The 144,179-nt window shown below is 43.1% G+C and overlaps 4 protein-coding genes and 1 long non-coding RNA gene across 5 annotated transcripts in view; 3 read left to right on the forward strand and 2 right to left on the reverse strand.

The window, feature by feature from the left end:
* Window positions 1-4,241: 4,241 nt before the first annotated feature.
* On the reverse strand, window positions 4,242-37,177 carry LOC125447568 (uncharacterized). The gene is made up of 3 exons (XR_007246569.2): window positions 37,077-37,177; window positions 26,238-26,425; window positions 4,242-4,332 (listed from the first exon to the last, which is right to left on the reverse strand). It is a non-coding gene; the product is annotated as an uncharacterized LOC125447568 (long non-coding RNA).
* Window positions 11,103-17,730, reverse strand: LOC132206297 (anoctamin-10-like; the record flags this gene model as incomplete). The annotated part of the gene is made up of 2 exons (XM_059639888.1): window positions 11,103-12,914; window positions 17,635-17,730. Coding segments are annotated over 2 exons (1,908 nt in total), but the record flags the coding sequence as incomplete, so codon positions are not given.
* A 24,258-nt stretch (window positions 37,178-61,435) lies between the features above and the next one.
* On the forward strand, window positions 61,436-68,189 carry LOC125447567 (cyclin-dependent kinase 4 inhibitor D-like). The gene is made up of 2 exons (XM_048522069.1): window positions 61,436-61,739; window positions 64,319-68,189. The coding sequence occupies exons 1-2, from the start codon at window positions 61,602-61,604 to the stop codon at window positions 64,685-64,687; spliced, it is 507 nt and encodes a 168-aa protein (XP_048378026.1). The 5' UTR covers window positions 61,436-61,601; the 3' UTR covers window positions 64,688-68,189.
* A 3,403-nt stretch (window positions 68,190-71,592) lies between these two features.
* kri1 (KRI1 homolog) lies at window positions 71,593-103,840 on the forward strand. The gene is made up of 19 exons (XM_048522088.2): window positions 71,593-71,713; window positions 72,376-72,452; window positions 78,686-78,791; window positions 79,598-79,700; window positions 81,335-81,386; window positions 82,277-82,326; window positions 84,009-84,108; window positions 85,030-85,107; window positions 86,559-86,677; window positions 92,917-93,049; window positions 94,876-94,971; window positions 95,434-95,604; window positions 95,722-95,797; window positions 97,096-97,211; window positions 97,408-97,549; window positions 98,845-98,975; window positions 100,350-100,414; window positions 100,914-101,009; window positions 103,103-103,840. Exons 1-19 carry the CDS (start codon window positions 71,617-71,619, stop codon window positions 103,608-103,610), a joined length of 2,316 nt encoding a protein of 771 aa, XP_048378045.1. The 5' UTR covers window positions 71,593-71,616; the 3' UTR covers window positions 103,611-103,840.
* A 21,006-nt stretch (window positions 103,841-124,846) lies between these two features.
* Window positions 124,847-144,179, forward strand: part of LOC125447486 (RING finger protein 11-like) — a 20,437-nt gene continuing 1,104 nt past the window's right edge. The window contains exons 1-3 of the mRNA XM_048521905.2: window positions 124,847-125,237; window positions 134,004-134,173; window positions 140,210-144,179. The exon at window positions 140,210-144,179 is cut by the window's right edge and continues 1,104 nt beyond it. Coding sequence (XP_048377862.1) covers window positions 125,049-125,237; window positions 134,004-134,173; window positions 140,210-140,381 — 531 coding nt within the window. The 5' untranslated portion in view covers window positions 124,847-125,048 and the 3' untranslated portion in view covers window positions 140,382-144,179. The remainder of the gene's footprint in view (window positions 125,238-134,003; window positions 134,174-140,209) is intronic.

The following is a 144,179-nucleotide window of genomic DNA, read 5'->3' on the forward strand; positions in this document are numbered from 1 at the left end:
AATAACCTACAACCTGTCCTGGACTTTCCACATGAATTCACCGGTCAAGAAGGCACAACAATGCCTCCTCTTCCTCATGCAGCTCAGGAAATTTGACATGTCCATAAGGTCACTCACCGACTTTTACAGATACACCATTGAAAGCAAGCTGTCCGGGTGCATAACAGTCTGGTACGGCAACTGCTGTGCCCAGGACTGTGAGAAACTACAGAGGGTGGTGTGAACAGCCCAGACCATCACAGGAGCCAGCCTTCCATCCAGAGATAATGGGAACTGCAGATGCTGGAGAATCCAAGATAACAAAGTGTGGAGCTGGATGAACACAGCAGGCCAAGCAGCATCTCAGGAGCACAAAAGCTGACGTTTCGGGCCTAGACCCTTCATCAGAAAAGGGGGATAGGGAGATGATTCTGGAATAAATAGGGAGAGAGGGGGAGGCGGACCGAAGATGGAGAGAAAAGAAGATAGGTGGAGAGGAGAGTATAGGTGGGGAAGTAGGGAGGGGATAGGTCAGTCCGGGGAGGACGGACAGGTCAAGGAGGCGGGATGAGGTGGTAGGTAGGGAATAGAGGTGCGGCTTGAAGTGGGAGGAGGGGATAGGTGAGAGGAAGAACAGGTTAGGGAGGCAGGGATGAGCTGGGCTGGTTTAGGGATGCGGTGGGGGAAGGGGAGATTTTGAAGCTGGTGAAGTCCATATTGATACCATTGGGCTGCAGGGTTCCCAAGCAGAATATGAGTTGCTGTTCCTGCAACCTACAGGTGGCATCATTATGGCACTGCAGGAGGCCGAGGATGAACATATCGTCTAAGGAATGGGAGGGGGAGTTAAAATGGTTTGCGACTGGGAGGTGCAGTTGTTTATTGCGAACTGAGCATAGGTGTTCTGCAAAGCGGTCCCCAAGCCTCCGCTTGGTTTCCCCAATGTAAAGGAGGCCACACCGTGTACAGTGGATACAGAATACCACATTGGCACATGTACAGGTGAACATCTGCTTGATGTGGAAAGTCATCTTCGGGCCTGGGATGAGGCTGAGGGAGGAGGCGTGGGGTCAAGCGTAGCATTTCCTGTGGTTGCAGGGGAAGGTGCCGGGTGTGGTGGGGTTGGAGAGGAGTGTGGAGCGGACAAGGGAGTCGCGGAGAGAGTGGTCTCTCTGGAAGGCAGACAAGGGTGGGGATGGAAAAATGTCTTGGGTGGTGGGGTCGGATTGTAAATATCAGAAGTGCTGGAGGATGATGCGTTGTATACGGAGGTTGGTGGGGTGGTCTGTGAGGACTAGGGGGATTCTATTTACATGGCTCACAGCCGCAGAAAGGCAGCCAACATCATCAAAGACCGATTGCACCTCGGTAATGATCTCCTCCAACCTCTTCCTTCAGGCAGAAGCCTGAACTCTCACACGCCAGCAACTTCAGGAACAGCTTCTTTGCAGCCATTATCAGACTGTTGAATGGAATTTCACCTCAAATAATGTAACCGCATTGTAACCTATATATCTCTAAGTCTTTTTGATTTGTACATTCTTTGCTTGTTCTGTCTGCCTGTCCTGCTCATAAACAAAACTTTTCAGTGTATTTCAGTACAGGTGACGATAAATCAATCAATCAGTGGAATAGACATTGTGTGTGTGTGTGTGTGTGTGTGTGTGTGTGTGTGTGTCTGTGTGTTTAAGTGTTGCATAAACAATATTGTGTTTCTATCCATATGAACCACTAGCACGTCGCTTGTGTTCAGTACTGAGGAAAAACTGACCCTTAACGAACAGGTTAGCACCTTCCAGAACCATCTAATTATGTGCATCACGCTTTAAAAGCAAAATGTTTAAAAAGGCAAAATGTGTCAGTCATTTTCTGCTGGAATATTTTCTTCCAGGTTCAGAGAAACTCTTTCAGCAGTGGCAGACAATCTACTCAGCCTCTTTTAATCCGAGGAATGTGTCCTAAAGCTTAATCATCATCCAAAATGCATATTTGTAACAGTAAGATACTGTGGCCAAAAGAAAGGTTAGCTTAAATTACACTTAAGGCACCTTTTAAACTTTAGAATATTACATTGTATTGTTAGCTGGTACGACACTCCTCTCACTATAGGTTTTGGTGCGAGCTGTAGTTCAGTTAGTACACAGGTTCCAGTTCCAGGTCCCACACTTGGGACTGAGAGAGCATTGCGCTATCCAAGGTGCCACTTGTCAGAAGAAATCTTAAAAGCCCCCATCTGCTCTCTGGGATGCTTGGGAGTGGAACATCTCCTCAACAGAGCAGATGTGATAGAGACGGAGGAATTGCGAAAATAGGATGGAGTTTTTGCAGGATACAGGGTGGGAGGGCGTGTAGTCTAGGTAGTTACGAAAGTCTGTGGATACACCTTCTCCTATCTTGTCTCCACTCCCTACCCCTCCCTGCCAAGGTCCATTCCCTTCGCCACTCCTTAGTTCGCACCACACGGTCCACTAACCATTCCAACCTGTCCAGTACCATCCCCTGTAATACCTGCCCACACACCAGCTCCCTCACCCTCATTCAAGGCCCTAAACAGCCCTTCCAAGTGAGACAGAGCTTCACTTGCATCTCCTCCAACCTAGCCTATTGCATCTGGTGGTCTTCCCTACTTCGGTGTGACCAAATGTAGACTAGGTGATCATTTCACTGAGCATCTCCTCCTGGCCTGTAATGTCCAACCTAGCCTCCTGGTCACCCTCCGGCATGACTGCCCTCAGCCTCCTCCAGTGACACAGCGACTCAGAACAAGACATTAGATTTGAAGAACAAGACCTTATCCACTGCCTGGGCACTCTACAGCCTGGAAGACTGAACATTGGATTACCCAATTCAAATAAACTTCCCACCCACGCACCCCCCCCTTCTAGCCCCACCTCCTCCCTCCAATCCACCTTCTGACCCTTCAATCCAGCCACCAACCAGATCCATCCCTCCCATCGACCAACCAGGTCGTACCTATCACCAGTGTCCACCTATCACCACTTTTCTGCCTCCAACCCTTCCCCCACTTTATATCTGCAGCTTTCCCCTCCCCCTACATCCTGTCCTGAAGAAGGGTAACACCCAAAATGTTGACTGCTATTTTCCTCCAGATACTGCCTGGCCTGCTGTGTTCTTCCAGCCTCCTGTGTGTCTACCTTGGATTCCAGCATCTACAGTTTTTTTCTGTCTTTAACCAAGCTCCATTAGAAGATTAATTAGGAATTTCCCCAGGCTTCGTAGGACTGTCTCTCTCTCACACACAAACAGTCTCAGAGTTAGCTGTGTCTTTGTGGTAAGTCTCACCACTGAATCAGCAGGTTGAGCGTTCATAGTCCTCCACTGGACATGGGACCACACGATCTTGGCTAACACTTGACTGAGCACTACTCTGTTAGAGGTGTCATCTTTTGCATTAGGTGGTATACCATGATAGCCTGCACTGTCAGCTGAAAACAAAAGACCCCATGAAACTACATGAAGAGGTGGGTTCTATCAACATTTATCCCTTAACCACCATCGTTATCTAAGTAGATTTCCTGCTTGTGGGACCTTTCTCTGCGCTCATAGGTTGCTGTGTTTTCTTCTTTGCAGTCGTGAGTACACTTACAAACATACCAGAAAAATGTACAATATCAATGCAAACCTTCCCATTAAAGTCAATGATAAGTAGATGGGTTTCCTCTTGTGCATCTCCTGCTCATCAGGATAGCAGAACTGAGAGAGTGGGTATATGAAGCAGATCAACTCACAGCCGTCCTTGTTGAGGTTATGCTTATGAATCATTTCCTGTCGCATATATCAAGAAAGGTACAGCAAAAAATGTTCTATTGCTACAATCATTTTGAGTTACAAAAAGAAATTACATGAGGAGAGTTCACCTTCCATACCAGGAGCCTCCAGACACAGCTCTAAGACTTGTGAGAGGTATCACGGGCCTCGAGGAGTCCCTGTGCTTCAGGCCCGCTGCAGCCAGGGATCCCAGCTCTGGGCGCCCCCTCCACCACAGCTGATGACCCACCAAGCACCATTCCGTCTTCCTCATAATGTCAGAAGGTGACGAAAAGCAAAAAGAGAGTGAAAATGATGAGAAAGAAGAAGAGGTGATTGCGGACGGGCTCAGAAGCTGAACACTATCTACTGTGTGGACGCTGCCATCTTGGAAGTAAGGCAGAGAATTCAATAACAGAATGAGGAACATACTTACCTGAAAGATCGGGCTGTAAGGAATTGAGCATGCCAGCACACATCTTTGTTGAACCAGTTGGTTTAACGCCATTTCCTGCTTCAATTGAAAGGCATTCCCAATGTGATGTAAAAATCCTGTTAATCAGACAACTCATCTCTCAGTGGAACCTTAAAACAAAATTCACAAGACAGACTCATACTGATTATTGGCATTTCCATCGCCATGAAATGTTTGCTTCAAACTTTGTGAATAAATTTGTACTTTGAGTAATGCAAATAAATTTTAAAAGAGTAAATGTGACATGTTGACATACACCCCATGTCTGACCACACTCCAGCTGCCCCAGAGTCAGATGTGCCTCAGTGGTAAAACTCTGCATTGAATCAGCAGGCTGAGGGTCATGTCCTATTCTGAATACGTGAGCACATGATCCTGGCTAACACTCTACTGTAACACTGTCAGGAGGTGCCATCTTCTTGGGTGTGATGGTTTACCAAGGCTTTGTCTGTTTTCTTAGAGGAACAGAGAAGACAAGGACTGGGACAGTTACTAGGAAATCTAGATAACAAGGTGTGGAGCTGGATGAACACAGCAGGCCAAGCAGCATCTTAGGAGTGCAAAGGCTGACATTTTGGGCCTAGACCCTTCATCGGCTTGGCCTGCTGTGTTCATCCAGCTCCACGCCTTGTTATTTTGGTTTCTCCAGCATCTGCAGTTCCTATTACCTCTAGGAAATCTAGATAGATGTCTACAGCATCATAACGGGGTTGGGAGAGAGTGGGGTGACAAAGCACTGGATGAACTAGGTAGGAAGCTACATAAGTGAGCAAACAGCTTTCTCACAGTGGGAAATGCAAGGTCAAGATCTACTGATATACATCCACGTGAACAGACATGTATATAGTTTTCCATATATATCCATTGCAGTCTCTTCATAAAATTTCATCGATATTCCTCTTTCTGTTTATGGTCTTAAAAATTTATACAGCTGCATGATTATTCCTAAATTGTGAACCAGTAAATTATAGCAAAGAATTTAATCCAGCCCACTCTATCACAATGGTAATCGATTGTGTAAATTATGCGTGAAATCATCCAGTTGCTGGGACAACATGAATGGTCAATCATGATCATAATGTTCTCTTTCTCAATGCAGAATAAATCTGTGATGTTGAATACGGAATTTTTATTTACATAAATGCACAATATTAACTTTCTAAATAGGAATGGAGGCAACGCTGAATCTTCACCATGGCACTTAATACATTTGCACTTGTCCTACAAAATACCCCAAGGAACTATTTGATGATGAATTCTCCTAAAACCTTACTGCTGACAAAACATCACTTTTCAGCCAGAATTTATTTTGGATACTTTATTGCAATTTATTACTTTGCTTTGTCAAAAAAATTATTGTCCCAATGCAAACATGACTTGAAGGTACTTAACTTTCCTCTGACCTTCTGCAGTCACTACTTTTAAGTGGGAGGACACTTAGTTTTACATAAGGAGTAAATCGTTACACGACGACAAAGACTTTAAAATGATCATGTCTAGACTTTCTAGAGTCATACAGTGACTCAGCACAGAAACAGATCCTTTAGTACAAACAGTCCATGCTGAACACAATCCCAAATTAAACTAATCCCATCTGCCTGCTCCTGGCCCATATCCCTCCACATCTTTCCTATTCATGTGCTTATTTAAGAGTTTTTTAAATGTTGTAACTCTGCCCACATCCACTACTTGCTCAGAAAGTTCGTTCCACATGCAAACTACTCGTTGTGTAACACATTTGTGCCTCATGTCTTTTTTAAATCTCTCCCCTGTCACCTTAAAAATGTGCCTCCTAGTCTTGAAATCCCCCACCCTGGGGAAAAGATACCTCCCATTAACTCTATCTATACCCCTGATGATTTTATAAACTTCTGTAAGGTCACTTCCCAACCTCCTATGCTCCACTAGAATAAGTCCCAGCCTATCCTGTCTTTCGAGGAGTAGGACACAGTCTGGTATATCTCAGAGTATCTTACGGAACTAAGCACAAAATTGGGCTGCAATCTGAAGATTAATTACCCAGTAGCAATTTGCGCTGATTGATTAGTGTGCTGCTGAGCCCTAACAAACAAGAAACCAAGACACTGTGGATGTGAGATTCAACCCTGATATGTACTGGCTCACCTAGTATGTACTAATCTCAGAATGCTCCAACTGGCCTCTGCCTCTGGTTTGGGCAGTTGAAAGGTTGATCCAGGATTCCCATTGGCAGGACGTGTCCAGTTAATTTTGCTGGAAGTGTGTGAATAACCACGAGGCTGGTCAGTATAACAACAGCAAAATATCCAGAGCACATCTTTCACATCCCACACTTGCTAGGGAACCTTTGACAGGGACTTGGACTCAATCTGGTGGGCCTGGTTAACAGGAACTGGATGGTGCCCCGGTGGAGGAAGCTTGTTGAAACTCAGAGATAACAGGAACTGCAGATGCTGGAGAATCCGAGATTATAGAGTGGAGGGCTGGATGAACACAGCAGGCCAAACAGCATCTTAGGAGCACAAAAGCTGACATTTCGGGCCTAGACCATTCATCAGAAATGGAAGGGTCTAGGCCTGAAATGTCAGCTTTTGTGCTCCTAAGATGCTGCTTGGCCTGCTGTGTTCATCCAGCTTCACTCTTTGTTATCTTGTTGATACTCACTTATATAGAATGTCTACTTGGCTTTGGCACAGAATGCTCTAGTACCACAAACACAGTCATCTTCAGGAGACAAGGCAAACTGGACAAACCAATCAAATGGAATTAACTCACTTGTCAAACATAAAAACCCGAGATTATATGCTAGTCAATGCTTTTGGGCCTGCCTTGCACAAAAAAAAGGAAGGTAGCTTCTGGTGGGGAGCAAGGCTGACTTGAATGGCTTTGTTGAGTCTGTTGAGATGCTGCAACTGAGCTGCTGTGCTGCGCAACATATGCCAGCATGCTGGTATAGTGTCCAAGCACTGAGCAATCGGACCCTTTACCACTGCTAACCTAAGCAAACTAAAAGGTTTATGATTGACCTATACAAGTACAGTACAGTAGCAGAGAATTATATCCTATGAAATGTGTCTGGCAGTTTCAGAAATGGACTGATCACTAATATCAAGTACCACCGTTTCAATACATTGGCAACTATGGGCTGAAATGGACTCTGATAAAATTCCCATTAAAAGCTCTATAGAGAAAGAGCAGAGTAATTGAACCAATAGGATAGCTCTACCGAAGAGCTAGCAGAGTTATAGTGGGCTGAATAGCCTTCTGGACTGTAAGATTCAATGACTGTGTAAAATGTTGGCATTGCTATGTCCTGAACATGAATTTTAAAAAATGTCTGGCGATGCTGTTTACCCAAATTACATGGAAAATACATGAATATGTGTACTTTGCAAGTAAAAGCAGGGACGCTGTTTGTGATGAAATAGTTCACCCAGAGGCAAACCTGCACTTTAAATTCACATTGTAGTTATGGATTGTCATGACTGGGTCGCAAAAGGGGAGTGGTATATCAGGGGCCAATGCTCTCGGGTGTCCCATTGAGTACTTGGACCAGGGGTGAGGCCACTATACTCAGGCTGGGTGAAGAGATTAAGAGTAGCTCAAAGGCCCGTGATTTCTGTCCCTGCTCCAACAATGGTAGAGACTGGCCTGTTCTTTCCACCACACAGTTGACCAGGAACCTCACCTGCTCTCACCACTGCCCATTGGCATGGGTTGGAAAGATTTAAGGTTGATACATAACCTGTTTCACCCTATCACAAATGCACCTTCCTTGTCCATCATGTTCTAGAATGGGACTCAGACCCAGAGCTTCCAGTTCAGAGGCAGAGATGCTACCCATTGATCCATAGGACCTCCTGTTTGGAGTAGCTAGGAGAAACTGATCTCTTTGCCAGAAAGGCTGGGAACTGGAGGACACAGGGGTGCAGCACAATTGTTTAGTGATTAGCACTACTGTCCCATAATATCACAGGCCATGGTTCACTTTCAGCTTTGCACGACTGTCTGTGTGGAGTTTTGCACAATCTCCCTGTGTCAGTGCGGGTTTCCTCCAGGTGCTCTGGTTTCCTCCCACAGTCCAAAGATGTGCAGGCTAGGTGGAGTGGCCTTGGGAAATTGTCCTGTGGTGTGCAGTTCTATTGTGTACTTGGATCAAGGGTGAGGCCACTATGCTCAGGTTGTGTGATCAGATCAGGAGCAGCTCAAGGGTTAACTATGGGAAATGTGAGATTATGGGGATAGGATGGGATGCTGTACTGAGGGTCAGTGCAGACCTAATGTGCCCAATGGCCTATACCTGCACTGTAGAGATTTTCTGACATTAACGTAAGACGACTAGCATAGGAAGTAGAGGTGACATGAGGAAGAACAGTTTTGTGCAACAGGTGGCCAGGATCTGGAATGTACTGCCTGAGATTGTGGCAGGGGAAATTCATTTGTGGCTTTCAAACTGGGAATTGGATTCCCATCTGAGGGGAAAAAGTAAATTCCAGAGCTGCAGTGAAGAGGGGTTATGGACTAGCTAACCAGCTGTGATGGAATGCTAGTACAGACATGGCAGGCTGAATGGCTACTTTCCATTGTAAACCATACAACTCCTATTATGTGGAAACAGGCCATTTGGTCCAACAAATCCAAATCTCCCCTCTGAAGAGCATCCCATCCAGACCCATCCCCCTACGTTTCCCATGTCTAACTCACCTAACCTAAACAACTCTGGGCACTATGGGCACTTTAGCATGGCCAATCCACCTAACCTTCACATCTTGGGGAGGAAACCCACACTGACACAAGGAGAATGTGCAAACTCCACACAGGCAGTTGCCCGAGGGTGGGATTAAACCCAGGTCCCTGGATCTGTGAGGCAGCAGTGCTAACCACTGAGCCACCGTGCTGCCCAGAAATTCTTGCTCAATTCTTACAAGACAAATACAAGGTGTTTATAGAGAACTTTGTGCAGATTTAAACTTGAATAACCACAGGTATGCATGTGACCGAAGCAAATAGAAATGCCATTTGTTTGCTTCAAGTCTTAAAAGAACATGGTTTAAATTTCTAGCTTTCAACATGACTAGCATGTTTGATAATACATTGTCCATTCCAATTTTCCAACTCATTTGTAAATACTTGTTTTAACTGTGTTATTTTAGGAGATCTGACACAGTGTTAACAACATGATAAATGCCAATCCAATCTCCTTCCTCTGTTTCTTGAAGGAAGACTTTCTAATTACCTACAGGTCCATATCATCTGCCTCGTGTCTTTTCTGGAAGAGTGCACTGTCACTTCAACACTTGTTGAAGTAGGTGATAAACAGTTGTTTTATTGGTTTCAACCAGGCAACTAAAAGTAGCCTTATAGGAGCAAATTACTGTAGTTGCTGGAATCTGTACAGAAAACAAAAAAATGCTGGAGATCCCAACAGGTCAGGCAGCATCTGAGGAGAGACAGCAAACTAACGTTTCAAGCCTAGATGACTCTTCATCAGAACCTTGGTTGCCTTTAGATTGTGGGAGGGTGTGAGACCAAGCAGTCCTGATTTTGGATATTTTTCAGTTGAATTCCTTCCAAAAGTGCATGTCTGTGGTTTCTTCAGAACTACACAATCCCAATGGAGTCAGTTTAAGCTGGAACTTTCAGGGTCCCCTTCCTGCCAGGGTGGCTCCCATCCTCAATTATAAACCATGTTTGTGAGGTCCTGTATATTCAACTTCTGTACATATTATAGAAACAGAACTGTAAACGGAGTATGAAATCAGGATGTGATCTCCTTCCACACAGACAGTCACCTGAGCGTGGAATTGAACCTGAGATCCTTGTGCTATGAGGTAACAGTGTTCACCACTGTGCTGTCCTGTTTACATGGAGAAGGGCTATCCAATAGTATCCTTGGATAACCTTGACCTGATTTTAAAGTTATGCTCTGTTGTTCTGGATTCCCCAATCAAAGGGGAATCTCTCTCTCTTCCTTTTCACATTCATCAATCTTCCGAAACACTTCAGATCACCTTTTAATCTGCTATGGAATGAAATACATGCTGCAACATTGTCACATATTAACTGTTTTTTTTTCCTGGTGGTTAGGGTTGGCATATGATCTTGAACTCCAGACTTTCCTCACAGCACATGCATGCACTCGGAAGCTTAAAAGGGTGGTGCAGGGTCATCATTGAAAATCCTAGAAGCTTCATGGTTTGATTGTTAGTCTGGGTTGCGTGTCAGTTGTGGAGTGTTCATGTCTGGTTGATTACATTAACAATCGTTTAACAGTGTCGGCTCTACGGTTTAGAGGCACAATCGATGTTAATTGTCTTTGAGCATGTGTAGCACTGTGGAAATCAGTCACTGCTCTCCACAAAAAGAAAGCTTGTGTCTTGCTTTGTATCTCACCGACCGGCTTGGCCTCTATTAGCATGGGAAAACTGCAAGCAGGATTAGCTTTTCAGGGTGCCTCGGGGGAAGGATAACTCCATTAGAGTTCCCTTGATTGCTACTGGTTAAATCTTGGTTGAAAAGACCAGATGCACTAGCGACAGGATTAGACTCAGCAGTGGAGCTGAGTAGTTCCATGCTTACCAACCCTCACCTGACCTGGAGTGTAAAGCAGGAGGAAAATCCAGCACCACTAAATCTTTGAGAGAGTTAACTTGGCGCTTGCAGGAGGGAGAGAGAAAATGTAGACAAAAGACACATAACACTTTTTGCTCACTTTACTAGATAAGTTGGATTGCTTAGTAATCTGTTGAACAGCAGTTGGGCATTCAGGTAAAGGAATTGTACATTCTAAAGCTGTGAAAGTCATCCATCGGTCAAAGGGGTTAGTCAGGAAATCTGGCTTGAGGTGGTTGCATGAGCATTGGTGAACTACGTCTGTCTTTGCTTCTCTTCTCGAAGAGCCTCATCGACAGGATTCATCATGGAAGATAGCCCTCCTGCATTCTTGCTCAATTCTGTCCAGCTTGATGGCGATATCACTCGGTACCTCAGGGATGGCCAGGCGAACAAACTTCTGCATACCCAAAAAACCATGCTCGATTGCCACTGCAAGTAAGAAATAGTGAAGGTCAGGGAGGTCGGAAAATAGTTGCCTGAACTCTGGTGACAAGCTGATGAGTCCACAGTTGGTTATGATCGCCAGTGTGGTGAGATACTCAAACGCCATCTGCCAGGCTCCTATGTTAGCAGATGGGACTGGGAACTGCCTCTGTAAAACCTCGCTAAATTTCATACTTTCCAACTTGATTCCCAAGACGTTGTTCAGGAAGCTGAAGGAGCCAGCGAGTGGGTAGGCACTGGAAAAGAGGGTCACGTAGCCAAACTTTATGAAGAGCTCCAGGTATTCCTCCAGCAGGCTGTCTGATGAATCCCTGAGGTTGGCTTCCTTTTCGATCAGCTGGAGCCCAATATTGGCTGCAGGCGAAAGTATTTTGTCCAGCTTCATTAACTTGAGCTGTGTCAACCAGTAGGGGACGATAGTGTCGAAAAACTGTCCCATGAACTGGTGAACCAGGAGCTGAGCAGACAGGGTGTCCGCCAATCGTTTCATATCTCTCAGGTAGAAGGCAAAGTAATAGTGAATTGCAAAATTGTTGATTAGGTAGAAGATAAGGACCTTGGCCAACAAATAGCTTTCATGGGTGGAAGCTAAGCGATGGTTCTCCCTTTCAGTCAAGGCTTTGGCTAAAATAAGGTACACCTTGTTAAGTGCCTCCACAATAGCACTGTACACAAGTATAGGGACATACGTTAACAGCAAGCTCTGGACTGTTTGCTCCTGCAGGTCATATTCTTGAGCCTTTTGGTCCATGTCTAGGTATGTCATTATGAGGAAGGAAGTGACGGTCAAGCAGCCAATTAAGAATGGCATTGACTTGATCAATATCTTCATGTTGCGTTGCTGCTTGAGTATTGAAGTGTCCTTTATGACAGTGGCCTGCTGCAAGCCTAGTTTCTCCTCAAAGCCAGCCCTGACCTGCTCGAAGCCCTCCATCTGCCGGAGGGTCCCCCATTTAAACGTCAGCTCTGCGCTGCGACGTTTCCATCCCTCCAGGAACACGGTAGACCAAATGATATTGTACAGGGCACAAATAACGCACCCGCCAGAGTCTTTCAGGTTGGTGACGTAGAAGAAGAGTTCCAAAAGAGTTCGAAATGCAAGACCCCATGTGAAGTAGCCAAGGAAGCCAAAGTACAATGCAACCGATTCACCAAAATAGTTTCTCAAAGCTTGAACGGGTTGGCTGATGATGTAAGAGTGTTTCTTCCATTGCTCTTTCAGGTTCTCTAGCTCTTCTCGATTGTGCATCGGGTACATTTTGGTGAGAAGTTTGGCACCCCACAGCTCTGGGAAAATAGGTTTTCCAGGGAGGAGTTTGGTGTTGGGATGACCAGGTATGAACTCTTCATCTTTAGACCGCAGATTGTCCAGGATGAATTTGATAATGTACAGCATTTCAGCCGTAGTGAGCAGTTGGGCTTCCGCTTCCCGGAAGTTCTGCCTGTCGCTGTACTTGAAGGGCTTGAAGTTCCCGTCCCCATAGACTTTCATCAGCGCTACCTCCTCCGCTCCACGCAGCAGCCTATCCAAGGTGGCTCCAATCAGCAAGACCACACCTTTGCTATCCGACTGATCGACCATCTTGACCTTCAGCTCTGCCCCACCTGATGGCTTCAACCCCTCGATGCGAGACATCAGCCATTGTACAGTCTCCTGCTTTACCCATGGGGCAAGATCCAGAACAACCAGGGCCAGTGGAAAAGCATCACTGCTTTTTGAAGCATCCTCCATCAATTGACTCGATTATCACTGTTTACTGACCCAATTGCTATCACTAACTACTTGGATGTCTGTTTATTCCCAAAATGAAAAATCACCTCCGTGCATAAAAGTAAGCTACATTATTCTATAGGTTTAGTGGAGTAGGAAGGTATTTATACCTAGCTTTAGTGTACATTACAGTTCAGTTGAATTGCGTCTTGTTTAAGTTTGAGGTTACTTAAACTGTGCGAACATAGCTTTGTGATGTCACAAGCTATGTCATCTGAGGCAATGTAAATGCAGCAGTATCCTTACAACTCTGACTGTTTCTTCACTGAGCTATTTGCTTTATCCGTGACAGAATGGGGATGGGACAGAGATTGGGCAGATGGAATGACTCAGAAAAGAAGATTCCACCAGACGGTTTAGACGGTCGTCATTGGTCTCAGATGGTCACTAATTAATTTTCCACGCATCGCCATTGCTTCTTTTGCTAATAACCTGAAATTGGTGCCACCTCATTCTCAACCCTCCTGCAGCTGGGCACAGATCTTTTCCTACTTACTCTGCATGGACCCCTTTTTGAATACCACTATAAAAACTCTTCCCAGCCTTCACCTCTCCCAGGAAAACTGGCCGACATCCTCCAATCTACCTTCTTGACTGAAGGTCCCTGTCCCTGAAGAACTCTCGTGAATCTTTTCTGCTCCTTTCTGGCATCAAGAGAGAAGGGTCTTTATCTGGGGACTGGTTAGAATGTGAAACTCCCTGCCGCAGACACTAGTTTAAGTGAACAGCGTAGATGCAAGTAAGGAGAAAATAGGGAAAACAACAGAAGAGAGAATATAGGGAAAATAATAAATTATATTGCAGATAGGGTGAGGAAAGGGAGGGAGGAGGCTTGTGTGGGACAGGAACACAGATACTGAACAGTTGAGCCAAATTGCCTGTTTCTGTGCTGCACACATCATGCGTATGCCTGAAAAATGCAGAACTTATATCTATATATAATAATAGCTGCACCTATATTTAAATCCTATGAGTGAAGTTGTAAATACAAAAGGGTGGAATCGCAGTGATCCTGGAAGTACCACAAAAAGCCTCTTTATGTTTATCTTTCAGTTCTGGGAAAATTTACCTTCAATTTGTTTGAAAAGAGAAGTCTAGTGCTGCAAATAGAATGGAGTGGATATTTTCCCTGTGTTTACATTTTCATGGGATGTGGATGTTCCCAGAAAGGCCATCGTATTACTCGCCCCAATTGCCCTTGAACTGAGTGGCTTTCTCAGCCATTTCAGGGGGCAGTTAAGAACCAACTACATTGCATGGCCCTGCAGTCACCTGTAGGCCAGGCCAGCTAAGGCTGGCAGATTTCCGTCCCCAAAGAACACAAGTGAAACTTGGGATCTTTAACAGGGAGATGACTTACTTGAGTTAAATAAAGCACCTGCTTGTATCTGTTTCCATGGCTTGTTTCTCCTAGAACAGGTCACTGTCTGAAGCTACAGGCTATAGCTTTAGGGGTACCACTCCACACCAAGAGTGGGTGACTATGAGATTCTCTCACTCTTACCGCCTGACACTGTTGGAAAGATTTGCAAGTTGGACATCAGTACCTCTGGTTATGTTATAAGTATTCTTCCGTGTTCAACAAGAGTAACACCCAAAATCAGACCTTCTAGACTCTGAGGCAGGAACGCTATTCCCTGTGCTTGAAGACCTCCCACCTGAGACCTCAGTTTAACATTTCATCCCAGGATAGCACCTCCAACAGGGCAGCACATCAGTCCTGCTGAGGGTTATCAGATTTGATCCTGTGATGAAGCTCTGGAATGGGGCTTGAACTCAGGACCTCGTGACGCAAGGCAAAATGCGTGCTATTAGCCAAACTACAGTCAACATTTTCTTAATTCTCCAACTTTTTCAGCCTTATTGAGAGACAGGTTAGTGTCTTTTCTGAGTGGCTCACCGACTCCCTGACAGTGAAATGCAACAGCATCCCTGGAAAGGAAAGTGTTTTGGTAAACGGCGACTGGATTGTGCAGCTTTCCTCTCGAACCTCAAAATAGTACAGCATAAACTATTTAGCGATGGGGGAGGTATTGGGACGATAAGCCAGCAGTGGCCAGAAGCACCTTTAAAAGAAAACAAAAAGGTCAATTTGGAACTGCACAGGCTGACATTAAGATACAAACCAAACTTACCAAGCCTCACTTACTCAGAGTGAGACTCACCTCACTTTTCCCTTTTAATCCAATGAGCTGTCCCAGCACAGGTCTTCCTGCACTGGGAGATGTGTCTCAAGAATTCAGGAGTGAAAATCAGTAATCCCCACGTATCCCCATGAGAATGAGCAGACTGTGAAATGGGCAGGCCATTCTGACCCCTGCACCAAAGAGGAGGAACACAAGAAGGCACACAAATTGAAAGTAAAGAATTTTCATTCCCATAGCACCACTTACCACTTTAGATACACCAGAGCATTTTTCAGGCAATTAAATACATTTCATTGAATCACATGGTATGGATGAGGCCCTTTGGCCTATCAAGCCTGCGCTGACAAAAACTAATCTAAATCTACGCTAGTGCCACTTTCTAGCACTTGGCCTATGGACTTGAATGTTGTGCCATTTCAAGTGCTCATCCAAGTAAAGACCTTCCAAGGCAATACACTGCCCTCTGGATGAAAATAGATTTCCTCAAATCCTCTCAAAACCTCATGCCGCTCACCATAAAATTGTGTTCCCTTGTTTGTGTCTAAGGGGGACTGTTGAATTCTGTCTAGTGTGTCCATGCTCCTCAGAATCACATACTTTATTGAGGTCCCCTCTCAGCCTTCTCTGCTCTAAAGAGTACAACATGAACCAAGCCACCCTCTCATCTTTGCTAAACTGCTCAAAGCCAGACAGCATCCCGATGAATCTCCTCTGTGCAATCACATTCTTCCTTTAGTGAGGTAATCAGAACTGCACAATTTGAAATAAGATAACAAAGTGTGGAGCTGGATGAACACAGCAGGCCAAGCAGCATCTCAGGAGCACAAAAGCTGACGTTTCAGGCCTAGACCCTTCATCAGAGAGGAGGATGAAGGGTCTAGGCCCGAAACATCAGCTTTTGTGCTCCTGAGATGCTGCTTGGCCTCTGTGTTCATCCAGCCCCACACTTTGTTATCTTGGATTATCCAGCATCTGCAGTTCCCATTATCTCTGCACAATTTGAAATGTAGTCACTGTTGTAAAAGAGACAGCCAATTTGTGGCCTTCTTCTTATATTCTGGATGACACCTTTTACCTGCTTGCCTTCAAGCATATTCGGTGCCCATTCTTAGCACTTTCTGCAAAAGCCTCTATGAATGCTGATGGGTAGATCAGGACTGCAGCTCTGTCTCCCTTAAAGCCACATTGTGAATGTCGGTGCTCCCTTCAACTGCTGCTGCAATTCCCTCAGGTGACTCTGCATTCGGAATAAATGCAAGGTGATGATGCCAAGCCAAATCTAAAGAATCTCTGAACACTAGTGATGGTGATCAACCACATCCTGGACTTCCCACAATGGGGAGAGATCTCCTGCACAACTTGGTTGGAAGATTAGTAGGATTTCACAAGGTATTCAAGAGGGGTTTCAGCTGCAGGGAGAGCTGGGAGTCCCAGTGAGAAATAAAAGCCATTAAAGATTTAAATCGGGGCTTGGCTGAAAATATTTCTTTGCTGCTAGTGTGTGACTTTTACGAAATTGAAAAATGAACATGTTGTGGAACCTGGATACAATTGACACTTTGTATAACTGAGATTCATGGAGGGATTTAGAAATGACTGTGCTAGTGATTATCATTGTCTCATTTGTCTAGAATTTCTAAACTGATTTTCCATGATGTTGTTGGAAGTAAGTCATAAAATACTAACTTTTAATAAGGAGAAAATGTTGCATAATTAGGGCAGATGGTAAAATGAGGGTGAATATCATCAATCTTAACCGCATTGAAGCGGATATTGTTTATTGAGGTCATATGGGTATCGTCTAGGCTGGAATGTTCAGGTTCAAGTCCACTCCACGATTTGATGGCCAAGTTCATCACACACTTGTAAATTTGCCCAGCATACCGATGACAGATAGTGAGAATGGGAGCGAATTTCGGTCAGCTTTAAGACCGTAAGAAATAGAAGCTGGAGCAGGCCATTTGGCCCGTCAAGCATTCAATAGCATCATGGCTGATCTGATATTCCCCAAGTTCACTTTCTTGCCCTTTCCCGAGAGCCTTTGATTCTCTGACTGATGAAGAATCTACCTATGTTAGCCTTAATATACACATGGACTCTGCCCCCACAGCTCTCTGTGGCAAGGAGTTCCAAAGACTTTGAACCCTCTGAGAGAAGAAATTCATCCTCAACTCTGTCTTGAGATGGCAAGGATATTGGAGCTTCTACCACCATTCTCCATGCCTCTAGACTACAAATGCAGGTAAAAGTGCATGTTGCCACATTTTTGGTCTCTCAGTGTATTGGAACACACCACCCCAAGGTACTGGTCAGTTCAGAGGATATAGCTCTGGTATAGTATATGGTTGACTAATGGTTTCCATTTACTTCTTCATTCTTTTAGAAGCCTAAGACACAGATGTGAGAGTATCCCTTGAAATGTGATGGGCAGAAATTATGTGATTGATGAGAAATGCATCCTTATTAAGCAGTTTTTGTAAAGTGTGATTAGTGGATTGAATCTGCTGTTGATTATCTCGTTGTGATGCACACAGAATTTTGTTCACGTTATTTTAAGTGAGAAAGGCGCCGCTGTTACTCAGAATTAACTTTGTTAAAATCGTTGAGATAAATTTGATTCAAAGCCTGGTTTTGTTACAAAAACTATAATCATTTTTCTTTATTTCAGGATCATCGGATATAGGTAAAGTCACCACAGTCCTACTAGATCATTGGCTGCTCTCTCATCAGTGAGAGGTGATTGATGATGGTTTGCCATGAGGATCACCATGCCTGAGGTGAGGGAAGAGGCTGAGAAAGACACTCTTTCATGGTAACCTTGAACCCGCACTATTGGCATCACTCTGAATCACAAACTGGCAACTAGGCTACCTGAGCGAACCTATCCCTCATCATGACATTTACATGGATAAAGAAGACCACTCAGCTCTTCTTGAACTGTGTGTCCCATAACAGTATCCAATCCTTAAAGGGCTCCAAGTTTTAATCTGCCATTTCATAAGGTGCCTATTATTTAAGTCAAGTCGCTATAGTCCCAGGGGACCATAGGGCTGCTCTCTTATTAGAGAGAGATGTCAGGTAGTTATTTAATCTGAGGGTCACCACATCTCAGGTGAGGGATGAGATCAAGGCAGGACCTTCATGGTAAACTCAGACAGTCCTTACCCAGGGACACTTAAGGGCACTGTTATCGATGCTACAGCCCTGGGTGAATCAGCACAGATGGTCTATAAACTTGGAACCTTCCAGGTCGGATGCATACATGGGCCATTCATCCACTACATCATCAGATGGCCATCAAGTTCGTAAAATGTTGGTGTAAGTTCCTTAACAAGTTTAGCATACTCCTGAAGCGCTTCTCTGTCACAGTCTGGAGGACCTTACAAGTAGTAGAATTCAGTCAGTTCCAATATGTCAAGGAATGGACTTAATGACCTAAACCAAGTCACTAATGAGTTCACCCTTAGGCTGGCTGTTACCCAGGAGATCGGACATAAGGAAACTTCAGTAAAGGACAAATTATATGAAACAAAATTTTAAATTTGATAACATTGGGAGACAGTGTCAGGATAAGAAGCCAATTGTTTACAAATGAGATAACGAGAAGTTTCTCCATCTGGTCGGAATAACTTGTACTTTGAACCCTTGATAGTGATGCAGGATGTCTTTGTTCTCTATCAAAGTAATTAGCCCAAGTACAGTCTGAAATGTGTTTGGATTTAATGAGCAAAGAGCACTTTTCAATCCAAACATTTCTAAACCTGGAACCTGAAAGATGTAGTTTCCACAGTCAATAAGTTTTAGATGTTAACTGATATGCCTGGTGGATAATTTCCTCATCTCTCTTTTGCCAGAGGTCCATCCTGTCAGGAGAAGATTTGATGATGTGTTAGAAAAATAAACAATACTGTGGCTTTTCTTTCATTCACAGAATCTGTGCATCATTGGCTGGCCCAGCATTTATCTCTCATTTGGTGGCACAGTGGCTTAGTGGTTAGCACTGCTGCCTGACGGTGACAGGGACCTGGGTTTGATTCCACCTTCAGGTCTGTCTGCGTGGAGTTTGTTCATTCTCCCCGTGCCTGTGCGGGTTTCTTTGTAGTGCTCTGGTTTCCTCTCACAGTCCAAAAATGTGCAGGTTAGGGTGGACTGGCCATGCTAAATCACCCATGGTGTCCAGGGATGTTCGGGCTACGTGGATTAGCCATGAGAAACGCAGGGTTACCTGTGTAGATTAGGGGGTTGGGTCTGATTGGGATGCTGTTTGGAGGGTCAGTGTGGACTTGATGGGCTGAATGGCCTGCTTCCACACGGTAGGGATTCTATGGTTCCTAACTGTCCTGGAATTGAGTGACTTGGCAAGGCCATTTTGGAGGCAGTTGAAAGTTAATCACATTGATGTGGGTCTGGAGTCATGTGTAGGCCAGACCAGGTAAGGATGACAAATTCCCTTCTGACAAAACCAGATGGAAGTTCCTTTTATTGGCATTTGGCACAGTTACCATTAAGGCAGCTTTTGTAATTATTAATTTTAACTGAGTTCATACTTCACCATCTACTATGGTGGATGTGAATCCATACCCCCAGAACATTAGCCTGGGTATCTGGGTTACAACTCACGATACCACTGTGTAACTGCCTCCTCTTAAAAAGGCTAGGAAAATCTTGAGTTCTGCTTGGAATATTTTCAATGTAACATTAATTTAGAAACTTTATCATCATAGAATCCCTGCAGTTTGGAAACAGGCCCTTAGGCCCAACAAGTCCACACCAAACCACAGAGCACCCCATCCAGACCTGTCCCCCTATAACCCACCTAATCTGCACATCCCAGAACACTACGGGCAATTTAGCTTGGCCAATCCACCCTAACCTGCACATCTGTGGACTGTGGGAGGAAATAGGAACACCTGGAGGAAACCCACGCAAACACGGGCAGAATGTGCAAACTCCACACAGACAGCCACCCGAGGGTGGAATTGAACCCGGGTCCCTGGCGCTGTGAGGCAGCAGTGCTAACCAGTGAGCCACGGTGCTGTCAGTAATGTTTCTGAGGGAGCACTGCATCATTTTCAGAATTAAACCAAGATGCTCTCTCGAGTCTATATAAAGATCCTGTGGCATGATTCAAAGAAGAGCAAGTGAATTTTATCCAGCGTCAGTCAATATTTATTACTTCACCAACACCACACTACAAAGTGACTACACATTGCAGGCTGTGAAAGTATTTGGAACATTACAACATTGAGTAAAGTTGCTACATAAATATAAGGTCTGTTATTTCTTTCGCTTCCCTCGCCCTTGTGAAATGAATGAGGCAAATGATGCCATGACCGTGGTAACAAAGGGACAAACACTGTCCTAGCAGTGCTTAGGGAGGAGGTTTTGGATAAAGTGCCTGTAGTTAACAGTGTTAAAGCATTGGGACTGGTTGAGATGCACAAGATGAGATGGAAGTGAGATTGCAAACTGCAGTCGCTAACAATACCTTTTAATAGGGGTCAATCAGCTCAGTTTACTGGGCCATAAACAGAAATTCCTGGTGAAACTCAGCAGGTCTGGCAGCATGAGTGGACAGAAAGCCGAGTTAATGCTTTGCTTCTGGTGACTCTTCATCAGAACCTCTGGACAGCTGGTTTGCACTGAAGACTGATGCAGACAGCGTGGGTTCAAAAACAGCTCAGGTCCCCATGAGGGTACTGCCTTCCAAACCTACCCCTCCCCTCAGGTCTGGTGACCCCCATATGAAACTCACCACCAATCATCTCTCTCTAATGAGGGACTGGGACTGCGATGACCTTTCCTTTTAATCAAGGCATAGGGATACACAAGGAGAGTGTATATACTGAGCTTATGTAGGATGCTAGTTAGACCTCCGCTGGAATATTGTGTACAGTTCTGGGCACCATGCTTTAAGAACAAGTCGATAACGCTTAGAAACATAGCAAATCGGAATAGACATAGGCCATTCGGCCCTCCGAGCCTGTTCCTCTATTCAATATGGTCATTGCTGATCATCCTACTCAGTTTCCTGTTCCTGCTTAAATGTGAATGCATTGGACAGAATCTAGCAGAAATTCATGGGAGTGGTTCCAGAGATGAGAAGCTTCAGTCATGCAGATATTTTGGAGAAGTTGTACCATTTTATTGGAGGAGAGAAGTCTTAGGGGAGATTTGATTGCAGATTTTAAAATCATGGGAGTTTGAGACAGGGTAAAGTGGTGATATTGTTCCCACTCCCAAAAAGGTCGAAAATGAGACAGTATCATTTTCAGGTATTTTGCAACAGAAGAAAATGTGAGGTGAGAGAGAAAGTTTTTCACACAGAAAGTGCTTTTGTTTCCGAATGGACTGCCTGGAAATATAATGGGTGTAAGGTGATTTGGTGCATTGGAATTGGAACCAGGTGATCATTTAGATGGGATCAATGTGCAGGGTTATAGAGAAACGCAGGAGCTTGGCACTAAGTTAAAATGCTCAGAAAGCTGGTTTAGGTGACATGAACCAAACAGCCTCCTTCTGCATTGTCACAATTATCTGATTTCGGGGCTGTTTTGTTCCACTGGATTGAAGTGGTTGACGTTCACATTATCAATGACCCTTAGAGCTGGGACAAGTGAGACCTGACTGGATTTCAACTCAAGATTAACAGTTTAAAAAATATTATTCCAGAAAACAACTCTTTTCCACACATGCCATCTGTGACCTAAAATTAGAAAGGTAAATTCTACTGTTTTTCTCAATCTTTATAATGCCTAAAGTGCCTCCTCAATTTTAACATGCTAAGGTTTTAATTTCTGCAAGGTATCCAAATGGGTTTCTTCAAGAATTTTGCCAGCCTAACATTAAATATACAGAATTATATTCAGAGAGTCATTTAGCATGGAAACAAACCTTTCAGTCCAACTCATCCATGCTGACCAAGTTTCCCAAACTAAACTAGTCCCATTTGCCTGCATCTGGCCCATATTTCTCAAAACCTCTCCTGTTTATGAACCTGTCCAAATGTTTTTTAAATGTTGTTACTTTATCTGCATCTACCGCGTCCTCCGGCAGGTCATTCCACACACAAACCAGCCTATGTGTGTAAAAGCCACTTTTCACGTCACTTTTAAATCTTACCCCTCTCACCTTAAACATATGCTCCTTAGCTTTGAACTCCCCATCCTAGGGAAAAAGATCTTTGCTATCCACCTTTTCTATGTCCTCATGGCTTTATAAACTTCTATACGATCACCCCTCAAACTCCAGTGAAAAAAAGTCCCAGCCTATTCAGACTCTCCTTATAACTCAAAGCCTCTAGTCCCAGGAATCCTCTCAAATTTAATAAAATCCTTACTATTCTGGGTGACCAGAACTGCACACAGTGATCCAGAAGAGGCCTCATCAATGTCCTGTACAATGTTAATATGATGTTCCCAATTCCTATACTCAAATGTCTGAGCAATGAAGGCCAGCATGCTATGTGCCTTCTTAACCATCCTGTCTGACTGTGATGCAACATTCAAAGATGTATGCATCAGAACCTCTTGGTCTCTCTGTTCGACAACAGTACCATTAACTATATAAGTCCTGTCCTGGTTTATTTTACCAAAATGCAATATGTTGCATTTATTTAAATTAAACTCCACCTGCATCTCCTCAGCCCACTGGCCCAATTGATCAAGAACCCTTTGTAATCTTAGATAGCCTTCTTCAGCAATTTTGATGTTCATCCACAAACATACTAACCATGCCTCCTAAATTCTCATCCAAATTGTTTATATAAGTGACAAACAAAAGTGGACCCCGTGCCAATCCCTGCAGAACACCGCTAGTCACAGGCATCAAGTCAGAAACGTGACCCTCTGCCACTACCCTTTGTCTTCCACTGTCAAGCCAATTTTGCATCTAATTGGCAACTTCTCTCTGAATCCCGTGTGATCTAACTTTACTAATTAGTCTACAATGCAGAGCCTAAAAACTTTACTACAGTACAGGTAGTCTGTCCTCGTCAATCTTTTTTGTTACGTCTTCAAAGAAATTACACAGGAGTCCCAGTTTTTATTTCTGGTTCGTATCTGGCCTGAGGGAAGCCTTTATGAACTCAGAAGCTACTATTGTATAAGGATATGGGGGCAGAGGTGATGACAAGATTCCTTGTAAACGCCGCTCCCAGTGCCAGTCCAGCCAGCAATCAACTCAGTACTGCAAGGAACAGGGAAGAAAACTCATGGTGTAATATGTTTCTCTATATCTTATACAAACAGTAATAACAAAATCTTACAGAGGATAAACATTGAGAAGTTGGCTTTTCTCCTCTGCCTTCAGTTGTAGCTCAGTGGTCCAAGTCAGAATGTTGTGTTTGCAACATGAGATACCCCTCTGAGTCCTTCTCACATTAAAGATCACATTGCAATATGTCGAAGAAAAGCTGGAGTGTTCTCCCCTATGTCCTGGCTAGTAGTCATCCCTCAAGCAAAATCATGATAAAGGAACAGATAGTAAGAACTGCAGATGCTGGAATCAGAGATAACACAGTGTGGAGCTGGAGGAACACAGCAGGCTAAGCAGCATCAGGGGAACAGGCAAGTTGACATTTCCGCTCCTCTGATGCTGCCTGGCCTGCTCTGTTCCTCCAGCTCCACACTGTGTTATCTCATGATAAAGGAATACCCATTTGTTATCTGTGCTGTTTGGGAGCATGCTATGTAGAAAACAACGGCAGTGTTTTCTGCAATACAATAGCATTTTTTTATTCATTCATAGGATGTGAGCATCACCAGCTAGGCCAGCATTTATTGCTTAGGACGCAAATAAGAGTCAACCACATTGCTGTGGGCTTGGAGTCACATATAGGCTAGCAGATTTCCTTCCCTGAATCAGATAGGTTTTTCCTGACAATCGGCAATGGTTTCATAGGTCATCATTAGACTATTGTTTCCAGATTATTATTGAATTCAAATTCCATCAACTGCAATGGAAGAATTTGAACACGGGTCCCCAGACCATCACCAGAGTCTCTGCACTAATAACGTAACAACAATAGCACTAGGTCATCACCTCCACCAACACTTTAAAAGTACTTCATTTGTTGTAAAGTGATTTGAGATTTTACTGTTGTGGAGGGGTGCTTTATAATGGCTTTTTTTTTCTCCTCCACCATGCCTTGGTTTTGGCCTTCCCATGTCAATTTAGAAAAACCTTAACCATTTCTACCGATCTAACGTTGAAAAGGATGCAACTACTAAAATTCCTAAACCAATGCAAAATTCAGAATTTCTTGTGTATTTTAAAGATTGCCATAGTCCCACAGGACTACAGGGCTGCCCTCTCATTAGAGATAGACAACTATGGTAGTTTAAGCTCAGGGTCACCATTCCTCAGGTGAAGTGAAAGGTTCAGAAGGGAATCCTTCATGATAACCTCAGACTGTGCGTGTGTGTGTGTGGGGGTGTGTGTGTGAGAGACTATGTGTGTGTGTATTGCGTGACTGTGTGTATGTATGTATGTGTGTGTGTGTGTGTGTGTGTGTGTGCACGTGCATGTGTGTGTATGTGTGTGTATGCACGCGTGCATGTGTATGTGTGTGTGTATGTATGTATGTGTGTGTGTGTGTATGTGTGTGCGTGCGTGTGTGCATGTGTATGTGTGTGTGTATGTATGTATGTGTGTGTGAGAGTGTGTGCATGTGTATGTGTATATGTACGTGTGTATGTGTATGTGTGTGTGTGAGTGTGTGTGTGTGAGTGAGTGTGTGTGTGTGTGTGTGTGTGTGAGTGTGTGTGTGTGAGTGAGTGTGTATGTGTATGTGTGTGTGTGAGTGTGTGTGTGTGAGTGAGTGTGTGTGTGTGAGAGTGTGTGTGTGTATGTGTATATGTGTGTGTGGGTGTGTGAGAGAGAGACTATGTGTGTGTATTGCGTGACTGTGTGTATGTATGTGTATATGTACGTGTGTATATGTATGTGTGTGTATGTGTGTGTGAGTGTGTGTGTATGTGTATATGTGTGTGTGTGTATGTGCGTGTGAGTGTGTGAGAGAGAGACTATGTGTGTGTGTGTATTGCGTGACTGTGTGTGTATGTATATGTATGTGTGTGTGTGACTGTGTGTATGTGTATGTGTATATGTATGTGTGTGTGTATGTGTGTGTGAGTGTGTGTGCATGAGTGTGTGTGTGAGTGTGTGTGTCTATGTATGTGTGTGCGTGTGCGCGTGTGTGCGAGAGAGAGAGACTATGTGTCTGTATTGCGTGACTGTGTATATGTGTGTGCGTGTGAGTGTGTGCATGTGTATGTGTATATGTATGTGTGCTTATGTGTGTGAGTGTGTGTGTGTGTGTGTGTGTTGTATGTAATCAATTAAATCTGTGCTGCTTATTAAACTTGTGAGAGCTTTACAAGTAGGAGGAATTCCCATATGAACCGTTGGCTTTTCTAGTAGATGATGAATCATCTGTACCTCAACTGTATTTCGCAGTCTTTGTTACATATCCCATGATATGTTATCCTAACCAAAAAACAATCAATCTTAGCTTTAAAAACCCTATTTAACCCAGTGTATCCACAGTCACAGATGGTAATTCCAAATTTCAGGGTTTGACTTGTCTCCGATTTCTACCCTCAACCCAAAACACCAATGAAAATTTGTTGTTGGCTCAACCCAGTGTTTTAAGCAACTATTGCTGCAGTGCCACAAGACAGGGATTAAGGGGACGTGTCTTTTCCCGAGGATGGGGGATTTCAAGACTAGGGTCACATTTTTAAGGTGAGAGGAGAAAGATTTAAAGAAGACATGAGGATCAAATTTTTTACAGCGGCTAGTTTGCATGTGGAATAAACTTCCAGAGGAAGTGGTGGATGTGGGTACAATTACAACATTTAAAAGGCATTTGGATAAGGACATGAATAAGAAATGTTTGGAGGGATATGGGCCAGGTGCAGGCAGGTGGGATTTTACTCTATTTTGGGATTACGTTTGGCATGGACTGGTTGGACAGAAGAATCTGTTTCTGTGCTGTATGACTTTATGACTCTATAAAAGACCCTTCCTTGTGTACAGTCCTGGACGAGTCACCTACCTTTGTGAGTGCAGCATCCAGAAGACTGAATCCAGAAGCTTTTATATTTGAAGCACTTTCAGCCACATTAATGTACAGATCCTTATTGTATCGAAGTCCTGCTGTGACATGGGGGGAATATTTATCGTTGCCATTACGCCGCAGTTTAAAACTCAAAGGACCAATCTTGTTGTAGTGTCATAAAAAAGCTGGGGAAACAGAAGAAGCAACATCTAACTTTGTGTAAACATTTAACAGGCAAAGTAGAACATATCAATGTAAATGCAGCAATAGGCCATTCATCCACTTGAGTTTGCTCTGCCATTCTAGATCATGGATGATCATCTGCATTAAAGCCATATTCTTTGATGTTAATAGTGTCTAGAAATCTATCGATCTTTGTCTTGGAAATATTGAATGAATAGGCTTCCAATTTCAAATATTCACCGCCCTCTTCATCTCTGCTCCAAATGATCTACCCTTTATTCTGAGACCTTGCCTATTGGCTCTCGAACCCTCAATTGAGATAAATATCCTTTCTGCATCCATTCTGCTTATTACATTAGGGGCTTTCTAAGTCTATATATGTTCACGTCTCATTTAAGTGAACTCTGGAGAATACGGGCAAAGTTTTCTTAATCTATTTTCAAAACTCAGTGTATCCAATCCAGGGATTTGTCTGGTGAACCTCCATTACATCTCCTCCATTCATGGATATCATTTCTGAGGTAAAAGAACAAAAACTGCATTGAATTCTTCAGGAGCAGTCGCACCAAGGCTTTATATAATTAAAGCATGGCATCGTTACTCCTTGACTCAATGGAAGCTAAGATACCATTTGCCTTCCTAAGTGTCCTAATTACTTCCTCCTCCTAGGCCTTAGCTTTCAGTGACTTCCAAACAAGTACACACCTGTCTGTCTGCGTTTAAGTAACTTCCCACTCTCTCACCATTAAAAACGCAATGCACCGTCATTCTTCCTATCGAAGTGGATCATCTCACACTTGTCCAAATTCTTTTCCATCTTTCACATTCTCGCCCACTCACTCAGCCTGTCTAAATCTTCTTGAAGCAACTCTGCTAACTCCTCACAACTCACATCACTACCGAAGTTTTTTATATCAGTCGTCAACTTAAATGTTACATTTGGTCTTCATATCCAGATCATTGCTATATGGTCCTTTTACTGACCCCTGCTGGTCATACCCTGCCAAACTGGGAATGACGATTTGTTCCGTTACAGTCTTCTTTCTCTAAACTATTCTGTAATCCTAGGCAGGTATCACGCCCATCCCTTGTGTTTTAACTTTATTTGCACAGCTCCTCTGTGTGATCTGATGGAAAGTCATCTGCGAATCCAAACGCATCAGAAACATCAGTTCCCCCTTATCTATTCTGTTAGAAACAAATGTAACATCTTCAAAGTCCCACAATTTTGTAAAATGTGATTTCCCCTTCATGAATCATGTTAACTCTGCCAGATCAGATCATTATTTCCTGATTTCCAGTTACTACATCCTTTATAATAGATTTTGGTATTTTCCCTACCACAGCTGGCAAGTTAGAGATCTTGAGTTCCCAGTTTGCTTTCTCGCTTCTTTCTAAAACAATGAGGTTACGTTTACAATGCTCCAATCTGCAGACACTGTTGCAAATATCTACAGATTTCTGAGAAATGATCACCAGTGCACTCACTGGCACTATACCACAACTTTCATCAAAATGGAATATAAATCATCAGGTTCTGGGGATTTGTCAACTTTCAGTTCCATTAATTTGTTCTACATATTTATCAATACTACTTCAGTTCTGCATTCTCTCGTGAGTTGCTTGTACAATTTTATTTTACACTCTCAGGATGCAACATTGCTGACTGGGCCAGTATTTCGTCCCATTTCTAATTTCCCTTGAGAAGGTGATCGTGAGCTGCCTTCTTGAACCATTGCAGTCCAATTGAGTAGGTACACCCACAATGTTGTTGGAAAGGGGGTTCCACGATTTTAACCCAGCAACAGTGAGGGATTGGCAATAAATTTGATTAGGGATAGTCAGCATGGTTTTATGTGAGGGAAATTGTGTCTGACAAACTTGGTTGAGGTTTTTGAGGAAGTAACCAAAAAGATTGATGAGGGCAGAGCAATAGACGTTGTTCGTTTTGTGTAAGTTAGGTGGATTAGCCATGGGAAATGCAGGGCTGTAGAGGATGGGAATGAGTCTGGGTGGGATGCTCTTCAGAGGGTCAGTGTGGACATGTTGGGCCAAATGGCCTATATCCACATTGTGGGGGTTCAGTGATTCTGTTCAATTAATGTATCTTGTGCATGATACACGCTGCTGCCTCGTACTGAATGCTGAAGGTGTCACTTGGTCTTCCAAACTAACCTGGCTACTTTGTCCTGGATGATATCAAACTTCGTGAATGTTGTTGGAGCTACACTCATCCAAGCAAGTGGGGAGTATTCCCTCACATTCATGGCTTGTGCCACGTAGATTGTGGACAGGCTTTGAGAATTCAAGAAGTGAGTCAGTTGCTGCAGAATTCCTGGCCTCTAACTTGCTGTTTTAAGACACAATATTTATATGGCTACTCCAGTTCAGTACCTGGTCAATGGTAACCACCAGGATGGTGACAGTGGGACTTTGAGCAATGGTAGTGCCATTCACTGTCATGGGGTGATGGTTAGATTCTCTCTTGTTGGAGATGGTCATTCCTTGACACTTGCGTGGTATGAATGTTACTTGTCACCTACCGGAAATTAGCCCAAAGGAAACCCGATTGTTCTCAGGGCTTGTTGGGAAGATAGTTTCTGTTTGTCTCTTCATACCAGCTAGCACTGGATCCCAAGGAAATAAGTCCTCCACTGGTTGAATTAGTGACACCATTCCATACCAGAACATCTGACATGTGGGAAGATTTTATATATATTTTTAAAACAGAGCGCATTTTTATGTGTCCAACTTGAACAGAATTTGCCCTCACAAAGGCACTGCATGACCAAGACACAGCACAAGTGGCAATGATGGGACTTGAACCCACAGAGACTTGAGCCTTAATCCAGCTGCTTAATCTTAGACTGCTCAGTTACCCCTTGAAAAGACTTTAAATGAAAGGGGAATTTATGAGAAGCTGCCAATTTCTCTGTATTCCACATTTACCACTACAAATAATTGTAGCTGAGTAAGCAGGGCAGATTCTGAATTGCAGAAGTTACTCATGGAAAGAAGCTGTTTGGTTCATTGCATAGATGCTGCAGTTTAGCTCCTTAACCAAATCTGACTGTGTTAATTCCATTTTCTCATATCTTTTGGATATGCTCACTTCTCAAGCACTTATCCAATTCTCTTCAAAATTATGCTGAAGTGTTTCTCTCAGTAGCCACTGAATGATCTTCTTAAAGAAAAATGTGAACTAAAGACCCAATAGTGTTCACTCCCGAAGAGCGATCTGCTTTCCAGAAGTTAAAAGCTGCTCCAGCTCTGGGAATCCCTGAGAATGGAAAGCCATTTAATCTCTATGTACATGAGAAACATGGCTACGTGAAAGGAGCATGTTGACAGACAGGAGACCCTTCGGTTATTATTCCGCCCTGCTAGATCCTGTAGCACTGAGGTGGGGATTGTTCTCAGAAAGTGATGGAAGCCATATCTCGAGCCACTGCCTCTGTTGCACTGGATCAAAAGATGATTATCAAGTGCCCTCACACGGCCTGTGTTATCTATGAACTGGGTTTCGCAGATAACTGCAGCCCTTTTCAAAACCCCCAGCCTCCCCCCGTTAATCCTGCGACACTGCTACCCGTTGCATGGGATCAAAAGCGGGGATGCAAGGAAGAGGCCGATGGGAGGGATGAAGAACACAATTTTGCAGCACCTGAACGAAGCAGTTCGAGCGGTGGAAGGGCCCCTGCACTGAGGGGCCCTCCTTTGTTCATAAAGCAGGATGGGCTGTCACCAGCTTGAACGAAGTAATGGCTCAAGGAAGCTTACTGGCAGGTACCTGGGCTCAACAGTCAGGACAAAGGGCACTCACAGTAAGATAGCTAAAGGGAAAACAGCCAACATCTATATACAGATTCTTGATATGATTTTGGAGTCACACACAGTTTCAAGCCCCTGTGGCAAATAAGGGGATTCATTAACGTGGTGGGAACACCCATTTGAAATGGGGATGAGGTCCTAGGCCTCCAAGAAGCCATTCAATTGCCACAAGAAGTTGCAATGCTGAGACAAAAGGTCACGTATGATAGAATACTAGGGAGGCACGAGGTAAAACGTTGACTGATACAGGCAGCGAAAAGTGCAACCTCACAGGGAAATCAAGCAAGGAAAGCAGGAAAAACCAAAACACACATGTTCACGAGCAAATGACAGGATCTTAGAGCAATGCAAGACCAGTGTTCTGAGGAAGGAAAGTGGACGTGGAGTGAGGCCGGAATAAAATTATGTTAGGATGGGTTAGGGCAAACATGCCAGTCGCACCACAGGCATTAATGCGCTTCCTGGCACAGCAAATACGCCCCTGGGGGCACTTGGCCCCTCTACACGTGATGGCTAGATTCCAAAAGAGCTGGCAGGGAAGAGGATTTAAGAAACATACATAACTTGTGGTGGATCACTGTGTCATGTGCCAGAGGAATAATCCTGGACCCACCATGATAATGCCACAACTGAGACCTCCTGCACCTGCCGAACCCATCCAACATTTGCAATGGATTATATCTCTCTCCCCAAATGCTGGGAATAATCAGATATCCTAGTTATAGTGGAAAAATTCTCATGATGGATGGAAGAGTCATCTGCCAGAAGAGCTACAGCAAACCATAATGCTAAGATTCTCAGTAAGGAGTACATTCCACGAATGGGGGTCCCATCTAGCATTGACTCAGGCCGTGGAACCCATTTTATTGCAGTGGTTTTTCAAGAAGTGTTGTGGGCTGTTGAACATTACATTTGGACTTACAATTTCCACATCACCCGCAGACATCAAGACAGGTTGAGCAGAACAGAACAGTTCTTTGCTATTTTAAGGTTCTTGCGAAGATCTGTAGCTCAGGTTGTGGATGATGTTGTTGAGATTGCTTGCCAAGTTGGCTGGTTATTGTAGAGACATCTCGTCACCATGCGAGGTAACATCGTCAGTGTGGCCTCCGATGCGGCGACGTTGTTCTACTCCGCTTGGAATTTATATGACACGACCTGTTAAGTTGGGTTGTGTCATTTCCAGTTCTTTTTTGCATGGGTTTGTATATGGGGTCCGTACAATAACCAGCTGCCTTGGCAAGCAATATCAATAACATCATCCACAACCCAAGCTACAAATGTTTGCATAAACACCTGTGGGCACAACACGCTTAAAGTAGCCCAAAAAATGCTAAACCTTTGCCAACTGATTGAGCACTATCCACGAACAATTTCACTTGCTCCACAATTGCCTCAGGACCCAGGTAGTGCCCTACAGCGTTGAGTACTAACCTCCACTCAACAACCCACAAGCATACAAAACAGCTGAGCAAAATGGCTGGAGAATGCTATGGGTAATGATCAGTGATGCCCCCCGTAACCGGCTCTACATGTACGAATGAGAAATTTACATCAAAAACCATTATACCAAAGCCCTGTCGACCAGCAATGGACTGCAACCCTGGAACAGATCAACATCATCATACAACACAGGACCAGAGCAAAGAAGAAACACACTCACAGGAGAAACTGACTAAACTGAACCACCACAAAGACGAGGAAAACAACAAACCAGAATCATGGAATCCCTACAGTGTGGCAACAGGCCATTTGGCCCAACAAATCCACACCAACCCTCCATTTAGCATCCCATCCAGACTCATTCCCCATGCCTAACCCACTGAACCTAACCATCCCTAGCTAATCGACCTAACCTGCACATCTTTGGACTGCGTGAGGAAACCCACAAAGACCTGGGCGAGAATGTGCAAACTCCAGACGGATAGTCGCCTGAGGCTGGAATCGAACTCAGGCCCCCGATGCTGTGAGGCAGCAGTACTAACCCATGCCAACCATGAGCAGCACTTCAGGACAGAATTCAACGCACCCTAGATGGGACTTGAACCCATGACCCATTCCTGAGAAGTGAAGTGCCTTATCCATTAGACTACTGGGGCCAGGCAGTAAGAAACCTATCCAGCAGACCACTTACAGAAATCACAAAGCTGCTGTAATACGTGGACTCAACTATAGGTACAGAGAAGAGAACAGAGCACACTTCATGGCCATTCTGGAAGCTAGACTAAAAGGTAACAGGCTCAAGAACAAATCACAACAAGCCATCTGACAAACTATAATCTCAACACTGAACTGGAGGAATGAATGGGACACCCTCAACTCATCAGAGAGAAAAGCACTCAAAGGACTCAAGAAAGACAGGAACATTATAATCCTACCAAAGGGTGCATGACCGTCTTTATAAACACACCTATGTTGAGAAAGCCCTAGCACTGCTTGCAGATACAGACACTTACCAACAGGTGGCAATAGATGCAACACCACAGCGAGCAAACAGGATCACCCAAACACTGAAAAGTCTTAAAAATGCAGGACAAACTCAAGAGGATGAAACCGGAAGTCTCGAAGAACCCTGCTCCTACGGACTACCCAAAGTACACAAAACAAACATCCCCCTCAGACCCACTGTCTCCCTGCCATGCACACCTTCTCACGAACTGGCCAAGGACCTATAACAGAGACTGAAGCACCTGGTCAATGGATCACCCCACTCCGTCCACTCAACCGAGGAAATCCTTAACAACCTGAAGAACATTAAAATCAACGATGACGAAATTGTTGTATCCTTTGGCATCACAGCACTATTCACATCCATTGACATACCACTAGCCAGAGAAATACTTGCCACATTACTGGATACATCAAGAATGTTGACTCCAAACAGCTCCATCAGCAATGGCAACATATTCAGACTACTGGACCAATGTGTCACCTTTAACAGCCAAATGTACAAACAATTCAAATGGCACACCTATGGGGTCACCCACCTCAGGATGTATTGCAGAGGCTGTCATGCAAAGACTGGAACGCACCACCCTCCCTACATACTGCCAGAACTGTGGATCTGATACGTGGACGACATGTTTGTCATCATTAAACACACCAAGTTAAAAGAAACACATGATCTCATCAACAGCATTTTCACTGGAATCAAATTTACAAGAGAAGAGGAAGACAACAATCAAATTCCGTTCCTAGACTTCAGGGCAGAACAAATGACGAACGGGGAATTCCAAACCACAGAATCCAGGAAGGTAACCCACACTGACCAAATCCTCAATTTCCACAGCAGTAACCCCAACATCCACAAACAAAGCTGCATAAGGACATGCTTCAAATGAGCCACAACACACTGCAACATGCCAAGACTACACAAGAAGGAGGAAGAGCGCCTATACAAGGCATTTGCTAACAACAGATATCCCAACAACTTCATCCGCAGGTGCCTACTGGATAGACAATGCCAAGAGGACACAGTACACCCAAGACACTGGCGCATTGCCCTATACCAAGAATTTATCAGGACTGGCAATGAGAATCCTACGACCACTCGGAATCCGGGTAGCACAGAAACCCACAGCACACAATTACAAACACTTATAAGAACCAAAGACCTCATGCAGGACCAATGTAGTTTACACAATACCTTGTCATGACTGCAACAAACATTACATTGGCCAGACAGGAAGGAAACTAGCCATTAGGATGCGTGATCACAAACTTCCAGCAAAACAACACAACGAACTTTCCCTCATCTCAGTGCACTCAGACAATGAAGGCCATCAATTTAACTGGGACAACGTGACCATCCCAGATCAAGCCAACCACAGACTCACACGGAAATTCCTAGAGGCCTGGTTTTCAACCCTTGATGAAATCAACAAACATATAGAAGTGGACCCTATATACAAGCCCATGTAAAAAAGAACCGGAAATGACACAACCCAACTTACAGACTATATCATATAAATTCCAAGCAGAGTAGAACAACATCGCTTCATCGCAACCCGCACTGATGATGTTACCAAGCATGGTGACGATTCATCTGTACAATAACCAATGAGCTTGGCGAGCTAGCCTCTTTGCTATTTTGTTCCACCCCCTACGGTATAGCCAAGCTAGCCAGAGAATACATCAATGTGGCAGCTATCCTAGAACAGATAGCCAATGATACCTCTCAGTTGCTTGATAAGTTTAATGCTGAAATGATTGCCTTATGAGCCATCCCATGCACATTCTCAGAGCTCTAGACTCGATCTTCGCTGAGAAAGGTAGCACTTGTGCCCTCATAGGTCAGGAATGTTGTATCTATATTCCTGATAACTCTGCAAACATAATTAACTTTGCTGACCATATTCGTAAGGAAATGACAAAATTAAAACAATCTCCCCAAAGTACCTTATGGAGCTGTGGCACTGGATGGCTAGGCTCGTTGGGAACCTCTATTGTTCAAGGAATCAATCTTCCTTATTATTATCCTCACTCTCTATATCTTTGTCCAATGTCTTAAATAAGGTTTAGCCCACTTCCTTAATCCAACCTGGCTTCAACATGTGGAAATTTTGGGGCAAACTGATACCATGTTAAGTTCCTTATATATGTAGTGATTCTTGTCAATGTTTAAAAGAATCAATGGGGGCAGAGTGATGGGAGAAATATTGATTACGTTTAAACAAAATGCCTGCAGTTGAATGTATGTTGTACACGTTGCATAGGGTGGAAAATAATAAGCAGAAACTGTTGCTGCAGAAAGCACAGGCAGAATATTCTAACAAAAGGCAGGGCTGGCTACTAAAATGGCAAGCATCCCGGTGCTTCAGTTAAGATGATTGGAGGAAAGTAAGGGGCTGGGAGCAGATATAAAATGTGTGAGAATGTGAGTCCCTGAAGTGGGGTAGTTGGGTTTGGAATTGGAAGGGAAGGTTTAGAGATCGACGGCTGATGTAACGTTTGAAGTTCAACCAATAAAATTAATAACTAACCATCCCTGGTGGTCTCATGTGTGCTTCGTTATGAAAATTTCAGGTCCAACAGCATGGAAAGAGGCTGTTTGGTTCATTGCCTAGATGCTGCAGCTAGCTTTTCATCAGATCTGACTGTGATAATTCCGTTTTCTCATCATCTTTTCCATATGCTCACTTCTCAAGCGCTTATCCAATTCTCTTTAAAATTATGCTGAAGTATCTCTCTCAAAAGCCAGTTGTGGTGAGGGGTTTCCTGTCCAAATAACCCTTTGTGAAAAAATATTTTTGCTAACTTCTCCATTTGTTCTACTGATTAACTTGACACTATTGCTGATTCGCTAACTCGTGGAAACAACTCCTCACTGTGTGCCCTTCCATTAATCTGAAGTCTCTGTCCATTTCGAGCCTTCTCTTTTCCACTGGAATACAATTTTGGGATTGCTCACACTTTATTCTGTGCCCCATAACACACATACTGACCACAGTATTTCAGTACTCATCCTCAAGCAAGATATAGGAAGCCAGAGTATGGCCACTTTAATGGCATATCAAAGAGGACAACACCTTCAACATGTGGCACCCCCTCAGTGTTTCAGTGAAATGCCAGCCTGCGGCTGGTGCTGTTCTGTCAGCAGTTGGGGGGAGATAGTGGCATAGTCATAATGCACTGGACAAGTCCCCCAGTAGCTCTGCTGAATGCTTTGGGGACATGAGTTAAAATCCAACTACTGTAGCAAATAGACTTCAAATCAATTAATAAAATATACAACTGAAAGCTCGTCTTATTATTGGTAACCATGAAACTATTACTGATTGTTTGTAAAATCTCACCTTTTTCTTTCATCTAAGGAAATCTGGCATCCTTACCTGGTCTGGTCTATACATTACTCCAGACCCACAGCATCATGGTTGGCTTGGCTCAGCAAGCAGCCAGCTCAAGGGCAATTAAGGATGGAAAACAAATGCCAACGTTACCTGTGAAGCCCATACCCCATTAAAAAATACTATAAATCTTGGTTTATGGGCTCATACTTTGAAGTTGAGCTGAACTGCCTGACAGAGGCATGTTTGGGCCAAACAGACTCCTGTGCTGTCCCACTCTTCAAGAATCATTAGAAAACGAAAAACTGGATTGATGTGAACCAAATCACGAGAATGTAAGAATTTTTAGTTTTCATTCACAGGCTGTGAGGCTAGGCCAGCATTTATTGCCCATCCCGAATTGCCCAGAGGGCAGTTGAGAGTCAGCCACGGTGCTGAGGGTCTGTATTCACACATGGGCCAGACCAGGTAAGCACAGCAGAGTGCCTTTCCTAAAGGGCATTAATGAACCAGATAGTTTTTGTTTTAAATGACAATTGACAGTGTTTGCATTATCACCATTGTTTTAGCTTTTTTTGGTTACTAAATTCAAATGGCACCATCTACCATAGTGGGACTGCAAACATTAACTTAATTACCAGTCCAGTGACATTACCAATATGCCACTGCCTCTACTAGCTGGCTATACCTTTCAGGAAGTCCCCATGCTCTCCCCAATAAACATATAACAGAGATATCTGTACATATGCAATTTCCCTCTCATGGTGGACAGTGATACCCTAGTCACAAAGAAATAAGTCCCATCATAGCTCACATACAAATAACTGATTAAAGATGCTTGAAGTCATGCCTTTCCCTCAAATCAGTCAATATTTTAAATCAGAGAGCAATGGAACTGCAAATAGGAGTTTCCAGGCTTAATACAACTTAGATGGGGCTAATGGTGATGACAAGTGGCCAATGTCCTGTGGCCAGAGTCAACTACCATAGTAGGCAAGAATGGTGTAACCACTTGGGACTGTTTAGCTCTGCCTACCATTGTGAAGCTGTCTAGCAGCTTGCTGTGGTGTGTTTCAGATAAACCATCCAAAGCTGACTCCAATCCTTTCTTCAAAGCTTTACTGAGAATTGTGAAATTTGGCGAGACTTTCCAGTAATCAAATCTCAGAAAATCCGAGAGCAGTTTCCTGATTTTTTCTGCCAAGTAGATCTTCCCACATTTGACCTGGAACAGTGGAAAAGGCTGATTACACACCGTGTCCTGAGAAGTTGTTCCAAGCTGCTTAAAGCTGTATCAATGATAATGGGAACTGCAGATGCTGGAGAATCCAAGATAACAAAGCGTGGAGCTGGATGAACACAGCGGGCCAAGCAGCATCTCAGGAGCACAAAAGCTGATGTTTCGGGCCTAGACCCTTCATCAGTCAGCTTTTGTGCTCCTGAGATGCTGCTTGGTCCGCTGTGTTCATCCAGCTCCACACTTTGTTATCTTAAAGCTGTATCAAGCTGTGTTAAAGCAGTTTTGTCTGACATGAAATTAATTTCATTTTCTGTCTCTCAATGCTGAACATTTGCACACATAAAATGTCCTTAACACAATAAAATATCCCTAGGTAATTCTCAGGAGCAATGTCAGAGAAGCATCAACACTGAGCCACATAAAGAGATATTAAGACAGGTGGCCAAGTGCTTGGTCAAAGAGATAGGTTTTTAAAAACATCTCTGAAAGAAGGAGCAAGTGGGAAAGAGTTGGAGAGGTTTAGGAGGGGAATTCCAGAGCTTAGTGAGCAAGCAGCTGAAGGCGCGGATATAAATATCAAAGTGATAAAAATTGAGAATGCCTGAGAAGTGGAGGAATGCAGAGATCATGGAGGGCTAGAGGAGATAGGGAGGGACAATGCAGTTGAGGGCCTTGAAAACAATGGCAAGAATTTTTAAATCAAGGTGTTTGGTCAGTGAGCACAGGAATTATGAGTGAAAGGGACTTGGTGAGAGTTAGGGTACAGTTTGCAGAGTTCGGGTGAGATCAGTTCTATGGAAATCCATGGCGGGAAGCCAGCCAGGAGAATCCTATACCCTATTTTTAGAATATTCAGCCTAAGTAACCTTTTCAACTGGCACTTAAGGATTTAATGTGTTAATTCTTCACTCATCCTAACTTCCTCTCTGTCTCCTCAGGCATTGGCAGCAGCACAGTTCTGTAGAAGGACGGGTGGATTTCTGGTAAGGGTCAGCTATGATTGACTCTTGATGTTCCCTTGTGTTCAAACTGTTTGGCAATGTCAGAAGTTCCGAAGGGAAATATGAGAGAAATAGTAGACACCCTCTTATGGACAATGAAAAGATGTTTCTCTTTGTGGGGTCACCAGGAGGACACAGTGTTTATAAATGGGAATGAAGAGAATATTTTTCTCTCAGAGGCTCCTAGGTTTGTGGAACTCTTTTCCTTAGAGAGTGGTGAAGAATGGATCACTGAATATTTTTAAGGGCATAGTGTTGGGAACACATAGCTATTTTATGGATTATGGTGCAACCTTAAGATAGTGAATCATTTGGATACTTTCTTGACCACAAGGTGCTTTTACCAAGGGTTTAATGGAAGCTAATGTAATCCTTGAAACTGTGGGCTGTGATTCACCTGATGATTACAGGATGTCAACTGACTTTGCAGAGAAAGTAAAATAAAGCTTTTTGAGAGATAAGACAGGGGGGTTGATAAACGTTAATTACCAGAAAACCTGGCTTTGAAAGAGATTGGAGGGGGCCGGGTGAGGCTGTGCTTCTGATCGCCTAGTAACACTTTCTGGACTTGATTTTTCTTTCACAATCCTGGAGGGTTTGAGCAGAAGAGGGGGAAAAAATCTTCCAAAGCAGCATTACTGTTGCAAGACTATCTTCTGTCCCTTTCTTGGTTGAAGTACTTGGGAACATGATAAAGTTTCCAAATCTTAGTAGTTTGATGACTTACTAAACTCTGAAAAGCTGAATTGTGATTACGATCCAAAAGATTTTGATCCGGCTTGATTTTAATTTAAACTGAAACCTCGTTTTAAAGATCTCCCACCTCTTTACTGATGTCAGCAATTTGACATTGTGCACAAGAAGGCCAATGCACAGTGATGGGGTATCAAATTCTATCCTTCGTTTTCAGACCATTGGCCAATATAGGTGCATCATCTTTTGTCCTTGACAAAATACCATCCCTGCAGAGTCTAGGATAACAAAGTGTGTGGCTGGATGAACACAGCAGGCCAAGCAGCATCTCAGGAGCACAAAAGCTGACGTTTCGGGCCTAGACCCTTCATCAGAGAGGGGGATGGGGAGAGGGTTCTGAAATAAATAGGGAGAGAGGGGGAGGCAGACTGAATATGGATAGAGGAGAAGATAGGTGGAGAGGAGAGTGTAGGTGGGGAGGTAGGGAGGGGATAGGTCAGTCCGGGGAGGACAGACAGGTCAAGAAGGCGGGATGAGGTTGGTAGGTGGGAAATGGAGGTGTGGCTTGAGGTGGGAGGAGGGGATAGGTGAGAGGAAGAACAGGTTAGGGAGGCGGGGATGAGCTGGGCTGGTTTGGCGATGCAGTGGGGGGAGGGGACAAGCTGGGCTGGTTGTGTGATGCAGTGGGGGGAGGGGAAGAACTGGGCTGGTTTTGGGATGCAGTGGGGGGAGGGGACGGGCTGGGCTGGTTTGGCGATGCAGTGGGGGGAGGGGACGAGCTGGGCTGGTTGTGTGATGCAGTGGGTGGAGGCGAAGAACTGGGCTGGTTTTGGGATGCGGTGGGGGAAGGGGAGATTTTGAAGCTTGTGAAGTCCGCATTGATACCATTGGGCTGCAGGGTTCCCAAGCGGAATATGAGTTGCTGTTCCTGCAACCTTCGGGTGGCATCATTGTGGCACTGCAGGAGGCCCAGGATGGACATGTCGTTTAAGGAATGGGAGAGGGAGTTAAAATGGTTCGTGACTGGGAGGTGTAGTAGTTTATTGCGAACCGAGCGGAGGTGTTCTGCAAAGTGGTCCCCAAGCCTCCGCTTGGTTTGCCCAATGTAGAGGAAGCCACAGCGGGTACAATGGATACAGTATACCACATTGGCAGATGTGCAGGTGAACCTCTGCTTAATATGGAAAGTCATCTTGGGGCCTGGGATGGGGGTGAGGGAGGAGGTGTGGGGGCAAGTGTAGCACTTCCTGTGGTTGCAGGGGAAGGTGCTAGGCCCAAAACATCAGCTTTTGTGCTCCTGAGATGCTGCTTGGCCTGCTGCGTTCATCCAGCTCCACACTTTGTTATCTTGGATTCTCCAGCATCTGCAGTTCCCATTATCTCCTGCAGAGTCTATGTTGTTTTTTGAGTCATGACAATGTGTCTGTTTTGGTATTAAAAGAGGATTGATTCTATTTCCTGAGAATTGAAATTAATTTTGTTTCAAAATAAACAGATTATTTCAAGTTAATAAAATAAGTCTGGTGACACTCCCTTTCATTCCAGATAGCAGTGCAAGACAGAAGCAGTTGGCCGTTTTAGAGATTGAATCAAAGCATTTATATCATTAGTGCAGTCATGGGGCTTGATTACCATAACATTCCCACACCACCCCCCATCATAGTTGTAATAAAAGATAGATAGAGTCTTGACTAATAATTGAATCAAAGGGTATCAGGGTAGGTGGGAGAGTGGAGTTGAGGCTGCAATCAGATTAGCCATGCTGTTCTCGAATGGTGAAGCAGGACCAAAAGGCAAATTGGCATGTTCTGACTCCTAATTAATATGTTTGTATTTTCTGAAGCTCAGGCAGGGAACTGTATGGCATCCAGCATTTGTGACACAGCAACAACCAGTGCTTTAAAGAGGGGAGAAAGCTGAGAAAAAGCCAAAATCAATTACATTATACCAACTCCATTGGTGCAAATGTACAATTTTTGTTTTGTTTTGTTTTCTCAAGTTCTGTTAAAGGAATGTTTAGAGTGCCTTTACCTCCTTGTTGTCTGACTCCAGTAGTGTGCAGTTGGTCTGGGCTATGTTCAAGATGGTCCACATTTGAGAGACTGAACTATGTAAGAGCCTGTGAAGCTGTATCAAAACCTGAGGGATATACTGGTGCAATCTGATATATAACACTTTCTGGAAAAAATGCAAGATTTCTTTCTTTGCTATTTTCTTTTGGTTTGGAGGGAGGCTGGAGGAAGCTTCCAAAGATAGTTAGCCCAGACAGTATATGACTTGGAGTGATTCTGTGTCAATGTGAGCCCATATCAGACGTTACACAGAAAGAATCTCCTCTTCCCTTCCAATGTGACCATGGCTGCAATGATACAAAGCTTTGGATCTTGCTCAGCAGCCATTGTCCTAGTGAGAGTGACTATTTTTGAAATCATTCTTAATTTGCAAAAGATTTCATGTAATGCAAGAAGAAAAGGGAGTTGTCACCCGTGATTTGGCCAAACATCAACTTAAATAAAGTAGAAGTTTGCTCATTATGCCATTGCTGTCATTGGGACTTGGGGTGTGCAAAATTGGTTGTCCATGTTCTTAGTTTAAAAGTGTTTGCAATTCAAAGAGTACTTAATATTTACTATAAAATATCTTTGGTGTGTCCTGAGACCAGGAAGGGTATTACATAAGGTCTTTTTTTAAATATATAAATACAAGGGAGAGGGTGATTTCACAGACTACATCTGTAGACTGTACCTCCTGTAGTTCTTGATTCTTAACTGTCATCTGAAGTCGGTGAGATAATGGGAACTGCAGATGCTGGAGAATCCAAGATAACAAAGTGTGGAGCTGGATGAACACAGCAGGCCAAGCAGCATCTCAGGAGCACAAAAGCTGACGTTTCGGGCCTAGACCCTTCATCAGATGAAGAGTCTCTGATGAAGGGTCAAGGCCCGAAACGTCAGTGTTGTGCTCCTGAGATGCTGCTTGGCCTGCTGCGTTCATCCAACTTCACACTTTGTTATCTCAAGTCGGTGTTCCTGATTTCCAACATTCCCTGAAGCCGTGAGAATGATCAGTATGGAGAGGTGAGCAATGTCAAATGTTCCTGTAATCGTAGGAGTGGAGGCAACTCTCCAGATCATACTCTGTCTGACAGGCCCCAGGATGGTGCTGGAGTTAGGGATGCCGTTGCCTCACACAGTGTACTGAAACCTATGAAGTGGCACCTTTCAAGGGGTTGAAATGAGATTCAGGGAAGGCTTCGCCCATTCATTACCTGGAACTGTTGATGCACAAAACATAACAAACAAAGTGATACTGACACTGTTGTTTCAGCCAATGTGTTTGGTTTCCCAGGTTTTGATGGATGGGGAAGGGGCCATTCAGACCTAATTGGAATTTCAGCTGTAACATAACAGTTAACAAAATACAGAAGTAAACAATGAGATTGATGCCCTAGATGAGACACAGGAATAGGATTCTGATGCACTATTCACAGTGCATCATCTCTTTAACCTCCAACACATTCAGCACATCCCTAGATATCTGTTATTGTCTAAAGAAATCTATTGAACTCGGTCTTGATACATTGTAACATTATTCTGAGTGTCCACATCTTTTGCGATATGGAATTCCAAAGATTCCTAATCCTCTGAGTGCAAAATAAATTCTTACCGTGGACCTAAGTCAAATGCTTATCCTGAAACTATGACCCTAGTTCTAGATTCTTCAGGCAGGGAAACATCCTCACAGCACATATCCTGTCTAGCCCATAAGAATTGTATCTGTTTCACTTTGATCGCCCTTCTTCCTCTAAGGCAGGAAGAAAATATAGATCCATTCTACTCAATGGTAGGACACTGTTGCAACCCAGGAGTCAATCCAGTGAACCTCTGTCACCTTGCCCCCAAAGGTGGTATGTCTTTTCTTAGTACAGTGTTCCAGGCGTAGCCTTACAATTGTGGTCCTGTACAATTGCAGCAAGGCCTCCTTACCTGTTGTATTGGAACCCAATAAAAGCTAATGTTCTATTTGTTTTCCTAATTTCTTGCTATAATTTTCCTGTGAATTTTCTGTGTTTCCTGTACAGGGACACCTAATTCTCACTGATCACAAAGGTTGCCGTAGTCCTCTAGGGTTGAGAATTCAAAAGATTCAGGAACCTCTATAATGAGGAGAAATTTCTTACGTCACAGACTTGGAATTCTCTACCCCAGATAACTGTTGATGTTCAGTCACTGAGAACAAATGATTTAGGAAACTGTGGAAATCAAAGGATATGGGAACAGTGCAGACAAACAGAGTTGAGATGGAAGATCTCAATAAATGGTGAAGCATTCTTGAGGGGCAGCTTCTCTTTCTCATGGACATTACTTCTATTAAGGTCAAAAAGTCATGCAGCACAGAAATATCCCGTTCGGTACAACCAGTCATTGCCTATCATAATCCCAAACTAAACTAACCCCACCTGCTTTCCCCCTATCTCTTCAAATGTTCCTTATTCACATAATTATCTAAATGGCTTTTAAACATTGTAACTACCCACATCCACTACTTCCTCTGGAAGCTCATTCCACACACAAACCACTCTCTGTGTGAAAAAAATGGCCCCTTGTATCTTTTTTAAATCTTTCTCCTCTCACCTTAAAAATATTTTCCCTAGTGTTGAAATCCCTTACCCTAGGGAAAAGGCACCTGCCATTCACTTTACTTAAACGGCTCATAATTTTATAAACCTCTATAAAGTCACCCCTCATCCTCCTATGCTCCAGTGAGAAAAGGTTTCAACCTATCCAGCCTCTTCTGATAACCCACACCCGCCATTCCCGGAAACATCTGGTAATTTTTTTTCCTGAACCTGCTTAATAACATTTACTAATATCCTTCCCATAACAGGGAGACCAGAACTCAACACAATACTCCAGAAGAGGCCTCACTAATGTCATGTACAACCTCGACATAACATCCCAACTTTTATACTCAAAGGTCTGAGCAATGAAGGTAAGTATGCTCAATGCCTTCTTACCCACCCTGTCTTGTTATGATGCAAACTTCAAAGAATTACGTACCTGAATCCTTAGGTCTCTCTGTTCTACAACACAACCCAAGGCTTTACTTTTAATTGTAAAAGTCTTGCCTTTGCTTGTACCAAAATGCAATGCCAATCATCTGGATACAATAAGATATTGTCTCCCAATATTGCCAACACTAGCTTCTAGATATTAAGAACTGAAAATATTCAGTGGTTGTGGAGAGTAGGATTAGACTAAACAGCATTGGCAGAGATCTAGATTCAGCATTGGCTTAGGCTTGCAGTTCTGAGTGTAGAAAGATATATACAATAGAGTGTTGTTTCAATCCTGCACAATACTCACCCTTCTATGAGACATTAGTCTGTGGTTGTTGCGAGTCTTTGTCCATGAGTTGGATACATGTTGACTCGGAAGGGAGGGTAACACCCACTGGGCTATGAATGCAGTGGGACGCGTGAGACTCCTGCCTCTGTGCAGGAAAAGCCTGGTCACCAGTTGGAAAATGCCAACTCAACTTGGTGTCAACTCCAGGAAGATTAAACCTGAAACAAATAACTCATGATAAGGCTCCAGCGCAGGTCTGTTGGAGGAAGATACTGGTCTACATGTGGATGACAGGATGTTCAGCAAAATCAAAAATCCTGCAGAAGCTGGAAAAGGAATGAGGTTGGTATTTTGTTGGATGGGGAGAAAGGCATATTATCATGTATAATTGCGTAAATTTCCCTTTGCATTTGATCCAAAAGGTTTTCCTTATTTTCCACCACAGCTCAGTTTGCATGAACGTGTCTCAATTGTGCTGAAGGATTTTCAGGTTTAATCTTCCTGGAGTTGACACCACTTTGAGTTGGCATTTTCCAACTGGTGGCCAGGCTTTTCCGCAAAGAGGCAGGAGTCTCACGCATCCCACTGCATTCATAGCCCAGTGGGTGTTACCCTCCCTTCCGAGTCAACATGTATCCAACTCAAGAGACATTGAGCAGAAAATCCAGGTTGACGCTCCCACAACAGAGACTGAGAGGCTTCTGTACTGATAGAGATGCTGTTTTTTGAATGAGATGTTAAACAGAGGCACCATCTGCCCTCTCAGATGGACATTAAAAAACTCCTGTAGCTCACTTGCAGGGCGGTGTGAATCAGAGGTTTAGCCTGTACCGCAGTTTTGTCTTCTGTTCATTCATAGGAAGTTGGATAGTCCAGCATTTATTGCCCATCATAATTGCCCTTAAAAGGACAGTGGTGAACTGCATTGGCAGTCATGTCATCAGTAGGGCTAGTACAGTGAGATTCAGTGACCCTGGGGTTGTGGAGGATTTGGTGCTCTGGTGCTTTCTGATGGAAAGTGTCTGCAAGTATCAAGTGTGATCAGGCAGGGTAATAATTTACTGGCCTGCTAACCCACAGATTTTTTTTATTGCATGTGTAATGTTGTATGTTAAATTCAAAGAATGTGTGGAGAAAGCGGTCCCTACGCAGGAATGGTTAATGTAAATATCATAGCATGGAAAACATACCATACGTGTAAAACATATCATAGCTTTCAAACAGGAGAAATGGGGAGATGAGAGTAATTGTGGGGGCAAGGAGTGATTGAACTCCAGTTTTAAGAGTCCACTAATAGACCAATCAAAAGCACGTCCATTTCCTCAAGGAGACCTTTACATCTCCTTGGTCACGGCTCTGTACCATGCAACAATTGTTAGAGAAAAACACATCAGGTTCACTAATATCCAAATGAAACCACTGTTTTCTTTATCCTTTTGTTTTGGATTTCCACAGTTAGTTGACTTTTGATTTTTATTTGATTTGTTCTGCGTTATGCTCAGTGGCTGATATATTGCAAAGTGAAAGGTCCTTCCGCAGCATTTCTACATTTACCATCTAGCACATGCAATGTTAAAAACTGTGAATTTAGTTGGAACTGGGCTGTGTAGATACTTAAGAAATAAAAGACTCACTGTGCAAGTACTTGTGTGATGCAGGGTAGCCAGGGATGGTCTGACATCATCCACCAGCCAGCTGTATTGTTTAATATGAGCTGAAGAGATACAGCATAACAAGCTGAGCAGGCCCCATTACATGGAAAAAATTCCTGGAACCTCCAGAATAAAATGAGAAGAAAAAATATATTTTCTTAGTAACTTAGCCTGTCCGTTGTGACCAGAGGTACAATAACAACATAGGAAGCGAGAAAAATCTCCAACCCTTACCAGCTGGAAGGAGTTAGATACAGGGGCACACTATCCCTTACAAGTCTCACTCAAACAACTCAGCATCCTGACATGGAACAATATCACCATTCTCTCACCATTGTCGTGCCAGAACAATGGACCTCCCTCATTAAGAGCAGTTATGATTTGGAATTTATTCTCCTGAAAAGGCAGTAGTAGCAGTAGCAAGCAATATAGCTTGCAGGATAGAATAAAGAGTCGAAGGGGAGAAGATAGCAGGGTTACAGAGAAATGACAGGGATATGTGTGATGTAACTTGTGTAATTGATATATATATTTTGATATAATTTATATTAAATTTTAGATTTTGAACTAGTGGCATGTGGATTTTGGTCTGTGTGTATGAGGGGTTCAATGAATGACTTGTCAGTAGTTTTGGAGCTTTTTTTTTTATAAAGAGAGACTTCCTGGTAATGTAAATTTGGTTGCTTTGGAAGAAGTGTAAGAATGAACAGAGTAAACAACGAAAACATGAGATTATTTTTGGTTAAAATAATGAGGTTTTGACTTTTATCGCTTAGGGAAAATGCCCATAGCTTGGAAAGCTTTTGGTTTTAGTTTGTATACATCCTGGATGTATGAAACAGTTTCTCCTAAAGAAAGGAGTGAGTTCAGAAACATTAGGAAATTGGTTACACCAGTGTAAGTGTTTTAATTGGAAAGTTGAGAACATCTAAGCTCAGATGTGAGAATGTGCAAGGAAGAAACTATCAAACTCTCCAACAGGTAAATTTAAAGTAACAGTTAAGGCAAACCTACATTTTTGATAGAGAGGCAAATTCTCTCCGGTGTTTGAGTACTGCAAAGGGATGCTGTTGGTATGGATGAAACATTCTATTTTAACTGTGTTTTGAAATCTTTCAAGTTGTATTGCATGTAAAAAGTTTTGGTTTAGCCATTTTGTTTGTTTGATTGTTAAATCCAAATGTGCAACGTTACATGCTTATATTACAATGAAAGACCATTTTGTTAAATTCTAAAAGTGATCTATCAAGCCAGATTTCAGTCTGGAATCTGACTTATCCATAATTACATCAGCTTTGTTTACAATACATGGGACTAAATGTTTAACTGTGTCATGATGGGAAGATTAGCCTTCTTCTGCCATGTAAGATTCCACAATTGTACAGTCCTATAGTTGAATTGTTCATTACTATAAGCTATTAACTTCTCCATTAGGTTACAAACGTGATGTGAGAGCAAGGATTTACTCAGATTTTTGTGTTTTATCATTTGAACAATGTGTTCTTCAATGGATTTCAGTTTGATTCTAATGGTGAAAAGATTATGAAGCAAAAGACCTGTTTACCATCTGCTCCCATTTCATCCCTTCCTGAAAGCATTGGCTTTAGTTGCAGGCAAATAAGAATCAGGAGCAACAGAAAACAATTTGGATCTTTGACCCTGTTCTGTCATTCAACTAGATCTTGGCTGATCTTCTACCCCAATGTCACTTTCCCTTACTATCCCCTGATATCCATACTATCTAGAAATATATTACTCACTGCCTTCAAAATATTCAATTATTCAGGCCTCTCTGGTAAAGAATTCCAAAAATTGCACCGTTCTGTGAGAGAAGAAATTTATTCTCATCACAGTCCTAATCTGAGGCTGTATTCACTGGTTCTAGATCCCCAACTAGGGCGACATCCTCCCTGCATCTACTCTGTGAGGACTTCGCACACGTCAATAGGATCATCTCTCATTCTTCTAAGCTCAGGAGTATAAAAGCTTAATCTCCTCAACGTCTTCTCATCCTACGATCCAAGGGATCAGTCTGGGGATTGAATATTGCCTCTATCGCAAATCAATTGATCCTTAAGCAGGGGGCACAAAACTGTATACTATATAGCAGGTGTGGTCTCATTTAGGCTTTTATCATAAAACTGCATCTTTGTTTCTATACTCAAATCCTCTTTGGTAAAGACCAATGCATAATTTGCATTAAAGACGAGCATATTATTTGCTATGGTACAAATTTCAGAAATTTTGTCAATGTCTTACCCAACTGTTTTTTTTTGTGTGTGAGTAGACCATTGATATTACAATCCTGTCAGGGATAAAGTGGAACGGTCATATTTTCCAATAGAGACCTGGAAGTCATTTTTGCTAAGCTTTGATGATCCAGAACAGACAATATTGAATTAACAGCCTGCTATACATTGTCCCCTGTATTCCATTATACAGATGTCAATAAAGGAGGAAATGTAGTGAGTCTATTTTATCCTTTCAGGGGATGTGGGCATCATTGGCAAGGCCAACATTCATTGTCCATCCCGCACAGTCCTTGCTTATCCTTTAAGGGTCAACCACACTGCTGTGTATCTACCTGGTTACAGCCAGGGTAGAATGGAAGTATGGTGGATTTTCATCCATGAAGGACATTAGTGAATCAGATGGACTTTTACAACAGCTGACAATTATGCCCAGAATTTCCTTGACTGAGGGTAGTTTTATATTCTAGGTATATTCATTGCTTTTGAATTCCAACAAGTTGGATATAAATATATGCCCCAGAATATAGCCTGGGCCTCAGGATTACTCTTCCAGTGACAATGCTACTACTTCATGGTTAACAGCAATCTCTGCTACCTTGACAGAGTGTCCATTTCAGTCTATCTGTGTGAGGTTAGACAGTGGGGTTTAAGTAAGCTGTAGGTATATGTCACGGTGAGCAATCCCATTAGGGTTAGCAGTTTCTGGTCACCGTACTTGATATGTATCCAATAGCTGAGGAAAATGTAGGGAAGTTCAGATCAAAAAAGAATCTTTCAGTTGGTAAGGCACTGCTTAAGCAAAACCTAAGGAACACGAGTGGACCATGCCACACTTGTGTAAGGTAGTTTGGTTGTTATTATATCAGTTTAACAACTTGGAAGACCTGGACATGAGTGAACCAATTGAAGATTCTGGTGTACAGCATGCTTTAAAGCAATTTTTCTCGTGCCCATCTACAAATGACCAAATTAAACTCCATAACATACTTCATGGACCAACCGTGAATATTGTATCCAGGTGCCCCATTTATAGTCAATGGGGGTCATTAGCTCAGTTGATTGGATGGTTGGTTTGCAATGAATCAGTCAACAGTACAGATTCTGTGTCCACAACAGCCAAAGTTACCACGAAGTTCCAGTCTTCTCAACCTCACCTTTCACTGAGGCACAGCGTCTCTCACAGAGTCACAGGTTGTCTCTCTCTAATGAGACAGCATCCCTCTAGGGCCGTGGTGACTTCACTTTATAGTCAATAAGCCTGATCACTGCAGTGAAAATCCAGTCACATCTCAATTTTAAAATCTTCCTCCTTGTTTTGAAATCACTTCATGGCTACACTTCTCTTTATATTGCTGTCTTTGATACATGCCCAATTTTGAACACTCAAAAACTGGTGGCTGTGACCAGACCCTAGCTCTGGAATTCTGTCCCAAAGCCTCTCTTCCTCTTCTCTCTCTCTCTCTCTCTCTCTTTTCTGTTGCCAATTAAAACTGGTCTCTTTCACTAAGTGTTTTGCAGTCTATCCAAATATCTCCTGATGTGGTTTGGTGTCAAATTTTTTTCCTAAACTGCTCCTGTGAATGTCCTACATCAAGGCTGACGTATAAATGCAAATTATTATTGGAGCTGACGGACAAACCCCAGGTATTTTTTGGAGTCCTGTTGCATCCATGTATTTCCATATCTTGTTTGGTCTTTGGGCCAAATTCAAGTCACTAGACTGAGGGGCTTTCGGCATCATGAGTATTTGTTCTGACATTTTCTGTGATGAAACATATAAAAAAATTTTTTAGCATCTCTTTTATCAATTTTGCTTGACAGTGTAAAATATAAACATAATTTTGCTGGGACACCGTTCTACAGTCATTAAATATTCTCCACATTACAGGTGCAGGACATTGTTCAATTTACAATTGCAGGATTATCACAAAGGACAGTAAAAACAAAAAGGTTTCTTCTAAATGAAGAAAAGAATCTTGTGGAAATACAGTCTGTCAGGATCTATCAGAGATGCAGCAAGTGCCCCCTAATATACTTTAAATATTACACCACAAGTCATTCATTTCACCAGTCTGGAGATGCGCAAGCACACTTGTTGACAGAGATAAAAGGAACTGCAGATGCTGGAGAATCCGAGATAACAAGGTATGGAGCTGGATGAACACAGCAGGCCAAGCAGCATCTTAGGAGCAGGAAAGCTGACGTTTCGGGCCTAGAAGGCGAGTCCAACATTACAAGATGGGGGGTGATGCATTACAGGTGCCTCAATGAAACTGCAATGCTCTGGCTATGATCGTTAGGTTATGTCCCCTCATACTGGACTCCACACGACTTAAATACATTCTCCTCGATTCATCATCTTGATTTCTTCCACCACTTTCAGGTGGAGACAAAAATGTGGTCAAAATTAATGCAGACAGGGCCATTAAATCTGTCCGTGCATTAACATAAACTTTCTAAGGCAGAAAAGGCATTCCCCTTCAATAATAAGCTCCTCATCACCACTGTAACTTAGCTTACATCATGATCCCACTGTAATAGCCCAGATATGGTGGTCATGTCAACAAAACATTGTACTTGCAAATATCTCAAAGAAAACTACCCATAAGGATCTAATGATTTCTGAAATGTGGCTTTCCTTTCCCAATGACAACTTAAAACTGGCAGAAAGTCAAGCGTGTGTCTTGGTACAATGACATTAGCAAGTGGGTAAAGAGCCAAATATATACAGCAAACTATGATATTAAATGCACTTAATATGCTCCACTTTAAGTTTAAATTTTGCTTTGCTTGTAATTTAAATTTTCAGGTAATCAAATTGACAATCATGAATGGTAAACCAGCACATTTTAAAAGTGCACTTTTAAAAATCATTTTGAAGAAGTTTGACAATCCACAAAGGTAAAATTAGCTTTCAAACCAGTGAGGATGTTCAGCAGTAATTCTGGAACTTTGAATATTGTCATAAACCCAAATTACGCGTTATTCAACAAAGTGCAGTTTCTTTTCAGGTTAAATCAGAAAATGCTTGAAATTCTCAGCAAGTCAGACAGTATCTGTAAACAAGAAACAGAACTTTTCAAAGGTTTATTTTACAGCAAGACTAATATGATAGAGAGAGACACTTTCGTCCCGTAATTGCAAGGGAGATAGCAATCCATCCAAACCTCTTCTTTGCAACCGATGAAACCATCTCGACCCATTGACAGCCACTTCTGATTTTGAAACGTTTCTGTACATGGCTCCGGAAGTAGCTTTCAGTTTCAGAGTAGCAATCAATAGCTCAGATGAAAGGTCATAGACCTGCACAATTAGCTCTGTTTCTCTCTACGCGGATGCCAGCAAGACCTGCTGAGCGTTTTCTGCATTCATCACAGGCTCAATAAGTGTGCATTCGGACTGCAAAATAAATGGGTGCAGCTGAAGTTAAGAACATAGACTCTAGGTGGTGCTGTGTCACACAAGTTCCCAGTGTCTTTTTGCCACGTGAGTTTTACCGTGAAACTGAGGTTCGAACGTGAACTGACTCCACAAACAGAGGAATATTCTGCTCTACAAGTCATAGTTTGACTTAGAAGTAATCACAGAATTATTACGGCACATAAGGAGGCCATTTGGCCCGTCGTGGGGTTCTCTTACCTAGTGCCAATCCCTTGCTTTTTCTCCAAATCCCTGCGCACCCTTACTATCCAAATAATCATTCAATGCCCTCATGAATGCCACAATTGAGCCTTCCTCTGTTATATTGCCAGACAGTGCATTCCATATCCTAACATCCATTATTTCCTCACATCACCCTTGTTTCGTTTGTAGATCACTTTAAATCTATGGCCTCTCCTTTTCTCTAATTACAAGCAGAAACAGCTTCTTCCTATCTACTCAATACAATCTGTTCATGATTTTGAAAACCTCTATCAAATCTCCCCTCTGACTTCTCTACAAGGCGAACTGTCGCAACTTTCAATCTATAATCATAACTGAAACATTTCATTCCTGGAACCATTCTTGTAAATCGCTACTGCACTGACTCCAATGCATTCACAGTTCTCCTCTAAAGTGGTACCCACAAATGGACATAGTGGTCTAGGTGAAGTCTAATAAGTGCCTTCTACAAGTTCAATTTCATCTCCATGCTTTCATATTCTATGCCCAATTACTAAAGCTGAAAAACAGTATGTGTTATTAATGGTAACAAGGTGTGGAGGTGGATGAACACAGCAGACCAAGCAGCATCTTAGAAGCAGGAAAGCTGACGTTTCAGGCCTACCTGAAATGTCAGCTTTCCTTCTCCTAAGATGCTGCTTGGCCTGCTGTGTTCATCCAGCTCCACATCTTGTTATCTCGGATTCTCCATCATCTGCAGTTCCTATTATTTCTGTTTTATTAATGGGCCTCTTGTCTTGTCCTGCTACCTTTAATGATCTACACCCTTATGCTCCTCTACAATTTTGAATTTTTCCCCTCTATTTCATGTTATTTGTCAATGTTCTTCCAAACAAAATACATCACCTCATATTTCTCTGCATTAAACCTCAACCTGCACCCACCTACCCACTCTACCAATTTGTCAATGTCCTTTTGGAGTTCCACATTGTCTTCCTTACAGTTGACAATTGTCCAAGTTTAGTGACAGCTGCAAACTTTGAAACTGTCCCCTGCACATCAAGATCCTGATCATTAATATATATCAGGAAAGCAAAGGCTCAATACTGATATGTGGGGAACTCCACTATAAACTTTCCTCCAGTTTGAAAAATATCTATTGACCATTACTGTCTTTTTCCTATCACTCAGCTAATTTTGTATCCATATTGCTATTTTTGTTGTTACTGATCAACTGTCTGCGAAGCAGGTCGGTTCTATTTTGAAAGTATAATTTTCCACTCTTGGAGTAAAGTACTGGGCTGTACATTCCTTTGGTCACATAATACAATTGGTCAACTCTGTGTTAGGCATCAGCTGCTGTAGCTCAGGAGCTCCACTCTGGGGTCTTTGCTATATTTGCTGCAGAGGATGACAATAAGCTGAGAAGGTGCCTGATTCTCTGGACTCTGTTTTCACTGGGCCCTCTTCTCAGTCATCTGGGCTTTCTGTTTCTGCTAACCTCTTCCAATGACCTTCCAAACAGTCACCTTCCAGAGGTTGCAGCTGTCAGTGACTATCTCCCAATTGTCTCCCATATCTCTCTTGCAGGTGTCCTATTAGAGAAAGGTATCCAGTGCTTTGTATAGAAGATCTCTGGTATACAATTGCGTATCCATCAAATTGCTATGATGCCTGAGTGAAGCGGTTTAATGTGCTTTCTGTTTTTGCACATTACCCTCTTCCAAAAAGATAGCCAAATGTTAGAGTCTCTCCCTAACAGTACACAGCCTCCTCTAGAGCTGTACATAAGCCTAGAACAACTTTTCAAGTCTGTGCTGAATTGGTTAACTGTAGCTTATAAAATCTCAGTTATAGTGGATTTCATTGTAGAAGTGAAGACAGACTGTGTTTGCACTTGGAAAAGAGTGTAAAATTATGAGGGGCATAGATGGGGATAAACAATTCTGCTGAGTAGAGGGATCAATAGCTAGGGGCACAGAAGGTAGGGAGTTTGAGGTTTACAGCCAATTTTGGGACTTTTTATACACAGTGGGTATCTGCATAAAAGGGTGGTAGAGGCAGGAACCCTCAAGGCACTTAAGAACTATTTAGATGAGTACTTGAAAAGCCATCACATACAAGGCTGTCGGCCATGTAATGGAAAATGGGAAAGGGATGATTATTTGATGACTGTCACACAAGAAATGAGCCAAAGTGCCTTTTTCTGTGCTGTAAATCCTCTATGACTCTTATTGAGATTTTATGCATCCATAAAGCACCTTTCTCAACTCAGGGATGTCTCAAGGTATCTTATTCAACAATCAGAGTTCTTGCCCAGTGTAATCACTGTTGTAACATAAGAAATGAATGTACACAGCAAGCTCCCACAATCAACAATGAAAACTCTTCATCATTTTCCTGTCTTACACTCCAGACCACATTTAACACTTTGAGCAGAAAAACATCTTGAAATATCAGATAAACCAGTAAAATATCAGATAAACCAGTCATTTACCACATTGGAGTTTGTAGAAATGGGTACTGCCAAGGCAGTGAGAGTTACGTTTCAGTTTGAACATGCAAAGGGCAAGTTTCAGTGGTTTGAGGAGGTTTTTTTGGTGAATATTAATATAATTAGGCCATTAGAAGCTAGACAATGTTGTTGTGCAAATACACTGTCAATATAACAGGTGTACGCTATGAGTCGAATGTAAATACAGCTTAATAATTCTGTGGCATGCCCAATGTCACTTTCTGATCCGCTATGATTGGAATGTAAATACAGCTTAATAATTCTATGGCATGCCCAATGTCACTTTCTGATCCAGTCCCATCCTTACAAGAGGTGGTCACACATGCAGGGGTCAGTGGATGTAAACCGGGAATACTCTGCAAACTGCAATAATTCTGATCATGAGACTTTCCCCATTGATTTCCTTGAAGGAAATTTGCCCACCCCCTTGTCTACAGGTGACTCCAGACCCAAAACAAAGTCGTTACTCTGAAATAGCCTGGCAGCCCATTTAACGACCCCTTCCAAGGACAATTAGGGATGGGTCATCCTGTGAAAATAATGAATAAATCTGTTTACATTGTAAGCTTAGGGGCTAAAATGGGGGTTTAATTTAGAGTGCTCTGAATGGTACCAAACCATACGGACAAAAGAGATAACACAGGGTGAAGCTGGATGAACACAGCAGACTAAGCAGCACCAGAGGAGCAGGAAAGCTTGACGTTTCGGTTCGGGACCCTTCTTCAGACCTTTTTGGTTTTACTTCTGTAGGATTTGCAGAGGCTGTAAAAATACCCTGTGCTGATTTCACTTTTAAACTGGAATTCTGAACAGCTGCTTACTTGCGTGGGGTTTTCCGGGAACCGACAGGAAATTAATCTGGAAATAAATGTTGGGAAGGTTGTGCTACTTAAACAGAATTTGATTGTCACCACGTTCATTGTGCTTACTTAGAAGGCCGAGTCGCCTGCGATTTAATGCAATGGGAATTATGATTTTTTGAAAAATATAAACGACGGCCCAGATGGTTCCTCCAGGTTGAGCAGCGTCCGTAGCAACAACAGCAGCAGTTTCAATAACAGGAAGAGGAGGAGGCGCAGAAAAAGCCTAAAAAAACTGAATGGCTAACCAGACAATGCCATTCATAAATGAGCTATACCACATCCTGATATAAACAGGCACTTCTCATGTAGTTTGCACTTAGAGTCGGTGAGCTTGAAGATGAATTTAATTGAGCAAAGCGTCTTCCAACAGCATGAACTGAATCCAACTAGTAAAGATTTACCGCAGAGGTTTCTTTGCGAAATTTTGGGGTTTTTCTTTGTTACACGTTAACCATTCAAGTCTGTACTTTTTTTAAAAAAGCTCTTTAATTAGAATTGCATTTGTAAAAGCGCATGTTGTTCACACATCACCTTCACACACACACAATTGCTTTTGAAAATATCTGAGGTAAATAATCGTTGTGGGTTTGGTAAATAGGACGCTGACCGCGGAGGTCAAGCTATAGGCGCAAAGAAACCGTGAGGATGTTGAATATTGCGAGACGCCTCATTTGTGGAAAGGGAACTTTGTATCAAAGTTTCCACAACAATGTCTGGAAAAGTAGAAACCATGGACTTTGCCGGGACCCAATAGGACACATTAGCAGCAGGACGATTTTAGGAGCATGAGCAGGAACGACAGAATGACTTGGTGGAAAGACGAGAGATTTCAGGGATATGGGAGCAGTGAAGTTAAAGGATGATCCAAATGTTGGGGGCCGGTTTACTGAAAACAGAAACAAAACTAGAAATTGGTGGAAAAGCTCAGCAGGTCTGGCAGCATCTGTGGATAGAAATTAGAGTGTTCTGAGGACGGGTCACTCGACCCTTAACGTTAACCCTGATTTCTTTCCATGGATACTGCCAGACCTGCTGAGCTTTTCCAGCAATTTCTAGTTTTGTTTCTGACTTACAGCATCCGCAATTCTTTCGGTTTTTACTGACTGAAAGTAAACGTCCCCGTTTACTAGAAAAAGGGCCAAGGATGTGCCATTTTCATTGCGAAGAGAGAATTGGGAGTGAACCCACTCGGGGAGATAGAGAATAGATTTGACAGAGCTTTTTTTTACACGTTCGTGGGATGTGAAAAGGCCATCCTGTGTTGACAACTCCTAATTTCCAACGAACTGAGGGGGCCTTTGCAGGGGGCGGTTAAGAATGGGACTGGAGTTACACGTAGGCCACACCAGGATGGTTGGCAGATTTCCTTCCCTAACGGTCATTAATGAATCCATGTAATTTTTTAAATCGATGGTAATTTCATTATCACCTTAGAAAAGATCAGTTTTCAAATTCCGGTTACGAATTCGTTAATTTCAAAGTCCAGTAGTCGAACCCGTATCCCCAGAGCATTAACCCGAGACCTCTGCATTACTCATCGAGTCTATTACTCTCATCGTTTCAAATTGAAATATTTGGAATATTTGGAATAATGATTTTGTGGCTGGGGAAAAGGGTGGCGGAAGAGAGACAGTGAAGTAATGGGCGATCTTATTGTCAATAACAGTGCGAGAGATTAGAGTCCTCAATTTGCACGTTGTGGACTATTGAATCTGCGGTTTATTGCATGGGAACATGTGTGTGTGTGTTAGGGGGTTGGGGGGGTCCGCGTTGGAGCCCGGGAAAATGCATTTGTTTCATTTCACACTGTTCCAGTGATGGGCCAGCACACAGAGAGAGCGAGCTGAATGACCTTAGCCTAATGGTAAACATCCGCAGCCTGCCCTGCGGTCACCCAGTGCTTCTTAGCTCGTAAACAGTCATGAAATGAATCAGCAGTTCGCGCATTTCCAATCCTGTGGGTTGAAGCAGGGATGTGGTCAAGACAAGAAACTCTTCTTTGTCGAATTAAAGGTGAAGAGTCATCAGACAAGACTGAGGTTAAAACAAAACCAAAATCAGAAAAAAAACTGGTACTTCCAAATAATGTCTCATTTCTTTAGAACAAGGATGTGCGTCCATAATCAGTCTCCAAGCTCCACCCTCCCTCGCTCTGCTTCTTTGGAAATCTCTCCCTCCCTTCTCTAAATTGCTTTGACACTTTTCCATCGTGATACTTTAAATACACAGTCATGGTTGGCGAGACACTCAGCATTTTTGTTTTTGGCTCAAATCGGGGGTGGATAGAGTTTGACTACACATTTTCGTGAAAAGTTGAAAGTTTTATTCCTGAAACTGTGCGTTTCTGAAGAACCGAAATTGTAACTCAGTAAGTATATCGTTCCCTTGCATTGTGACCCGAATGATGTCCGTGTGCCATCGTGGGGGGTGATGGGGGCCTCTTAGCGGGTATTTACATCATAACTGGCAGCGTAAAGCTCTTTTAGTGACGCTATGGTCTTGGTATAAGTTCAGACGAATTCTGTCGTCTGTTGGACTAGGTAACAGAGTGTACCGGAGACTCTCCACAGCACTGGGCATCATTTCAGAGTTATCTAGGAGTTAACTCAGTGTGTGTGTATGCGAATTGAAAGATGGCCCAATTGACATAACTTGTCCCAAACCTATTCCCAATTCCTTCCCCTCCACAACATCTGCTCCCCGGATGAGGTGTTCCATTCCCGAACATCTCAGATGTCCTCGTTTTTCAAGGACCACAATTTCCCCACCTCAGTGGTCAAGAATGCCCTCAACTGTGTCTCCCACATTTCCCACAACTCATCCCTCACACCCCCTATCCGCAATAATAACCAAAATAGAATCCCCCTCATCCTCACCACCCCACCACCCTCCGAATCCAATGCATGATCCTCCAACCCCAATGACATTTTTCTCTCCCCACCCTTGTCTGCTTTCTGGAGGGACCACTTGTCCGCTCCACACTCCACCACACCCAGCTCTTTTCACTGCAACCGCAGGAAGTGCTACACCTGCCCCCGCACCTCCTCCCTCACCCTCATCCCAGGCCCCAAAAAGACTTTCCACATCAAGCAGATGTTCACCTGCACATCTGCTAATGTGGTATACTGTATCCGCTGTTCCCGTTGTGGCCTCCTCTACATCAGGGAAACCAAGCGGAGACTTGGGGACCGCTTTGCAGAACACTTACGCTCAGTTTGCACTAAAGACTGCAACTCCCAGTTGCGAACCATTTCAACTCCCCCTCCCATTCTTCAGATGACGTGTCCATCCTGGGCCTCCTGCAGTGCCACCACAATGCCACCCTAAGGTTGCAGGAACAGCACCTCATATGGTATCAATGTGGACTTCACAAGCTTCAAAATCTTCCCTCCCCCGACCGCAACCCAAAACCAGCCCAGCTTGTCCCTGCCTGTCTAACCTGCCCTTCCTCCCACCTAAAGCCCCAGCCCCATCTGCTAGCCTCATCCCACCCCCTTGACCTGTCTGTCCTCCCTGGACTGACCTATCCCCTCCCTAACTCCCAACCTACACTCACCTTTACTGGCTCCATCCCTGCCTCTTTGGCTTGATGTCTCCTCTCCACCTACCTTCTCCTCTATCGATCTTCGATCCACCTCCCCCTCTCTCCCTATTTATTTCAGAACCCCCCTCCCCTCCCCCATTTCTGAAGAAGTGTCTAGGCCTGAAACATCAGCTTTCCTGCTCCTCCGATGCTGCTTGGCCTGCTGTGTTCATCCAGCTCCACACCTCATTTATAGGGATAAGTCTGTAGGGATATAAGTCCCTGTTTAAAAAATAAAAACACCATGGAGGTTGGAAGTCTGAAATACAGACAGGAAATGCTGGAGAAGCTCAACAGGCCTGGTAGCTTCTGCGGCAGAAATCATACGGGACCATTAACTCTTTGCTTTTCTCGCTCTCCCCACAAAATGCTGCCAGACCAGCTGAGTTTCTCCAGCAATTTCTGTTTGTCTTGCAAACCGTTATGGGTTGTCATTCTAATTGACGAGGCACTTCTCTGAAACCTTGCCATTATTTCAACAATTGTGGCCCAGGGACACGGCATCGGCTTAAAAATAACATTTTAAAACTCAGGCAATCATATTAACATCCAAATGAGACAAGAAGCTGGCTGGACGAAGAGACAGTGCCAATTATTGTTAATCATTGTTAAAACTGGTGAACTCAGCACAAATGAGGAGTATGATTGACAGACCACTGGATTTTTAAAAATTTAGTCATGGGAGTTATGCGTCTCTGGCTGGGGCAACATTTATTGTCAGTTCCTAGTTGCCCTTGAAAAAGTGGTGGTCAGCTGCCTTATTCAACAGCTAACGTCAACGTTCTGTTTGTTTCTTATTTTGAGATTTCCTAGCCATTGATACAACCGAGTGGCTTTCTGGCCACTTCAGAAGGCAGGTGGCAGCCAACCACATTGCTGTGGGTGTGGACAAACCTGGGCCAGCAATAGAGTCATACAGCACAGAAACAGACCCTTTGGTCCAACTGTCCATACCAACCTGATATCCTACATAAACCTAGCCCCATTTGCCAGCATTTGGCCCATACCCCACTAAACTCCTCCTATTCATGTACCCATCTGAATGTCATTTAAATGTCGTAATTGTACCTGTCTCGATCACTTCCACTGGTAGCTCATTCCATACACACACCACCCTCTATGTGAAAACGTTGCCTTTAAGGTCCCTTTAAAATCTTTCCCCTCTCATCTTCAACTATGTCCTCTAGTTTTGGACTACCCTGGCTGGAAAAAAGACTTGGCTATTCACTCTAGCCATCCCCCTCATGATTTTATAAACCTCTATAAAGTCACCCCTCAGCCTCCAACATTCCAGGGAAAATAGTCAATCCAACCTCTCTCCATAGCTCAAACCTTCCAATTCTGACAACATCCTTGTAAATCTTTTCTGCACACTTTCAAGTTTCACAACATCTCTTCTGTAGCAGGGAGACCAGAACTGAATGCAGTATTCTAAAAGTGGCCTAACCAATGTCGTGTACAGCCACATGATTTCCCAACTCCTGTACTCAATGCAGTGATCAATAAAGGCAAGCATACCAAATGCCTTTTCCACTACATGATCTCCCTGAGGCTCCATATTCAAGGAACTATGAACCTGCTATCTAAGGTCTCTTTGGCAAAGTTTCCCAGGACCATTAAGTGTATAAGTTCTGCTCTGATTTGCCTTTCCAAGATGCAACAACTCACATTTATCTAAATTAAATTCCATCTGCCACTCCTCTGCCTGTCTGATCAAGATCCTGTTGTACTCTGAGATAACCTTCTTCGTAGTTCACTACAGCTCCAATTTTGGTGTAATCTGCAAACTTACTAACCATACCTCCTATATTCACATCTAAATCCAATATAAATGCCAAAAAAAAGCAGTGGAGCCAGCACTGATCCTTACACAGGCCTCCGGCCTATCTTGAATTTCCTGTGGAAGATTAAAGGATCATATCGTACAGTGGTAATGTTCCTACCTCTAGGCCTGGATTTAAGTCTCACTTGCGCCAGATATGAACAGATTTGATTTTTTAAAATTATGGAAAAATGGGCAGAATTATTGAATTTTGGCAGGATGACTAAATGTTTAGCGGCTGTGGGTCCAGATTCTTCTTGTACAATCTGAACTGAGGAAGTGAGATATAATCCACCTGTAAAGATGTATTTGAGTACACACCTCCTAGAGAAGGAGTGACTTGAACACAGGGCCTCCTGCCTCAGAGGCAGGGATACTATCATTGTGTCACAAGAGCCCAAATGAGATTTAAAGAAAAAGAATTGCTTGCAAAACTCAGCTGGCCTGGTTGCATCTGTAGAGAGAGAATCATAGTCAACGTTTCCAGTCCAGTAACGCTTCCCGAGATTTTACTTTGGCTGGGGAAGGGTACGGGTGATATAAATACATCGCTTCTTCTGCCACTTGGTACACGAGTTGCAGCTATTGTCGACCCGGGGGAGCTGTCAGCTCCTCTGCAGCCGCGCGTGCGTCCGCGGTCCACAAGTAACAAAAACAGATGACGTCACAAAGAACTGACATCAGGATGTTATTGCACATTTCGGGCTGTCTCGCTCCTGATTGGCCGTTCGGCCCGGCCTCCAAACATTGAGTCGCGATTTAGAATATTGCCCGGGTGGCGACTGCGACAGCTTTTCTGATTGGCGGCTGCGCCTGTCAATCAGATCCTTCTTCACTCCTCCCTGCAGTGGGAACGAGCTGAGTTGCCCGGCAAGCGGAGAGAGACTGCAGCCGCAACAACATTGCGTTTTTGCCTTCGCCTCCAGTCTCGGAGCGCTTTAAAGCAAAGCTAATATTTAAACATTGGGAAATATAATATATACATAAATATGGGGAAAACTATGCCGGATGGCGAGAAGTTGTCCCAGGCTGCCGTGCGGGGAGACTGGCAAAACGTGAAGCGTCTGCTGACCGAAGAAAAGGTGAACGCCAATGCGGTGAATAAATTCGGACAAACCGCACTGCAGGTTGGTAGTACCTCTGGACTCTTGAAATAGTGATAAGGACAGCAACGGCATACTGTATTTAACCCCGAGTTACAGTCGCATCCGTTTAAACCGGGAGAAATCCTTTTCAGCATTACATCTACCTCTCTATATATTAAAAAAAATCTGCAAATTTGAAAGCCCTACCAGAATCTGCATTACTGTCGAACGCAGCAGATTAATAATTGGGGATTTGCCTGACATTCGGATTGCAAATGACTGTTGCGATGCCTCTTGTGACGGAGATGTCAGCCGGTTAAACCTGCTGCGGAAGATTAACCCGTTTCCAGACAGCGCCCAGAGATGTAATGAAACGTGAAATAAAATATTTAGGCGCAATCTGGTGTTGTAACCTACTGGGGTCGTCATAATTTGTGAATGAAGGCAAGGGGTTCCCTGTTCCCTTCCCCTTCGGCTGACGTTAAAATGCCGATTTGAAATAATTTGACATTTGACTCCAAAACTCTATCCAATAACTTTCTTTTTGCCTGCCGTTGGCCGGATGGAATTTTGAAGAGGTGTAAACGGAGTTTTTAAAAAATCGATTGTTGATTTAATTTAGAAAAAGCAGTGAAAGGAACAATTGTTGAGAAATGTCAGTAACTCTTACGTTACTTTACTACGAAAGGGCGGAGTCTTGCCGTGGGGCATGTGTACAACAGGGCGGTTTCAATCTGCGTTGTCGATCGGCTGTTGAGCTAAATTTACCCTGTTCCTGAACCGAAAGCAGTAAAAGATGCGTTTTAAATTGGATTGGTAATAAAGTGCTTTAAATATGGGTGGGGTTAGAATAATTATTGCAGGTTTTGTATATTATCTACCAGGCTATTCACAAGATGTTGCTAGGCATCCGTGTTAAGTAATATTTAGCAGTGGACTCTGTCTCACCCCCAGTCCTCACCAAGGGCATAAGGTAGCAACGCGAACCAAAATTAGACCACAGCGGGCACCCTATATTCACGGGGATTGTAGATCTGCGACTATCTGGGTATCTCCATATTTCTGTCTTTGTCCAGTATCCCTTAGTAACTACAGTTTACAAAAACAATCTTTCGATTTCAGCATTATAAGGATTAATCGACTGAGCAATTGTCACTTGCAACCTTCTATCACTCGTTGCATGTGACAGTATTTCCTAAATTCATTCCTAAAAGGTCTGACTTTGGATTTGTGATGTCCTGTGTTCGGATCTCTTCCCTCTAACCAAATATCCTTGGCTGAGGTTAGTACTTTGTCATGTGGAAGGATGACTGAATCTTGCAAGGCAGTGGACTCTGAAAGCCCATCACTGCTGTACAAAAGAGGCTGCTTTCATCTTTTTTTGACACCAGAGTGTCTGAGTTCCCATGGTAGACTTCACACTAGCCCTGTGCCTCAGGGCTGTTACAGAGACAAATTTATAACAATCACAGGGGAAGGTAGTAATTGCGATGTCTCCAAATGTCTACATCTTCTCGCAGCTGTGGGAGAGTCAGAGAGATACATGATTAGAATGTTTACATTGTTCTGCAGCTGTGAGACAGAGAGGGAGACAGACACAGATTGCTGGGCACACAGAAACATGCCCAGAAACTGATTGCAAACAAATCAAATTCAACATGTACAAAGTAACAAACCTGGGTTGCTAAAATGCACCACTAACATGCCTGCCCCACTTTATTTTCCTAATACCCTGCACCGCTCTGTATTTTCCCCTCTCTCCATTAATTTCAATAGGAACCAAGCACAATCTGTTACCGCCTGTTTTCCACTCTGTTGCTTGAATTACTCAGGCAAGAATCCACCAAAGATCTAAACTGTAATTGTGTCTAATTGTAGGTTCTTTCTCTACAAGTAGCAATATCAGAAATAAACCCTATACTGTTGCTGCTCCACCCAAGAACCATTTCTCCGATGTTACCCACACAAATATGGTTAGGCCCAAATTCCTTTCCCTAGAGCCATTAAATTGGAAATATGTACAACTGGTGAATCTTTATAGTTTGCAATCTTGCTGCAGTACAGCTGAACCGTAACTGAATGGCAGGACGTGCTGAATGGCCTACTCCAGTTCTTAAGTGTATTCTTTGCTTACTCAAATGGCAATGGATTCAATATCTGGTACAAAAACATTAAAGAGGGTCACTCACTTATAGTTTATACAGAAAAATGGAGAAAGTTGTGGAATTCAATCCCAAAAACTCCAGCCATAAGTCCCCAAAATGCTATTCAGTACAAAAATTAATTTTGATGTATTGATCTTTGGGATTTGGGCATTGCTTTTCTCTAACTGTACTACGGCAGTTGTGAGGATAAGGATTTCAACCAAGTGAGAATGAAAGTACAGTGCTACATGTACAAGTTGGATGGCCTATGTCTGGAGGTGGTGGCGTTTGTGCATCTTCTACCCACCCTTCTGGATGTTGCAGATCACTGGCTTGGGAGATAATATTGAATAAGCCTCGGTGAATTGTTTCAGTGCCTCCTGTGCACTGGCTGATTTAACTGGCATATCTCAAAGGGCTAGCTCATTAGGTCACACTCAGAGCCCTAAATCTTTGTTTATGTGCTTCTCTTTCCAGGTGATGATGCTGGGCAGTACATTGGTCGCAGAGGAATTGTTGAAGAATGGGGCAGAGCCAAATGTCCAGGATAAATGGGGCTTTACTCCAGCACATGATGTGGCCCGGAGTGGTTTCTTGGATACCATGAAGGTGCTGACAAAATACAAGGCAAATGTGAACATCAAGAATGCTGCATGCTGCCTCCCCATACACTTGGCTGCCCAAGAGGGCTACTTGGACCTTGTCCAGTACCTGGCTCCAAGATCAAGCATTCTGCAGAAGAACATCAATGGACAAACCCCACTGGATCTTGCAAGGGCCTCCAATAGAACTGAAGTAGTTGCCTGGTTAGAGCAGCAGTTGCAAACTATACAGACCCAAACTTAACACTGATTGAGGGCCTGTTAAGAAATGCTGACATTGCTTATATCTTACCTCTCTCACTGTATGGTTTTAACTATGCTGTGAACCCTACCTTTCCACCATATTGGACTCCTACTTTGCACTGCTAATTGTGGACCCATTGTTTATGTTCCTTGTAAAATTTTTAATTTGAATCACCCTTTTAAGGTTTTGAGTCATTGTGCCAACTCCCCCAAAAACACGTGCTGGCCATCTTGCAAAAAGTACCTTTAAAAATATGCCACTCATTGACTGTTTACATCTCCCGATCATTCAAAATTTTGAAAAGGGGGATTGGAATCAGACAGTGTCAACTCAGTCAGGTTTTGTGCACACTTTGCCGCAAGAGCCCCAAGCATTGTACAGTGTGCTGTGCAGGAAAGCTCCAAGGCGCACACATCAACACAGTTCCAGAAATTTACTGTTCCATTTTGTGAGGAAAGTCGAAGGGATTGCCCTCTTGACAGAAGAACCACAGACAGGACACTCAGGAGACGTCAACTGAATGCGAAGGTCTACACTGATTGTCTCCAAGGTTGAAAACAGCCTGATCTTCAGCCTAGGACTCATCATTTTAAAAAAAAGCATCTCCAAATGGGAGAAATCTTGTGGACTAAGGAGTTAAAAACCTGGGCCTTTTTATTTTAAGTGCTGTGTGTTTACAATAGTTTTAAAGTACTGTTTTTAAAAAAAGCAAAGCAAAATGAGTTGTATGTATATATTAAAGTAGCTTTGTTATTTTCTCCCTTTACTTTTACATGGAAACAGACAGCAGCTAATGTAGCGATGAATTTGAATCATTGGTGCTTTAATAATTCTGTATATATGTAAGGGAATGCATTATCAAGCTTATTTATATTTGAAAATTAATTATCCTTTATCTTGAAAGCATGGCTTTAAATGATTATTTTTTAAAAAATGGGAACACGATTTTTAAAATGTGATCTCGTTAAGTTCGATTTGAATGTTGTTCAGTTATAAGACCACTGGTTTGCAGTTTTTGTGGGATAAGCAAACAAGACTGTGGACCACAATGTACAGAACACAGATTCCTGAATCCCAGGGAATAAAAGTGAATTTAACACAAAGGCAGCATAAAGAAGTAACCCTGCTTGTGTTAAACAGGCACTGATTGTAATGCCCTACCAACAATACACTGCCATAATGACATTGTCATAGTAAATGCTTTATTGAGTGAGCAACAGTCCTGTGAACATGAGGGCCCTTTTGTTCCTTGGCAGCTGTGAGTTGGTTATAGACTATTCTGTGCATTGGAGGGTTGAACAAGATTTTTTAACATTGAGTCAGTACATTGTGTTAGTGTCACTTAGGTGTGGTTGCTGAATGCAAATAAATGGATAAAATAGTTCAGCCAGTGAATGCTTTGGCATTTCAACTTCTTTTTGCTTTGAAAACCGACTAGTAGCCACATACATCCATGACTACCAATTTCCACCTGTGCAGTATTGCCCAATTCTGTCCCCACGAGAAATTGTGCTACTGAAATCCTTGCCTAGACCTTCTTCCCTTCACGGTTGCTAATTCTAATTTGTCTTTGCTGCCCATTTCCTTAGTCACACAAGGTCCAATCCACTCATCAATATGTGCTTTCACAATGGCTCCTGGTCAATCGGCACTTGATATTAAAATTCTCATCCTAACTTTCAAATCCCTTTGTGACCATGTCCCTCATTCTCTCTAAACTCTGACAGCCCAAGACAGCCCAAAAGTCCTTTGACATTTGCACTGTCTAAATTCTAAACTTTTCAGCATTTCTGATTTTAACGGCTCTACCAATAGTGGTCTGCATTCAATTGGAATTCCTAGATTCCCTAAACTTCTCCAATTCTCTTCCTTCCTTTAGGACATTTCTTCATGTATGCCTCTTTGAGCAAGCTTTTGGCCATCTTCCCTAATATCTCTTTTTGTGGCTCAGCATCATATATGTTCCATAATGCTCCTCTAAAGGACTTTGGGGACATTTTTGTTTCTTTTACATTAAGCAAAGTTGTAACTAAATTTCACTCAAGATCCATTAGATGAAGTGGTTTTAAAAAAAAAATGCTGTAAATTATCAGATGGTCAGGCAGTGCTTGTGAAGAGAAAAACAGAGTTCATGTTTTAGGTTGATGATCTTTTGTCTGAAGTGATGCTATAGATACAGAATTTTGTAGCTTATGAAGCTTTGCCTAAATGGTAGAACTATGTCTTTTAGACAGACTCCAATACAATGCATGGGAATTACAAATAGTTGGTTATCTATTCAGCTCCTGCATGCAGGGGGACTTGTCAACCAGCAACTTCTTGCTGAGTGGAGATGTTGTCTTTTGTTGGATTTTGGTATTACCTGAATGGCACTGACCTGAAGGAACACTTGTTCCTTGGTTTTAAACTGAAGTCATTCATAGAATCATTACAGCACAGAAAGAGGCCATTTGGCCCATCATGTGATCTCCACCAAGTTCAGCAAGGAGGCAGCCTCCTTGTCTCTTGGTGGGAGATGCAAGTTAAATGGGTCCTGTGGAGGTCCTTTGGGAATGAGACAGAAAAGGGAATACCAAAAAAAAGTATGTATTCTATTGCTTTCAGTTCCAAATATTTTATTTCAATTTAGTATATTTTTCACTTTCTAACAGTGATGCAATAGTAGAGAGACCAGAATAATGGGAGACTGTTTGCAAGTTCTGGTCAATTTCTCCTCCCCTGCTCCCACACTTCATTTTCCTCTGTCCTTTACAACCTTATCTCACCACGAGAACAACATCATTCAACCCCAAATGCATTCTCAGTCACTCACTTGAATCTTCAGTGCATTGTACCTCTTTCTTTCGAGCCACTATCAGCAGGCAGGCTACAGTCACCCCTACCTTGTCCTTCAGAGCTCCAGCTGTGTCTGCATACCTCTTTTTGCACTTTTAAAAAGCTTTCCTAAAGTCTATGCCTTTAAGCTAGACTTACTTTATCCATTCTAATCTCTGCCTTTCTGAATCTACAGACATTCACATTTTTGTCCGTTTTGTGACACACATGGAATTGTTTTTACATTAAAAGCGCCACTTTAGACGCATGTTGTTGTTGAGAGTGTTTGCCGTTTTAAACTGTTTGGGGTTTGTGTAGCGTGCAAAAAAAAAGTCATTATATTAAGAATGGTCATTTGTGCACGGTATTGGCTCACAAATGTGGAGATCTTTCCCATTGGATTCATGGTCTCAGGGAAAATGGTGATTTGAGGAGAAAACATAAGTTTGGGGTTGGGAATGGGATGGGGGAGGGGGATGTTTGAAGACTTTATAGGTTGCTATATTGTAATTTGGTTGATGTTGCACATAATTATATTTATAATGTTGAATTTGTTTGGTGGATATTATACTTTTTTAAAAATCTGCAAATAAATTATATCACTTTTTCGGAAAGTTTCAATGCGGACAACAGTAGGATTTTATTTATTTGTTCAACATGGGCCACACAGATGACAATGTTGAAGGTTTATCATGTGATTCATGATGAGGGAACATACTGGGATTGGCATTGTGAGTGCTAGAAAAATGTTCTCTTCACTGAGTTGAGGACAGGGGTTCGGGCGGGGAGGAGGAAAAGAGAGAGGAAAAAACATCACCTGCTAATGTTCTTAATGTTTACCACGTCTTACTGCAACTGTGTGAACTTCCTTGGTGAGAACAAAGTTCTACTTAATTGTGATGCCCTCTGTAGTTGGACAGTTTGCCAGCATCCACTATTTTGGCTCACACGTGATCAGCAGATATTTAGGGCTAAATCTAGGATGGTGTGGATTATTGGGAGGCACAGCAGATAATGGAAACGTATCCAGCACATATTAGAAGCTTTTTCGCAGACAGAGAGACAGAGACAGAGGGAGAACAAACAATGAAGCAGAACACTGAAGAATTCTCACAAATCTTTAAACATTACTCTGTATAAGTATTGTTGGGATCTAGAACCTTCAACCTGAAATGGTTGTGGAATCTTCCTCCATATATTTCTCTTTCTGAAAATGTGGGAGCTGAATGGTACTTAAGAATGAAGACATGACTGGAGCAGGAGCATATTTAGCTCCCCATACATGTTCAAACATTAAATTAGATTATGGTTGAAATATGACTGAACTCCACATACCTGTCTTTGTCCCTGTCTATTAATACTTCTGGGGGCATCAGCGAAAATCTATCAATCTCAATGTTAAATCTAATGATCCAGCACCAATTGTCACCTGCTGAAAGAAACTTGCACATTTCTCTAAAGTTTGAACATGGGACCATATAAGACTATTCTTTCAAAGACCTGGCACAAGCATCGTGGGCCAAACGGCCAAATTACGTGAGTTAGTTTCTATGAACCTATAGATTTAAGAAAACTTGAAATTGGCACCTCTAAGAGACTTGTATTGCACCCATTAAAGAGTTGTCAGCAAAACTACAGCATTATGAATCAGCAGTGTGACCTGATGTACGGAAAAGCATCAAAATGCTAAGGATTCCTTGATGTCAACTGGAGCTCAAGGACCTCAGCAGAAACAGGGCACAAACTCCACAGACAATACTGAGACAATTTACTTTAGACAACCCTTCTCTGCCTTCTTGGAGGTGATCCTTCAAACCAGGATTCAAACAAAGAATGGCTATAACAAGAGTAAGCATTCAGCAATTATGTTCCCAATATTTTATTGTTGTTCAAGGAACGTGGTTTCATAACACAGCCAAACAGTTTGAATAACAACCTTTAAATTCTTCCAACACATGCCAATGGCAAGCAGCAAGAATGAGAGAGATTCCTGGTCAGCATTGTGATGTAACAAGCAGTGGAGTCTCTACCATCAATATTCACATCTCCAGACTACTTCATGCATTGCCAAAGCAACTCGGACTGTGTAAACTACAATACCAGCACCAACATATTCTCCATGGAACAATGCTCATTGTCAAAGTTGAGCCCGGCATTAGACCAGAGCGATGTTCTTAGAGAAAAACTAAAATCAGTCTTACCCCAAACAGGGGCTACACTTTGAGGTATTAAGATTGACTTTGATTAAAACAAAATACAGATTAAATCTACACATTCCCTGCTTGCAAAACCTTACTTCCAGTTGTCCATTTATCATGTTGATAAGCTTGGTTCCATTATAAATTTTCACCTTTACACTTACAATCAAATCACTTTTGAATAGGCTATTAATCAGAGATTATACCTGCCCTTACAGGAGGATGCAAAACATCCCATGGATCTATTTCAAAGAACAAGAGAGGATTTTCTACTGGTTAATATTTATCCCACAATCAATATTATTAAAAATAGATTATCCAGCTGATATTACACTGCTGTTTTTGGGACCTTATGATGCACAAATTGGCTGCTAGGGTTTTTTACATTCCAACAATACCTACTCTTTGAAAATCTGCCATATTGAATGGTAAAAGTAAGCTCAAAGGTTGGGTGTCCTATTGTTGCTCCTATTTTCTATGTTTAGTGTGCAATAATTGCACACTGTCATTAAAGAGGGACTACAACACCCGAATGTTGCATTTTAACTGCTCTCTGAAGTGGTCCAATAAGCCGTTACAAATGAGAACAAATATCGCATAAATATTATTAGCTATCACACTTTCTACATCACAAAGCCTTTGCTTCAAAAACACTAATTGGCCATAAAGTGCTTTCGGGCATCTAGTGGTTATGTAAGTGACTACATAAATGCAGGTCTCATGTCCAATCTTGTCAGATCGCAAAAGTTGAGCACACTCAGGACTGCTTAGTACTTGGATGGGAGACCACCTGGGAACAGTAGGTGCAGTAGGCTTTGTTGTGCAATTGGTCAGCGCATTTGAACCAAGACCATTCAGGATAAAGAGGACTCTTGTGGTGCTTTCGTATGTCCCTACCTTTGAACCAGACTGTCTGGCTTCAACTCTCTCCTGCTTCAGAGGAGTGCCACAACATGTCTGATAAGGCTGTTTAAAAATATCAATAAATGTATATCTTCCATTTATATACAATACATGGTATAACATTTACATATATAGTAATATGGCACATTGCTTATCAGCAACACAAATCCCAAGAATGAATGAAAAGTCAATAAGGCCATAAATACAAGATATTGGTTGGCAGTGGCAGAAGAACCTGTAAGAATGAACATTGCCTTTTAAAAACAAAATCAACCCTTTCAGAGATTACATTGTAAATCCACAGAGGGGTGGAACTTGAACCAGGTCTCCTGGCTCAAAAGTAGGGATATTACCACTGCACCCGAAGAACTTTTGGAATGAACATTTTTAAAATAGTCAAAGCAAATCTCTTAAGATACACAGCTGAAGCAAGTAGGGCTTGAATCCAGGCTTTTTAGCTCAGATGCAAGAACACCACTACTGTGCCACAAGAGCCCTGAAAGAGTTTCGAATGACAGCTCTGCTGTTACACATCTCTGAGCAGCATGGAACTTGAATTGAGGCCTCCTAGACTAAAGGTAGGGGCACCTTAGGGCATCACAAATGCCCTAAGAATCTTGATATTTTCTATATTAAACTGTACAAAGGTGATATTGCAGTACACTACTTTGCAGCAAGTGGGACCTGAACCAAAGCCTCCTGGCTCAGAGGTAGGACACTGCCACAAAAATCCTTGGGATGGAACAACTTAGAGAGGAAAAAGATGTGGCATCAGGTTGCAGAATATGTTTGAGAACATGGAGTTTTTAACAGGTAAAACAAAATGTAAGGACTTTGCTATAAATTGAAAATAACTTACCCTTGACAGGCACACAGAGAGGAACTGGGTCTGCACAGGTTGGGGGGAGGGAAAGAAGGGTGACCACGTGACTTCTCCGGTCGCCGATTGGTAGGAGGCTGACCATGGCCTCTGGCCTCTTGACCTTTGACCAACAGGGGGTCGAACTCTTGTGCATGGCAACGGCGATGGAAGACGGTTCGCAACTCCAAATCAACCAGCGCTTCGCCGGCAGGTACGAGAAATACCGGCAGAAGGAAGAGCTGCAACGGCGTGAGTACACAACAGAGAAGGGCGAGGGAGGAAACGGCTTGATTTGATCTGCGTGCGCGTGCTTTCCATTTATTTAGAGATTGGTGGCTGCACTAGGCCCCAAACTCACTCACTCATGTCTCCTAATTTACTTCAATCGTTGAAAATATTGACCATCGTATCGTAAAATATCGATGAAAGTAATACAATGAAGTGTGTAGTGCATCTCTAGTCGAGCTAAATAAGCAGTACGAATGGTAGATATGTATGTACCTACTTGTTTTTACTAACGCGTGCAAAACATTGGGTTTATACAAAATTAATCTTGATGGTAGAAATAAGTAAATATTCATGTAACGGTGGAAATACGTGTATGATATATTTGTACTATTTATAATACTTTAAAATGTTTTGATACAGATACAAAATGCGTTTATGTGTAATGTGTGTTAATAAAATATTGTATGCCTTAATGTAGTTTATACATATTTATATGTTAATTATATTTTCTGTTCATATGAATGTATTTCTTTGTCTCTCTTTCATATGTATATGTGATTTGTACCTTTTGGTAATGCTGAGAATGAAGGAATAGGATAAATGGAGGATACTTCATGCTTTCAGAATTTTAGTTATGGTCATTACAAAAGCAAAATTCCTCATACTTTTTCTTTGATTTTCAGTAAAGGATCGCTACGGAGATAGGGCAGATGAAGAAGAAGAGAGTTCCAGCTCTGAATCTGATGATGTCAGTGAAGTGGTGAGTATGCTGCACTGTTGCTGTGGTGGGGGTATGTTAAAGCTGATGGTTACTCTAATCAGACCATTTTTATTCTGTATATCGTGCTCATATCAAACCCATGCATGGGCCTAAAGCTGTCACCTGAAGTCCTATAAAGGGCTCAATCCATCTCTGATTACCTTCCAAGAATGAGGTTTGAGCAATGTGGGATTCAGGTGAGCTTGCCACTCGGATACAAAATTGGCTTAATAACAGGAGACAGAGAGTGCTGATGGAGGGTTAGTTTTCAGACTGGAGTCCTGCAACCAGTGGTGTTCCACAGGGTTTGGTGTTGGTTCCATTTTTTGTTTGTCGTTTGTGTAATTGATTTAGATGAAAATATAGAAAACATGGTTAATAAGTTTTCATATGACACAAAGATTGGTGGTATAGTCATAGTTATACAGCATGGAAATAGACCCTTTCCTCCAGCCAGTCCATGCTGAACATAATCCCAAATTAAACTAGTCCCATCTGCATGCTTCTGGCCCATATCCCTCCAAACCTTTCCTAATCATGTATATAACCAAATGTATCTTAAATGTTGTAATTGTACTCGCAGGAAGTTCATTCCACATGTGAATTACTGTCTGTGTAAAAACAAAAAGAAAAATCGCATCATGTCTTTTTAAAATCTCTTTCCTCTCACCTTAAGAATATGCCTCCTAGTCTTGAAGTCACATATCGAAGGGAAAAGATAAACTACCATAACTCTATCCCCCAGGCCTCCTACCCTCCCTCGACCTCTTCATCTCCAACTGCCGTCGAGACATTAACCACCTCAACCTCTCCGCCCCTCTCACCCACTCCAACCTCTCCCCCGCAGAACGGGCAGCCCTCCGCTCCCTTCGCTCCAACCCCAACCTCACCATCAAACCCGCAGACAAGGGAGGCGCAGTGGTAGTATGGCGTACTGACCTCTACATCGCCGAGGCCAAACGCCAACTCTCCGACACCACCTCCTATCGCCCCCTTGATCATGACCCCACCCCTGAGCACCAAACCATCATCTCCAATACCATCCATGACCTCATCACGTCAGGGGACCTCCCATCCACAGCCTCCAACCTTATTATTCCCCAACCACGCACGGCCCGTTTCTATCTCCTTCCCAAAATCCACAAACCTGCCTGCCTGGTCGACCCATTGTCTCAGCCTGTTCCTGCCCCACCGAACTCATCTCCACCTATCTGGACTCCGTTTTCTCCCCTTTGGTCCAGGAACTCCCTACCTACATCCGTGACACCACCCACGCCCTCCACCTCCTCCAGAATTTCCAATAACCTGGCCCCCAACACCTCATTTTCACCATGGACGTCCAGTCCCTGTACACCTGTATTCCTCGTGCAGATGGCCTCAAGGCCCTCTGCTTCTTCCTGTCCCGCAGGCCCTACCAGTCCCCCTCCACCGACACCCTCATCCGCCTAGCCGAACTCATCCTCACCCTCAACAACTTCTCTTTTGATTCCTCCCACTTCCTGCAGACAAAGTGGGTAGCCATGGGTACCTGCATGGGCCCAAGCTATGCCTGCCTCTTTGTAGATTACGTGGAACAGTCCCTCTTTCGCACCTACACAGGCCCCAAACCCCACCTCTTCCTCCGTTACATTGATGACTGTATCGGCGCTGCCTGTTGCTCCCCAGAGGAGCTCGAACAGTTCATCCACTTCACCAACACCTTCCACCCCAACCTTCAGTTCACCTGGGCCATCTCCAACACATCCCTCACCTTCCTGGACCTCTCAGTTTCCATCTCAGGTAACCAGCTAGAAACTGATGTCCATTTCAAGCCCACTGACTCCCACAGCTACCTAGAATACACCTCCTCCCACCCACCCTCCTGCAAAAATTCCATCCCCTATTCCCGATTCCTCTGCTACATCTGCTCCCAGGATGAGGCATTCCACTCCCGCACATCCCAGATATCCAAGTTCTTCTTCAAGAACCGCAACTTTCCCCCCACAGTGGTCGAGAACGCCCTTGACTGCGTCTCCCGCAACACATCCCTCACACCCCGCCCCTGCCACAACCGCCCCAAGACGATTCCCCTCGTTCTCACACATCACCCCACCAACCTCTGGATACAACGCAGCATCCTCCGACACTTCCGCCATCTACAATCTGACCCCACCACCAAAGACATTTTTCCATCTCCACCCTTGTCTGCTTTCCAGAGAGACTCCGTGACTCCCTTGTTCGCTCCACACTCCCCTCCAACCCCACCACACCTGGCACCTTCCCCTGCACCCGCAGGAAGTGCTACACTTGCCCCCACACCTCCTCCCTCACCCCCATTCCAGGCCCCAAGATGACTTTCCATATTAAGCAGAGGTTCACCTGCACATCTGCCAATGTGGTATACTGTATCCATTGTACCCGGTGTGGCTTCCTCTACATTGGGGAAACCAAGCAGAGGCTTGGGACCGCTTTACAGAACACCTCCGCTCGGTTCACAATAAACAACTGCACCTCCCAGTCACGAACCATTTTAACTCCCCCTCCCATTCTTTAGACGACATGTCCATCATGGGCCTCCTGCAGTGCCACACGATGCCACCCGAAGGTTGCAGGAACAGAACTCATATTCCGCTTGGGATCCCTGCAGCCCAATGGTATCAATGCGGACTTCACCAGCATCAAAATCTCCCCTTCCCCCACCACATCCCAAAACCAGAGATAATGGGAACTGCAGATGCTGGAGAATTCCAAGATAATAAAATGTGAGGCTGGATGAACACAGCAGGCCAAGCAGCATCTCAGGAGCACAAAAGCTGACGTTTCGGGCCTAGACCCTTCATGATGAAGGGTCTAGGCCCGAAACGTCAGCTTTTGTGCTCCTGAGATGCTGCTTGGCCTGCTGTGTTCATCCAGCCTCACATTTTATTATCTTGGACATCTCAAAACCAGCCCAGTTCGTCCCCTCCCCCCACTGCATCACACAACCAGCCCAGCTTGTCCCCTCCCCCCACTGCATCCCAAAACCAACCCAGCCTGTCTCTGCCTCCCTAACCTCTTCTTCCTCTCACCCATCCCTTCCTCCCACCTCAAGCTGCACCTCCATTTCCTACCTACTAGCCTCATCCCACCTCCATGACCTGTCCATCTTCCCTGGACTGACCTATTCCCTCCCTACCTCCCCACCTATACTCTCCTCTCGACCTATCTTCTTTTCTCTCCATCTTCGGTCCTCCTCCCCCTCTCTCCCTATTTATTCCAAAACCCTCTCCCCATCCCCCTCTCTAATGAAGGGTCTAGGCCCGAAACGTCAGTTTTTGTGCTCCTGAGATGCTGCTTGGCCTGCTGTGTTCATCCAGCCTCACACTTTATTATCATTAACTCTATCTGTACCTCTCATTATTTTGAAAACTTCTATCAGATTGCCTCAAAATTTGCCACGTTCCAGTGGAAAATGTCACAGCCTATCCAGACTTTCTTTATAACTCAAACCTTCCAGACATCATCCTAGTAAATCTCTTCTGAACCCTCTCCAGCTTGATAATATCCTTCTTTTTACTGGTGACCAGAACTGGACACAGTAATCCAGAAGATACATCACCAATGACCTGTACAACCTCAACAATTCCTATTCTCAAAAGACTGAGCAATGAAGGCAAGTGTGCCACTCTGTCTATATAGAATCATACAATTCCTACACTGTGGAAACAGGCCCCTTTGGCCTGACAAGTCCACACTAAACCTCAGAGCATCCCACGCAGACCCATCCCCCTATAATCCACCTAACCTACACCTCCCTGAACACTGTGGGCAATTTAGCATGGCCAGTCAACCTGACCTGCACATCTTTGGACTGTGGGAGGAAAGCGGAGCATCTGGCGGAAACCCACGTAGACACGGAGACAATGTGCAAATCCACACAGACAGTCGCCCGAGGCTGGGATCAAACCTGGGTCCCTGGTGCTGTGAGGTAACAGTCCCAACCACTGTGCCACCGTGATGTAAACTTCAATGAATTATGTACCTGAACCCCTAGGCCTGTCTGTTCTATAAAAAATCCTGATAGCATTGGACAGGGTAAATAGACAAGATCTTTTCCCTGGAATGGTCTAGTTCAAAACTAGCGTACATAGGTTTAAGGTGAGAGGGGAAAGATTTAAAAAGGACAGAGGGGACAACTTTTTCATTCAGAAGTTGGTGTATGGAATGAGCAGCCAGAGGAAGTGATGGAAGCTGGTATAATTATAACATTTAAATGGCCTCTGGGTGCATATATGAATAGGAAGGGTTGAGAACAATATAGGCCAAATGCTGGCAAATGGGACTTGATTAATTTAGCAAATCTGTTCAGCATGGGTGAGTTGGACTGAAGGGCCTGTTTTGAGCTCTATGACTACCCAAGGCCCTACCACTAATTGTAGAAGCTGTACCCTTGTTTGCTGTACCAAAATGCATTACCTCATATTTATCCAGATTGAACTCCCTGAACCGTTTCTCAGGTCCAACCTCCTTCCCGGTCTACTATGTCACCCATTTTGGTGTCTTCTGCAATTTGGTAACCATGGCCTCTATATTCTCATCCAAATCATTTATATAAATGACAAACTAAAGAGGACCCAGAACTGATCCCTGTGGCACGCTGCCGCTCACAGGCCTCCATTTCAAAAGGCACCTCTCCACTCTTACTCTTTTTATCCTGCTATTGAGCCAATTATGTGTCCAATTGCCAAACTCACCCTGAATCTCGTGTGACCTAACCTTGCTAATTAGTCTACCATGCAGAACCTTATAAGAGGCTTTACTAAAATTCAAATAAATAACATCTACTACACCACCATCATCAACCTTCTCGGTAACTTCCTCAAAAAAACTCGACTGAAGGCTGGAATCGAACCCGGATCCCTGGCGCTGTGAGGCAGCAGTGCTAACCATTGAGCCACTGTGCTGCACCATTTTGCTCAATAATGTAGAGCCTGTGATAAATTACGATGACAATACATTTAGAATTGGCAAGGGTTGGTGTGAGATGAGGGAAAGGGAATTGGCTGGTCATCTTCAAATAGTACCATGGAATGCTTTTTAGTATCTCTCAAAACAGACAGACAAAGACATTGCATCAAATCCTGATCACCCATCACCTCCATGCTTGCTGATGGGCATTAATCTCCAGTCTGACAGTTAGATTTTAAAATTCTCACCTTTCTTTCCCTATTCCTAAGTTTCTGGCCCTACAACTTTCTCTGATTGCTGCCATTCTCCAATTCTGGCCTGTTTCTCAGCCATATTTTTCATTACTTGGCAGCTGTGCCCTCTTTCTGCCAACCCTTTTTGCCTCGCTACCCCTCTGTCATCCTTTTAAGACACTCCGTAAAACCTGTCTTTTGACCAGGTGTTTGATTATCTAGCAAAGTATCTCCTTGTGCGACTCATGAGATGTGGGTGTTCCTGGTTAAGTCAGCATTTATTGCTCATCCCTAATTGCCCAGAGGGAAGTTACGAATCAATCACATTGCTATGGGTCTGGGGCCACATGTAGGCCTAACCAGGTCAGGATTGGTTTTTCTGGCAATCGACAGTTAGACCCTTAATTCCAGATTCTTGTTTGACGATATTCCAATGGAACTTCTTGGAATGTTTATCAATATTCGATACCTAGTATAAATGCAAGTTTTTGCTTTCTCCTCCAAATCACATTCAACATATTATGAAAGGGTGTCTGAACTGCAAATAATCTTTGTAAATTCAAGTGGTGATGGGTCTGTCAGGTAGCTATGAGGCATCTATCCACAAAAGGGTAAATTGAAGGTAAATATCTAACCTTATTTTTGGTGATTGAACAGTTGGCTAGTCAGAATAACTATGCTGGCTGTAGATAACATGTAGCTTCAAAACTCTCTTGTGCCTAATCTTTGTGAAACTAGCAGATTATATGCCAATTCAGTTCATTCCACAGAGCCTTTCCCAGAAAGGACTAATCTTGCCATCTAAAATTAGCCATAAAAGAGAAAAGATTGGGAAAGTAAATCTACTCCAACTAAAATTGGGAGAATTTTCCTAAATTTTTTCCCCCAAAAAAATGACCCGCTAACAAAATAATTCTTAAATTGCCAGTTTCAAATCCATGTTGTTCTACAAGCAAGATCTCTTTCTACATCTGTGAAGTGATTCCTGATTTTAGAAGCCGGGTCAAATCTGATATGTCAGCCCATTGATTTTCTTTCATTGATGCATAGATCTGTTTGTGCTCCTTTTAAAAGGAAACTGACCCGAAGTTGGACATCGCATTCTACAAGACGTTATCTTTGTTGAAGAAGAAGGATCCCAAAATCTATCAAAAAGATGCTCAGTTTTACCAAGTGGAAGGTAGGAGTTGATGTGATTTGACTGGTACCATGGTGGCTATTTTTGTTGGGCATCCTTGAGTGCTGTAATGTTAGTATTCTTCCCCACTAGGTGAATATCAAATTGTGCAGGAAACGTCAGTGGTGGCAACGTTTTCTAACAGTTGACTCCAGTGTCCTTTGCGTTTTAAGCCAATTTATGGTTCAGACCTTTACTTGCAGTTTTACTACTGCACCTGTGGATTCCAATATACATTGGTTTCCAGGCATGTGCTTGAATCCTGGAGTGGGACTTGAGCCCATGACTGTCTGACTTCTGAGAGTGTGCTATCACTCTGCCAAAGCTGACTAAACCCGTGGAACTTATAAAAATGATGGTTATCCAGTCAACTGAATATCAAACTAAGAATCGCTAATATCTTTTCACTACACCTGCATATTGGTACCAAATGTAAGTATCGTGAGCAAACAACTGCCAAGAATTTGGTTGAGCTATGCACTTGGTTGCAATTAGCTAACAATGGAAAAGGCCACAGGCATTAAACAGGTTTGTCCACATCTAAAACAGAGTGGTAAGTATGCTTCCAGCAACATGAGATGCTTTGTTTTGACAAAGTCTACACCCAAATTATTACCCTATCCATCTCTCTTTAACCGTAGGCAAACCAGTTGTGCGTGTCAGGCATTTTTTTACTCCACTTTAGATTTCGGTATGGTTTCATTTCAGGAATATTTGGTATCAGTTGGCTCAGGGGTAGGTGAAGAAGAGAGAAAGCTGGGGAAAGAGATGCAGCTCTAAAGAAAGCCTCCCAAATTTTCTGTTAACAGAATCCAGCAAAAAAGATGATGAGAGCGCTACAAAGAAAAAGAAAAAGGAGAGACCAATGTACCTCAAGGATTATGAGAGGAAGGTCATTCTTGAGAAGGAGGGGTATGTAATATTTGGTGAACATGTCAAGAAATGTAGGATCTATAAAAGGAGTTTCTGCATTAAAGGCTGTTTCGTTGCACCTATTTCATTCGAAACCATGGCTGATGCTTCAGTCCATCTGTTGATGCTGGGATATCCTTCCTTTACATGGATGATAGCATGGATATGAGAAAATTTAAGAAAAAGTTTCAAAGACTTGCATTCCCGTCAGTTCTTCATGGTGAAGAAGCAGATGGCTCTCTTGTTTGTATATTATTTGCGGAATTCCATCCACCCTAAATCCATTTGCTTGTTTACTTGTTTATTCATTCATGAGATGATAGGATCAATGGCAAGGTCTAACACTGGTTGCAATTAACTGGCTTGCTGGGCCATTTCAGAGGGCAATAATGTGACAGCTACTGTTGGTCTGGAGTCATATGTGTGCTGTTCTAGGTAAGGAGGGCATATTTCTTTCTCTAAAGATCATTCATATACAGGATGGAATTTTATAGCAGTCAATGATGATTCCACCTTATTACCATTGATGGTTAGGGTTTTTTTAATTTCAGGTTTTTCTTTCCAATATTTGAATGTAATTTCCAGCTTTCTTTATTTATTCATGGGATGAGGGCGTCACTGGCTAGGGCAGCATTTAATTTCCCAGAGGGTTGTTAAGAATCAACCACATTTTTGTGAGTCTAAAGTCACATGTAGGCGAGGCCAGGTAAGGATGGCTGTTTCCTTCCCTAAAAAGCATTGGTGAACCAGATGGGTTTTTCCAACAATCGACAACGGATTCACTGTCTTCTTCATATTCTTAATTGCAGATATTTATTGAATGCAAATTCCTCCATTTGCCGTGGTGGGATTCAAACCCAGGTCCCCAATACATTACCTGGGTCTCTGGATTAACAGGCCAGCGATAATACTACTAGCCCATCGCCTCCCCTAAGCCAAAATGGAGTATTTACCTGACCCTCTGGATTACAAGTCACAGGAATAGGCTTTTCAGTCCATTGAGCCTGCACTGCCATTCAATAAAACCATGGTTGATTGAACACTTCAGTACCTGTTACTCTCCATAAGCCTTTAAGCCATTGGTAATCGTAAATCCATTAGTCTCAGCCTTAACTATATTCAAAGACTGAGCCTCCATACTTTGCTGTGGTAGAGAATTCTAAAAGTTCGTAAATCTTTTGAGTAAAATTGTTTATCCTCATCTGGAACCAAAGTGGCATTCCCCTTCTCTTTAAATTGTGCCCCCGATTCTACACCCCCAACCAGGGGAAATATCTGATTGCATCTACCCTGTCTATCCCTTTTCAAAATTTTCTAAGTTTCTATGAGATCATCTCTCATTATTAGAAACTCTAGAGAACACACACCTAGTTTGCCCAATCTGTCTTTATAAGACAGTCCCACCATTTTGGGAACAAGTCTGGTGAAGCATTCCTGTGTCTTTACCACTATGTCACTGCCTCTCTGGTTATGGTACTCAAACCTGGGAAGAAATGCCAAATTGAAGGAAGAGTTGGAAATTCAATTCATGCAGGTTTCAATGGATGTCAGTTTTTGCCATTATATTCAAGCAAGTCTTGGATAATAAGCACATTCCTTTTTCTTCCCTAAATGGATTTATCTTTATTACTAAGGAAATATGAAGATGAAGAGAGTGATGAGGAGGAGTCAAGAGTTAAAATTGAGGTAGGAATGCCAGAAGCTATTATATTGCCATGTTTAAGTTAGCCAAATTAGTGTTGCTAGGAGTGGCCTGTGCTTTGAAGGATGGGAGATCATGTATATTCTTTTTATGGTTTCTTTTTGTAGATTTCTTTCACCATTGTGGTTATAGTCTGATTATAGTGTGACCATGGTGGAAGGATGAGAGACGCTGGCTACTAGTTTAATGTTATCGATGACTTCCAGCGAGTTAGTAACACTGTGTACAAATTAGCTAACTATATGGGATTGTTATCCAAGAGTGAAGATCCTGGTTGAGCCGGCAAAACTATTTGATATTTCCATAGCTCTGTCAAGCAATTGCCCATCACAGTGTGCAGAAAGATCCACTGACATTGCACCATCTCCCTCATGCTCTTAGCTCATATAACTGCTTGCTTCTCAATTGTTCTTAAATAAAGGGTGTTCCAGACTGAACTAGATCTTATTTTCACCAATTCACTGTGCGTGTGTACTTTTCCAGCAAATCTTGCTGGATGGCAGAAATGAGAGACACTGATTGACTATGTAACAGAAAAAAAAATCAAGTCTCTTGCACCTTTCCCACTGAAGTCAACTAATTAAGCACAGACTGACTTTCATCCAAGCGTATGTTCATTTTGTCATGACCATTTTAGGCAGTTATACGTCTACCTACCAAGCCAATAGCAGCTAATCAGTATGGTAAAGCAAGTTCTAATACCTTGAAAAGCTGGAATATGTTCCACTGAGCATGCCAGTAATGTTTTCCTCAGCCTACATGGTTATTGGCATCCAAAGGAGTCTGAGGACTATTATTCAAAATGTGTTCATAAATAAGACAGTAAGATAATAAGACTTCTGATAGTAACAGGTGTTGTTGGGTCTTGTTTCAGAGAGCAACATCCCCTAGTTATATGGAGGAACAGAAACAATTGAGAGAAAAGTAAGTATGTGGCATCTGGTTCTTGGAATATGCATTGCTTTTTAATGCAGTATTGAGTTTTCTTAGTTCATAGAGTAATATAGCACGGAAGCAGACCCTACAGTCCAACTCCTCCAAACTAACCACACATCCCAATCTGACCTGGTCCCGTTTCCAGCATTTGGCCCATGTCCCTCTAAACTCTTCCTATTCATATACACATCCAGATGCTTTTTTAAAATGTTACAATTGTACTCACCTCTGTCCCTTCCTCTTGCAGCTTGATACATATACTCACCACACTTTGTGTGAAAAATTGCCCCTCAGATCCTTATTCAAGCTTTCCCCACTCACCTTTAAGCATCTGCCCTCTCTAGTTTTGGACTCCCCTACTTGGAGATAAGGACCTAGGCTATTTGCACTATCGATGCTGCTCATAATTTCTAGATCTCGGTAAGGTCATCCCTTAGCCTCTGACACTCCATGGAAACAAGCCCCACGTATTTGCATTTTCCAGTCCAAGAACCTTTTATCCCTACACACTGGGCTGATCATCCTCTTGTCCATGTGGCTACGTACAGTATATACTCTCCGAAACACACAATTCACTTGCCGCTACATGTCTAATTGTCTGCTCTGCAAGTTCAATAACTTCCAGTCTAAATGCTACTTTATTTTTTTTTCTGAAGGGCATTTTTACACACAATGATGAAAAAATTTTATAACATGTAATAGCACGTAAAATATTCATTTCCTTATCGTAACATTTATGTACAGGATAATACCTTGACTCTCAAATGTTGGTCTGTTATCTGTGAAGAACTAGGGTCGCTTTTACACAAGATATATGGAAAATTCTAGATTTTATTGGCCAAAAATATGGGGTCGCTTTTATGTTAGTTTGTTTTTTACGTGAGTACATATGGTAACTCTTAATTCCAAATACTGAGTGCCATTTTCTTGTTAGTCACCTGTTTGATACCTATATAGGCATAATTTTGTCTCACTTTCTTAATCTGACCTCTATATAATGCTTTGAAGAAATATCACAATGTTATTTAAGACCTCTTTAGAAATCTGGCACTGATTAACTCCTGTTTTCCCCAAACATTGAAAAATTCTATCCCATGTGGTAGACTTGAGGAAGTTAACCAACTGTTGAGGTGTGACTCATTTCCCCATAACTCCTATCTTCAATAAAAGATGATGGGATAAGGGAAGGAGTTCCGTCTGCCACTCCCCAGAACTTTGGCACTAATTTTGAGAAATTATATTCTGAACCTGCATTGTTTTTGCCTTAGTTCTAGCTATGGCTCAATTGATAGCACTTTCATGCCTGGAGTCAGAAAGTTGTGGATTTGAGCACCACTCCAGAAACCTGAGCACAAAGTCTAGAATCACACTCCAGTGCAGTGCTGAGGGACTATCGCACTAACAAAGTTGCTGACTTTTGGGTAAGATGTTTAAAGTGAGTCTGCTGACAACACAGCAGTCCAGAGGCTGTCTAACCACAGTGGAGAAATCTAATTGGCTGTCTAACTGTTGATGTGGAAAGGGAGTTGATAGGACCTCGCTATGAATCTTCAAGATGTCAGCATTCGGATAGAGATCACAGAGAAGAGATTGTCATGCTACATATTTACCTTGAAATTGCATTTTTTTTTTTGCATTGCATTTTCTTGATTGTTCTGTACTTTTTCTAGTTTTCGCAAGTTTGTTGAAGACAGTGATGAGGACGGTGACAGTGGAAATGATAGTGGCTTTGGTTTGCTGAAACCCCGGGTGAAATCTGAAAAGGAAAAGGTGACCTTAACGTTTCTTATTTTCCTTTCCTGGTCTCTGTGTAGCATTCATTATATGGGAATGATGGTAGGTTTGGCGCGATGTGTGTCGTCTAGTAGATTTTATTTTTGCATGCTAAGAGACTGACTTTATTGCTCAGTTCCATGTTTTACTATGAAAGTACCGTACTGTGGATGCCTAAAATCTGAAACAAAAACAAAAATCATTAGATGTACTCAGCAGGTCTAGCAGTATCTGTAGAGTGAGAAACAGAGTTAAAGTTTTGAGTCCGATATAAAGAAGAAAAGTCAAAAGTGTGACTTACCTTCATGTTGGATTTGAAATGTTAACTCTGTTTCTTTCTCCACAGATGTTGCCTGACCTGCTGAATATTTCTAACACTGTTTTTCCACATTTTTATTGTAGTATCCCTACAAAACTGCAGTGATTCCACAGCTTTGCATGAACTATGTAGAAATAAGTGAGATAGATCATCAATACATATTGTCAGTGGGAGGAACAGTGAAATGAGTAGAAACTTGGCCATCTTTACTACTTATAAATGTTTCTGTGCTAATTGTCTCTATAATACACTCAATTTTGAATATTCTAGTAGCGTGGGTTTTGTGGTCATTGTTAACATTGGTTATTTAGCGTCCTGGACTCTTTCCAATCATGCTTTTTAAAATCAGATGAGATCTAACTGATGATGGGCCAGGAGGGAAGCTTTCTTCAAGTGAGAAAACTCACATTCTGTTACTTAAAGCTCAATATTAGCTAGGGCTGTTGCTTCAGAAATGCCACATGACCAGCTCCCTTTTTTGTTAAGTCCTGCTGTCCACATTTTCATTTCCTTTTCATGGCAGTGCAGATGGAAAGTTTGTGAACTATGACTATTAATTTAGCCAATAATTAACATCTATCACTCTTCTGCTTTCTCAGGAAAAGGAGGAGGAGTCCTACATTAACTGGCTGAAAGGGCAAAATTGTTCACAAGTAGAGGCAGAATTGCAAGATATGGTGAGTACCCTCTGTTCAGTTGCCATCAACTTGGTGTAAGCACGCTTGAGAATGCTATATAGGTGTATAATTTGCCTTACTTATGTTACATTTTCTAATACTTAAACTGGTTTGGCAGAATTCATGGATGTCGCAGTGCTCGTTTATATCTTTATGGGTTGAAAAATTTTGAGGGAGCTAAGAGGTTACTTATCTGATGCAGAATACCCAGCCTCTGACCCATTCTTGTAACCAGTGTTTAAGTGTCTGGTTCGGTTAAGTTTGTAGACAACATTTACCACGAGATGTTCAAGGTGGGCTTGATGGTTTCAGGGCTATTTTTGCCAATGAATGTTAAGAAGAGCTGGTAAGGTTTTTTTTTGGTGGGGGGGAGGAATAGTCATTGCCTGGCATTTTAGTGGTATCACTGTTTTAATGAACAAATGCAATAGCTGATTTAGTTCGTAACCACACACAAATATTTCAAGTTTAGTGCCTTGTTAGGTGATGCTAACTTGCGGCATTCCTTAGCTCCAATTACTGTTTTGCGACGGTCTGAATAAAGTCTTAAGAAGTCTCCAGTGTGGTTGGAGTCTCCCCGATCACCTCTTGTTAACTAGTAACCTGTCCTTTTGAGTTACCTTGACCTAAGTCAATAGCTAGTGCACCATATGCCCACTGTCCATGCCTGTTGAGGAAAAACATACTTTAAAAATATCTTTTCTTCACAAAAAGAGATTGTATTTGCCAAAAATAGTACCTTGAGGTGGAATCCTGCATAATTCTAGGTAGCACCAGATTATGTTTAGATTGCTATAGTCCTGCTAGTCACTCAATGATAAGGCTGCTGAAATGCAATACCGTGATATGAGGATTTAATGACCTGTGGTAGGAACTGTGCGATAATTTGGGCGACACAGTGGCTCAGTGGTTAGCACTACAGCCTCACAGTGCCAGGGACCTGGGTTCGCTTCCAGCCTCGAGTAACACTCTGTGTGGAGTTTGCACATTCTCCCCGTGTCTGCACGGGTTTCCTCCGGGTGCTCCGGTTTCATCCCGCAGTCCAAAGATGTGCAGGCTAGGTGGATCGCCCATGCTAAATTGCCAGTAGTGTTCAGGGGTGTGTGGGTTATAGGGAGATGGGTTTGGGTGGGATGCTCCAAGGGGTGGTGTGGACTTGTTGGGCTGAAGGGCCTGTTTCCACACTGTAGGAATCTAATCTAATCTAATCTAATCTAAAACTTGTTGGCATTTTCATACCTTTTTGAGGGAGGTGCCTTGTTTGTGCTGCTTCCCTTTCCCAAACTCATATAACACATTAGGAATCCACGGTGATGACATTTCAAATCTTTTTCCTAACTATGCCGGCATCACCATTACATATTGTTAACTGTTTGAGTACTGCTTGTCAAATACAGAACTTATTCCAATATATTTCCTTCACTGATTATTATTTTGTTTTTGTGATGCAGCAATATCTAAGGGATTATTGGAATGATCCTCAGTTGGAAGAAGGGGAGAGGTTTCTCCGGGACTATATTCTCAATAAAAGATATCTTGAGGAAGAGGAGGAGGAGGAGGAAGAAGAGAGGTAAAATACATTTTTAAGTAGCCGTGTTCTAATAATTGTTACTCATTGATTGTGAGCTTCATTGTCTGTATCAGCATTTATTACTCATTGTTCTTTTCATAATTTAATTCAACTTCTTCTAGTACTGTAAAAATCAAAAGGTTCCTCCTATTGATGCCCTGACCCCAACTGGAGTATAATTGTTCCATGCAGCAATAGTGTGTGACTATGTTTATGTTCCAGCCAGGGTATTTATCAGAACATTTTAATAGCTTCCTTAGAATTGTGTACTCGAAAGGTGAACTTTGGACACAATCAGCTGTTTTATTGCACTATCCAGTTTCAACCCATTTAAAATTGAATATCAGCAGTGGCAGTTTTTATTACTGTATGTTGTACAGTGTTTGCAAAGTAAAGTTCAAGCATATTCATTAGGGGGTTGCTTTGGCCAAAAAGATGATGAGTGTATTTAGAAATTTGGTAAAGATTAATCGTAGTGCTTCAAGAACGAATCTTGCATTTGTATAATGCAACTTGAATTTATATAGCACCTTTAGCTCACTGAAACTTTCTAAGGCATTTCATAGGAATGTTATGAAACAAATGCGACACCTAGTTGTACAAGATATTTGGTCAGATGACTGGAAGTCCGATAGTTAGATTTTAAGAAGAGTCTCATAGTTGGAAACTGAGTTGACTAGATGAGCAGAGAAGGGAGTTTTGAGCCAAGGCAACTGAAAGCACAGCCTCCAGTGGTGGCGCAGTTAAAATTGGACATACAAAAAGGGAAGTCACAATTGCAGGAGTCTGAGGCTGAGAACCTGAGTCCTTCAGTGATCTGTGTTTTACAATTCATATCAATAACTTGGGTATGTTGCAAAAACAGGATAGCTAAATCTGCAGTTGGTACAAAAATGTGAAGAGGACAAAAAGGGAATGAAGGCATATAAGGGTAGGTTGAGTCGGTGGGCAAAACTCTAGCAGATGGTGTATAAGGTGATGAAATGTGAAGTTGGCAGGAAGACTTAAAAAAAAAGCATTATTACTTAAATGATGAAATACTGCAGAATTCGAAGGTGCAGAGGGACCAAGATGTTCTAGTTCATGAGTCGCAAAAAGTTACTGTGCAGGTACACTGAGTAATTAATGAAGCTAATGGAATGCTATCTTTTATTCTAAACATAAAAGTAAGGATGTTATGTTTCAATTATGTAGGGCATTGGTGAGACTACATTTCAAACTGCATAGAGTATTTTGGACTGCTTATTTCAGGAACTGTGTAAATGTGTTGGAGGCAACTCGTTGGGATTTACTAGATTTATACCTAGAATGAAGAGGGTGTCTTATGATGAGCGTTTGGACAGGCCAGGCTTGTTTCCACTGAAGTTTAGAAGAGTGAGGGGTGAATTGATTGAAGAATATAAGATCCAGAATAGTATTTACAATTGAGAAAAGTGAGGAAAGTGTCATGATCTGCTAGGTAAAGTATCCTGGTACTCAAGCCTCACTACTCTGTGGGTTGTCACAAAAGGTTGAAAATTTCATTGAAGTATTCAAAGTTCCCAGTTTACCTGTCTAATGGACTCTGCTTAACAGAAAATACTGACCAGATTTCTGCACTTGAGGATTATTTATCGCTAATAATTCAGTTGTAACCACAGGCAAGCAAAATTATGAATTATAATTCTTCCAGTTGAAACTCTATTACTCCCTTTTTAAACACCTAAATTTATAGACTTACATGGGTGTTAAGGATAGTAGAAAAGATACTGAGGATACACAGTTCAATAGCACCAGTCCACAGGAGTCGATGAGGTGCCCTTTTTGTTGCCCAAGGCTTTTTGTTCTTGGATGTACTTATTTCCTGTTCGATTTTAGTTCTTCCAGTGGACACGACGCAGTTTGTTATCCAATTGTAAAGTCTTTCATTTACTGATTAGGAACAACAACTTACAATAATTGGATAGGAGAGAATACCTTTATTTCCTCACTAAATAGAGAGAAAGAGACCTTGTCTTTTCTGCAGTGTGGAGGCTTCACTCTTTTTAATCATGTAAACACAAACATAGGTTAATATCTTTTATATAAATAAAGCAACTGACATACACAGTTCTGTACACAAAAAGCCATCACACTGTCTGTAGACTGTCAAGTTCACAGCTAAATGGTTGCATGTTTGTCTCTAATGGAGTCACTGACCTTTAGTCATTCACAACATATGAGATACTTTGAGGCACGATGAGACAATGAGGCTTTACGTAATAAAAGTGGTCAATATTAAATTGAAAATTTAATTGAGTATTACAGAGGGTGTGTGTGTGACTTCGGGGTTCTTTCTGGGATGGACGGAAGGGGTGGATATATGTTAGAGAGATTCTGTATGGGGTACTCTGGGAGCATGTGGGTGTGTGACTTTCAGGGGTCTCTGTGCATGTGATTAACGGGGTTCCTAGGAGCTTGTAAATATTCATATATGGCGCTTCTCCATGACTTGAAATACAATTTCATAACTTCCAAGTGATGATCTAGTGAAGAAGGATTACCACAAAATTGAGGTCTGGATTAGGGAGGCTAAACCTGCCAGGCAATGGTTCCTGCTGTTGATTACTATCAGCAGAACCCACCTCCATGCCCCCACCCAAAAAAAAAGTGTTGGTGTCAGGAGTGCTTGTCTGTGAACTGTGATTTCCCCCACCAGCTGAATAGCAAATTGAAGTTCACTGGCCCTGCACATGAACAACCATTTGGTTGAAGTATAACCCTGTGCATTTGGACTAGTAACATTTGACGACGAGGGAGATGGGGGTTAGCTGAAAAGGAGGAAGTATTTTTGTTTTTTGAATAATTACCAATGCAATTCCAGTATTCCCACTATTTCCTCACATTTTTTATTGCCCCTGTACCTTTTTAAAAAAAACTGCCTTTTGTTCCTCACCTTTCCAAAGTAAAATATAAGCATGATTTAAAATACAAAATCAAGAGGAAAAGCCTTGAAATTCGAACTTGTCTGTTCAGGGATGATGCCCAGGGTGTATCAAGTCTGGTAGAAGTCTGTACTTTGTAGAGGATGGGGATCAATTGAAAATTTTGACACGACGTAAGGTAGGTATTTGTTAGGTCAATGACGTTGCGGGTTATGCAAGCAAGGCTTTGTGGATTGAGTTTGGATACAGTCAGCCATGGTCCATTCAGATTAGAGGGAAAGATCCAGGTAGCTGAGTGGCTGCCTCCCCATCACAGTTGTAACTTACAAGTTGGATCCCTGCAACTCTGTGTGTAACTTTGGGTGAACCGTTGTATGTCAAGGTCAGGGCACTGGTGGGTCAGCCATCTGCTGGCAAGGGACATGTGTTACCCTGATACAGTGTTGCTTGATGGAGTAACAACCATTTAATGAGCGAACTCTTAATTTACTTTTTATGCATTGATTGGCTGCTCTGACTTGTGTTATACTAAGTTGCTACTGGTATTGAAACTTGATTTCCGAGATGAGATGTTGACTGCCTCAGCCAATTAAATGCAACTGAAGGATGAGCGGGAATTATGAAACCAGTTGTCTCTTTTTTTTTGTAAAAATATTAACTAAATTTCTTTTCTGCCCCTCTCAAAGTGTCGCCTTTTTGTCCCAGGTCAGGGGGAGGGTTTGAAAACCACTCCACTTCCAACTGATTAGCCATTTCCAAAGATTTGTCATTAGAAGCCTTGACCAATGAAACTTGAGCTGGTGACAAGTGGGAATTTTGAAACTTAAAATTAAACTTCTAAAAATTAAAATATTACAATTTCCCTCGGAAATCAGAGCTCCCTTAACCTGGGGCAAGTGGGGGTCGGGGTGGGTGTCTGGGCACTGAAGGCTGCTGGTCTAAAAATCCAGTTGGCTAATTCCAATCATGTGTGTCATCAGAGAACTTGACCTATAAGATGGCAATGAAGTAGAATTACAATGCTGTTATTTTAAAATGTTAAAAAATACTATTTGTTTTCTCCCCACAGCCTGTCTGTAGGTTAGGTCTAGAAACATCTTTGTGCAAATGTCTTTTGATGTCCCTCCCATATTCCCTGCTGCTGCAGGTGAATGGTGCTGATCTCGCATTCCTCTAGTCCTCCAGTTCTAGCCTGATGAGCACTCCCAGTTTTCACTGCTCCATTGCTGGTGGCCATACCTTCACCTCCCAAGCCCCTAAGCATTGGAGCCCCCTCTCTAAATCCCTCTCTAGTTCTGATAATCCTTCAAATTGTTAAGTTAACCGTTCGAGTGTGAGTCAGTGTCAGATTTTGTCTCATAAGTACTGTTATGAAGTGCCTATATTAAAAGTACTACATAAATGTAAGTTATCAACACCAGTCTGCCAAGCCAGTATATAAATCTGATTTGATTGATAAGTTTATTAGCTGTTTTACTCCCCACGTAGACAACAATGTGCCTCATTAAATTCATAAGATGTTGTGAATCAGTTTCTTGGCGTACCTTCAAACAGTCCTCCCCCCCGCCCTTTAGGGATAAGTAGGGAAGTGGTGGAAGGATTCACGTGTTGATTATTAGCTCATTGAACTCGTTCATGAATGTTCCTTCTGTGACCAGTGAGTTCTGATGGGGACTGGAACCTGAAAATTTCTGGCCCAGAGCTGGGGATGCTATCCATTGCATCCCCAATGAGTTAGCCACTCTCACCTGGGACAGTGTTCAATACAGAACAACGTGCCTCATCTATCCTTGGTTTGAAGTGAAAATGACCTGTTAAGATTCCAGTTCTTGACTATCTCAAAAGGGAAGTTTCAATATTTGCATAACTCACAGTTTCACGGTGTGTTCGTGCTGACTGCATGCTGTTCATTATACGTTACACGGGGTAATCCATTGTCGAAACTCGTTACTTACTCCAACCTGCTCACCATCTACTCTGTGCTCCGCTCAAGCTTTTTCCTTTGCTTATCTATCAGCATACGCTTCTTTTCCCTTCTCCCTTGTGGGTATCCAGCCTCCCCTTAGATTTGTCTGTACTATTTGCCTCAGTCACCCCCCAGGTTGTGGTGAAGTCCATGTTCTTACCATGCTGTGGGTAAAGGGGTTACTTACAGATTCCCTATTCGATTTGATGGTGACTGTGCTATATTGATGGCCTCCAGGTTTGTTTTTCCTTTTTTTTTTCTCCATGCATCAACAATATTTATAGATTGTTGATGGCAGAGATCTGAGTGGGATGTCTTCAGGGGGTCACGTCTCCTTATCCGAAGCCAGGAACAGCTCAACTTTTTTGAGGGTAAAATATAATTTTATTTTTGAGTGGAATTTTTATGATTTCTGTTCATTCTGACCTCAAGCCGACAGTGAGAGCAAGGCTGATGTTGACGGTGTCTTCCAGGATTCAGTAGTCATTTGTTTGACCAACACAGTTATTCATTTGGGTGAGATTCCAGTTGATTGTCAGTGCAGTTAAACCTGTGCAAGAGAAGTAGATGTGTTCAAGATAAGCAGAAAAATTGAATTTTTTAAAAGTGTTGCTAATGTTCTATCTACTGAGTGGAGTCTGAGAGCTTTCTTTAGATTGAGTAGGATTAAGAGCTATGGAATAATTGGAACAGGGTGTGCTGACATTGTTTGGTCTCCATGTTAAATCATATTTGCATTGAGTTCTGCCGCAAGTGCCTCAAAGCAATCAGACAGCTTGCCAAGAAACAAACCTAGGTGTACAACAGAGGATGTTTGGGCTTGGCCAGTTGTATCCCAACAGAGAGTGCTTTGGGCACGGAGAAATTGTCAAACAAACAACTCTGCATTGAATCAGTATTGGCAATTAAAGCAAGAAGAAAATTCTAATTATTCAATGGTGACTGAGTGACATTGACATGTAATTTTCAATGAAGAATTGTGTTGAGGCTGCCCAAGCTCACGTTGCCTAACATCCTATGACAAATAAGGGAGAAGTTCAATCTATCCACCTGGGATGGTTTCAACACAGTGTTAACATGTAACCTGCAGCAACCAAAATCTTCTCTCCTCTTCCCCTTCCCAGCTGTGTACACCGCTAGGGTCCACTGCAGTGCAGCTCATCTGTTTTTCACCTTTTCAACAATTGGTAGCAAGCCTGAAAGAGAGGTTAGAGAAAAATGCCCTTGCTTGTTTGCTCATGTGATTGCACATGGCATTCATGCGTGTAATAATATGATTTCTGTTGTCATAATCCTGCATTCCTTGCCATTTTAGACAGATTGATGCAAACTCATTGTTTCTTTCCTGTTTCCTTGTCATGGTCCTGAAGAATTCCAACTTATGATGAGATTGTCCAGGATGAAGTGGATGATTCCGAAGATGATGGGAAACTATTTCTGAGGAAACAGGAAGACTTTGAAAGAAAATATAACTTCAGATTTGAAGAACCTGATGCAGAATTTGTGAGCCGATTACTATTTGTCTAAAGATAGCATTTGTCTTTCGACTTAGTAGTCTCAGTTGTGAACAGCTGTTCTTTTATTTATAGATTAAAGCCCCACGTTCACAGTCGGCTCTGCTGAGCTCACTGCTTAAACCCAGCCTGGTCTCAGGTAGTGGAAGGGGCTGTAAATTTGGGTTTAGCAGCCTCTGGTGGAAAGGTGAAAAGGGATGTTGTAGGAGGAAGGATTGTCAAGGGTTCCTGTGGCCACAAACTGTCCAGGCACCCCACCCAAGAGCAGTGTTTGGACAGGACAGGAAAGGTTCAGGTTTAGCTGTTGAATTGCTGGCCAGTGTACAACACCCTTGGCTACCCAGAGATCATAGGCCAGGTGCCTTCTGTCATGTTACACACATGGAATGTTTGAATGTCTTCAGCAAAACAATCGCAGCTGTTGGCAAAGTGCGACAAAATGACTAAACTCACATGTCACCCGCAGAAAAAAAGTGTGAGTGCCACCGTCAGACAATGGGGACTGGGTGCTAAGTTTGTCCTTGTGATATTACATGACATGGGGGAAAAAGTGGAAAATGGGGGTGTGGATTGGCATAAGTACCAAATTTAGATTTGAAAATAGAGCAGGAATGTAAATAATTCAAAAATATAGAGACTACTGAAGCTTGCTCCACAGAACTCGCTGTTGAACAGAATCTGAAGCCCCAATGATCAAATCATTTTGCCCAAAAAAAACCATATCCTCAAAAAGCAGGAATAATCCAGCCAGCCAGTCTCTATCATCAGCAGAGAGATGAAACATATTGTGAAAGGTTCTACAAAGTGCTACTTGCTCGGCAATAACTGCTCACTGACACTTGCTCTGGGTTCCATGGGGCCATTAAGCTCTTGACCTCATTACAGCCTTGGTCCAAATGTGGAAAGAAGAGCAGAACTTCAGAGATGATGTGAGAGTGACGGTGCTCGACATTATGGCAGCGTTTAACTGTGTATGGCAACTCATCCAGGGTTCTTTGACAGCATCTTCTAAACACACAACCTCTAACACTTAGAAGGACAAGGCATGCGTGAAAACATCACCTGCAAGTACCCTTCAAGTCCCAAACCACCTTGACTTGGAACTATATTTTTGTTCCTCCTCTGTTGCCCAGTCAATATCCTGGAGCTCACTCCTTTTAAAGCATTGTGCATGTATCTGCACCCCATATAATTCAGTACTTCAAGAATGTAACCTATCACAATCTTCAAGGGAAATTGGGAATGGGAATAAATGCTGACATAGCCATCAATGTCCATATCCTGTGAATGAGTTTTTAAATAATTGGCCAGTTCTAGTTCTTTGAAAAAGTTATCCAATCATTCCCACACTCCCTGCTATCCCTATAGTCCTGCTAATTTTGCCCACCTTTTGCAACTGTTGACACAAAAATGTTGATGTTTCCCATTGCCATAGCAATGTATAGTAGAAAGGCTGACCAAGTTAATGCGTTCTGGATATTTTACAGTGATGAGTCAAATTTGCAAGGTTGTGAATTTTCTTGAACTTTATTGATCATTTATCCCGTACGATAAAAACTCCACTGTTAAGTAGTGGTGTTTTCAATCGTCTTCCTATAAAGTAATGTTGAGGGTGAAAAACTGAATAGTAAGTCTGACTCTTGCTTGCACAGACCTGCGGCAAGGCAGTAGTAAAAGGGTGTTGTTGTGTATATGTATGTATCTAGCTGCGTTCGTTGAAGTGACTGCAGGATCTTTTTGATGGTTTTATTTGTTTTGTCGTCATTGGCTTTTGCGGCCTTCCAAAACATTGATGTGCCCGTTCTTCTTTTAAAGATAAAATCGTACCCAAGAACGATTGCAACCTCGGTCAGAGCAAAAGATGATAGAAGAAAGCGCAAAAGAGAAGAAATTAAGGAAAGGAAGAAAAAAGTAAGCTTCAATTATTTTCATTTGACTGGAAATTACCATTAAAGCTGAGTAGGGCTGTGTAAAGGTTTGGAATATTTCTTTGCATTTTGTTTGTTTGTTCTCTGATTGTATCAGACAAGTTTCCTCCAGTGCACATTAACATAGAAGGTATTGGCCATTCCACACAACATAAAATGCAGCCATTTACCACCCACCTGAACAATGATCAGACCTCCACACTTTTGATGTAAAGCACAATCCTTTGCTGTCAGTGCTTGGTTAGACTAGCAATTTGCACCATAGTGAGCTTTATAGTCTGTGCATGCTGTGAGTTCCCTGGTTGCGCTGTGCCTCAAAAATCCCCAAGTATCATCAAAGCACTCCCTGTGGGTGTAGGGAAATTATAAAACACTGGTCAGCCTACCAACACTCGCTAAACAAATTTTTTATTTTTGCTTCAATCTTTATGAATTGTCACTTTAGGAGAAGGAAAAGAAGCAAGAAGAGATAAAACAACTTAAGAAGCTGAAGAGGATGGAAATTATCAATAAGCTGAACCGGTTAAAGGAGATAACTGGGAATGAAACTGTCGGCTTCAATGAACAGCACCTGGAGGAGGACTTTGATCCAGTCAAGCATGACCAGTTGATGCAGGTTTGATACAAGAGGGAAAAATAAGCTATGCTTTGCAGAGCCTGTTTAACTACTTCACAAAAAGAAAGCAAGCTTTCCTGACCAAGAAACCTTTCTTTTTATTATTCTCCCCTGCAGCAATTCTTCAATGATGACTATTATAGAGTTGGAGATGAGCAGAAACCACAGTTTGAGGATGACGAGGAATTTGGTGGTAACTTATCCCTTTTGGAAACGTACTTGAGAGATGTAAATTAAGTGCAGCCACACTGACATCGCACTCTGTCTGAACCTCTGAGGGTTGAACCACACATTTATAACGCCATCCACACATGTATGACTGGTGGATTCATTAGGATAGATGGTTGGTCTGTGATCTGGAAGCATAATTGTCTAATGAAATTGCTAACCAGACCTAACCCATTGTTATTATTGGGACAAATGCCACATAATATGAAATAATTGCATTCAAAAGAAATGTGCTTGGTTTGCCTGGATACTAGATCACAGTTCTAAGTATCCGATGGAGCCAGTTTTCTCCTCTTTGCTGCCATTGTAACTTGTTGCACTGCCCAGTATGAGTGCCTTTCCTGTTAAATTTTTGTGTGTAAGGGGTGTAATGTCAAATTGTCAAAAGTTTAACTTTGATAATGGCACTTTACAGTAAGACTTTTGTTCTTTTGTGTGACTGTAGTATTGCCCTTCCTTACATTATGCTTTGAGCATTTTCATTTGTGCACTTTCTGATTGAAAAGTGCCAATGGTGTGATTACTGCTGTGCTTCCAATGTGTTGTGACATGGCCATGGCATGACCCCACAGTAAGAACATTTCCTCACTCCTTATGATGTGACTAATTTCCTTCCACGGGCAAGAGACTCTTTGGATTGACCTCTACCCTCTTCCTAGTTCAGCTGATCTTAAATTGGACAGCAATGTGGCACTACAGTTATCTTCAGCAAAGATTCCCATTCCTGATCATTGCTGAGTACAGTGCCTACAACTGGATAAGTCTGGGCACATACCCCATCATGGGGAGATACAGTGTAGTGGCAATGTTAGTGGACTAGTAATTCAGATGCTTAAGGAAGTGCGGGGTCAAATTCTACCACACGAGCTAGTGGAATTTAAATTCAATTCATAAAATGTGGAATTGAATGCTAGTCTCGGTAGTGATGGCCATGAAACTATCATTGGACCTCCTTGAAGGAAGGAATCTGACCTGTACGTGACTGGGATCCACAGCAATGTCATTTATTTTCACCTCCCATCTGAAGTAGTCTTACAAGTGAATCTGTTCAAAAGCATTTGGAGGTAGGCAACAAAGACTGGCCTTGCCAGTGACAAGCACATCGCATGAAATAAATAAAGAAAAGAATGGCTAATTAATTGCCAAGTCACAGGATCAATCTTATCGGCAAAGGATGGCACTTCAGCACCAAAAGTATTATTTGTAGACTTTTTTGAAAGGATAACTGGATTTAGTTGCAATTCTTATTTATGTTTACACCAGATGAATGGAATTGGGATACGTGGACAGGAGCAGAAAATGGCTATGCAGATGGAGAGGAAGAAGCACAGTGGCAGCAGGAGACTTTTGAACCACACTGTGATGATCCAGATTTTATCGTAAGCTGAACTTTATTTTAATTTCTATTGCTCGCTTCGTGTTGCTATAAAATTGAGCTTACATTGTTTCTCTTTAGGGGAGAGCTTGGAAAACTTTGGGAGAAGATGTGCTGTAAAGTGCAATTTTCCTTCTGCACAGTAAGTCTGCAATCTGACCACTGAATAGGTAATGAATTATCAGTATTTCTCTTAACAGATGGATGCAGATTATGATCCCAGTCAACAAGTAATCTCCTCTAAGAAGAAAAAGAAACAAAATGCTCCTCTCATGGGCAAGAAGAGGCGGAAATCTAAATTTGCTGAGGCAGTTAGCAAGGCAAAGCCAACATTTGATCCCAGTAAGTGCTTCTGTCAGCCTTTGAGTTGGGCTGTCCATCCACCCACTAATAGTAGCTGATCTATCTGGCATCATAAAATTGAGTAGGTAGTTTAAACCCTATACTCACTGGGTAATAAAAGTCGAGGCAGAAACATTAACTTCTCCCAATTGTTGGACTCAGTAATGGAATTCACAAAATGGCTTGTGTGTTCTGGATTGATACAAGAAGAGAAGCCTCACCTAGAGGTATTCGGCATCTCACATGCATGGAATAGAATTTTAGGAGGGATTTTTACTTCTGGCTGTGCTACACCTCTCCTGGGAGTACTTGATGCTGACTTGAGTGTCTGAAATGGACCACATTCTGTTTTTTGGCTCTCCGTTTTCTAGCATAATGAGGACAAGTACTTTAATCCAAGATTTTATTTATGCTCCATGAATCTTGCAGTTGAACAATTAAGCCAACCCCACACCATGCTGACAGCTGGGCTGCATGCATAATCCTCCTACCCCTCTCCATGTATGTGTGTCTTTTTTTTAAAACAATAACGTGTTGCAAGAGATCTGCGCAGCTGGCACCAGATTTTGCGAGCAAATCTTTGAGTAGATTTGCAGCCAGCAGATTTCTTACAGTAGAAGTCTACAAGGCTCGCTGGTATTAACTGGTTACATTGTAACCAAAGGAATCCCACTTGAGCAATAACATAGTCGTAAGATAGCATGTTATATTAGCTTAAAGCTGGTTAACTAACCTGAGGTAAGGGACATCTAAGAAGTAACTAGATCTATGCTACATCCGTAGACTACAGAGCAGTCTAAAATCTAGCAACAAACTAACAAGCAATTGCAAGAGATAGTTGTTTGTATCTTGACGGTTGGAGCTATTTCAAAGCTTCAGAGTTAGTCCATTTACGCCAACTGTCTTATACAGCACACATCGACAAGCTTACATTTCTTTGCCTTTAGTGTCCCATAATTTGGAGCATAATTTTTCTAGCCTTTTGAATTAAATAAACTCAGTTCCATGTGGAGTGTTCAGACTGGATACGTTTGATGTATTTGAGGAAAAGGGGAGTAGAGTGCTATAGGGCAGGATAGAAAACAGTGATCACTGGGAGGAGGTCACACAACGTATGCTCTGGGATTGAGCTTTTGGCCTTTAGAAGTTGTTTTATTGGTCATGTGAAACACACAATCTGATTGAAGGGGAGGAGATATGTTTTTACTTGGCTCATTTCAAAAGTATTTTGACGACAGGTCACATTGAGCCTTTAACTAATTGAATGCTTTTGACCAAACATTTTTATATTACAGATGACAAAACTTTTGAACAGTACTTGGACGAGTACTACAAATTGGATTATGAAGATATCATTGATGACTTGCCCTGTAGGTTCAAGTACAGACAGGTGTTGCCTAATGACTTTGGGCTCAGCACAGAAGAGGTATGTTGGTACTTTCCTTGCAGATTAACCGGTAGCCCCCTGGACACTGCATGTGCTGTAAACCACAAGCCTGGATGGCAGCAAGGCTTCAGTCATGACTGCCTGGGCTTTGTATAGTGCTGAGTGATCTAGGAGGGTAAGAAAAGTTGATATACAGCCTGAAAGACATCAAAAGCATGAGTGGAAGGACTGGGATGAAATAATTTTGGGGAAGTATTCCACAAAAAAAAACAAGAATGTATTGACCAAAAACAAGTCCATAAGATGGTGAAATTGAAGGAAGGCATTTTACTGATTTTTTTTTTTAAAATCTGACTTTTTAAAATTCTCCTTCTAACCCAGCCCTGACCAAACTGCCTACTATATCTTTATATGACTCTAGTATCGTATTTTGTCAAGTGAACTTCCCTGTGGACATTGTACTACGTTGAAGACTCCATATAAAAATTGTTTATGGTGTCTGTAAGCAAGAAATTGCTTCCAGGGAGGCACTACTGAAGAACTCGAAACTGTCAGTTTTCTTCACTACGTGGGTAGTGCATAACACTGAGATAATCTTCACGTTTGCATGCATCAGCCTTGAGTTAGATTGACCCAATGATTGGATTAAGGTTGAACTGATTATTTGTGGAAGAATCCATTATTAAGCTTTCTTGAACCAGCATGGTAAGAACGGAGCGTCAGTGGCACTGGTCTAGATGTCGAGCGAGTTATAACCCACAGAATTGTGAAATCAATAAAAGCCAATAAACATGAGTTTAACACAGTGTAGAGCTGGAGGAACACACAGGCCAGGCAGAGGAGCAGGAAAGTTGATGCTTAGGGTTGGGACTCTTCTTCAGAAACTTCTTCAACTTTCCTACTCCTCTGCTGCCTGGCCTGTTGTGTTCCTCCACCTCCACACTATGTTACCTCTGACTCCAGCATCTGCAGTCTTACTATCTCCAAACATGAGAGTTTGCAAAGAGTAATTATCATGAAAATTCCTGGGGGGAACGTATTACCCTTCCTTGGTTTGACTGTATGTGATTCTAGTCCTGCATTATGATTGATATTAAATATATTGTAAGGGCCAGCTAACTATTCAATTGTGTAACCATTGCTATGAAGCAACTCCCAGCCCACAGTCAGCTGCTAAGAAATGAGTTCCTGTCAGCAACAACCAGATTGCAAGAACAAGTGACCAGGTGCCTGCAGTTATGTTTGTTGACATATTTGGGAAGACTTCCTCAAGAGAACCTGTCTTGGTTTCAAATTGACGTTCACTCAATTTAGTATCTTCACAAGCAGCTCTGCAATGAACTTCGTGCTCGGTTGTGCCTGTATCTTGATATTCCAGAGGTGAATTGATAACATTTTTGTAATTGTTTGCAGATTTTGGCTGCAGACGATAAAGAACTTAATGCTTGGTGTTCACTTAAAAAAACCTGCCAGTTCAGGTCAGTGAGTAAAACTGAAACCAGGATCCGTAGCACACGTATTCAGAACTTGCAGATTGTGACATACGCAACGGGGCAGGCTTGGATTCAAATAAAGTAATGTCAAGTCCATAGTCCCAAGTCTGCAGGGCTTTAAAACTTTATCACTCCCAGGTCTTCTCTTTGCGCAGATATAAATTCCTAAAAGTGAACTTTATAATACAGTCACAAACTCATTTATTGGAACAGCCATAATTATTGTAATAAAGATTTTAGTAAAGAGTTGGGGGTTGGGGGAACGGAACAAGATAATCCAAACTTTGACACAAATGTTTTGCCGAGTTAACTGATCTATATATGTAAATATGCTGACCTGTACAAATTAGGATTATTGAAAGTATTCAAGGGGTCATAAAATGTAGTTTGTGAGTCACTGTTTAAACTAACTGCACAAATGTTATTTGTGAAGATGCAATGAGAGCCTACTTTCTTTTTGTAAAATAAAAAATTGCCTTAACAGAACTGAGAAGGAAGAATTCCATGACCTGAAGATTTACAAACAGAAAGCCCAGAATCAGTGGAAAAAGCAACAGATCTTTAAGTCTTTTGCACTGCAGTAAGTATAATTTGCTGGCTGTACCAAATATTGCCCATAATCTTCATATTTGCAGCAACTTGATCGTAGGAAGGAAGTGGTGGCTTTAACAAGGGTACCGTAATGACTAAGTGTATGTGTGATATTTACTGTATTTTGTCAACAACTCTGCATATTACTTAGAACAAAAAAACAACGTCACCAAATATTGAACTCAGGAGTGGGTTTTGTTAATTTGCAATTTGGCATATGGAATGCCTTTTCTGTATTAAATTGCCAGTCGGCATGGAGAGCCATTTATAATAGACAAATGACCAACATTATTAGAATCATCAACTCCATACAGTGAAGAAGCAGGCCATTTGGCCCAATGAGTTCCACCTGCCCCTCAGAACAGCATCCCACACCGAACCCCCCCCCCCCCCCCCCCCCCCCCCCGGCAATTCATGTAATCCTAGATTTACCATGGCCAATCCACCTAACATGCACATCTTTGGACTGTGGGAGGAAACCCCCGCAGACATGGAGAGAATGTGCAAACTCCACACAAACAGTTGCCTAAGGGTGGAATTGAACCTGGGTCCGTGGCACTGAGGTAACAATGCTAATCACTGGGCCACCCCTAATGCGCGTTTAGTAAGACACAACAGAAAGAGGGCTTGACAGGATTGTAGTTAAGATACTGTTTCCTCTCTGAAGAGTCCAGGACAGGGGGAACTTAGTCTCAGGAAAAAGAGATCGACCATTTACAACGGAGTTAAGGATTTTCTTCAGAAGTAAAAGCTTTGAAATTCCCTACCCAGATCTCAGTTAAGTTCAGGATTGGGACAGTTATGTTTTTGGGCTTAAAAGGAATGAAGAGATCAGATGGAAGTCTGGCATTGAGGACAACAGTCAGCCGTAATCTTATTGACTGGCAGAGGAAACTCTGGTCTCGTGCATGTTGAAAAGCTGTGATAAAGTATCTTTTTTAAGCAATACACACATATACAATTTTAAAAGATATATTTCTTGTTTCTGAATTCCAAATTAAGTGACTTGATGTTGTCACTGCAATGGAGGTTTCTTCTTGTCACCTGGAGGAAACTGACACAGACACTGGGAGAATATGTAAGCTCCACACAGGAGGTTGTCAGGATAGAATTGAACCAGAGTCCCTGGCCTGGTGAGGCAGAAGTGCTAACCATTGAACCACCGTACTGCCTTGATTTTGTATTTCTTGGCTGCTTTCACCCCATTCCTGACCCCATTAAATTAATTATCCACAAGGTTAGGATTGCTGGCATGCGTTTCTAATTTAGCATCAAGGACTACAAACTTGGGTGTGTCACCATTAAGATACAAAGTAAAGACTACATGCCCCAATATGGATACTCTTCTACAACCTCTGAAGGGCATATCCTACACATCAATGTAGGTTGCTCAATAGCCAAATATCCTGTAGCTTTTACGTCATGACGCCCATTCCTAAAGGTCCACTTCACTGTTTGGGGTGGGAGGAGATGAGATATATGCACAAATGCTCTCAAAAGTTTAACATGGAGGAGAAGACTCCCAGTATGAAATAGCTAGTGTGTGCAATGAAAATGTTCATTATATAAAGCTATGTCTTCACTGAATTCAAAGTTTTCACCTTGTTTCTGGATGTTTCTAAGATTTTTGTCCATCAGCTTTAAAACTTCTTTCAGACTTACCTAGCAGCACCTCCTTCTGACTTTGACCTTGATGTATTTTTGTTAAGACAGTCTGTACCTACACGCTGGAATCTGAGAATTTCATTCAAATTATTCTGAGTTAGATCCAAGGAACAAAGATAATAGGATGGTGCCTTAACCCATCAGGCAAACAGTCCCCAGGCCAAAGATTACTGTAACTAGCTATAGAGCCTCTGCTGTCATTGCAACTGACCACAGTCCAGTCCTCCTTATAGATGTGCTGCCCCTTTTTTTAGGACACTTGCTGTTAGTTTCATAGTGACCAGAGATCGGCTTTATATTCAGACTTTGCTCATTCTTAAATTCCAGCAGCTTTGAGATATTTAATTTTTTGTAAGTATTTGAGTAAAAACTAGTTGTTTAACTGTAATAACTGAAATAAACATTGCTACTTTATAGGGAAGATGAATCACAGAGAAACCAGGCAACTGCCAAACTCAAACTTGGAAAGAAGAGAAGGGATAAGTTGAGAAAGTCGCACTTGCTGGAAGAGGAAGGAGTTGAAGAGGTGGAGGCTGAACTAAGTGCAAAGAAAGGGAGGTTGTCAGCTGAGAACAAACAGATCTTTGAGCTGGATAACGATGAGGATGAAGATGTCTTGGTTCCCAAAACTAAGAACCATATGAATGTGGCAACCCCAGGGGAAGTGAAACCTAGCATAGAGAAGGGTGAGGAAAAATCTCCAGGCCCTTCTGTTGCACATCAGAAACAATCCAAAGGTCCAATCAAGAAAAGGAAGAAATTTACAAAGAAGAACATGCTTCTGACTTCCCAAGTGCAGTTCGGTGGACATTCGTTCAGTGGCCAGAGACTGCAAGCCTATGGACTAAACCCACGCAAACTGAAATTTAAACAAATGTTCAGAGAAAAGAAGAAGAAAGAGAAAAGTAAACAGAGCAAAGACTAATTTTTCTACTGGAAGAGATTATTTTATATGGTATTGTGAAAAATAAACAAATGTGCTATCACAGATAGTCCATTAATGTGGCATTATTCATTATCTCCTGGTATTGACACTTCTATTTTTTGTATTTGGGTAACAGGAAAGGACACAGGAAACGGAGCCCACTGAATTCCATTTTTGATGATGAACATTTTGATTGACACAGTCATAAACAACATAGAAGGATGCTACATTGCCCATTTGAATCCAGGCTGAGTCCCTCTGAAGCAATAAAATGAGTTTCTATTCACATCACCCTGCTCATCACGTTTGGCCCAAACTTTTTAAATCTGTTGCCCCTTAGTTCTTGCACTAAAATCATTAGGAGCAACTTTTCTTAATCCACCTCTTTATTTATGTTAACATTTTAATCTATACATCAAATGCAGTGGTGCGAGAACTCTCTGCTGTCTACCAGCCTCCAGTCTGAGAAAATAACCATTTACCACAAGTTGTTTGAGTCCCTCTAGATTTTTTTTTAATCCAAACTGACACTGATCCTCCTATTCCATGAGCGTCAGATTTGTTAACCAATCTTTAATGAGCCACTTGGTCAAATGCATTCTTCAAATCCACATAAAGACACGCATTGCTCTCCTTTCATCAACAATCTCTGTTACTTCAAAAAGTTTCAATATCTGCGCTTCAGTTGTGTAACTTGCTGAAATCTGGTGACTCTGCAATTCGTGGTTTGTAATCCAGGAAAATGCTTTCTCAAAGGAACACTCCAGCTGGTAGAGAAGTATGTCGCAAAGCCCCTGACAAACCAGCTTTGCTTTGAGAGATTTGATGGTTAACCTTGAGATTGTAACTGGCTGCCAATGAGAGGAACAGAAGTCAATATCTTCAATTTGAAGCCAGCAAGTTGTCTTCATCTGTAAACAGAGAAGAGACTGCCGGTGCCAGAGTGAAGCCCTTGAGCCACATTAGCAATGGCTTGGACCAAGGTGGTCAGTTCAATGTCTGATGAGATGGAAGGTTGTCACACCGTCTTTATGTGAGAAATGAGTGGATGTGTTCTTCATTAGGCTGTTTCAACCAAGCACATCATATAATTTCTATCACAGATCAGGAATAGGAGCCGTGACTGATTTTACTCTTTTTAAGCTAATTTAAACACATTCTTGGCAGAATCAAAACTGTTGCATGACAGGGTCTGCTGGAGGGTTGAGCTGAGACCATGATGTTATGGTAGAGCAGGTTTGGATGGCTGACTCCTGTTATTTCTACACTCAATGGGTGCTCTGCTTGAGTGACCTGCCTTACTAGCAGGTGCCAAAGGGCAGCCCTGTATTAGACCCAATGGTCCAAATGGCTAATATCTGCTCCAGCGTTTTAGAATCTTTAACATGAGTGCAGAGCCATTTGTGTAAGAGCACTTGTTGGAAATGACAATTGTAATGCAACTTCCTGACTGCGTAATCTCCTTCACAAAGTTATGCAATTTTCCAGTCCCCAGATGAACAGTTTCAGTAAGCATATATGCCTGTGACCTAAATGTGCAATCGGGGTTGGTAAAGTGAATGTAGCAGTCAATTTTAACACAGCTGGGACCCACATGTGCAGCAGTTAAATGATCAAAGTAGAAGAATCCTTCTGGAAGGTAAGCAGAATAATGAATGAGGTCAGAGTATCAAAAGCTGCCCAACATGTATTGACCATTTAGTGTTGCTGGTAGCTGCTGCCTGTGCTGTTGTGGCAGAGTTAGATGTTGCAATGCTATGGCCCACTTCTGTGTTTGAGTTTTCAACTCTCCTTTGCTCTGGAACCAAAAAATGCTAGTCCTGGTTTTTAGTGTTTTGCAGTTCCTTGGTAGAACTGCACCCTACAGGATTGAGCCTTCTAATTGCAGCTGAAGTGTAGGACATGGTATCAATTCAGAAATAATGGGTGCGTATAGCAAAAATAATGGGTGATTGAACTTGTGGATCAGACAAATAAAATTGGTAAATATAACCTTCAGAATGAATATATGAAGTATATTGGGACAATTTCTTGGATAAACGCACTCAAGGAATAGGCTTTTTTATACTTGGCTATGTGTAATAGGGCAGGGTTAATCATCTTATATTGTAATAGAGGACACCCTGGAAAAGAGTGATCGAGTGATGGAATTTCACATTTAGTTTGACAGTGAAACTATTTGAAACTAGTGCCTTAAACTTGATTCAATGCAATTATAAAGTTGTAAGTCAAAACTTGCTGAAGTGGACAGGGAAAATAGATTCAAGTGGTAATGCAATGGCAGATGTTTAAGGATATGCTTTTAGTGAGATTTGGTATATATATTACATTGTGAAGCAAGGACTGAGAAGAATGATCCGTCCATGCAGCCAAGGAAATTAAGGATGATATCAAATAAAGGCAAAATACTGCAGATGCTAGAAATATAAAATAATAAGGAAAATATTGGACTCAAAATGTAAACTGTCTGCATCTCTACAGATACTGCCTGATCTGTTAAGTTTTACCAACACATCATTTTTATTATTTACTAAGATTGCTATCAATGTGGAAAAATAAATAATTCAATGTAAAATTCAACAGCTATGTTGAGAAAAATTAGAAAGCAAAACACAACTAAAATAAGAGTATATTACTTGAGTAAGCGAGCAATAAATCTAGAACCAAACAATTCTAACATCAATGGGTATATAACAAGGAACAGAACAGTTGAAGTAAACCATGGCCCTGTGGAAGATGAAGCTGGTAAGTTAATAAAGGCAAAAGAGAAAGAGCAGAGACTTTTTGAACAAATATTTTCTCTCTGGTGTGCACAGCAGAAGCCACTTAATAAAAATCAGAGAGAGCAAATGTGAGGGAAGAATTCAAAATATGTCACAACCGAAAAAGTCTTAGTTACTCCAAAACTGAAATACTGTATGTAGTATAAGAGTAAATGCTCATAAACCTCCCTCCTGGGGGAGTTTAGAACAAGAATCTCCAGTGCATTTCGGGAAAGGCAATACATGTTGATCTTGCCAACAACCCCTCTATTCCAAGAAAGAATGAGAAAAGAACCAGGGAATGTAGATTCAATCAGGGGTCAGCCATTTACAGCAGTGATGAGGAATTACTTCTGTCAGAGAGTCATTATCTCTTGAATTCTCTTCTCTAAAGAGTTGCAGAGGCTGAATCGTTGAATGGATTCAGTTCTCAGACACATTTCTCAGCTAGTGGTTGTCTAGGGTTATGAGGTTGGTCAGCATCGTGGAATTGAGGCTGCAGTCAAATTGGCTAATGCTTGTTTAATAATGGGACAAGCTTGAGAGTTGCATATATGGCTCATTCCTTGTATTTGCGTTTGAAACAGCAGCAGCACGCTAGCCTTTTACTACCCTTTTACTTCCCTTTTACTTTAACAATGAAGATTTTACAGCCTGCTGACTTCGCTTTAATTTGGTGTCATTTCAGCTTGTTTGTATGAGAGTAAAGGCTTCAGGATACATGAACTGATTATAGCTGTATGGTACAGGAACCCATTTGAGAGGGGGAAGTAAGAAGGATCATGGCACAACATCGAGGGCCGAAGGGCCTGTACTGTGCTGTAATGTTCTACGGTGGTAGTGGGGGACAGTGTAATGAAAGTTGCCACTGAATGGGCAGTGTGCTGGAAATCAAGGGTCACTATTCCTGAGTTATCTCAAATGTGAAAAGTTGTTCAGTGTCTAAATTAGGAATTTGTCTAACTGACAAACTCATGTTTAGAGAAAATGCTCACCAGGTTTCCTAAAATTTAAACTCCTATCCCTTAAGTGCCTCCCTTCACAAACAGATGCACAAAGACAGTCAAGACAAGGACCTCTACTGTTTGTAATTTTTATTAATGACTTGGATGAGGGGATTGAAGGATGGGTCAGCAAGTTTGCAGATGACACAAAGGTCGGAGGTGTCGTTGACAGTATAGAGGGCTGTTGTAGGCTGCAGCGGGACATTGACAGGATGCAGAGATGGGCTGAGAGGTGGCAGATGGAGTTCAACCTGGATAAATGCGAGGTGATGTATTTTGGAAGGTCGAATTTGAAATCTGAGTACAGGATTAAGGATAGGATTCTTGGCAGTGTGGAGGAACAGAGGGATCTTGGTGTGCAGATACATAGATCCCTTAAAATGGCCACCCAAGTGGACAGGGTTGTTAAGAAAGCATATGGTTTTTTGGCTTTCATTAACAGGGGGATTGAGTTTAAGAGTCGTGAGATCTTGTTGCAGCTCTATAAAACTTTGGTTAGACCGCACTTGGAATACTGCGTCCAGTTCTGGTCGCCGTATTATAGGAAAGATGTGGATGCTTTGGAGAGGGTTCAGAGGAGGTTTACCAGGATGCTGCCTGGACTGGAGGGCTTATCTTATGAAGAGAGGTTGACTGAGCTCGGTCTCTTTTCATTGGAGAAAAGGAGGAGAAGGGACCTAATTGAAGTATACAAGATAATGAGAGGCATAGATAGAGTTGATAGCCAGAGACTATTTCCCAGGGCAGCAATGGCTAGCACGAGGGGTCATAGTTTTAAGCTGGTTGGTGGAAAGTATAGAGGGGATGTCAGAGGCGGGTTCTTTACAGAGAGAGTTGTGAGAGCATGGAATGCATTGCCAGCAGCAGTTGTGGAAGCAAGGTCATTTGGGGTCATTTAAGAGACTGCTGGACATGCATATGGTCACAGAAATTTGAGGGTGCATACATGAGGATCAATGGTCGGCACAACATTGTGGGCTGAAGGGCCTGTTCTGTGCTGTGCTGTACTGTTCTATGTTCTATGTTCTATGTTCTATGATTATTCAGGAAAGCGTCAGGGAAATAGCACCAGAATTGATAACGGTATTCAATGAGGTTTTTATTTCTTTTTCCCTTTACATTCTTTGATGTTGGCACATGATTGTTTGCATATTGAGGCTGATTTTAATTTATTGATCGAGAACTTACCCCTTTCAGAATCTCTAAAGGTGATTTACTCTTTGTATCAACAGCGACTTGTCAGAGGATGGTGTATGGAAGTTAGCTAGTTATGAGTGGAGACTTTCAACTCACAGGAATGAAACATGCGGAGAGATTTGTGTTGTTTTCTGTTTGTAGGCTAAGTATTTCTCTGCTGCAATGGGCCTGACAAGCCATGCTCACCAAGCCAGGAGCCAATCAAAATTCGGTTGTCAAGCTATTGACCCTGAGTGTATAACCCCATCAGTTCTGTTTTGTCTGCTTTTGCTATCACTGTTCCAGAAAGAAATAAACATTGTATAAAATTCACAGTGTCTGCCAGTAAAGGTGATCTTTAAAACTGCAGCCTATCTTTGCATAGTTTCCTTTATTTAAAGCAATATATATTTTTTAATCCATAGACCAAAACTAAGGACAAAAAACTGTGATCTTTACTTGAGGGGGATTGACACTTGTCCTGTCGTGAAGTGCATGAGTCCACATGGCTATGTTGCCTGGTTACTGCCTGTCTTCAGGACATATGCTGTAGCCATCTGGAGTGGGAGGGGAAGGATCCATTCATTGTGGTCGATATAGGGGCCAACAACATAGGCAAGAAAAAGGAGGTGCTTCTACATAGACACTGAGAAGTTAGGTGCTAAATCATAAAAACATACAGCGGCCACATGAGGTCAAAGTGTTCATTCGAGTAATTTTTAAAGGTCGAGGTTACCAGCCTGAGCTACCCTCCCAGGCAGTGCGTTCCAGAACCTTGCCATGCTCTAAGTTTAAATGCCATCCCTGAAATGCAGTCTAAGTCTCCCGTCCTTCTCTTTAAAAGTGTGCCCCTAAACTAAGGGGAACCGCTGCTTCCTACCCACCCTGTCCATGCCCTGCAATCTTATGCACCTCTATCAGGACTGCTCAACCTTCTCTGCTCCTAAGGAAACAACCTGAGGTTATGTAGCCTGTCTTCATAGCTGAAAGGCTCCACCTCAGGTAACATCCTATTGAATCTCCTCTACACTCACTCCAGTGCAATCAAATCTTTCTTACATTGTGGTCACCAGAACTGCACGTAGTATTCCAGCCATGGTCTAACCAAAGTTCTGTACAGCTCCAACAGGACCTCCCAGCTCTTTTAATTTATGCCACAGCTGCTAAAGGCAAGCATCCTGTATGCTGCCTTAACTTTATCAGCTATCTTCAAGGAACTCGTTCGTTTGAGCTTCCTAGTGACTTGCCATTCATAGAGTATGCAATTAAAAGGCAGAATCTCAAAGGTCATATTCTCTGAATTATTACCAAAACCATGTGCAAATTGACATAGTGCAAATCAAACCTCCAGAGTTTCTTCAGCAATTTATGTTTTTGTTTTATAAGAATGTGTGGTTCAAAGACTAGCATGGGAGAGGTGGGTTTTGGTTTGTCGAATACTGGTCCCAGTATTGGGGAAAGTGGGGCCTGAACCAGTGTGAAGTTCTTCACCTGAAAGCGATGACTGATGTTCTTGTCATCTGTAGAATCAGAGCAGTACAAAAGATTTTAATCTAAATAGTAGGGATAAGAGATCAAATTTGGAAAAATGTGATGAATCAAAGAGTGGAGCTAACAGAAAAGATAAAGGTATCAACGTGGGAAATGATAAAAGACAATGTCAGGAAGGAACAGAGAGTATAAATCTAAAAGTCAACCAACAGCCAAGGCTAGAATTTACAAGCAGAGAAAAAGGATAGAATTAAAGGCTCAGTACCTGAATACAACTATGTTTCAAAACAAAAGCAATGAATGAGTACAGAAATGAATAGGTATATTGTGGTAGCTGTTACAGAAATATGGTGCAGTATGACATGGATTTGAACCTGAGGGGGCAGGAGAAAGGCTTGGCAGAACGGATCAGGGAGAACACAAAGGCATTTTACACTTATGTGAGGAATAAGAGAATGGTCAAAGAAAGAGTAGGGCCGATCAGGGATAGCAGAGGGAACTTGTGTGTGGAGTCTGAGGAGGTAGGGGAAGCCCTAAATGAGTTTTTTGCTTCTGTCTTCAAGAAGGAAACGAACTTTGTAGTGAATGAAACCTTTGAAGAGCAGGTGTGCATGCTGGAATGGATAGAGATAGAGGAAGCTGATGTGCTGAAAATTTTGTCAAACATTAAGATTGTCAAGTCGCCAGGCCCGGACCAGATTTTTCCTCGGCTGCTTTGGGAAGCGAGAAATGCAATTGCTTCACCACTTGCGAAGATCTTTGCATCCTTGCTGTCCACTGGAGTCGTACCTGAGGACCGGAGAGAGGCAAATGTAATTCCTCTCTTCAAGTAAGGAAATAGGGAAATCCCCGGCAGTTACAGACCAGTAAATCTCACGTCTGTCGTCTGCAAGGTGTTAGAAAGGATTCTGAGGGATAGGATTTATGACCATCTGGAAGAGCATGGCTTGATTAAATGCAGTCAGCACGGCTTTGTGAGGGGCAGGTCATGCCTCACAAACCTTATCGAGTTCTTTGAGGATGTGACTAGAAAAGTTGATGAGGGTCGAGCTGTGGATGTGGTGCATATGGACTTCAGCAAGGCATTTGATAAGGTTCCCCATGGTAGGCTCATTCAGAAGGTCAGGAGGAATGGGATACAGGGGAACTTAGCTGTCTGGATACAGAATCGGCTGGCCAACAGAAGACAGTGAGTGGTAGTAGAAGGAAAATATTCTGCCTGGAAGTCAGTGGTGAGTGGTGTTCCACAGGGCTCTGTCCTTGGGCCTCTACTGTTTGTAATTTTTATTAATGACTTGGATGAGGGGATTGAAGGATGGGTCAGCAAGTTTGCAGGCGACACGAAGGTCGGAGGTGTCGTTGACAGTATAGAGGGCTGTTGTAGGCTGCTGCGGGACATTGACAGGATGCAGAGATGGGCTGAGAGGTGGCAGATGGAGTTCAACCTGGATAAATGCGAGGTGATGCATTTTGGAAGGTCGAATTTGAAAGCTGAGTACAGGATTAAGGATAGGATCCTTGGCAGTGTGGAGGAACAGGGGGACCTTGGTGTGCAGATACATAGATGCCTTAAAATGGCCACCCAAGTGGACAGGGTTGTTAAGAAAGCATATGGTGTTTTGGCTTTCATTAGCAGGGGGATTGAGTTTAAGAGTCGTGAGACTTGTTGCAGCTCTATAAAACTTTGGTTAGACCGCACTTGGAATACTGCGTCCAGTTGTGGTCGCCCTATTATAGGAACGATGTGGATGCTTTGGAGGGGGTTCAGAGGAGGTTTACCAGGATGCTGCCTGGACTGGAGGGCTTATCTTATGAAGAGAGGTTGACTGAGCTCGGTCTCTTTTCATTGGAGAAAAGGAGGAGGAGAGGGGACCTAATTGAAGTATACAAGATAATGAGAGGCATAGGTAGAGTTGATAGTCAGAGACTATTTCCCAGGGCAGAAATGGCGAACACGACGGGTCATAGTTTTAAGCTGGTTGGAGGAAAGTACAGAGGGGATGTCAGAGGCGGGTTCTTTACACAGAGAGTTGTGAGACCATGGAATGCGTTGCCAGCAGCCGTTGTGGAAGCAAGGTCATTGGGGTCATTTAAGAGACTGCTGGACATGCATATGGTCACAGAAATTTGAGGGTGCATATATGAGGATCAGTGGTCGGCACAACATCGTGGGCTGAAGGGCCTGTTCTGTGCTGTACTGTTCTATGTTCTGTGTTCTATGTACTGGCTCAGTGTGTTTATTTTAATTAATTCATAAGATATAAATGTTGCATTTATTGCCGTCCCTTAATTGCATTAGAAAAGATGCTGGTGAACTGCCACCTTGAACTATTGCTGTCCAGAGGGAACAGGATGCTGTAAAAAGAACTCCAGTATTTTGACCCACTGATGGTGATCAGGCAAATTACTTTTGCTTCACTACGATAGTATAAAAACCAAAAGAACTGTGGATCGAGAACAACAACAGCAACAACAGCAACAAAGTTGCTGGAAAAGCTCAGCAGGTCTGGCAGCATCTGTGAAGGAAAAAGCAGAGTTAACAATTCAGGACTGGTGACCCTTCCTCAGAACTCTGGATAGCATGTGGCTTGTAGGTAAACTCTTTTTACAGGTGGTAGTTTTCGAATATGTTTTACCTGCGCTTCTCATTCGAGGTGGCAGAGATTGTGTACTCGGATGATGACATTGAAGGAGGCTTGGCAAGTTGCGTGCAGTGGTGCCATTGTTTGCAGCCAGAATGGAGATAAATACCTCCTCAAACTGTTGAAATGGAAGAGTACTTAGACTCCAAACAAAAATCACATCGTATGAGAAAATAATTAAAGGCAACAGCCTGAGATCATTGGTTTGATAAGCAAGGACTAATCCACAGTAGAGTCCTGTATTATAAGGACAATGGAAATTTTGAAAGCTGTTCATTCTCTCAAAGAACTTGCATAGGAAGCTAACTTCATGTTGAATGGAATAAGGGATGTTGAGCTTATTGGTTGGTATGTGCTTTGGTCAGCAGATCTGAAACTTTGGCTTTGAATGCAATATTTATGTTTGTAGACTATTCCCTGGATTCAATGCCTCCTCACAACAAGAGAAGCCTTGTTTAAAGGGAATAGTTTATGAACGCTACTGTTTGAATTTGATTCTTGTGATATTTATAGTCTAGTTAGGCACAACTTAGCTTGGCATTATGGCGTTATCTAGAAACGTGTTAAATAGTATTTCGGTCAGAGACTATCTTGAAAAGGGTCTTGTCACTCGTTCTGCATTTTGATACAACACAACTTAACAAATTACATTTGAAATGTAATGCTTCATAATTTTGCGGTGAAAGTGTTGCACAATTATTCTATCTTACTTTTGCCCTCACCTGTATTGCTATTACAAGGTTACTGTTTCTTCAAACCTCTACTCGCTGAAGCTGCTTAAAAAGAAAAACCCATACCACTGTACCCATACCCATACCCAACCCTGCAGCCCCAATGGTATCCCGCATTACATCCCTCACACCCCGCCCCCGCCACAACCGCCCTAAGAGGATCCCCCTCAATCTCACACACCACCCCATCAACCTCCAGATACAATGCATCATCCTCCGACACTTCCGCCATCTACAATCCAACTCCACCACCCAAGACATTTTTCCATCCCCACCCTTGTCTGCTTTCCGGAGAGACCACACTCTCCGTGACTCCCTTGTTCACGCCACACTGCCCTCCAGCCCCACCACACCCGGCACCTTCCCCTGCAATCGCAGGAAATGCTACACTTGCCTCCACACCTCCTCCCTCACCCCTATCCCAGGCCCCAAGATGACTTTCCATATTAAGCAGAGGTTCACCTGCACATGTGCCAATGTGGTATACTGCATCCATTGTACCCGGTGTGGCTCCCTCTACATTGGGGAAACCAAGCGGAGGCTTGGGGACCGCTTTGCAGAACACCTCCGCTCGGTTCGCAATAAACAACTGCACCTCCCAGTCGCAAACCATTTCCACTCCCCCTCCCATTCTTTAGATGACATGTCCATCATGGGCCTCCTGCAGTGCCACAATGATGCCACCCGAAGGTTGCAGGAACAGCAACTCATATTCCGCTTGGGAACCCTGCAGCCCAATGGTATCAATGTGGACTTCACCAGCTCCAAAATCTCCCCTCCCCCCACTGCATCCCAAAACCAGCCCAGTTCGTCCCCTCCCCCCACTGCATCCCAAAACCAGCCCAGCCTGTCTCTGCCTCCCTAACCTGTTCTTCCTCTCACCCATCCCTTCCTCCAACCTCAAGCCGCACCTCCATTTCCTACCTACTAACCTCATCCCACCTCCTTGACCTGTCAGTCTTCCCTGGACTGACCTATCCGCTCCCTACCTCCCCACCTATACTCTCCCCTCCACCTATCATCTTTTCTCTCCATCTTGGGTCCGCCCCCCCCCCTCCCTATTTATTCCAGAACCCTCACCCCATCCCCCTCTCTGATGAAGGGTCTAGGCCCGAAACGTCAGCTTTTGTGCTCCTGCAATGCTGCCTGGCCTGCTGTGTTCATCCAGCTTCTCACTTTTTATTAACCCATACCTCTGTGTTCTTTCCACTCCCAGTATTGTCACTGTATGCAGCTTGAGACACATTGTACCATCTTAATGCAGGCATCCTGGGAAGAATGAATATAAACGACAGTTCATTATTCTCTCAGTTGTCATTTTCAAAGGTCTTCAAATCTAATTATTATTAGACAAGATTATTGGAGTGAAGTAACTGATCAACTAGATGGAGCTAAGTTACCACTCATTTTTAATTGTAGGACTAGATGGTCTAGTCCTTTTTCAATTCTCAGAATATTTGTGCACTAAATTTTCTAGAAAATTTCTTGCACATACATTCACAACATGTGTAAATGTACCTCTACCTTTGCACAGTTAACAGCCAATTATAGAATGATTAATTCAGCACAGATGGAAGGCCATCTGGCCTGTTTTATCTCTCTTTTCGCACTTAGCTATTAATTGCATTGAACTGGGGTAGAGGGCGATAAATAAGAACTGCAGATGCTGGAGAATCCGAGGTAACAAGGTGTAGCGGCATCTTAGGAGCACAAAAGCTGACGTTTCGGACCTGGACGCTTCATCAGAAATGGATGAGGGGAAAGGGGTTCTGAAATAAATAGGGAGAGGCGGATCGAAGATGGATAGAAGAGAAGATAGGTGGAGAGGAGACAGACAATTCAAAGAGGCGGGTATGGAGCCAGTTGAGGTGAGTGTAGGAGCCAGTAAAGGTGAATGTAGGTGGGGAGGTAGGTAGGTCAGTCCAGGGAGGACAGACAGGTCAAGGGGGCAGGATGAGGTTAGTCGGTAGGAAATGGGGGTGGGGCTTGAGGTGGGAGGAGGGGATAGGTGAGAGGGCCAACAGGTTAGGGATGAGCTGGGCTGGTTTTGGGATGCAGTGGGGGCGGGAGGGGGGAAAAGGGAGATTTTGAAGCTTGTGAAGTCCACATTGATACCATTGGGCTGCAGGGTTCCCAAGCGCAATATGAGTTGTTGTTTGTGCAACCCTCTGGTGGCATCATTGTGGCACTGCAGGAGGCCCAGGATGGACATGTCATCTGAGGAATGGGAGGGGGAATTGAAATGGTTTGCGACTGGGAGGTGTTTTGTGCGAACCAAGCATAGGTGTTCAATTGATTGGCCCTGAACGGCTGCCAATCCCACTTATCTACAATTGTTATCACTCCCTTTTGCCAGTTGTGATCCCCGTGATCCTCTAACGTCCTTCACCCTCTAACCTTCCCTTTAATTATACCTGCTCCTTCCCAATTTTTCAACAGTATAAAAATCACTTTTCACCTCTCATTTCAAAGGATTTGAAGCAATAATTGTTTCTCTTTCCATAGGTGCTGCCACATCTACTGAGATTTTCCAGCACTTCCTGTTCTGGATGGGAGTTTGCTCGCTGAGCTGGAAGGTTCGTTTTCAGACGTTTCGTCACTTTTTTTTTAAGTTGAAAAAATATACTTCATTCATAAGATGTACAAAAAATAAAACATTTATACACCTACCCAGTCATGCAAGCAGCTCCAGGTTACCCAGGGGGTACGTACACCAATTAAAGGAAAAAAAACAAAGCAAAGAAAATACCCCGTCAGTCGTCACCCCACACAGTCCCAGTTGGCCCCCTGACCAGTTGGGGAAGGCGCCAGCTGGGCCCAATTACCAGATAGGGCCCTTTTCTATTCTGGACGAGGGGTTTCATACCGTGCTCTTTCCCCACCGCGCCTTGGCGGTGGCTGCCCCAAGCTTTAGCGCATCCCTCAGCACGTAGTCCTGGACCTTGGAGTGCGCCAGTCTGCAACATTCGGTCGGGGTCAGTTCTTTCAGCTGGCAGACCAAAGAGCGTCTTTCACCGCATTGATGGTTGTCCGGGCACAGTTGATGTTGGTCTCGGTGTGCGTCCCGGGAAACAGCCCGTAGAGCACAGAGTCCCGCTTCACGGAGCTGCTTGGGACGAACCTCGACAAATACCACTGCATCCCCCTCCAGACCTCCTGCGCATAGGCACCCTCTAGAAGGAGGTGATAGACAGTCTCGTTCCCCCCCCCCCCCCCCGCAGCCACCTCGAGGGCAGCGTGCGGTGGCGCAGAGATTCCGGGCATGCATAAAGGATCTCACTGGCAGAGCCCCTCTCACCGCCAGCCAAGCAATGTCCTTGTGCTTGTTTGAAAGTTCTGGAAAGGAGGCATTCTGCCAAACGACTTTGGCAGTCTGCGTGGGGAACCACACGATGGGATCCACCCTCTCCTTTTCCCGAAGGGTCTCGAGGATACTACGTGCTGACCACTGCCTGATGGCCTTATGGTCAAAGGTGTTTCCTTTCAAAAATTTCTGCACAAAGGACAGGTGGTACGGAACGGTCCAACTACTTGGAGCGTTCCGCGCCAACGAGGCCAGGCCCATCCTTCGCAACACCGGGGACAGGTAGAACCTCAGTAAGCAGTGACACTTGGTGTTTGCATACTGAGGATCTACGCACAGCTTGATGCAGCCGCACAAAGGTAGCCGTCAGGGCGAGTGTGGCGTTCAGTACGCCCTTTCCCCCATTTCCCAGGTCTTTGTACATGGTGTTCCCGCGGACCCGGTCCGTCCTCGACCCCCCACATGAAGTGGAAGATGGCCCGGGTGACTGCAGCGGCGCAGGTCCAGGGAATAGGCCAGGCCTGGGCCACATAACTACAGTACCGAAAGCCCCTCGCACCTGACAACCAGGTTCTTACCCGCGATGTAGAGGGACTGGAGCATCCACCTGCCCAGTTTCTGCTTCAATTTGGTGATACGCTCCTCCCAAAGTCTTAGTGCACGCCCCAGCTCCACCAAACCAACCACCCAGCACCTTCAGGTAGTCTGTCCTGATGGTGAAGGGGATGAAGGAGCAGTCGTCCCAGTTCCCGAAGAACATGACCTCGCTCTTACCCCGATTGACTTTGGCACCCAAGGCCAGTCCAAACTGGCTGCAGATGTCCAACAGTCTGCTCAACGACCGACGATCAGTGCAGAAGACGGCGACATCGTCCATGTACAGGGAGGTCTTGACCAGAAGGCCTCCGCTGCCTGGGAGGGTCACGCCCTTCAGGCTCACGTCCTTCCTGATGGATGCGGCGAAGGCCTCCACACAGCACACGAACAAGGCAGGAGAGAGCGGGCAGCCCTGCCCGACTCCAGATCTGACAGGAAAACTGTCTGATTCCCACCCGTTGATGGAGACTGCGCTAATGATGTTGGCGTAGAGCAGCCGGATCCAATGGCGGATGCCCTCCCCGAACCCCAATTTGGAGAGGACGTCCCTCATGTAAGCATGAGAGACCCTGTCGAAGGCCTTCTCCTGGTCCAGGCTGACGAGGCAGGTGTCCACCCGCCTGTCCTGTACGTAGGCGATCGTATCCCTGATGAGCGCAAGGCTGTCAGCGATCTTCCTGCCTGGCACAGCACAGGTTTGGTCAGGGTGAATCACCGACTCCAGGACAGACCTGACCCGGCTGGCTATGACCTTGGCCAGGATTTTGTAGTCCATGTTCAAAAGTGAAATGGGACGCCAATTCTTAATTTCTTCCCTCTCCCCCTTCCTCTTGTAAATGAGGGTGATGATGCCCTTCCTCATGGACTTGCACATTTCCCCTGCCCGAAATGCAGTATCGTACACCTCCAGCAGGTCCTGGCCGACCAGGCCCCACAGAGCGGAATACAGCTCGACCGATAAGCCGTCGCTTCCGGGAGTCCTATTCCTCTCCAAGGACTTGAGGGCTCTGCTCAGCTCGTCCAGGGATATCGGCCGGTCCAGCCACTCCCTCGTGCTGGCGTCTAAGACCTCCGTGATAGACGACAGGAACGACTCGGAGGCCGTGCTGTCCGTGGGCTTCGTGTCGTACAGTCCGGCATGGAAGGATCTGCTGATCCTCAAAATGTCAGGCCGAGACGACGTCACCGAGCCGTCGTCCTCCTTCAGCCGGCTAAGCACAGAGCTCTCTGTGTGCACCTTCTGAAAGAAGAAACACGAGCTCGTCTTGTCCTGCTCCACGGAGCGGACCCTGGACCGGAAGATTATCCGGGAGGCCTCCACGGCGAAGAGCGAGGCTTGCTGGCCCCTCACCTCGCGGAGGTCCTCCGTGACATCGACCCCCATCAACTGCAGAAGGAGCAGATTCTGCACCCTTTTCTTGAGTCGCGACAGCTTTCCCCGCCTCTCTCTTGCCTTCTGAACACCCTTGAGGACAAAGAACCTCTTGATGTTCTCCTTCACTGTCTCCCACCAGTCGTCTGAAGACTCAGAGGGGTTTCACCGGTTCTCCAACCGGCGTACTCCCTCTTAAGCTCCTCAACGTTCTCTGGGGTCAACAGAGTCATGTTGAGCTTCCACGTCCCCCTGCCGGCCGGCTGGTCGTCCTGTAAGTGACAGTCGGCCAGCAGGAGGCAGTGGTCAGAGAAGAACACCGGCTCGACGCCGGTGGACCTGACCGAGAACGTCCGTGACACAAACAGGAAGTCTATCCTTGAGCGGATAGACCCGTCTGGCCGCGACCAGGTGTACCTCTGCTGCGCTCCGTCTGCAGGGGTGCTGAAGACGTCGAGCAGCTTGGCGTCCTTCACCGTGCCCATCAGGAATCTGGACGTGACGCCCAGTTGACTCCCCCCCCACCCGCTGTCCCCACGCCGGATCTTCCACCTGCATCGATGATGCAGTTGAAGTCTCCGCCTAGGATGACCGGCCTGGACGTAGCCAGCAGGGGTGGAAGCCGCTGCAGGACGGCCAACCGCTCACTCCGTACCGCTGGGGCGTACACGTTGATCAGCCTCAGGGGAGCGTTCCTATAGGTGATGTCAGCCACTAGGAGGCGCCCCACCACCACCTCCTGAACTTGAGAGATGGTGAAGTTTTGCCCCCGCAGCAGAATAGCCAGGCCTGAGGAGCGACAGTTGTTACCCCCCGACCAGATTGAAGGCCCACAGGTCCAGGCGCCGGACCATTTCCCGTACCTGCCGAGGTGCGGTATCCCGCACTCCTGCAGAAACAGGAGGTCCGCCTTGATGGTGGTCAGGTAGGCCAACGTGGACACACATCTTGCGGTTGACTTGACGCTGCGCACATTAATGCTCGTAACTCATACCCCCATTGTGGGCAGTGACCACAGTACCCTCCCCAAGTCCAAGGTCCAGCCCCTCCATCTGTCCCTTCATGCCCATTGCCCGGGCTAACTGCTGGACGCTCTCCGGGCTCAGGAAACCATCCGTGCTGCCTTCCGGGTGGCATCCCCCCGTCAGGGGTGCGGAGGCAGGAGGGTCCGGCTCCGGGTCAGGCTGGGGACGCGCTGTTTCCTCCTTCCCGCCTGGAAGTTCCGGGGGGCCCTCCAGTGCTCCAGCGGCACTTGACTGGGTGTCGGAGGGAGCCTCAGGATGCCTACCGTCACCCGGAAGTGGGGTGCTGCTTTCCTTCCCCCTCGAGATCTTTAACTTCTGCTTCGGGTGGGCCCTCTCCGAATCCCCTCGTCAGAGGAGCTCTTATAGCCCCCCTGTAGCTGCCTCTTCCCGCCTGATGGTTGCAGTTCCTGGGTCCCTCAACGCACCTTCCTCCTCGCTTTCCGGACTGTTGTCCACTCCCCTGGGTCGCCTGTCGCCGCCTCCGTTGACTCTGGGTTGTCGGGGGCGATCGGAGCCTGCAGGGGTGCTTTGCTGGCCTCGGGCCCATCCTGCGGGGCTGGGCCCTCCTGCACGGCCTGGCCCTCCTGCACATTAGTGGGGTCCTTGCTGGGCCCTGGTGCCTTCCTCTCCTCCGGGGGGGACTGGCCCCGCATTGCCCCTGCCGGCGACCTGGGCGTAGGTGGTACCCCGCCGCGGGCATGCCCTATAGAAGTGGCCCGCTTCCCCGCAAAGGTTGCAGCTTTTCTCTCGTGGGCAAACCTTCGCAAGGTGTCCCTCCTCCCTGCAGATGGTGGCTTTGCTGTCAGCCGCCATGTGACCTGACCTACCACAGGCATGGCAGACTTTAGGTTGCCCTGCATAGGTCAGGTAGCCCCTGCTCCCGCCGATCCCGAAGCTGGACGGTGGGCGTACGACATTCCCGTCTGTGCCCATCCTTAGTGTCACCTTGACCTGCCTCTGACTCGTCCAGATGCCAAAGGGGTCCACGATGTCAGTTAGGTCCCCTTCCACCTTCACATACCTTCTGAGGAAGGTCAGGACATCAACTGCTGGCACATGCGGGTTGTACATATGCACAGTCACGATACGGCTCCTCTGTGCTGGCATCACAAACAGCGGGACAGCGGTCAATACAGAGAGGGGGGCCCTCACCTCCTTTCTCCTTGAAAACCTCCAGGAAGCACTCGCAAAGCTTGGCACTCCTGAAGGTCACATCGTAAAAACCTCCTCCTGGGAAATCCTGCAGGCAGTAAATGTCCGCAGCAGTGAACCCACAACAGTCCAACAGGACCCTCTTCACGAAGAAGGTGCGGTCCACAGGTGCACCTTCATCCACCTTCTTTACAGAAGCACGGATGGTGTTCCGGACCCCCTGACCTGGGGCACGAGCACTTGCCGCAGCCATCGCTGCAGGCTGGCTGCTCCCCTGAACCAGCATTAGGCCGAAGCCAGCATTAATATCCACTGGTTGCAAGAGTGCACAGCCAACCCGACGTCTTCCTTCCACCTCCAACACAGCACTCTCCCCCTCTCGGTCCACAAGAGAGTGGGTCTTTATTTTGTTCGAGATGTAAGCTAGTTCACTGAGCTTGAAGGTTTGTTCCCAGATGTTTTGTCACCGTTCTAGGTAACATCATCATTGAGCCTCCGACGAAGCACTGGTGTTATGTCCCGCTTTCTGTTTATCTGGTTAGGTTGCCTTGGGTTGGTGATGTCATTTCCTGCATTGGTGATGTCATTTCCTGTTCTTTTTCTCAGGGGATGGTAGATTGATTTGGAGCCAATGTGTTTGTTGATGGAGTTCCGGTTGGAATGCCATGCTTCTAGGAATTCTCGTGCGTGTCTCTGTTTGGCTTGTCCTAGGATGGATGTGTTGCCCCAATCAAAGTGGTGTCCTTCCTTATCTGTATGTAAGGATACGATTGATAGTGGGTCATGCCGTTTTGTGGCTAGTTGACGTTCATGTATCCTGGTGGCTAGCTTTCTGCCAGTTTGTCCCATGTAGTGTTTGTCGCAGTTCTTGCAAGGTATTTTGTAGATGACGTTTGTTTTATTTGTTGTCTGTATAGGGTCTTTTAAGTTCATTAGCTATTATTTTAGTGTGTTGGTGGGTTTGTGGGCTACCCTGATGCCAAGAGGTCCGAGTAGTCTGGCAGTCACTTCGGAAATGTCTTTGATGTAGGGGAGAGTGGTTATGGCTTCTGAGCCCGTTTTGTCTGTTTGTTTGGGTTTATTGCTGAGGAATCGGCGGTCTGTGTTCATAGGGTACCCACTATACAGTGTATTCAAAAAGAATGGGTACCCTATGAACACAGTCTGCCGATTCCTCAGCAATAAACCCAAACAAACAGACAAAACGGGCTCAGAAACCATAACCACTCTCCCCTACATCAAAGACATTTCCGAAATGACTGCCAGACTACTCGGACCACTTGGCATCAGGGTAGTCCACAAACCCACCAACACACTAAAACAGCAGCTAATGAACTTAAAAGACATTATACAGACAACAAATAAAACAAATGTCATCTACAAAATACCTTGCAAGAACTGTGACAAACACTACATTGGACAAACTGGCAGAAAGTTAGCCACCAGGATACATGAACATCAACTAGCCACAAAACGACATGACCCACTATCACTCATATCCTTACATACACATGAGGAAGGACACCACTTTGATTGGGACAACACATCCATCCTAGGACAAGTCAAACAGAGAAATGCACGAGAATTCCTAGAAACATGGCATTCCAACCGGAACTCCATCAACAAACACGTTGGCTCCAAATCAATCTACTATCCCCTGAGAAAAAGAACAGGAAATGACATCACCAACGCAGGAAATGTCATCACCAATCCAAGGAAACCTAACCAGATAAATAGAAAGCGGGACATAACACCAGCGCTTCGTCGCTGGCTCACTGATGATGTTACCTAGAATGGTGACGAAACGTCTGAAAATGAACCTTCCAGCTCAGCGATCAAACTCACATCCAGAACCTCAACCTGAGCTACAAATCTTCTCAAAACTCGCTAGCACTTCCTGTTTTATGCTTCAGATTTCCAGCATCCATAGTTTTGACCATTAAATGCATGCTATTGATCCTTCTATTTAACACTGTAAAGTCTTCATTTTAAAGTTTTATCTGCTTCCCTGCCGTTTTTGGTTTAGACTTATCCCAGAGGTGGTTTTTGATTTGATTTTGGTTTATTATTGTACATGTCTGGACATACAATGAAAAATATTGTATTGCAGGCTAACCAGACTAATCATACCGTACCTATGTACTTCAGGGTAATAGAATCCAGTGCAGAATATAGTGTTAGAGCAAAATATCAACTCTAACATCTAAGTCTGCTCATAAGTCTGATAACAATGGGTACAAAGCTGTTCTTGAATCTGTTGACCTTCCTCCAGACACCTTTTTGATTTTCAAATGACAGCAAAATACTATGGACGTAGGAAATCTGAAATAAGCATAGAAAATGTAGAAATTCGGCATCTGTGGAGAGAAAGAGTTAATGTTTTGAGTCAAAGTTGACATCTTCAGAATCTTTGATTCTTAGGCCAATTTTAATTAAGTTGTTGATTGATTTATTTATGTATGCTGTATACTTAAGTAAATCAAACTGTGGTTGCTGGAGATGTGAAACAAACAAAAACAAATTGCTGAAATAACTTAGCAGCTCTGAAGAGAAAAAATAATGTTTTGAATCCAGTAAAGAAGGATCACTGGACTTGATATGTCAACATTTTTTCTCTTCACAGAAGCTGGTAGACCTGATATGTTTCCCTAACAGTTTTTGCTTGCTGTATACTTGATTTGATTTTCTGTAGTCATGTATACCTAAGTATAGTGAAAATCTTTGTTTGCGAGCAGTACAGGCAGATCATAATAAGTGAAGACATACAGATCATACGGTGTTTAGACAGAGTGAGGCATACAGGTTACACTACAGAGGAGGTGTGTGAACTAAGATCATCAGTGATAAGATCAAAATTATTTGAAGTTAGAGAGCCCTTTCAGCAGTCTAATAATGGCAGGGAAGAAGTTGTTCTTCAACCTGTTGCTGCATGTGTTCAAGCTTCTGTAATCTTTAGCATGATGGGAGAGGCTGTAAGATAGTATTAGCAGTGGCCTACGGGTCTTTGATGAATTCTTTGCGTCAGCGAGAAGTCTAAATGGAGTCTTTTGATGGAAAGTTGGCTTCTGTGATGGGCTGGATATGCACACAGCTTTTGTAGTTTCTTATAGTCCTGGGCAGAGCAGTTTACCCGTGCCAGGTCGGCATGCACCAGACTAGTATGCTTTCTGTGGTACGTTGTAAAAGTTGGTGAGGGACCTTATGGACAGGCCTGCTGAGGAAGAAGTGTTGTGTGCCTTACTGACTATCACATCTACGTGAGAAGTCCAGGCCAGGTAGTCAGGTATTGTATCTGAGAGAGAGAGATAACTGGTGATGGTTTAACCTAAAGGTCACCATGTCGAGGTGGAGATGAGAAGATAAGTAGAGACCTTCATGGTAACCACAACCACTGCTGGAACTGAATCCACACTGTTGCATTTCTGTCCTTTGCAAATAAGGCATCCAGCCCACTGCATTTACCCAACTTCTTACAATGGGTCGCAAATATTAAGGATGAATTCAAATGCCTAAAACTGGAATGTATGGCGATGAATTGAATTTTATTGTACGTCATGTAATTTTAGCTTTGAACACAATTTAATGAGAGATTGCAAGTGCAAATAAAGTCTGAACGCCGGTAGGAGGCACAGTATTGAACCTGCAACGGTGAAAGACAGGCAAGCGTTGCCTTTGATGTTGCCCATCCAAGACAATGTCAGGCATCGTTGTTGATTGGCTAAGCGGGGGGCTGGCCTGTGAATGGCGGTTGTCGCTGTCAATCTGACGTCTGCCCCGTCCCCTCTCGCCCCTCCCCCTCCTCCCTCCGCTGAGGGGGTCGTCTCTGCCCCCAGTTTGCAAAGCCTCAGGAGTCCATTCAAACCAGCGAGCAAGTTCGGCTGTACCGATCAGAGCCTGCCCTCCCGCCGACACTCCGCGCTCCCCTCGCTTATGATTGGTTCCCTTGCGCGATCGCCGCTTGCGACTGGGTGCGGACGCACGTCAATTAAATCCGCGTCCATCAGGTTTGTGTGAGGACGGGGTGTCAGGGAGAGGGAGAAGGCGGAAAGTAAAATGGCGGCTGCGCCCGAGTTAGCGACGGGTGAAGGGAGAGTGTTGCTCTGTTGATTTTTTTTTCTTCTTGGGGAAATTTTAAAACGTTTGTATTTCGAATGACTCGAGCTCTCAAGTTCAAAAACAGATATGGGCAATTGTTTCAAATCGCAGTCGGGCGATGACATCTCTCTGCTGAATGACTCGGCGAGTTACGCTGGAGCAGCCGCTGGCGAGGGAGCGGCCGCCCGAGGGGACGCCTCAGCGGAGGGAGCGCAGGATTCAGAGTCCTCGGCCCCGGGTTTGCTGCTCGTACTGCCGCCTTCGCCGCTATACCAGGTCGGTGTGTAGGGAACAGGGGAAATAGCAACCGCCAGAAGAAGGAAAAGAAGAAACATCAATTTAATACATGTATATAATTGGGGTCGCATCCCAGTGAAAGTAATCTTATGCACCCGTGTAACCCATTTAACAACCTCTTGTTTTCACCTCCTCCAACCGCCTTTATATAGAGCCTTTCGAGTTCTCAACTTGTGTTACCAAACTACCAAGTGAACAAGGAGTTGTTTGCGGTTCTAAAGCTACTCTCACAGCCCTCTTTTGCACCCCATGACCTACTTTGTAGAAGTATTTTTTTGGCGAAAATGAGAAACTTTTTCACTTCTGTAGCTCATTTTGCACCCCAGAATATTAAACACTTCTATTTAAATGTTTGCATTTCTTTAACTTCTTTCACCACCTTCCTTAGCTCCCCATGGAATACTTTATAACTGTAAAATAAACTTTGCATTTAAATTGTTTGTTTCCCGATCTCCCTTTGCATTCCCAAAATAGTTCATTGGAGCCGTTTTAGTTTGCATTTGTACAGCACCGTTCACAACCTCCCTTTGAACACTGCAAAATACTTTATTGTCCTGCCACTATTGTGGCAGAGTCACCCTTCATTTTTGTGCTGATGTCACTGCATTGAGACTTGAACCCCAGACTTTCTAATTCAGAGGTAAGAGTGCACCCCATTGAGCCGCAGCTGACAATGGAGACACATCATCATCAGTTGGTGGCTCCTTAACCCAGCATTCAAAAACACAAATTGATGGGTTGCCATAAATTTCTTATGTTGCAATGATTCTGTCAGTGGACTTCAAAAATGCTGACTAGAGTCAGGCTTCCTAATGTGGCGATTGGAACCCCAGGTTGGTTGCAGTTTGACATTTTAGGGATGCAAACTCTGAGTCAGCAGTGGAGCCCTTCCCAAGTTGTAATGCTGTATCTGCTTCTAACATGCCCCCACTGTCTCAGTCCTCACAGAGGTGTTGGTATGATTTTGAAGCCTCAAAATGGGCTTGGAGTTGGGGGGAAAAAAAAGCTCAAACTTCAGAAACACTGAGCTGGAATGCAAAAATGAGCTCCAGGTTTAGTATAAGTATTTCCAAACAGTTAAAAATATTCAATAAAACATATTAAAAGTCTGCATTTCTGTAGTGTCTTTCTCCACCTCAAGTTCCAAAGTGCTAGACAGCCTTTTACAGTCTTCTGTAAGATTTGTTGTAATTTAGGAAAACAGGATTGAACATGGTAATTCCCTACAATCATCTTGATCAAATCAGCTTTGTTTATAAAGTTCAACATTGGTCAACAACACCAGTGCAAACACTCCTACTCTTTGAATTGTGCCAGAAGATGTTTACAACCAGCGGAGAGGATACACAGGGCTTTGACAACTTTTCTAAGAGATGGCATGCTGGCAGTGCAGCCCACTCACTACTGTACTGGAGCGTCAGGCTGGTTTTTATGCTCAAAAGTTATTACAGTAGATTCCAATAGGATCCTCCCATCCTGAGGCTTATGTGGTAGCTGGTGTGATTCCAAGAGGACAGGCAATCCATATTTGATTCTTAGCCAGCTTGGACAGCTTTGGTACTGGATGTTTCTCTCAGGTGAAGTTGGTGCAAAAACAGGCAGGATTCCTGCTGCTGTTCACAACTTTTGACCTGCGTTTCAAAGAGAAACGGAATGGGGCTTACCTGTGATGCATTTCACAGCCCATTAGCTTGCCAAGACGAGAATGAAGGGTTATCGGCTCTCTTGGAGCTGTGTTTCCACAAAAGTATGTGGATTTGACAGAACTTTCCCAGTGATTGATCAAACACATGAAACCATATTGGAGCAGAATGCAGGCTACTCGTTCTGATAATTTTAATAGTTCATTTGTGTCGTAGAATTCCTATATTGTAGATCAGCCCATTAAGTCCATGCTAACCCTCCAAAGAGCATCGCACCCAGCATTACCCTGTCCCTGTAACCCTGCAATTCCCATGGCTAATCCACCTAACCTGCACATCTTTGGACTGTGGGAGGAAGCCATGCAGACAGGGAGAATGTGCAAACTAAGGGTGGAGTCGAACCTGGGTCCCTGGTGCTGTGAGGTAGTAGTGCCACCTGCAGCACCACTTGTATTAGTGAATGATTGTACCGTTCTAAAGGGATTCAAGGTTTATTCTCTATGAGTTACTGTTTTTGTTTCATCAACTTTGCCAGTCTTCATTCAGAGCAGTACAAGTTACATATCCTTTCTAATTTTATTCTCTATCAGGCCAATTGTTTTCATTATTATTCTGAAGCCTAAATTTATGTATAAACTTGACAAAGGATTCAAATATTCTGACAAGTTGTTTTATTAATTTGATATGTCCTAGCTGACAAAATAATGATGCATATCTAGGGTAGTTTATAAGGAGTTTTTCAGTTATCCTTCTATTTTCCTAGCCCGTCTGCTTCATGTTGCCCCTCAAGTCTTGAACATTATTTTTCATAAAGCATGCAAAATCCTTGTATCTGCTTCAACTGGGCAGATGTAGAAAGAATGTTTCCCCGGGGTGTGAGTCTCACAGCAGGGGGGTGCAGTTTTAGAATAAGGTAGGCCATTTTAGGACAAAGAGGAGCTTCTTAACACAGAACGTAGTGAATTTTTGGAATTCTGTCCAACCCTGGGGGCTTTAGAGGCTCCACCATTGAACATGTTCAAGACAGATATTGAAAGGTTTCTAGAAGTCTTCTGGCATCAAGAAACGTGCGGATGGCGCAAAAATGGCATTGAGGTCAAAGATCTGTTTGATCAATGATCAATTTGAATATTGGAGCTAGCTCGAGGGATTGAATGGCCTTTGTCTATGTTTCTATGCTTGTGGGTGATATAAACTATGTGTTTACATGATTCAGTGAAGTAGTTGCAGACAAGCTATTTCTGATGGTGTGACACACCGGATCTAGCCATTTATGTGATTATCAAAGCATTTAATCTCCACATAAACGTGCTACTGCCTACTTCCTCCAACTCCATCATCATAAATTTTTGTTCGTTCCTTCCTTCCTTCCTCCGTTTTGCCTTTAAATGCAGCTGCTGATTGTGTGTGTGTAAAGGCAATAACAATGTTGTAAGGTGCATTTCTGAGAATGGAGGTAAGGATTGTTGTTGGGTCTGAGTAAAAGAACATTAAGCTGTATCTGACCCAGCTACTGCAGTATCTGGGAGTCCTGTGGTCTGCATTTTTGAAGAGGTGAAGTATGGCATTTTGAATTTCTTTTCCAAATGTTAGATTTTGCAGGAAGGAGCTTGAGCGGCCAACAAAAATTGAACTTTTAATTGAGCTGTTTTGGGAGTGCTTGAAACATTGTCAGTGTAACAGGTTTAAATGGCTGAAAGTGTGGATGTAAGAACAGGAGAATGCCATTCAGCTACATATGTTTGTTCTGTATTTTGAGTAGATCACAAGTGATTAACACCATCCACTTCCCTTGTTTCTGTAACTCTCATTGCCAGTAATGGTAGGATCCCCTGTGAAAACAGCATCATATACTCAGAGTATTCTCTTGGACTGTACCTGTTCAGGACGTTGCTTTACCTTTTTACCCTCGGCATTGAAACTGTTGACATCCTCTCAATTGCGCAGTAATGCGTTACTGTTTCATTTGAAAAAGTTGGATATCCGCCAAGACTCAATACTGCTCACTGAATACTGAGTGGCACTGTTAACTGGCATACTTGCTTGGTCAATCCAGGATAGCGCCATGGTTGAGGAATATTCCAAGCAATGATGCTTTACTCAGTAACATGATAAGGGTTCTACCTGATTCACCACACACCAAACACTGGTTTCAAAGGTACGACTGTGAGCAATTTTTACTAAGGTGCTTCTAGACCCATCCCCATATGAAATGTGTTACTTAGGGTCTGGTTTTGTTTTTGATGTTTTGGGAAGTAATTTGACAGGAATTCCTGAACTTTCAGAGGAACGTCAGATTGTCATGTTGTAAACTCTAGGGCAGCAGTGACTGCTATGGCATGCAGACTGAGTACAAATAGCAGTGACATCCTTTACATCCTTGTTTTTTTTCTAATGGTGTGGCCTAATGGCCAAATCCATTTTTGCCACCAAAAAAAGCTTGTGAAACGGTCAGTGTTTTCAAGAGCCGCAAATAGTGATGAGATCTGTAAAGTGGGAGCTAAGCTATGATGATGATGGATTCGAGTACACTTTAGATCTCACATGTAGCAATTGACTGTATTTGGAGCTTGAGGCTATAAGTACTCTTGCTGGAACGTTGTCCAAAACATGTAAAAAAATATTAAGACCTAGTTTACAGTGCAGAGGACATTGTTTCTGCACTTTACAACAAAACACAGGGATTCACTATACTGATCACCACATGGATTTTCTTTTACAGACAGGATTGCTACGATAACAGATAACTGCAGGCTTATAGAAGAACAGAATCGAGGCAGTAAAGCCAGAGGAGACCAAAGAGTGAGCAACACACAAAAGAGAAGAGAAAGGAAGACAGCCACGGGTATAGTGAGAAAGTGAAACAGTGCAACATGGCTGAGAGTAAAAGAGAGAGGATCAGAGTTTGGGAGGAACACAAAGGGAAAAGAGCTCACCGAGAACAGAGCACTGTAAGTGAGAAGCAGACAGGTTGACTGACAGGCTGGTGGAATTACTTAAGGTTCTTTCACAGTGACATTTTCACAGTTGTAGTACTTATTCAGGAGGCTACCTTTTATTAAGCACTAAACATGTTACATCCTCACAACTGTCCACTAATGTTTCACCTTGACATTAATTCGGTAAGATAGGTTGTTCACCAAGGAATGTGTTAATGCTTGCTGTGTCTTGAGTGGCACAGTTAGCTGACGTTTTGATTGAGGCCCTGAACAGGGGAGTCAGTGACAGAGTGGTAATGTCCATAGAGTAGTAATTAAGAGGCCCAGGCTGTTGCTCTGGGGATGCGTGCCCAAATCCCACCATGAAACATGACAAAATTTTTAATTCAGTTAACCAGTCATGGTCATGAAACTAGTGTCAGTGATGGTGCCCATACCAAATATCATGAATGGTTGTAAAAGACCCCTCTGATTCACTTCTGTCCTTTTGGGTAAGGAAATTTGTTGCCCTTTCCTGTGGTCTGGACTACTCCATTTAAGGACAATTGAGGATGGGTAACAAATGCTGAATGTGTTAGTGAAGCCCATGTCCCATGAAAGAAAATAAAACAAATAGAAGGCTACATAGGGAAAATTTATTTTATGCAACAAGTGATTAGGATTTGGAATACTTGGCTGAAAGAGAAGTGGATGCACATTCACTAGTTGCCTTCAGAGGGATTTGGATAAATACTTGGAGACAAGATTGCAGGGATATAGAGAATGGGCAGTGGAAGAGGACTAACTGGATTGCTTTTCAATGGGCCAAGTGGTCTGCTGTGTCATGCTCTCCAGTAATTTGGATGCAATAAGAACAGGTGCCTGTGGAATAGTACACCATCGAGTGGGTTCCCAAGAATCCGAAGTCTAACTGGAGACCCTAACTTGTCCCCAAATGTGCTGATGCTGCTGTTTGTTCTAATGCAGGCAGAGATGGAGTTATTGTGGAGGTACTGTCGGTAATTTTTGCATGTCCAGAATAGCACATTGTAAATTTCAATTTTCTCTACCCTGCTTGTACACTTAATAGTTAAAATAGGTTAGTAGGTATGTTGCGATGAGTATTATGTACAGTTTTGGACTCATTACCAAAGGAAGGATGTGCTTGCCATTGAAGGAGTGCTGCAGAGATTTTGCAGATTGGGGAGACTGAGCTGTATTCTCTTGAGTTTAGAAGAATGAAAGGTAATCTAACTGAATCATGCAAAATTCTTACAGGTCTCAACTGGGTAGATGCAGGAGGATACTTCCTGAGGGTGTTGGGGTTGGGATCTATGATCAAGGATGCATTCTCTGACTAAGGGGCAGACTATTTAAGATTGAGATGAGGAGGAATTTCTTCATGCAGAGGATGATGAATCTTTGGAATTTTCCACTCAGTGAACAGTGGAGACGCAGTCATTCAGTATGTTCCAGACAGAGATGAATAGATTTCTAGATATTGAAGAGATCAAGTGATATGAAATAGATAAACAGGAATTGATTCAATCTCAGGTGGCTTTGAGCTAGAAGATCAGGATAATCTGATGAATGCCAGAGCAAATTTGAGAGAACAAATGCTTGTGTGTTAAGTTGGCAGAATGCTAACCGACTACTGAAAGCAACTTCAGTAAAGTTTTTGATTTGGTGTTAGTGTCTGTACTCTGGATCTGCTTTACAGGCGCATAGGGGATGGGAGCTTGAGAGAATCAGGCAGCACAATGTTTTACACATCAGTTCTTAAACAAATATTCATATCCTCACAATAAGCACTGATTGCTGTAGATAACGAGCAGGCTTTTGTGAATCAATCATATGCATCCACCACTCCTCTCCCTTCCCCTCCAAATTCACATGCTCTCAAGTAATGGTTACTCAGTCATTCCCGATCACTAGAGAGGCCTCAGTTTAATGTCTAACCTGACGGCACAGCACTCCCTGAGGACTGGACTGGGAATGCCACGCAGGATTACGTCTGAAGTTTCTTGAGCAGAACTTAAACTGGTGTGGAGAGTTTAGAAGAATCTTATTGAACCAGGCAAGATCTTGAGGGGGCTTGGAATGGTGAGTGCTGAAAGGATGTAGGTGACACTTTAAAAGAAAATAAGGATTTCTCAAGATGAAGTTGAGAAATATATTTTTCTCTCTGATCACAGGTCTGTCGAATTTTCTTTCTTGGAGAATGGTGGGGGCAAGAGCATTGGATTTCTTTTACACAAAGTTAGATTGACAAGAAAATGGAAAGATATTGAGATTAGACAGGAAAGTGAGTAAAGGTTGCAGTCAGCTTAGCCACAGTTTTGGCAAATTGTCTACACCTACCCGAGTTTATATGAATCTTCAACTCTTGGCAAGAGTGCTATCCCTGACCCACAGCTCATATCTTTAAAGCCTCAATAAAACAAGCAGTTTGAGAGTACTGAACTGGGCCTGGATGAAAACAGACTGCTACGTAAGGATATGGTCATAAAAACCCAACTTACCTAAAGCATTGCACAGGATAAAGATTTCACAATCAAGTTGCTCAATAGAACAAACTACAAGTGCTGTAATCAGTACATTCAACAGCTGAGAGACATGCACAATGTCGGGGAAACAGTAGTGTAAGGAAAGCAATGATTTTAGTGCAAGTTACTTGGGGATCCTCTTAATTAAATGCCTGTTCCCCTTTGCTGACCAGCACTTTATTTAAACAAGTGGCCTGTGTAGCCCACGTGTAATTCAACAATCTGTTGCAACTACTTTGCCACGTTGCTGCATTTACAAGCTAATTAGGAGCTGTGAGTTCTGACTTATTTAGAGAAACATTGATGGACTTACTGGATTGTGTTCCCTTGATATTTCATACCAATTTTTTGGATGGTGTGAGTATGTTTTTTCATTACTGGCAGATGTCTAATATCCATATTCTGCTCATTGAATGCCAGGAGACTGCTGCTTCTATAAGGCTGTCTTGTCCCTGCTTAACACCCACCCAACACTGGGCCAGGTCTAGTGCTCATTCCTCTACCCTCTTCCCTCTCCTCCCTTCAGTCCCTCTTGCCGTTTCCTAACCCTTGAATGTTCGGATGAGACCAAGAATTGAGCCTCAGGCTTTCTTGGTCCATGTAACTGGTATCTTACCAGACAATGCATTTCCTGCCTGACACTTGCTTTTTGGAAAACTTGACAGTAGAATTATAGAAAAATACAGCTCAAAGGGAGTTTATTCAGTTCAGTGAGCCTGTGCCAGCTCCATGACACAGGCCGTCAAATCAGTCTCGCACCTCCTATAGGCCTGCAAACATTCCTTTTTTGAAACATTCCCCTCTGAGGCAGTGTGTTCACTTTATATTTTCCAAGCAAAATAAGCTTCCTTGTATTGCTCTGACAAATCACACTAAATCTGTGCGTACTGTGGGTAATAACCCTTCTTGCCTTGGAAGTGGGAGTGTCAGGGTGAAAAACCTCAAACTGGATGGATGGACAAAGAGAGGCTTAGTGGCCCTCCCTATCCATATGTTGTTCTGCTGTTAATTCATGGGATGAGAGTACTGATGGTAAGGCCACTGTATATTGTCCATTTCTAATTATCTTTGACAAAGTGGTGTTGAGTTGCCTTCTTGAACGATGGAATTATACTCATGTTGCTGAAGGAGGCCATTCAGCCTATCTTGCTTATACTGACTCTTTGGAAGGGTATTACTGCTTGATGCTTAAATTCCAGTTTTTTATGACCCTGTAAATAGCTCATGCTGCAGTACCTTTCAAAGCCCCTTTTAAAATATTCACCTAATTCCAGTGGAACAAATTTAATCTTCACTGATCAGACACTGGTGTCAGTGAGGGGTATGAACACCTAACAATGCTGTTAGAAGAGACGTTCTGGCATTTTGACCTAGTGACTCTGAAAGAATAGTAGGATGGTGTTGGGCTTGGAGGGGTCTTACAGGTTCCTATGTACCTGCTACCCTTGTCCTTTTAGGTGGTGGAGGTCATGGGTTTGGAAGGTACTGTACAAGAAACCTTGGCTAGTTGCTCCAATCCATCATGTAAATGGTGCACACTGCTGGCTCCGTGCATTGGTGGTGGAAGATGTGAATGTTGGGAATCTTGTTGCACACTGGAATGGTTGTTCCTTAACAAATGAATTGCATGCATTTCAGGAACAAGTGCAAATTCCAGTTTATCACCCAACACCCAGTCAGACCCGCCTGGCAACTCAACTGACAGAGGAAGAACAGATCCGAATAGCACAGAGGCTTGGCCTAATCCAACACCTTCCCAAAGGCAGCTTTGACTTTGGCAAGGAAACCCACAACAAGAAAATCAAGGAGTGAGTATGAGTATATTGGAAATTGAACTGGTGGTAGCAGGAAGCTGAGATATTCTCATTATCATTTCCTAATGCTTCTAACTGAGTAAATAGAGAGAATGTCCAGCTTTAAATAATTGACAATTTCCAGCAGAGAGATTTGATGAATTTTCTTTCTGCAGTGAATTTTCGTGCATTGGCTGTAAGGGCTATGGAAGCATATCAACTCTCTGAAGGGGCATATATACAACAGTCCAGCACAGACACAGGCCCATCATCCTACCATGTCTACACCAACCATGATGCCATTCTGAACTAATCTCATCTGCCTGCACATGGTCATGTCCCTCTATTCCTTGCTTTTTCACTCGTCTGTCTAAATGCTTCTTAAACATTGATTAATCATATCTTTTAGTCATTGCTTCTACCACCTCCCTGGCAGCATGTTCCAGGCACCTACCACTCTCTGTCCCTCTCACATCTCCTTTAAACTTGCCCATCTCAGCTTATACCTATGTCCCCTAATATTTGACTTTTCCACCGTGAAAAAGACTCTTGACTATCTACCCTATCCATGCCTCTGATAATTTTATTTACTTCTGTCAGGTCGATCTCTCGTTCACTGACACACTCGTGAAAAAATCAAGTTTGTTTGGTCTCTGCTTATAGCTAATATACTGCAAACCAGGCAACATCCTGGTAAGCTTTAAAAAAAGAACATTTTGGCACCCCCTCCAAAACAGCTACATCCTTCCTATAGTATGGTAACCAAAACTGCACACAATGCACCAAATGTGACCTAACTAAAGTCTTATAAGGCTGCACATTGACTTGCCAACTTCTATGCTCAATGCCCTGACCAATGAAGGCAAGCATGCTGTGGGCTGCCTTTACCACCATATTCACTTATATTGCCCCCTTCAGGGAGCTATGGACTTTACACCTCAAGATCCCTTTGTCTATCAACGCTGCTATGGGTCCTGCCACTTACTGTATACTTGCTCTTGCATTTGACCTCCCAAAATACGTTACCTCACACTTGTGCAGATTAAACTGTATCTGCTGTTTCTCTGCCCAACTGATCTATATCCTTTGACAACCTTCCTCACTATCCACATTTCCAATTTTTGTGTCATTACCACCTACTTTACCATCCAATTCATTTTTATATATAAGTAACAGAGGTCCTAGCACTGATCCTTGTGGAACACCACTGGCCGCAGACCTCAGTCAGAAAAATATTGCTGTTTAATTACTCTATCGTCTATGACAAAGCCAGTTTTGTATCCAACTGACCAACTTACTGTGGATTCCCCGTGACTTAATCTTCTGGACCAGCCTGTGACAGGGACATTGTCAAGTGCTTTAGTTAAGCCCATGTAGACTGCATCCACTGCCCTACCTTCATCAGGTCACTTTCTCAAAAAATCTCAAATCAAATATGAGACAAGACCTCCCTTGCCGATTATCCCTAGAAGTCTATTCTGTCCCAAATGCGCGTAAATCTTGTCTCTAAGAATCTTCTCAAAAAATTTCCTGATGTAAGGCTCAGTGGCCTATAATTTCCTGGATTATTCTTGTTTGCCTTCTTAAACAAAGAAACAACATTGGCTATTCTTTGGTCTTCTGAGATCTCAGCTGAGGCTAAAGAGGATACAAAGATTTCTGTTAAGGCCCTAGTAATTTCCTCCCATGCCTCCCTAAGTATCCTGGGAGAGATCCCATCAATCCCTCGAGACTTATCTACTTTAATGTTTTTCAAGACACCCAATGCTTCTACCGCCTTAATATCGACATGGCGTAGAATATCAACATATCCTCCCTAACCTCACCATCATCGAAGTCTGTCTTGCTGAATTAAGATGCAAAATACTTAATAGGGGCCACATCTACTTTCTACGACTCCACACGTTTATACTTAAAAAGAAGAAATTTGTAGGTCCGCAGAAGGACAGTGAAATTAACTGGTTAGCTCATTTGGTGAGCTAGCACGGGCATAGTAGACAGAATGGCCTTCTGTGCTGCCCCATTCCATGGTTCAAGTTAGGACTTGCTACAACTGGTATTAATAGCTTCTTTGATCGGGTTCTGGGTGAATTCTATTCCAAGTGTGATAGTAAGCAACAAAGATTCAGTGAATCCCAGGTTCAATGTCATCTTTGTATCTGATCTCAAGAAGCTTAGCTTTCAGGAGCAGGGTGGGTTTCTTCAATCTGATCCTATGACAGGAAGGGAGCATTCTACCAAGGTGATCCATGGGTGTCAAGCGAGGAAAGGATCAGATTTTGGATATATTACCCTTCATGGTCATGTGCTCTGGGCACATGACCATCAACAGACTGTGACTTAGATGAACTCTCTGCCACATGTGGCATATTACCAAAAGTGGGGAACAATCGGTTTTGTCAGTCTATTCTGTGTACTCATTGTTACTGTTTATGACAGACTTACTGCAATTATATAGCATCAATAACATCCTCAAGTGTGTAGAATGGATAAGATCAAAAAACTGTCAGGATGCTTGATGCATAAAATAAGGATTTTATTTACTTGCTATTATTCTTCCCTTCCCTTGTTTCACTGCTGACTGTTAAGGAGGGTGGATTTTTCCGTGGATGCTTCACTTTTTGGTACTATGCCCCAATGATGCCACTGGCTGTCCACTAGAGATAGCAGAAACTGCAGATGCTGGAGAATCTGAGATAATGAGGTGTAGAGATGGATGAACACAGCAGACCAAGCAGCATCAAAGGAGCAGGAAAGCTGCCGTTTCGGCCTTGGGGGATGAATGGCCTAGGCCCGAAACGTCAGCCTTCCTGCTCTTATGATGCGGCTTGGCCTGCTGCGTTCATCCAGCTCTACACCCTTTTGTCTCTGACTGTCCACTAAGTGAGGTTTACCACATTTCTGCCCTGTGCTGTAATTATCATTGCATGAAAACACAGGAAATTGGCTTGAGTCAACTGGTGTTATTTTTGGTTTCCATTCTGAGTTGCTGCTTTCCCTTTCACAAGAAAGCACAGAAATTTCCTTTGGCTGCTAAATTTCCTCCTAAATCTTTGGTGTGATGGGCAGTCATTAAAAGAAATTTGTGTCAAAAATAAGTTCAACAGAGTCACCGGTATGGAAGGAGGCTTTGCAGCTCATCGTTCCTCTGAGTTAGCAATTAATCATACTCTCGCAATTTTTCCCTGTAACACTGCATGCTTTTTTTTTCGATCATAGAATTATACAGAACAGGAACAGGCCCATCAGCCAAACATGACACTAAATTAAACTAATCCCCTTGCCTATTCTTGTGCTTAGCTAAAAGTCCTTTAAATGCCTCTATCGTATCTGCCTCCACCACCAAGCCTGACAGTGCATTCCAGACTCTGACCACATTCTATACAAAAACAACTTGCCCCTCACATCTCCTTTGAACTTTCCCCCTCTCACCTTAAATGCATGCCCCCTAGGCTTAGATATTTCACCTCTGGAGGGGGGGAAAGATTCTGACTGTCATCCCTATCTCTGCACCTCATAATTTTATAGACCTATCTCAAGTCTACCGTCAGCTTCTGCCACTCCAGCGACTCTCTGGTATGTAGTTTCTTAGATTATCCTTTTCTCCTTTAAGTATTTGTCTAATTTTTTTGCAAGTTACAATTGAATCTGACAGTGCGACTTAGTAGTAGTTCATTTGAGCCTCCTCCACCATTCATTAAGATCACACCTGATCTGATCCTGCTACATTCCTGCCTACCCCAAAAAACTTTCTCCCCCTTGTTATGAGGAACCTATCCATTTCTGCCCGAAGAGAATTCAAGTACTCTGCTTTTTGCAGAAGAGAATTACAAAGATTCTCAAACCTCTGTAAGAGAACAAAATTAATGTGTTTTATACAGGTGACCCTTTACTTTGAAAAAATTGACTCCCTAGCTCTAGATTCTTTCACAAGAGGAAACTTCCTCTCCACACCTATCCTGTCAAGATACCTCAGGATCTTTTATTTCAATCAAGTTGCCTCTTCTAAACTCCAGAGGGTAGGAACATAGCCTGTCAACCTTTTCTCATGAGGTCACCCATTTTTTCTAGGTGTTAGTCTGAAATGCTTCCATTGTTTTTACATCCTTCCTTGAATAAGGTGACCAGTACTCTGCACAGTACTCCAGATATCGTGTTAAAATTGCCCTGTGTAACCAACACGTACTGTGCTTTTGTATTTAACTCTCTTACAATAAACAATAGTTTTAAATACTTGCTGTAGCTGTAATCTGACCTTGTGATTTGTGCACAAAGAAACCAAGAACTCTCTCTTTTTGAACTGGACAATGCCTCCCTATTTTAGTAACATGCTGCTTTTTTATTCTTTCCGATGAAGTGGAAATTTATACGTTTTCATACACAATTCTCCTATTGCCAGCTCCTAATATCATCTTTACAACTTACTTTCCTACATGTTTTGGTGTCGTCAGCAAATTTGGCTGCTGTACCTTTGGTACCTTCATTCAAGTAATTTAAATAAATTATAAACACGCGATCCTACCACTGAACCCTGTAGAACAGCATGCATTTCATGTTGCCAACCAGAAAATAACGCATTTATGTCTTCTGTTTCATGTTAGTTTGCTAGCTATGCTGATCTGTTACCCCTTACAACATGAGCTTCTATTTCCCACAATAACATTTGATGGTGCCCTTAACAAAATTACTTTGATTTCCAGAAGACAGTACATCCACTAGTTCCCTTTTATCCGCAGCATTTCCTTTATAGAACATATGTTCACTCTGCCAGATTACTGTGAAATTTTCTAAATACTGTGCTGTAATGTATGTAATAATATCTAAGATCTGCCCTATGAAACACGTTAAGCTAACTGACCTGTAGATTAATGTTTTCAGTCTCCCTTTTTGAATAAAAGAGTTACATTTGCTATTTTATACTCTAATGGAACCATCCCTGAATCTTTGCAACTAAAGTTAAAACCAAAATGTCAACTAATTTTCTAGCCAATTTTTCTAACACCCCTAGGATGAAGTACATCAGGGTCTGCGGACTTGTCAACTCCTAGCTTCAATAATGTGCTCAGTGCCATTTTCCTGGTGATTGTAGTTTTCTTGTTTCCTCTCCTGATTTATCGGACTCTCTATTCCTTCCTACCATAGTTTGCTTATCATTTCCCATATTAATACCACTTTTGACTTGACTCTACTTACTGATTTACCACAACTTCCCACATTTGGATCCTCGTTCCCACTACTTACTTTAAAAAAAACCCTCTCTAGTTTCCCTAGTTGGAACACTGATCCCAGTACGCTTCTTCTGGAGATGGTCTTTGTAGTACAGATCCCACTTTCCTCAGTTCTGGTGTCAGTTCCTCACGAAGAAGGACTTGGTTCTGCTCCGTCAGTCTTTTGAGTTATATATTTATTTCTCTAATCTTAGTTACCCTAACCCAATTTGACTGTGGCTCAGCAGTTCTGCTTAATTTGGTGCTTAGCTCCTCATACTGTATACAGCCTCTTTCCTGGTCCCACCCATGTCGTTGGCACCTGCGTGGATCCTCTCTCTCCCAGTTTTTCTTCTGTTATTTTGAATTTATACCCACCGCTCTCCAGCCATTACAAACAATTTGTCCCTATCTGGTTTCTCAAAACCCTCATAATTTTTGAAAACCACTATTAAATCTCTCAATCTTAGGCGCTTAAAGGACAACAGCCCTAGTTCTCTAGTCTTGCTACATAACCTAAGTCCCTCATCACTGACCCCATTTTAGCAAATCTCCTTGCAGCCATTCTAAGGGTTTAACATTATTCCTAAAGTGAATTGAATGTTATATTCCACCTGAGGCCTAATCAGTGATTTATAAAGTTTTAGCATAACTTTCCACTGTGACCCTATTAACAAAGCTCAGCATCTGTATTTCTGTGCATTTTAATTTTAAAACAGCATCCTTACCATTTTTGCCATCTTCAGAAATTGTACGTGAATCCCCAAGATCTGTTCTTGCCCTGCCCACCCACTGTAAAATTGTGCTGGTTAATTAATATTTTTGTTTTGTCTTCACTCCCTAGGTGTGTGATCTGTATGATGGACTTTGTATATGGTGACCCGATTCGGTTTCTGCCATGCATGCACATATACCACGTGGATTGCATTGACGAGTGGCTGATGAGGTCCTTCACGTGCCCTTCATGTATGGAACCTGTAGACGCGGCTCTGCTCTCATCCTACGAGACCAACTGACTTAACTGGGCTTCGAGTCCAGTTGCACTTTTGAGTGTCTTGCTGCCAAAAGGGGGAGAATAAGGTGGGGAGGGATAGGGAAAAGAATCATGCACTCACTCAGACCAAAGAAGTATCCTTTTGTCTCACCATAGCTTCTGGGTGGGTACCAGACAGTGCATTTTTTCAGCTGGGAAAACGATCAATTGGCCAGATCTTCTAATTAACATTAACTGGCTAAAAGGGAAGTGATTAAAATCAAAGTGGGGGCAGTAGTCCCACTCTAACAGCAAGAAAGCCGTTTTTTGATCTGACTTTCTGTACTTTAGTATTAGTCACTGTCCACCCAGCCACGTATGCATTGTGTTCCTTACTGGGAGACCACAGTAAAAGCTTTGTAAGCTTTTGACTTTTAAGATGGATTTTACTTTTGCATTGCTGCTGCTGCTTTGGACACTCCCTCTTGCTGAGATTTAGATGATGATAGCTCCCTTACACCTCACCACGGTGGTTATGCTTTTTGCTTGCCTGCTGTGCTCATGTAACAGGGCACAGTTTTGGAACTGGACATGAAGTGGGTCAGAGTGGTGATTGGAAGAGGCAACCTAAAAAGATAGAAGATAGTGAAATGATTTGCCTGTGGACACAAAGAGCCCAAATATAACGTTGGCCTTTCTCCTGAAACTCTGCAGTATTAAGAAACTAGACGGAGACTGTCAGAAAGTTATTCATCTGGGGGTCAGGAAGCTGCAGCTTATTTCTTGAAATTCATTCACAGTGTGTGGAGCATCATGAGCAAGGTCAGCATTTATAGCCAATCCCTAACTGCCCCTGAAATGGTGGTGGTGGATTGCACTTTAAACTGCTGCTGTCCTAATTTACAGATGTACCCACAGTGCCATTAAGGGGTTGTAGTATTGGACCCAGTGAAGGAACTGCCAGTAGACTTCCAGTTTGAGATGGTGTGTGACTTAAAAGGCTTCAAGCTGATGATTGTTTCGATGCACCTGTTTGCTTTGTCCTTCAGCTGAGTGCCCCCTGTTCAGCAGTTGTTGGGCTAACAGGAATCCTGAGTAAACTTCCTGTAGCAGTGAGGGAGTTTTGAAGTAGCCCGCTATGATTGAAGTCCCCTTCTGAGATCAGCTGGCTCGGCACTGTACTGGGGACAACTGAGATTTTAATGCAACTTTGTCTGATATCATAACCTGTTATGTTAAATAAGCAGGACAGCAGCATGGCAATGTCCCTGATTGGTATTTTTCTTAAACTGATTGGAGGGTTCAGAATCTGCTGGGTCTGTGTCAAGCCAGTGAGATTTGAGTGTGAGTATCTAATGTTGATGCTTCAACCATTTTCCCTGACACCGGACTCCTGATTCTCACTGTGTGAAGTCCATGTGTTTCTCTGCACTGTAGTGAGGGGGGCAGGGGATTTATAGGTGAGGCTGTTTTGGTTAAGATCCAAGATATTTCCTGGCAGCAGGCTTCTGAACACCGGAGACCTGGTTAAGTCCTTTTCCCAACAATGGTGACGTGTGGACTGGGAAATTGAACTCCCACAGTCTATGAGAGGGACTGGCCCACAAGATTTTTATTGTTGTAGCAATCTGTCAGCACTTTAATATTTACTCTAGAGAGCTTGCGCAAATGTCAGTTTAGGAGATTTAGTACAATCTAATGAACCAAAAAAACTCTGAAAAGTAGTAACCAAGTAGAATAATCAAATGATGGAGGACAGACAGAAGCCGTTCAGCTCGTGTTTGTGCTGACCCTATAAGACTTCAGTTAGCTTGGGAAAACAGCAAGGCCTTTTTTTATATCCCATATAGAAATTAGGAGCATTGTTTTGATACACCTTTCAAAGAGTTTAAAGGCAATCCTCAGGCAACTCCATTGATCTTGGTGCCATCTGTGCGTGTGCTTCCCCATTACTGCTGCTGCTCTGTTTCATTATCGTTGATCCTGTACAGACTAGGAATTAAAACTGAAACCTTCCTGGTCTACCTGGCTCTGTGCTCTGGCACAGCCTTTTTTTTTACCGAACTTTGGCCTGAATCATTAGCCAGGATAATGCCTCCAACTTGCTTGAGGATTTTGGGGGTCTTTTATAAACATGGTTGTCAGACCATTTGGGAGTGCAATTGGGCAACACTTCTTCACGCAAACGGTGGTGAGAGTTTGAACTTGTTTCCATGAATGATAATTAGTGCAAACTAGATTTGTTAGTTCGAAATCTGAGATTGATAGATGTTTGTTCGCCATTGGTTTTGAGCAGTATGAGTGTAACACAGGTATGTGGAGTTTGCTCGTGGATCACCTGTGATCCTGTTGGTTATTGGAACAGGCACGTGAGGCTGGACGGTCACTTCCTGTTCCTGTGTTATCTGGATAAGAACATGAATGAGCAAAACCTGTCTGGGTTCAAATTGTACTGTACAATATGTTTATTTAATTTTTTTTGTTTTTAAGGAAAGTATTGAGTTCAAAGTGCGGACTATAATCAGATGGTACCATTTAGTTCCAAAAGGGTCAACTGATGAACGTTATAAATGCTCAGAGCTGTTGATTAGCATTTAGAAGTCACACACAAATGTTGGTTGGAGTTGATTTCAGTTTTGGAAGATGGGCAATCCTCCTCTTTGCTCCTGAACCTGATTCACACTGTCTGTCAATTGTACTGGTGTTGGCTGCATATTCTCCTTACAGAAGTATGTACTGATACTGCAACTTTCAAAGTGTTACATAAGCTCTGAGGTGAATCATTACAGCCATGCCCACTATTACTGGGCATCTCCATTGTATGGACTGACCAGGAATAAGGAGAGAATCTGAGCTTTGCTGCGGGTTCCAGGCCCCAACAAGTGGGATTAAAAAGCTGTCTTGGGGCCTTCATGTACCAGCAGTGGGACTAATTCCTAAAATTAGCTGCTCTTGGGTCCTAAGAGAGCCAATTGCAGTGAAGATATTTGGATAAGTATTGGCTGCTGAGGTGTGTCAGTGATCTCAAGGCACCTCCAGGTAAGTAAACTGAAATGTAAACTATCTGAGGGCCAGTAAATGCAGTTTCAGGAGCTTGTCATCCTTTGGTTAATTATTTCACCCCAGCACACGTCTCAACTGATTCAGTACCAACCAGTAATGAAACCTGTGACTTTTTGGGCTCTGGATGAGTATTACATCTTTACCTGGGGGAAGGCTCAGAAGTGTTCTTCAACCTATACACTGTCACAAGTCTCATTGCAGACTAACATGTCTCCCAGATTGCACTCACTCACGATTAGAGGTTTGTGGCTGTTTGATTTTTCAGTTAGATATATGTGTGGAGTGTCGGCAGTTTATTGGTTTTTTTAAGCATCAGTTTTGCTTTTAGTGTTTACTAATTTTAGTCCTCTTAACTTGGGATGAAAGAATGCTGGGTTGACTCATCTGTTGGTCAGGAAGTATGATACCCGGCTTGTTCTTTGGAGAGGGGCAAATGGAATGAGAATCTCATGGAATTAACCTTCCAGACTGTGACTGAAATCTGTGTGGGTCAGGTGCAATACTTGAGAACTATAATATATGGTTAGTGTTAGGAATCGTGTTTTCCTGTGGAAACTTATTGAACCCTCACACATGGTTCCCATTATAAATGTGGACATAGGAATTTATTGGAGAAATCTAAAAATATGAATGCAAAGTATGATTTTGATGGGAACTAAAGTGATGGTTTTGTCCTGCAGTTCACTGACTCTCTCTAACATCTCTTTCCCTGGATTGTGTAATGTCACAGGAGTTTGACACCCATGGAAACTTAGCCTGTTGTATAAATGGTGGGCAA

The sequence above is a fragment of the Stegostoma tigrinum genome, chromosome 35 (genome assembly GCF_030684315.1).
Source record: "Stegostoma tigrinum isolate sSteTig4 chromosome 35, sSteTig4.hap1, whole genome shotgun sequence".
NCBI classification, from domain to species: domain Eukaryota; kingdom Metazoa; phylum Chordata; class Chondrichthyes; order Orectolobiformes; family Stegostomatidae; genus Stegostoma; species Stegostoma tigrinum.

Coding starts and splice junctions, on each gene's coding strand:
- kri1 (XM_048522088.2), top strand. CDS start 71,617: ATGGCAACGGCGATGGAAGACGGTTCGCAACTCCAAATCAACCAGCGC. Junction 72,453..78,685: donor CTGATGATGTCAGTGAAGTG/GTGAGTATGCTG, acceptor TCCTTTTAAAAG/GAAACTGACCCGAAGTTGGA. Junction 93,050..94,875: donor AAGAACCTGATGCAGAATTT/GTGAGCCGATTA, acceptor CTTCTTTTAAAG/ATAAAATCGTACCCAAGAAC.
- LOC125447567 (XM_048522069.1), top strand. CDS start 61,602: ATGGGGAAAACTATGCCGGATGGCGAGAAGTTGTCCCAGGCTGCCGTG. Junction 61,740..64,318: donor TCGGACAAACCGCACTGCAG/GTTGGTAGTACC, acceptor TTCTCTTTCCAG/GTGATGATGCTGGGCAGTAC.